The sequence below is a fragment of the Pseudoliparis swirei genome, chromosome 16, assembly GCF_029220125.1.
Source record: "Pseudoliparis swirei isolate HS2019 ecotype Mariana Trench chromosome 16, NWPU_hadal_v1, whole genome shotgun sequence".
Lineage (NCBI taxonomy): Eukaryota > Metazoa > Chordata > Actinopteri > Perciformes > Liparidae > Pseudoliparis > Pseudoliparis swirei.
Genome location: NC_079403.1, coordinates 15,557,260 through 15,701,438, shown reverse-complemented (window position 1 = coordinate 15,701,438; position 144,179 = coordinate 15,557,260). Strand labels below are relative to the sequence as shown.

The 144,179-nt window shown below is 44.9% G+C and overlaps 1 protein-coding gene across 1 annotated transcript; it reads right to left on the bottom strand.

The window, feature by feature from the left end:
- Window positions 1–31,554: 31,554 nt before the first annotated feature.
- On the bottom strand, window positions 31,555–93,857 carry LOC130206374 (matrix metalloproteinase-16-like). Its single transcript, XM_056434310.1, has 11 exons — window positions 93,377–93,857; window positions 79,494–79,642; window positions 78,197–78,211; window positions 77,828–77,950; window positions 72,752–73,056; window positions 58,207–58,368; window positions 54,523–54,740; window positions 46,315–46,453; window positions 38,629–38,779; window positions 37,472–37,587; window positions 31,555–33,762 (listed from the first exon to the last, which is right to left on the bottom strand). The coding sequence occupies exons 1-11, from the start codon at window positions 93,500–93,502 to the stop codon at window positions 33,428–33,430; spliced, it is 1,839 nt and encodes a 612-aa protein (XP_056290285.1). The 5' UTR covers window positions 93,503–93,857; the 3' UTR covers window positions 31,555–33,427.
- Between the last annotated feature and the right edge of the window lie 50,322 nt (window positions 93,858–144,179).

Sequence of the window (144,179 nt, the reverse complement as noted above, 5' to 3'; positions counted from 1 at the left end):
ATACACTTTATGTATTCAATGATGATTTATATCGAATGCAACACAGGGTTGCACAAGGATATGCAGTTGTAGCCCGTTTGCTTCACAAGAAAAAAATGTGACAAGCAAAACAAAAACAAAAACAGTAGTAGGCTACATTCCTGTCGTGCAGTTTTTCAATCTGCACCAGGAGGAATGCAAACAGCAGCAACAAAGCAATTCTCTAGGCAACATCGCTGACATCTTCGCAATTACAAATTCAACATCAGGGAAACACTGTCCCATGACTGACTGTTTGAGCACCAAGCATCGTGGATATGAATATTCTCTCTTTTATTATTTCTGCATCCTTTGTAAAGGGTAAATAATGCATAACTTTGTCATTTTAAATTTGTATTCTGTTTTTAGGGTGACTTTGTAACATATGTTCAGGAAACTGCAGCCTCTTGGCTAATTCATGTTTTAAGAATGTGCACCGTCCAAGGAAACCAATAAATTAAAAAAATGTAAACAGAGTCCGCCTCTTCCTTTCCCGTCACTCGTGCGTCTGTCCTGCAGTCCGCCAGTAAAGTGCCGCTTGATCCGGGAGGCCCTTGTGGAGCCAGGTCTCTGTGAAGATGTGGGCACAGTCACAGACCTCCTGCTGACGGGTCAGCTGGCCTCGGGGCCGAGCTCGGTTAGCTCAGCTTCCGTCTCGGCTCACCTCCCTCTCCTCCCTGGACAGTCGACTCTTTCTTTGGCGTTTGTTCCCGCTGGTCCGGCTTGCTGGTCGGCCGTGGGTAGTCGATCATCTGCTCCACACAAATTAATCCAATCACCGCGCTTCCTGCCAAGAAGGTGATCTGTGTATTCTGTCGTGTGCTTTAAATTCTCCGCAATAAAGAAAGGGCGCAAAAACAAACAACTACATAGACAACGATGTTGCACAATCCATTGACGGTAATGGCTCCCATTCATTTCTCATGGGGAGGGGATCCGCAAACGTGACTTTGTGGTCTACATTAGCACAACGTATGAGGACTCGCTGAGCACGTACAGAGGCGTATGAGACAGGTAAATTGTGTCATGCTAATGACACAAGTTCGTGCTGCCCACTAGCCGAGGGGTTGAAGCCCTCCTCTGGGCACAACTGTCACCCGCGTTGCAGTTCCGCCAGTCTGAAGGATCGGATTGATCCATCTCAAAATAAGCACATTCATACTCCCAACTACACCCTTTTCACATAAATAATCCCTGCAGAATTCTCGTTTCTGCTGGTCCAACAGCAAGAACAGAACAATTGTCTGTATGCTATTTTTTTTCATCCTGCATAATCTCATTCTGGGGTGCAATGAGCATTGCAACCACTTGGGGTTAAAAGGTAGGTTTGCAGATGTTGATACTTTTTCGTAGCCTTTTTCTTTTCCCCCGAAAACGGAATTATTGTGACAATTTGAAATTTCGGAAGGTGTAATTGCATGTTTTGTCCACATCTCAAGCTTTGTGGGGATTCAAAACTCTCCACGGGCGACTTTCTGACAACCTGCCATTGTGCTTCAAGACCAATGTAATAACGCTACACCCACTTAAACGTTTATCCTGTAATCCACATTGATTCCCTTAATCAGTCAGCTGAACACTGCTCTGAGCAATTTCCCAGGCAGCTGACCAATAATGCAAAATTCAAGGAAATCAACGTTGAGCAAACATTTCAGCTGAATCAGTAGAATATGGTGATATTTTAAAATGACTCACTAGAACCATTGAACACATTCCCCAAATCGTTGCTGTGCCGTCTGCAAACACAAACTGTACAGTGGTGTGACGCTAAGTTACGCACCAGAAGAGCCGAGGAACTGTTGAATTGGATGACGGTAATTAGGTGAATAATGACTAGGGATTTGGGGAATTGGAACTGGATACAGCTCACTGTTTACGGTTTTTAGAAAGTGAATTCCCAGTGTTGATTAAGCTTCTTCTTCTAACAACAGCCGTTTCTGTCTGACATCACCTTGGCCTCCATGAACCCCTACTGTGCCGAGTTTGAGGGTCATGCCGTGTGTTCATCAAACGGGACAATACTTTTGTTTGGTAGCAAACCAACTCTTCCCAAATGGTGAGAAATAAAAGTCCTTGGGATGGCTCCTGGGGGGGAAATGACTGTTCCTTTGTATTACCTGTTCCATCGGTCTGAATGACAGGGTTTCAAAAACCTTCTCTCCACACACTCCACATTTTATTGCCAACTGTTCTTTCTCGCCTTTTGCTGCATCACTCAACTACTCCACTAAGGTAGCTAACCTTTTCAATTCTTGCCAGGTGCTTTTGTTACTTTGTCCCTTTTTAAAATACTAATGAAAGAAAAGGTAAATCCCTCTTCTACTGACTTCCGTTGTTTACCCGGAGCCGATGGTGGCTTTTATTTCAATCATACATCTTATTGTCAGCCTCCGACTGGTAGATTGAGCAGACGAAATAGGCTGCTACTCTGGGCCTATAGAAGGAGTTTGTTCCACGACATTACACCGCTGTTTGCAGGATGCCTCCAGCCTGAGAGAAGTGGTCCTGTTGCAGCGGGGAAACGGGGAAAAAAGATAAATATACGTGAGAATGCAAGGCCTCGCTCCGCACGGTTGTAGGACATCAGTCGTCGTTTTTACGATGTGACCGAGGTCAGACGTTAGCTCCTTTACAGGGCGACCTTGTCCTCATGCACTTGCATTGGAAACTATAACATTCAGGTCTGCACTAAGAAATAAGAAAACTCCATTCCAAGAAAGAGCAAACTTTCACCGACAACTGCTAAGTCTTTGAGATTGTTTAACCACCTGTTACGATCATTTGTTCAGCGGTTTTGACGTACGTTGGCGAATTCACTCGTAAGCATCCCGTACCCGAGGCTTCTCGTCTTTGCTATCCACCTTTCCATCATGTTATGAGCCCTGACACTTTGGGGATTGAGGTGCACCCCGGGACCGAATGGGCAATTTAATGAGCGCCAGGTGGTGTTCTGGCAGCGATGGTACAAAGCGCCCGGCGATGTTCCACTCAGTCCGGTCTTGCATGGTTGCCTCCAAAGCCAATTTTTCTGAAACGCATTTATTTTTTAATGGAAGGCATCTGGATATACGAGCATCTTCTGATGACACTCCTGTGATGATCCCAGGCAGCTGGAGCAGCAGGAAGAAGGAAGGATGGAAAGGGAGGGAAATAGCCAGAGAGAATGGACTGATGGAGACTAAATCAGAGAAAATGAGAAACAGCACGTGGATGAGGAAAAGCAATGTTGGAGACATGAGCGATCGAGGCGAAGCAGACATGAGGAACGGGTAAAAGTGTTTTGCTCTCGCAGTAAATGATCCATCTGCTCAGGTGTGTTGTTGCTGCAGGGAAGGAGTTTGTTTTGCCCTTGGGATGTTTTCCTCCTCAAAGTATAGTCTCGCAGCTGCCTCCACATTCAGCTCGTAGCCTTTAAACTTCGGGAAGGCGAGCTGCAGTCAAGATGCTGTGTTTTTAAAACCCTTTAGCATTTAAGATTGTGCTGTTGAGTAGGTGAATGATACTTTCTCTTCAAGAAACACATCTGACAAGATATCTGTGAGCAACGCCAGCGTCCGCAGCAAACATGGATGAACGAAAACAGAGGAGTGTATTTGTTTTTGAGAGATCCGTGTGTAACAACTAATACTGTGACAGGACTAAGAGGCTGCAGCCGGGCCACAGTATGGATGGTGCGGCTGAAATTGCGCTTGACTGAATACAATTTGAGTTAGTAGACATTTTTGAAAACCAAAAATTGCACAGCCCAATCAGTATAAACATGTCAGTGAAAGGGATGTTATGATAAGCCTCGGAAAATGACCAGAATGTGTACTGGCAAAGTAAGAATCGAAGAATCTAAGAAAACTATTTCTCTTATCGGGAAAAGAAACTGCACAACCTGAACATATGTCCCATAAGCTCCCCTAACATCAGCTTCTTTTTCTCCTTCTAATCTGTCCTCCTGTCACCTCATCGTGGCTTATTAATGACAGAGGACTGTCGGCACCTGATCATTTCATGTCTTAAAATCTTGACGGTCGTTCCCTCTTAGTCCGCAGCTCGTCCCTCCTCACATTGTCTCTTTATTCCGTCCATGCGATATCCTTTACATGTAACACAAGCTAAAGAAATGGATTCATGGAAAAGAGCACTCTCTCTAACTATTGAGGCGCATCCAAAGTAAAGGGAAGCAAACAGTCCGTCAGCAGCTCCCCCCTCCCTTCCCTCTGGACGTCTGAATGAACCATGGCCTCCTGCCCTGCTTTGATATGGGCTCCGAGTACGAGGGAGGCCCCTCAGGTAACCAGAGCTGCCTCTTTGGACTGCAGGGCCCGGCTTTCAGAAAGAGAGACAGATGTATCATTGAAGACAGCCAACCATGAACTCTGGGCGAGCCAGACAGCCTAGGAGGGTCTGACAAACGAGAACACACACAGCCACCTGTTCTCATGTCCTCACTCCTGTTGAGAGAAGTTTCATTTGCAGCGTGATCATTTCAATCTTCACCCCCTGAAATGAAGCATGTATTTCCATGAGAAGAACAAGTTATTTGATGTGCAAAAAGGCCCTTGAAAACCTATTTTCTTAATCAGCTTATTACTATGAGCGAGGGGGGACGGCCGACGTGAACGCAGTTTTCCTACGTTTTCCTTCTCCTGTGAAGTGGCGATGTGTTCGGTCGTGTGTGAGTCTGAGGGAGTGTGCACCTCTCGGTCCGTCCACCTAATCTTGCATTCTGCTGCAGCAAACAGCATGATATTCAGGGAGCTCAGTTATGTGTTCATGCTCAAGGACCTCTTCTTTACGGATCACTTATTGTGTATTTTTTGGATGGTGTGTTCGGCTGAGAGCTAACAGTATAACCAGTATTACTAGTATTACCAATATTACCAGTATTATCAGTGCACACACTGTTGTATCCTTGTATCTTGCACGATTGTAAGAAGCGGATTATATGATGACTGTGACGTCATTGTATAACTTTACATCGTGGCTCGTGTTTTGTTGTCTCAGAGTTGTAATTTAACAATATTGAAATCAAAATGTGATGTTTATTTTTTTTTTGTTGCTTGCTGGATGATAGCTTTGGTTTATGTCTTGACTTTGGAGCTGTAAAAACCAATTCCACTTCGACTATATGTGGAAGTGGCATTAATAGTAGATTCAACAGTGGCCGGGCAAGCGGAGAGCTTTCCCGGCTAAACCACAAGTAGAGACTACTGATCACGATGAAAACAAATTGGGATGAAGAAAATGATAGCTTCTGGGTAAACTTAACTTCAGTGCACTATTTATAGGGGGTGATAACAGCAACACACTCTGTAAATCAAACCCAACCAAGACCTACATCCAAATAGTAATTTGTTTTTGAGGAAAATGTAATAATAATGTCACCATATATTTTCTACTATCCAACAGCGATGAGAGTAATGAAGCGCCGGCTGCACTCCAGTGGATCAGCGCTACTTATTCAGCCTTCGCCATCTTCACACTAAACCTTGCTGTCAGACACAAGCGATTAGATCTGCAGGACGGTTTGGCATCCTGACTTGTGTGTGGCAGGGGGATTTGATAACTCTGGCTTTACACATGATAGTTAAATGGGGTCATTTGGCAGCCTGTGTTGCTCTCCCACTGTGTAACTTCGACAGATCAATGAGACTCATTCTATTCTATTGACTTTCAATCCCGTTTCTCTGAGTTCTCTTGTTCCCCACCAGCCAGCAACCACTGACTCATTACAGGGCTGGGTAAAGGTAACCAGGCCTCTGCAGCCAATGCATTATGGGCCAAATGCCCGTGGGCGAAACAACCTCGTCTTGTTCGTGGTGCTGTAATGACAGGGCGCTGGTCTTTATACCGTAAATTTGCCTTCCCCATTCTCAGCGGCAACGTTTATTGTCGGACAATATTGACTCACTGGAATCATTCAGAGCCACGTGAATCTCTGGTGACAGCTGCACGGATAAAATCAGTCCGTGCAATGATTGAAATTATCACAGTAGCACCCTTGAGGCGCCTATGTGAGGCAGAGCTGCTTGTGTAACAGTTTAGCTCCACGCCTTCCTATTTGTAATAGTTGTTTTCATCCTGTCACACCATCTCGTCAATCCAACTCCCCTCACCTGCCTCTGATCACCTCGTTAGTCCCTCATTCCCTTCACCTGGTCCTCATGCCCTTCTCACCTGCAGCCCATCCCCTCATTAGTCCCTCACTATTTAGCTCCCTCACTTCCACTTGTCCTCTGCCAGATTGTCTTGTGTTTTCGTGCCAAGTTCTCCAGTGTTATTAGAGTATATTCCTGACCTGCCTGCCCTGACCTCTGATTCTCTGCCCCGCCCCTTTTTGGACTTGTTTGCTTCTTCGACTGATCTCCCGGTTTTGACCCAGCCTGTTTCCAACCAAAGACAGTATTCTTTGTTACTCCTGTCTGAGTCTTGCTTTTGGGTCCACTCTAATAGCGTCGTGACAGCTTGTTTGTTTGCTTGTGTGTGTGTGTTGGTTCTATTGTTAGTTGTAGTCAATTGCACCATTATCCATACATGTATGCCACTGTAGCAATGCGCAGTGATGCTACAAGTCAATTCATACACCAGACCTAACAAGACACTGAACTGCCAGTACGCAGTCGACCCTGGGGGACACATTCTTATGAGTTGGATGTCGCTTGGTTTTTCCACATGAGAGAATCCGGTGTATAATGTGGTCTCATACACAGAATTGTAGAGTAACATACGACTTTATGGTCAAAGAAAGTGTCTCGATACTACTCGCATATCTAACACAATGTCAGCAATGTTCAGCTCTATATGTGCTGAAGGTCATTGAATGTATGCAGGCAATCAGCTCCAAGAAACCATCTCATCTTGTTCATGGTGCTGTAATCACGGGGCGCTGGATATTTAAATTAAATGTTATATACATACCTTGATGTTCGTGACTATTTTTGTTCTAAGTTATCAGTCGTTCACATTTGCCTTTTATTATTATTATTATTATTATTTTTTTTTTTTCCTGTTCTGGTTTTTGTTGTTGTTGTTGCTTGTATGACATTTTATGTTTTGATCCATGTGTGTGTGTACTGTTTGTGTGCCTGTAGTAGCTGGGAGGGGCGGGGTTAAAGGGTTCGGGGCGGGGCCGTCCAACTCCTCATCTCAGAGGAGCCTACAGACGTCGGTCTTTGGACGGTCCTCCATTCGTACATTTGTTGTTAATGCCTGTCAGTATGTACACGTTATGTATGTACCTATGGAAATAAATTACTTACTGCCTCATTCTCAGAGGCAACGTTTCTTCTCAGACAATATTGTGCGTGGACTGTTAGTTGTGTTATCTGTTAGCGGTTAGCCAAACACAAAAAAAAAAGTTAGGAGTAAGGAGTCAGCAGGCAGTATTAGAAACAGGCAATAAATGGTGTTTTAAGAAAATGTGAGTCAAACCACATGATCATGCACCCATTGCTGGACACCCATACTATTGTGCAGTTTGCTGCAGCACAATGTGAGATTAGCCGTGGACAGACACAGAGGTGAACAGCACACACGTGACTGATCCAGTGATCCTCCTGGTGAAGAGATAACAATAACAACATTATTCTGAAAATTATCTCCCTGACATTTCTTCATTAACTGCAGATGGCAAAATGTATCCGTAAACATCCTGCTGTTTATCTGACGACATCAGAGAAAAGAGGGCTGCAGCCATGTGATGTTGCACATTCACTCCACAGTTGGCAACTTAAATATATTCTGATGTCTGCGCAGTCACGACGAGGAAACTCCTTTGAGCGCAGCAAGATGCAAATTGAAACTTAATAGAAGAATACTGAAGAATCGTTTGAACAGCAGTAAGCAAACATCCCAAAAAAGCCTCTCTCAACATCAGCTGAACCCCCACTTCATGTTCTGCAAACAAAGGGCCAAGTACTCTATTTCAGGTTTAACTTTATTTTCTATTCACCAGATGATACACTCCACATGATGAAATGTATTTCAACCTTGCGCTGGTTTGTTCCCACTCCTATACCACTTTCCTAGTAGCACGAGGAGCGAAGTACAAACCTGCTGTTTGGAGCCAGAGGTAACGTCACGCATCCCATCTGTTCCGTTAGTTCAGCAAAAAAAAGATTTGAGGTCCAATCTGAGCGACCGCAAAAAGAAAAACAAATTCATCTCCTTAGGAAAATATTATTAGGCCTCCATGGCCATGTGTACACAAGGTCTGGCTGCTGCCAGGCACTCAAACACAGATGACTTTTCTCTGTCTCTCTGGCTTCAAGTGCGAGGTCAGCTGGGACCACTTCCTCCCGCTCCTTCTCTTGTTCTCTGGTTCTACCGCACTGCAAAAAGTCCCCACCTCAGTGCAATCTCCATTCGGATGGTTCAAATCAAGCGTGAACTCATTTGAACAAACGGATGATTTGTTCAAATTGTTTCAGCCGCATCTCGAGCTGCATGGCCCAATACACGTTGTGTTTGCCCGTGATGGCTCTGTCGTCTCACGAGAGTGACAAGCTGATGATCCTGTAAGGCAGAATTTGAGTCTGCCAAGAGCCTCATGCCACTTTAACATTTATGTTGCTTCCACATATTACTCTCAGATTCTCAGATGATTTTGGCGTCATGATTAAGATTTGTCCGTAGCTTTGCGTCAGCAACGAGTAAAGAGAGCAGTATGTGTAGGACGTGCAGAATGTTATTGCGCTTTAGGAAATTTAGTTTCAAAATCAAAATGTGAAGGCTCAATTGGTCTAGGTCCTAACAAAGTCTTTAGTCCTTGGCACATGCATGTAGAAACTGACATAATTCACATAGAAGTGATGGATATGAAACGTGGGAAAAAGAAAATGTACATCAATATTTTTTTTACAATGCTCTCTCTCCCTCTGCCCCGCTGTCCCTACATTTGTTGATGTCATCTTTCCTTCCACGTTGCTTTTTTGGAAAGTAGGATGTACGACGGAAAGGCCATCCATCGGGGCGGCCTTGGCATCGCACGCCGGGGTGGAACACAAAGGGGAAGAGAAGAAAGAGGAGAGAGGGAGCGGCAGATATGAGCGGAAGGATCCCGGCCATTTGAGAGGGAGCGGGGGGGGGGGGAGAAATGGGAGGACGTGGGAATGATGGCGTATTGCCGTTGCAGCAATTGTGAGTGTGAGCGTCTCGACACACATGCCTGAGCACGTTTTAATCAAGAAGTTGATGGAGATTGAGACGTTACCGGCGTTATCACCGTTCTGCTCAGGGGGACAACTGATGCAGAAACAGCCAAAGACAAAATACATCTCAACCCATCTCTGCTGTTTATCATTGTTATGTCGACAGCTGCAGGACTCCCAGTATCCCCATCCCCGCAACATCCCCCAAGTGTTTGTGTGTGTGTGTGTTTCTAAGAATCCCTCCGTCTCACTGTATATTTCACAGGGGAGGCAATTCACGATGGGAGGGAAATAAAGCTCAGGGAGAGGGAGGCAAACACGAGACGCTGTTGGAAGGAAGCACATTTTTTCTTGGCAGAGAACGGGTGGCCAGAGGGTCGATGCGTGTTTTCGTATTCCAGATGCTCGCTGGAAAATGGGCTGTCGTCTGGATTTCTATGTGAACATAAGAGGAGACAGTGGAGGGACCGGGGGTGTCGCACTGCACGGCCAACTCTCCCTGTGTGTGTGTATATATATATTTGTGTGCATGTACTCCTCAACATTGAGGAATCTCCAGACATCTATCCAAACAAACTTCCACTGTGCACTTGTTTATGCATACACCCACTCACGTCTGCTGACTCGATTTCCTGTGTGTGTGTGTGTATGCGTCCAGGCCACAGTGTTGAGCACTGAGCGCTGAGTCAGTGCATTACTGTCATGGCAGATGTATCCTCCAGCCCGTCCCCGGGCTCTCGCTGCTCGCCCATAGAGATGCATTCAGCTACAGCCAGCGGCACTTTGCGTGATGAGCCTGGGCAATGGCCTCAATAAGGACTGATGGCACCATTTGGGTAAGAAGAGTGAGGGAGGGGGCAGAGGGAGGGAGGTAGGGAGAGAAAAAAGTGGGGTACGGATTTCTGAAAGGAAGAGATCCTATAGACGTGAAGATGGGGTGATGCTGAGGAGAGTAATAAGTAGGGAGAGACGGGAAAAAGAAGGTTAATACTGGGGTAAAATGAGCTGTGTGTGCACTCAAATGGGCAAACTGCTGGCCATTAGAGATACATAGCCAGGTTCTCTGACTACAGCCACTTCAGACACCTATCATTACCCTGGTGAATTTATGATGGGACATTGAGGAATAAAAAAAAAGAAATCTATTTCAGTGTCACATTGAATGAATGACCGGAGCCTCGTGGCAGCTGAGTCAGTGGCGTGTGTCAGCCTTCACTGAGGCTTGGCGTGGGAGGGGGGGCCAAAGCAGGGGGTGCCGTCTCATTAGCGCTTCAGATCCATATAGCTGGGACTTGTAAATAATTAGTAGGGAGTCATTTATTTCTGTCGAGATCACGGACATGTCATATGGTTCAGTCAACACATGTTGGTTAGCCAGATTGTGTTCTACGTCACGGTTGATCGGACGCTGACATCAGGGCCGTGAGCAGAGTGTCAGTCAGCCAATACATCTCCATCACATGTAACACCTTCTAATACATGCAAAGAGTACTTTGTTTGTAGCCTTGACTGATTAAATGGGAGCTAAATAATATATTAAGTGTATACGATGCCACTTGGCACACCATGTGTGGGCTGCCGTTATATAAATGCCCCATTGGTCAGTTACTGCCATAGTCAAGTCAAGGTCATTAGATAGTTGTTCTAATTCAACAAATCACCACCTGAAGTCTTTCCAACTCACATTTTTTCTCGCCGTCATTGGTTGATGCAGTCATTTAAAAAGAGATTTCACATTCCTCTGGCCACCTCCTCATGTTGTCATCCGTGTGCACAATTGGGTCGTGAGCATCGCTGCTGAGTTTCTACAGGATGCATTCAGACACAATACTTTACTAAAAATACCTGCAAGATTAGAGACTTGAAGCCTGAAAGGAAAAGCTCTACTTTTTCAATTGTCAACAGCTTTTTCCAAAGCTAATTAACTTTGACCACGATTGCATATGCAGCAGAATAACACGAACGACTAATACTCCCCTAAACTGCTTTAATACACAGACTAGTTCATCTGTAACCTAATCTACACTATCCGACATCACAACTCAAGATGTCACTGCTGGCATTTGGCTGACTCAGCGATGGATGAATGGCACGACCTGTCCTCTGTACTTACAATCGGATACCCGTTGAATGAGCTTTACATCATGTTTGCAGCAGGCATACTTTAGCCAATGTCTGTTTTTTATGGATTGTCCAACATAAAAAACATACGTTTTCTTGTTGGTGTTTTTTGTACAGCCTTGCGTCACCTGAGCTGTTGACAGAACATCTGCATCCTAACCCTGAAGAAACAACCATCGTCTCATCTGGTGAAGAACTCGGCTGACCTCCTGTATGTAGCAGCACTCTGAAATCAAATGAAACATGCAACCCCACCATAGCCCTGGCGACGCTCCCCTTCCACCATGGTGCTGTGGGTTTTAGATAGATAGATAGATAGATAGATATGTACTTTATTAATCCCCAAGGGGAAATTTGTCGTAACAGTAGCAGCACCAATAAACTAAACACACAAGAATAAAAAATAAAATATAAAAAACAGGGATAAAAGATAAAGATGTATACAAGAAGTATACAAAGTAAAATATAAAATAAAATATATATGTATCTATACAACATATATGCATACACAATACTAATGACAAATTAAATTAAATATAAAAATATTAAATATTAAATATTTTAGTTGTAAATGAGTGCGTTACCCCACAGAGACATTACAGATTCATGGTCCTTTCTGTTATTGCGATGAGCTGAAGAGGCCTTCTCCTCTCAACAACAAGTGCGACTCATTCCTCATTATTACTGAAGTCTGATGATGAGTTCTTCCGCCGAGGGTCGTCTCAGTCACAAAGATGGCTAATCGGGACCCGATCGCCCGCCGACCTGCTGCCTCCACCTCCATCCAGCTTGATTATCTCGACGCTGATTTCCGGCAGCGAAGAACCGCTGCACGACTTCGGCATAATGTGAGCTCACAGCTGACGGCTTTGACTGCTAATTAAGATGGAAAGGAAGAGAGGACGAAAAGCAGAGTGACAAACGTGGTGCTTTAAGAGCTGCTGACCAATGAAATCGGATCATTTGGGGAACATTCCTGTCTTAAATGCATCTGAATTTGATAATGTTGGGGGAATTGGATGGCGAGTGTAAGAAATTGACATCATTCTTTTGACTTGTTTGGCCAATCGTGCAACGTCTGGATGAAACTGTCAGCTTCCAACAAATTAAAACATTTCATTATGTTTATTATAATATTACTTTATGGTCCATGTTGGGTAAACACTTGTTTGAACAAAACCAAACCCCTCAAGCCAGCCATGTATTCCTCATATGTCTGCTAATCGGTTCTCAAAAATCCAAGAGTCCAAACTGAACATTCTGAGACATCATTTCATATCATCTGTTAACAATAAACTTTATCCTTTCTTCACCCAACTGGTCTCTCCCTGATTGAACTAAGTATGTAGAACGATGGTGAATTAGTCAGCATCTTATGAACTTTCTCAATGAACTAATCACACCTTCTGTTTGGAGAAAGCTAAATTAATGGAGGGTTACATGGCATCCCGGCATATGTAGGTTTTATTGTATAAAGCCGCATGTTGGGTCTGTTTGAGCTTTCTCTTCCTCCGACACAACGTTCTCCAGTTCGCCCCCAAGCAACAGACCCGCAGTCACTAAGTCCCCATTAGCTCTTGCTAACGCCACAGCTCCAAACATTATCACACCTAGACTCTAATGTTATGACCATGGTTATCATTATGAGTTTCTGGCCCTGGAAACACACACACACAACACACACACACACACACACACACACACACACACTGGAGACCTCATTCCATTTCCTTCCCTGCCGTGAAACAAATCAAAAACTTGTTACGCCGACGTCTCTGAATACCATCTCTGCTTTCTCACCGCAACATTAATAACAACTATCAATAGGACCGGGACGGGAGAGGCTCCGGCGGGGCCCACTACCAAGCTGGAGTCAATTAGTGGGGAGGACGACCTCTTCAGATCTACAATTATTATCCTCTCTCTAAAAATCCTCTGGTTGACGCTAGTCCGCTCTAACAGCGCCGTAGCTGCGCTGCTCAGAAGAACCAATTCACATCTGTAAGAGTGTGAGTGTGTACATGTTGATTTTAATACACAAATACACTGAGATAAAACAGTGTTGTTTTTCACCTGTTGAATAGTTTCCTTGACATGTTTCAATATCGCTAATTGCAATCCTCATTGCTTTGCAATTTGCTCCTGCGTGCTGCTGCTTGAATAATGCATCGCGTTGACAAATGTTAGTGATAGTCCACTTGCCAAACAACGTTTACATTTTTCTAATAGAGTCAATAAAGTCTCTTTCACTGGGAGAAATTCAGCTGCCGCTCTTGTGGATCGATTGTTTTGACTCTCGTGGACCTACAGCCCTGACTCCTGGTTCCTTACGCACCTCAGCATTGTTTATAAGTTGGTCCTTGATCCTGCACACATACGCCAAAACCAGAATTACAATGGCGAAATTGAAAGAATAAACAATGTGTTTCTATTCTGCTTTACACCTAGTCTGCAAACATTAACATGTTCCACATCTGTTTACAGGTGTGGAACATGTTAATGTTTGCGTAGGAGAATTCCTCAGCACCGGGACATGTAGGCTATGGAAATGACTCAGATGGCTGAGGCTGGATCAATATATCTAGGGAAAATAGTAAATGCAATGTATTTATCTTGTTCTCCCTCACTGGAACACACACACACACCCACACCGACACACGCACACATGTGTGGAAATAAGACTCAGGTATTTGTCAGACACCACGAGTGTGCCCGAGGTTTAAATTTCTGCTTCCACACAAATAGAAGAATCTCGATTAATACGTAGACTTTGAATTAAACCGGTTGAATACTTTTTAAAGACCCCTTCAGCCAATATTGTCATTTAAAACAAACACATTTTGAAAATCAGCCGGGGACTTAATAGCCTCTGTCGCTACAGCTGATCGAATCTAATGACAACGTGCTTGTTGCCTGCGCCTGTCAGACGGAGCTTAACAAAAAGGTAAACAGGAAGTATCAAGAGAACTGCTATGTCTTCACCACAACCACGTCCATCCATTGTTAATTCCTTCTTTCAGTCTCTCCTGTCACCTCCTCTCACCATCCATAACCTCACATCTTGTTCCCTTTCCCTCTTTGATCCCACACTGACAGGTCTGCACTGCCGAGCACTCCCTTATTTTTTTCACTGTAATAGGAGAGCCATGATGTCAGTAAAATGCAGCTGGACTCCATTTGAAATACAAATGCAAATTTGATTTACTTAGGTACAGGGTGCACCTCTTGCTCTTGGCATCAAAGCCGTCTCTTCTTAATCTTTTCCAAATCGTCAATGACTACAAGCTTGGCCGTGTGGTTTCTTCCAGAGAAGCGAAGCTTGTGTCGTGGGACAGAGTTCATCCAATCAGCCGATGAACCGTTACAGGTTAACATTATCAATAAGCCCTCTGCTCTCAGTACATTTGCTCTCATTCCTTTACTTTACCGGAGCAAAATGCAGTTAAACTTTTAAATGTTAAGTGGTTGTGAACAGAGGTTTCATTTCCCCTATTTGTTCACTAAACTCATTAAATCCTCCCTCAGACTTCAGGCTTTGCAATGAAGCACAGATTAAAAGCTGTAGCCTGTGAACATGGAAAACAAACTAGAACAAAATCATAAAAATTCACACTCTCAAGCTTCTCCTTACCTTCAGCTTTCTAATAAACAGTCTTAAGTTGACATTCAGTTTTTCCCGGGGTAAAACTCTCGTGCTGGGGCTGTCTGCTTCCTAATTGTAATAATAATTGTGGTTCCGCCTAATCTCAGCCGGGGCTGTGACCCCGGCTCGCTGTGAGCGGATTTGAGATAATGAAATAATTGCCGCAAATGCTTTTTTTCCCAAGCAGCCGCTGAAACCTGAACCCTCAGACGAAGAAGCATCAACATTCACTCGGTCTCTATCAGCAGCGTTTTCCACTTTAATTGAAATTTAGATTGTTGTTGACCCCCCTGGGTGAAGGTTCGTTGGGCCGCGCCGAGGAGAGGCAGGGTAGCATGCAACTCAATTGTGGTGGGTTGGCCAGAGAATGCCATCCATCCATCATTGTATGTGTGAGAGGGTGTGTGCTCATGCCTCTCGTAAAAGATGTCGGATCATCTCTTCCGAAACATTTCTCCACGTTGTGTTGCGTGCGCCGCTGAACACGCACAAACACACAGAGGACACGCGGTGGCCGGAATGATAACACCATGCATCGTTTATCATACGGGAGGCTGGTCCAGGCCCTGATGAGAGTAAATCTGAAGATCATTTCTGTTGTAAATGTCCTCCATGTCTGTGTCAATGCTTCTCCAATCCTGCTCCACACAGGACCGGGGGGGATCGGTCGAGCACCAACAGTTATCCTCGTAAAGGATTACTCCATCGGCCTCCACTTCAGTTCAGCCTCCGTTCTGTAGATCTGCCTCACTTACTCACTTGCACAAGCCAACATGCTGGCACGTACATTTCCTATGTGTACAGAAGACGTTAAAACTGCTCTGTTTAGAGCCCGCCTGTGGTGCAGTTACAGTAAAGGAAAACGATGCAGGTGGCATTTAATGAATCCTGTGCAAGTCAGATGTTTGTGAGCCGTAATGTTCCCACTTTCCATGCTGTTTTGAGGAATTTTATATGTAAATGTAAATGTCGATTGAGTGTCTTAGAGAATGTAGTTATAAAAGCCTTGGCTGACCCAGCACTGAGTGATACCAGGTGTTTGTCTTGTTTCTGGAAGCAATGGAACAAGTGTTTGTATGTTTTTTTTAACCACGAGTGACTTTTTAACTGGAATGGTTGGACCTGTTTCCTCGTATTGTATTGTATATATTGTTGTTGTATTTGTGTTTGTTGTTTTATGGACCCATGAGTCTGGAATAAAGAAATATATTAATAAAGGTTGTAAAAGTGGAAGACGATGTCCACCTCACCATATGTCTCCTTGAGCAGCTTAAAGATTCCAAGTCAGTCGTCACGGTCTGAACGCTAAAGCTTTTATTGTTGGAGCACGCGGCATCGTTTAGGAACGCTCTAAAGGAAATCTGCAGAGGGGCTGAAAGAGACGTAACAGGCTGTTCAGCACTTCAGCGAACAACATTTAAATCGTAGAAAGTGAATCCAGGTAATGACTGATGAACAATAACATCTCAATGCCATGTGAAGTACTGTTTTATGGAATCGAAGACCATATGTTTGCTATTCTGTGGTAAATTATGCATATGGAAGCAACTAAATTGAATCATGAAGGCATCTGCCATGGTCCCATGTGTTATCATGTAGTCAGGTGATCGGCTCCCTCAAGGCGCGTTATGGACGTTTGCTTGGGAAAAGCGGCCTCTATTATGCCTCAGTATTTTTGGTGGCTCGCCATAAACTTCACTGCACTGATGAGAGAGAAGAGGTGTGTCATCAAACACTCCAGTGTAACTATGTGTAAGTGCACTGCTGAGGTAGCACTGCAGAGAGAGAGAGAGAGGGAGAGAGAGAACCATTTTGCCTCTCCATCGCCACTCAGCCAGCGGTAACAGAAACACAGCAACGACAACAAACCGACAGCAAAGGAACATCAGCCAGAGTGATGGCGTTCATATGCCTTGAACAGCAGCCGCCGTCTATTTTAAAAAAGTCGAGGGGGGTTCAGACGACTCGCGTCCTGTTTCCACACGACGCTCTGCCAGGAAGTCAATATTTCACCGTGCGCCTGCCGCAGTTATGCCAAACTGTCACGAATTCCCCACCTTCCTAGTTAAATTCATCCTGCTTACATGTTTAATGAACTCTCCTGTCATTCCAGATCCTGTCATCCTCACCTGATTGTCCCTCATTCCCTTCACCTGATCCTCACGCCCTTCTCACTTGCAGCCCATCCCCTCATTAGTCCCTCACTATTTAGCTCCCTCACTTCCACTTGTCCTCTGCCAGATTGTCTTGTGTGTCACCGCCAAACTCTACAGCGAATTCCTAGTACTAGTTCTGATCTGCCCGTTACGACCCTGTTTGCCTGTTCACTCGACTTGAGATTTTTGCCTGCCCCTTTTGGATTTGTTGCTCTGTTTGACTGACCACCCAGTTTTGACCCTGCCTGAAATATTAAGTCAACAGCCTCCTCCTGCATCCCTGTGTTTGTGGTGCTTTTGGGTTCCAGTACCTGTAACCATTACACAAACAGTGTATGCACATACACATCGACAGCTTTATGAAGAACAACATCACATGCATCAGTTTCACAAGTGAGGTTTGCAGTTCGCGTGTACCACGTCCATGTGGAGCTGACGAGACAAAGCTTTTTACGACATAACGTTCCCATTAATCTAACGATAATTAATCTATCGGAAGATGTTTAAATCATGGTCGGTTACATCACATGTAGGTCCGACTTCACTGAGGGAACCAGTGAAACTTGATGCCAATAGGAGGATTCCTCAGTACTGGGACTTGCAGACTATGTAAATGACTCAGATGGCTGAGGTGGGATCAATATTTCTAGAGAAAAAAGTAAATGCGATGTATTTATCTTGTTCTTCCACGCTGAAACACACACACAGATGCATTCAGTGCTCAGGCCCATTGTACTAGAATTGTCTTTATTAAAGCCATGATAAAACAGCATGAATAATAGTCGCTGTGAGTCCTCTCCAGGGCCAGAGCTGCCTCAGGAACAGTGAATGTGAACGATTCAAGCCAGAGACGGGACATTGTTCAGGGATAATATGTACACAGAGAGCATACTCTAGGATTGAAATATTGCAATATTATTGTATGAATTAGATTTGATTCCCGACCTGACCAATGAGACAATCCGCCCTGTATCTTTTAGTATCAGTAGAGTTATTCACGGCTATAGAGGAGCACATACGTAAAAGTAGGAACAGGACTGGAGCATTCATAGCGGGTCAGAAGGACAGCGTGCAGGTGATGAATGGGTTCAATGGTTGGCCGCTCAGGCCTGCTTTCAGAGTAAGTCTCTTCGCAGACTTTTACCAAATAGCAGTGGCGGGCCGTACATTTTCTACCTCGGCCTTCAATGCCGTCTTACTACAGCTGAACAACCTAATGTAAGATGAGTTCATCATGTATTTATATATATTTATATACATGTGTATATATCAGAGAACTATCTAGCTCTCATGGCGCTGGATGCGGAAGTCATTCACACCGGGGCGCTAGATGTTACGACGTGTGTGACATTTCAACAAGAAGTATAACGTAGAAAAATTGGTTAATTATTCCGTGGCGGATGGCGGAAAATATTTTTCAACAGAGATAAGCCACGCCCCCTCAACGACGCGTATGACGGGGTTAAACCACAAACAGTCGGGCTAGTAAATTCACGAGAGTATAGCGCTGTCAGTCTGTTTGTGACGGGTTCACACACATGCTGACCAATGGATCTCCAGGACCTTTCCAGGACTTTAAAACACATTTCCATGATTAAACATGTTGTGAAAACTCTGTGTATACATGAAAAAGTGAGAAGATATAGTATATATATATATATATATATATATAAAATCCATTTGCATTGTTTGAAATAACGGACAAAGACAAACCGTTTTCTTCAAACTGCACAAAACCCACTCGGTCCTGTGAGTTCTGTGCTGAATGGCATTCAGATCCGGGTTCTTACACTATTCATCGCACTAATTAAACTGGCTGCGGGAACAAAAGCCAACGTAGCTCATCCAGTTTCCTTAATTGCCTTTGACGCAATGCACAGATCATCATAGATAAGACCTACAGTCAGTGTTAGAATTAGTACCATTTTTAATTAGCCTCCATTAGAGAAGTCACTTTCATGAAGGCAATAAGGGAGAGACGGGGACTTTCTGTGACCACTGAAAGCCCTCGAGTGAAAGAATGACCTGATTAAGATAAAAGCAATTACTTTATTACGATGCTCAACAATATTGCAATAGGAGTTTCAGTTATCAATCATGGTCATTGTGGAGTCTAAAAGATATCAAATGACCTTTTGGAAACCCCTGGCCAGCGTTCATTAACTCCAGTCTAATCTACCAACTGGTTTCATTTGTAACTAAAACTTTGTTTTTACTTGAAGCAAACACATGTAATGTTTTTGAGCTTGACCAAACATCTGTGAACCCCAGATGAAAAGCAGCCACAGCGGGGTGGGACAAGGGGTCAGAGGTCACCGACCAGGAGTCAAAAGGGTCAGATAAAAATCGAGGAGGCCATTCCCACCAAAAAGAGGGGGACCAACCTTTCCCAGAAACTGGAATAATGACATGAAACTAAGAATCCTTAGAATTAGCCAGTTGTAGAGAGCAGAGCTTCTTCTCAGAGCCGGCGGCCATGTTTGTTCGGTAGTCTTGGTTTATATTCGTCAATTCAATTCAATTCAATTCAGTTTATTTGTATCGCCCAATTTCACAAATTACAAATTTGTCTCGGAGTGCTTTACAATCTGAACACATAGACATCCCTGCTCCAAAACCTCACATCGGATCAGGAAAAACTCCCAAATAACCCTTCAGGGGGAAAAAAAGGGAAGAAACCTTCAGGAGAGCAACAGAGGAGGATCCCTCTCCAGGATGGACAGAAGCAATAGATGTAATGTGTACAGAAGGACAGATTTAGAGTTTAAATACATTCAATGAATATGACAGAGTGTATGAATAGTTCATAGTAGGCATATTCCGCACGATGGAGACCTCCACGATCCATCAGGCAGATGGTGGTAGAGAGGAGTGGGCGGAGTCTCAACAGTGGGCGGAGTCTCAACAGGACAGTGGCGTAGTCAGGAGCAGGAATTACAGAGCCTTACAGAGTCCGGACAATCCTTTCAAACATTGGCTCAATTTTTTAAAATGAGGTCAACCTCAATAAAAGACATTTTGGGGGTCGAAGTGTATTCATTTGACAACAATCATTTTTATTTTAATGGAAATGAAGGGCAACCCTCAATTAACCTACTGATGTCCAATTCATAATAACAACCTGTTGCTTTGACAGTAATGAGTCACTTAATAACGAAAATAAATGGCATCTGAACACATTCAGACCCGTGTTTGAAAACACTATGTAATCCACTTCATTGACATCACTGACGGCCTAATTCCCAAACACACGAGAAATGTGGAAATGAGATTGCTGGATAATCATGTCATAAATTTGCAAGGTCAAAGTTTGTGCGGTGGGATTAGAAAATAGATTAAATCAGATCTGAAGCTTCAGCTATTAAACAAGAATTAAGGTCTGAGGCGTTCACTTGCAGTCCAGGCTGAATTCATATAATTGAGTGTGTCCACTGAGAAATACAACTCACAGAGTTTAAATTTATGTTTCATATTTTGAATAAGCTTTGCGCCATAATTTTAATCCAAACGCGTGCGTTCCTGAGAGGTTTGGAAACGAGATTCTGCTGTCACTTCTATAATGACTTCCCTGTAAAAGGGATAGATAGTCTGAGCCCGCAGGGGTTTGCTAAGTAACTATGTCAGAGAGCCACAACTACTCAGCGCCAACACAGGCGCTTACTATAAATACACACTGTCTGCTGAGCAGCACATTTCCACAGCTCTGTTCCGCACTGTACAAAGTCCTCGCTGTACAGGTAGCCGCACTGAGTTGCAGCCAGCTGACAGTGGAGTCGATATGAAGGGTCACTTTGTGATAGCTTAATGTTTTCCCCTACAAAAGGGCCATCTGTGGCGCGCTGCCCCCGTTCTATCATGCCTGCCACTGAACAAAAGATAGTAAAAATCCCATTATGAATTCTTAAATCAATCCATAAAGCCATGCCGAGTGGTGAACACGTTGAGACTTTGAAAAGGGGCAGGAGGGTTATTGTTACTATTCATTTTTTAGCCGGTATAATCGCGTCGATAACGTCACTTTGAGACCCTTCTCACAAGCTTTATCAAGCGACGTTAACGAGTGCCATCAGAGCGAAGATCCTCGTAAACGTCCGGGTCGTATTACTTCCACAGCTGAATTGCACCAGGCGGTGCGTCATAGAGAGCACAATCTCCAGGCGACCAGCCCACATGTCAAATCAGGAAGACAAAGCAGCTTCAGATTCCCCTCCCAATGCTGCCATAGATACAAACAATGTAAAATCAATATACTACCTATTATAGAGCAGCACAGACAAAGTATGATTTACTCTGCATGTATTTTATGTATTATTTTATTTATGAGTTCTGTTATGTGTAAGCCAGTTGTGATGCCTCTAGTCAAGTGTATGGAGTCTGCTCATTTGTATCATATCAAGTACTCTTTACATTTTGAGGTACTGAGGTAGTTGAGTATTTATATGTCTACACCACTACGCATACGAAGCGGCACATTTGCCCTGCGCTCCGCAAAAAATATACTCTCAACAGAAAATCTGTGTTTGTTGTATACCACAGCCTTGTCCATCCGCACCTCTTATATTGTAATATGCTCTGGGGATCCGCAGCTAAAACTCAGGTCAAATGTCTCGAGATTTTACAAAAAAGGGCTGTGCGGATCATCTGCAACGTGAAGAATAATGAACACACTGAGCCGCTTTTTAAGAGATTGGGCATTCTGAGATTTACAGATCTACATTTGTGTCAGACAGGAATTTTTATGTACAGATTTATGAATAATAATCTGCCACATAATCTGTTACGTATGTTCACAAGGAACACAAATGTCTACGATCACAACACGCGGCTGCGTGGTGGCATTCATATAAATAAACATACAGTCGACATTGTATTTAAAAGCTTCATCTGTAGAGGTCCAAAGCTCTGGAGACAAATTCCGGACGAGGTCAAATCGGCATCCAGCATCAAGGCATTTGCTTCTCGATTTAAACGCCATCTCACTTCATTTTGAAAGTTTTTAATATTGATTTACAGCCTGGCGGCACAGTACAATAGAGGAAACATATTTAAAATAAAATGTATATCCATAATTTGATGTTCGTGATATTATTTTTATTTATTTTTTCTAAGTTATCATTAGTTCACATTTGTCTTCTATTATTATTTTTACTATGACTTTTTCTTTTTCTTTTTCCTGTTCTGGTTTTTTTGTTTTTTTTGTTGCTTGTACGACATTTTATGTTTTCATCCATATGTGTGTGTACTGTCTGTGTGCCTGTGGTAGTTGGGAGGGGGGCTAAAGGGTTAGGGGAGGGGCCGTCCAACTCCTCATCTCAGAGGAGCCTACAGACCTCGGTCTTTGGACGGTCCTCCATTCGTACATTTTTTTTCTGTTGTTAATGTCTGCCAGTATGTACATGTTATGTATGTACCTATGGAAAATAAATTACTTACTTACATTTCAGGAGGAAATATTGTACTTTTTACTTTATATATGCATCTAATAACTGAAGTTACCGGTTACACCTCAGATTCGGATTACTAACACAAAACATAGGCGAATCAACAAATTAATTATGGTGTATTATTAAAGGTTAAGATCGGTCCTGAACCCCAATATCACCCAGCAGTATAAAATAATAAAAATGTGCCCCACCTTTTCCACATTTTAAATGATGAACACATTAATGGTGGTACACTGTAGTATTAGTTATGCTTAACTATAATTTCAATTCAATTCAGTTTATTTTGTATAGCCCAATATCACAAATTACAAATTTGCCACAGAGGGATTTACAATCTGTACACATACGACATCCCTGTCCCAGGACCTCACATCGGATCAGGAAAAACTCTTTACGGGGAAAAAATTGAAGCAACCTGGACAAAACTGGGCGACTATGGGTCAGTGGGTGGCAGGTCCGTCTTTCAATCAGGGCGTTGGAGGTTCAATCCCCGCCCTAGTCGATGTGTCCTTGAGCAAGACACTTAACCCTGAATTGCTCCCTGTCTACAGTGTATGAATGTAACAGGATTGTGTAAGTCACTTTGGATAAAAGCGTCAGCTAAATGACATGTAATGTAATGTAACAAAAGCAATAGATGTCATGTGGACAGAAAGAATAATTACAGAGTTACAACACATGAATATGACAGAGTGTATGAATAGAGCTCTATACTCCTCTCACCACTTGTGTATATACAAGTAAAGTTTATTTGTATGCTAAACATTTTTAAAATAGCACCCATCTCCCAACCACACACATATATATATATATGTGTGTGGTTGGGAGGGGGGGGGGGCGAGGGGTCCAGCAACCAAACACAAACCCCCATGCATACACAGACACACCCGGACACCCATGAGTCATACTGACAGCCCACCCATGCACATCACACAGATACACTTACACACATACACACACACATATCTCTGGCTGTTCAGGCCACTGACCATACATCCTGTAAGCACAACACCATGCAGCTTCACCCTTCACTGGCCTTCAATTCAGTTAGACAGAACAGCATACGTAACATGCTCTTTGCGTTACAAGGTCACCGCCAACATTTCCTCTGCAAAGAGCCATTTAGATCAGGTTGACGACTTCATGGAGCTCCCTGTCTTTCCCACAGTCTCATACAGCTAGCTGTCATCTTACTTTAACCTCCACGTCCTCGCCATGGCATATTCCTTGGAGACCTAATCCATGCTGGAGTCTACTTATGAGAGTAAAATGTTTATGTTTGACATCAAAGATATAGATGGCGAAGGAAGTCGCACAGAACTTATCTCTAATTGCCTGAGATTTGAGTAAATGTCTGAGTACAGAGAAGAAGATTGTCTCTGGAAACAAGCGAGTGTACATCATGACTTGAGCACCAAAAATAAAATGTCCGGAGCAAGACCCTCGCATTATCTTCACATCGATGCTTCAGACAAAGCAAAGGGAAATCAAATGAGATGGAGTGCCAGCGGGTAGCGATGCAGCCTCTCTCTCTGGACTGTTTAACATGAGTAACACTTCCTGAGTTTCCACTCACTAAAAATATCACCAAAGAGGAAAAAAAAGGGGGGAAATGTCTGGGGTGTGTTGATTGAGCAGATTTGTTGCTGAGGTCCTCATAAACGGTCGTGTTCAACACGAAGAGATTGTATTCCATGTCTCCTGCTGATAAAACTTCATCACTGTCAGAGGAAGCTGTGAAATCAGTCCAGGAAAAAATGAAGTGATATTTTTGCTCTTCTGATTTTCTCACGCTCGTGTATGGACTTCAGATGCTTAGCAGGCGCAATGTGAGGAGACACATACGCAAAGTTCGGTCTCGTGCTGCCGAGTCAGTGAAAACAGTCTTATAATGTCTTCTGCTTCTGGAGGGAGCTTTCCAAAGTCATGAGGGGGATCTCGTGGCTCCATCATCAGTGGCGGTGTTTCAGTTGGCCATGCAGAATTTGAATAAAGGCTCTCTTGGTGCTGGACTGTCCACTGAGAATGAGCGATGAAAACGTGCAAAAATCCACACAGAATCTCTACAAATTGAAAGTAAAATGTGCATTTAAAGAGGCCTTTCATTCCTGAGTGAGGTGAAGGTATTCTACTTCAAAGGGAAGTATGTTCTCGAGAAACAATCCTTTGTCCCACCTTCACACCCAGAGTGTTGGCAGTGAGGGAACACATAGGTTTTGGACCAACAGCTATTCAATTCAATTCAGTTTATTTTGTATAACCCAAAATCACAAATTACAAATTTGCCTAAGTGGGCTTTAAAATCTGTACACATAAGACATCCCTGCCCCAGGACCTCACATCGGATCAGGAAAAACAAAAAATAGAAAAAAAACCTTTCACGGGGAAAAAAGGGAAGAAACCTTCAGGAGAGCAACAGAGGACGATTCCTCTCCAGGATGGACAGAAGCAGTAGATGTCATGTGACCAGAAGGAATTATTACAGAGTTACAACACATTTAATGAGTATGACAGAGTGTATGAATAGTTGGTAGTCGTCATGGAGCACGATCCAGACCTCCATGATCCATCAGGCAGATGGAGGTAGAGAGGAGGAGTGGGCGGGGCATCAGCAGGGCCATGGCATCAACTGCTTTGTCGCATTGCAAAAAGCAAATTGAATGAAACCGACCGACATGTCCGCCAATGTATCAAGAGGCACCGATCTGTCAAGGGTTTGGAAGATAACAAGATAGGCTTTCTTTTATTGTGTCTTTTACAGGTATTTGTCGATTCATGCATAGCAGTGGCCTCTCTCGCCCATCCATTTCTAAATCTCATACATCTCTCTGAAAGGTGAACATCAATCAAAGAGAAAGCTCTCTGGCCATTAAAACATTTAAAACAGTTCATAATGTCCGGATCAAGAAGCTGGCAGGAGTCCTATCGGATCGAGGCAGCGGAGAGGACAACGGTGGAGATACAGAAAGTGTAGAGTCTCACTTCTTTGAATGAGAACCGGATGGAGGGAGTTTTCAAGGCCAATTCTTCTTAATCTACAAAGAGACGGGTATCGACTGCTCCACCGTAGACTGAAAAAACACAAACGACACGAGAAGAGAGCCTCCAGATAAACAAAGGCGTCTCAGCAAAGATCATTCCCCCACAATCAGAGTGTATTATTTACAGTTCACCATAGATCTCGAGCTCATAACGGCTTTGTGTGAAAGAGAGAGAGCGGAGCGGCTCTGCATGCTGCAGCCGGACGATCCATGCTGTGATTAATGGAGCTAATTTTACCTGGACACCGCGGATCATTACTTCCTGCTCTCCGTCTCCCCCTCCCCCCTTCATCTATGTGGAAGTTTGCTTGACTAATGAGAATCCCGCAGAGAGGCAGAGGACGGTGGAGGGTAAAGCCACGGACGACAAGTCCTCTGGGACGGCTGCCTGGCACGCGGAGATGCTATCACGCAGTCGTGACCTTCTCCACGCTGACAACGTGTTGACTCGAGATGTTATCCTGCATACCCGTCTCATAACAATATTTCATTAGAGGATGGAGTTCAGACTCTGAAAAAGTTCTGTGACTTTTTTTACCGTTTCAAGAATGACGAAGATACACAACAACTTCACTTTTTGCGAGCTAACGACCGCTGATGTCCCATGAGTTCGGCTTCTTTTTAACACGACCCGTGACCCTACAAAACAAAGTCATATTAAATGCTTTGGCTAATGTAGGTAGTGAGCCAGTTAGCTGGACAGGCTAATGTATGCAAGCACATTGTATAATCTACTCCTGACACTGGGTTTATTGGTCGATTAGCAGTCAAATATGCCGGACACTGCAAAGCGCATACAGCAGCAGTTCAGATACAACCTCAGTTTCTTGTTTGGAAAACCTTGACAGTTAGTGTTTTTCTATGTTTTTAAGGCTGGTTAGAAAAAGGTCAAAATAAGGTCAACGCTGGTTTTTATGGGCCCTTGCAAAGTTGACATTTAGGACATTTTCATCCAACAGTAACATTAAGTCAAACATCTCTTCCTGACCTTAACCCTGAGCTCAGTTTCAGGGTCGTTTGTGTGACGCCCTTCTCTGGGAATTTAGGTTGCACGGCCGCAAAGGCCACCCAAAACCACGGTTTGAAATACGATTGAAAACATGGAACCTCCTGCGGCTGCTTTTCTCAGGACGACCCCCACAAAATATGAACTTGTGACCTTTCTAAGAGAAAAAATAAGCCCACAGGGGCTTGTACAATAGATAGTGTGAGGCTAACAACATGAGTCAGCTGAGCTCTGTGACTGCGTTAACTATTGAAGTACTGGAGAGTAGTACTATACTATATTTAGTAAATTCATCAAAACAAATACTCTGTATTTTGTTGGTATGAAGCCATGCGGATAGTATTGTTTTTATTTGGTCATGCTGTGTGGTATCTATCTCATCAATACAATAAAAGGTAAAAGGACATTTCTTTCAGCTGCATTGAATATTTTAATACAAGTGTAATTTCCTCCGTAACTGAAATGTAGCATTATTGTTGTATTTATTATAGGTGTGTTGGTAGGAATCAGAAGTTAAGAGTAGAACTGGAATCCTCAAAGTGGGGAAGCTTTATAGGGAAATCAGTATCAGTTTGTAAGGCAGCAGATGGTCCACGACGCTTAGCCTGAATCTATATTACCTTAATCTACATAGTAAGATAATGCCTGCAGCTCCGAGCTCATCTTGATTGTAGGTCTGTGCCATATTGTGCCCTCATTACCAAGAAACCCAATGCTTACTGGGAGAGGGAGCAAATGGACGCTACAGGGAGCAAGTGAATGAGTACAGAAAATAACTCTTTATTCCCTACATTCATGTCTGTTCTTTGTTAAGTCCTCTTTTCCTTTGTGTCTCAATCCATCAGCCCCATAACGCTGAAGTTAATGATGTGAACATAGGACATGGCCGACAGCTAGAGAATCAGGACCTAGAAGCTCTCAGTCAAAACACGGTGGCAAATAGAAACAAAATGTCAGCCATTACAAAAAGAAGAATCAAATATAGTTACAACAGTGCAGAAACACTTTCAACATAAAGCTCAATATGTCTCATATGTCTCTAGGTATGTCTTCAGATGCATGCTGGTTTTATTCCGAGCAGTTTTAAGGGAGAAGGTGCACGGCAGAAAAAACATCAGGAGCCAACAATGGGAGTGATGGACATTGAAAACAGATCACGAGTCCCTCTGGTCCGAGCAGCTCGAAGCCATCAGACACAGAAGTGGGAATTTCTTCGTAGATGCAGGTCTGGGTGTATTGCAGAAGAGAGGTGTCATTGATTCTCACATTCAATTTGGTGCTGTGATAGAAATTGTACTTTTTCATCCTCCATCTGAATACTCGCGTCCTTATTGCTGCGTACAAATGAAGATGGTCTATTCTGTTGCATGAGCGGCAAGGCTCTCTGCATTTGAATGAACTTGAAGGTGATTGAAATATGGCTTTCATCTGTAACACTCCACAAAGTGACAGTAACTATTCTGTTTCTCTACCAAAAAAAGAAAGAAAGAAATCATGGCACGGCCCAGTTCACCTCTTTGAAGCAGTGATGGAGTATCTCTGAACGGATGTGGGTGGAATGACATGAAAGGCTGACACGTGATCAAGCTGTGAACAATCTTTTTAAAAAGGAAAGGAAAAAAAGTAAATTTTAGATTCCAGGTAAAGGTCTTTCAAATGCAAATAGATACGTTTGAGAAAAGTGTATTAAAAAACTGCATTTTTGAGCTTGGCTGTGAGCTCGGCTGTAGCCTATTCCAGCAGGAATAGCCAGAGCATGCATGAACTCGGGCATGAACAGGACAAGGATGCATGGCAACATCTTTTCAAATGTATTTATTGATCGACAGACCATCTCCAACAAAAGAATAACAGCGAGAGGGAGCGCCTGTCCAGGCATGATGACATGACTGGACAGGTCAATTGACTGTGTGCTACCCCCTGTGCTCCGAAGCTGTTGTGCCCGTCAAACATCTGCGGCCCATCTGCAATATATATCCAGATAACGGTGGCAGGCTTTGGCGGTGAATATTGTACATGTTGTCCGCTGAAAGAACAAATATCTCTGGCATATTTGATCAGCGAGCTAGCTCTGCTCACTTGAGCTCCATGGGATGGTGGAAAATAATAAAGGATTGCTATTGTATTGCAGTGTAAACCCAGTTAGTAGTATTTAAGAAAGATGGATGTCTGGCTAACTGTGTTCAGCTGCTTAGCTAACGTACTTGGACAAGACAGGATAGACCTTTGCTTTACTGGTCGTATTGTCCCTTCTAACGTGATAGGATGAAGACCAACTAATGTGCTCTGTGAACAGAAAATGTTTATTTTTGGTACAACTTTGGCTTGGGTTGCTTGAACTTCGCCTAATCCTATAAAGAGCATCACAGAATTGCTCATGTTAGCCTAAACGTTGCATTCAGGACCACAGAGATGGCGACTCTACAGCGGACGTGCCAGTTGTGGACGGGTATTTGTGTGTTACCTATAACCCCCCAAAACAAATGGAACCTAGTTAGTTTATGATGTGCTTTTGTTTGGCGTTGTTACTACCGTCAGCTGTAGCTACGCTAGTTAGCTCGTTAGCTCGTGAGTGTAGCTTATGTCACAGCTATTCACCAAGCCTCATACTTCGGTTACAGTTGCTCAGACCTGACCGCCTGAGGAGGAGTTTAGTGAAAAGTCCATTTTAATGATGAGTGAGTGGGCGAGGAGGTGCTTTGTTGTCGTACAGAATACTGAAGGCCTCCTCGCAATAATCCAAGAAATTAACTGAATGATCAAACAAAGAACAGAAAGATGCAAGAGGGGACGCGAACAATGTTAACTTATGAATATGGATAATCCACAGGCCGCTGCTGCAAAAGACAGTCGCCTCCAATTAGGGTGCTCTGTGTGTCTACTTTATACATTTGAACCTTTTTCATCCGGGCCGAAGCAACAGCTTGACCCCTGCTGAACTTCAGAGAGCTCCTTTCAGCTCTGCACCAGGATATATGGTCCTTAAGGGGGGCCATTAAGCACTGCACCGCAAGGACCCGGTTAAATGAAAATGTATTACTTTCGGTTGCCGCCGTAATCACTCAATTTTCCAGCCTATGACAGCAAGAGGAGGAGGAGGGCTAACAGAAATATCACCAGAGAAAAACAACCCTGGCCATTGTAGGTCAGTTTAGCACCCACTATTTTAGCCCTGCTGGCTCCAGTTGTGAGGCTGACATGCTTTCACACATTACAAACACACACACACACACACACACACACACACACACACACACACACACACACACACACACACACACACACACACACACACACACACACACACACACACACACACACACACACACACACACACAGTAAGAAAGACAGAGGTTTAAGTCTGGCACAGGGGCTTGCAGACACACTTGTTACTTCTTAACCCCTACACTGCGCTCAGGGCACACATGTAGACTAAAAGAAGTAAAAGAAAGAGTCCCGACTGGCTTTCTTATTTTTGTTACTACTAAACTGTTTGTATTACTGCAGCAGGATTGGTACATACAGTCTCTACACACACAAATAGGCCCATGGACACAGCATCTGTATTTACAGGGATGGAGAGAGAATAGACGATGAGTTAGAGTCTCAGGGAAAAGCACCGGTCTAAACAGAGCTGGGCATATAATGCCATCGTCCAAAAGCAGAGAGGCAATTTCACCACTGAACAGTCCTGTGATGAGAGCCCATGAAGTGTTATCCTTAAGAGTGAAATTTCATCGCTCGCACGCACACACACACACACACACACACACACACACACATTTAGAAACTGCAGTCAGTAAACTTGCGTGACCTCACTGTCTTTGTTGTAACTAACTGTATGTCAAATGTGTCCCAGCAAAGCCAGAATCAACAGCAGCCGGCTCCCGTTTCACATTCAATCTGCAATAAATGCCACCGCTGCACCGATGGAATCGCGTACATCTAAAGCACTGATTTCTATCACGCCACCCCAAAATACTGCACTACACAAATGGACTGCTGAGCTCTCGGGCCCAGATCAACACACGGGTATCTCTTAATCAAATGCTGCTTTCCTTTTTCTTTCCTGCCGCTTGCTGGCTTTATTTCTGGAGTTCAGAGTTCACCGGAGTTTGAGCCGACATCTCTGTGCGCTGGAGGTCGGCCCTCCGTCTACAACGCCGGTTCCAGACCGTTTTCGAGATCCAGCTGACATCACATTATGTCGGCAAAAATGATATCAACGAGTTTTTTAAAATAGAAGTCTGCTGGAGAGGGGCGTCGGTTTGATTGACAGTCGCTGGCAGCCTGAGCTTCTGCAGGGGACCCAAGACACAAAGTACGCATGTCACGGGCAGACAGCAGGCGTGGTTAGTGGTGTGGAACAGTCAGGACCACGCCGGCATCCAACGAGCCCGAGTCAGGCTTTTCACCGGTACGTTTACATGCCGTTTAATGTCAAATGAAGGAAGCGGTGCATTTTTTCCGGTGTATATTTGTTGAGTGGCTCATTAAAGAAGGTGAACCTTAGATGAGAAGGAGACATTAACCGGACAGCCAAGGTGGTGCTTGTAAAGGAAATACATCATACCTGTGTTATACAATACAGGTACAAACTGAAATACCGCAACTCATGATTGCCATCAAATTGTGCACAGGTGTCCACGGTAACTTTGGTGATCACCTGACTAACTCTAGAGGATTCATTTAGTAAACTTTAAATGTGAGGCCGTGCACCAACATAAGGCTTTTGCTTCTTTCTAATTATTTTTGCGGTGTCGCGGAGCCTTTTTTTTGGGGGGGGGGGGGGTGTATCTTGCAGCAAATCGTCATCAGCTGCAGTGGTACATGAGTGCTTGACAGAAACACTGTGTGTTAGAGTCTCAAACCAAACTGACACTGTATGGAGTTAGGGAACCACAAACACACACAGACCAGACGTGGGGAACAGGTGTGTGTGCAGCTCTGAACACATGATCAAAGACGAGCAGAGAGGTCGGAGGCAGCTCTTAATCATATATTGATCAATTTATTCATTCTGTCAGGACACGTTTCCCCGTTGTCCCAAAGTCTTACACAAAGAAGTCATTGTGAGATGTCCAATTTGTTTTGACCGGAAAACAGGAAAAAAAAAAAAAAAAGCAGAATGCGATTCATGAGAACAGACACATTTAGAGAGCGCTCGCCGTGACGCCACGTCGGCTCACTTGGCTACTGAAGCCAATTAGATTTGATCAGAACGCATCAGATCGATCAAAGATTTCCACAATGTACCACTTGAATCTTTTAAAGTTTTTTTTTCCCCGGGTATTCAATGTACCAGGAGGTAAGGAGAAGGAGGGGGGGGGGGGAAGGGTACACTTTGAATGTACAACAATGAATGGAAACAGTATTTTTAAGAGGAAACGTCCTCCTCTGCCTTTGAGGGGTAACAAAGCCACGCCGAGCAGAACCAACTGGATGGACAGTAAATGCTTCATGCACGTCGACACAGGCACTGATCTCGACTCGGTGTCTCACTCCGTGGGTCCTCAGTCAGGAGGCGAGAGCATTCTGGGAACTGTGAGCTCCCTCAAACAAGGCAGTCAACAGGATTATTTTAGGAAATGGTTGAATAACCATACAGTCACCATTTTGGATGCACACGTCTTCTAACTGACGGGAATATGGGCTGAGGACACAAAATATCATCAGAAAATCCAATAATAAGCTCTCAAGCTCATAATTAGCCTGATTTATGTCGTATGGAAATGATTAAAGAAACGGTAACACATATCTTAACACACACAAATAGTGGCTTTACTCCAGAACCTTCCTACGTCTTCTTAAGATACAATACATTACTCTCAATACAGGCGGACTCTACTGTATATTATGTCCAGAATGGCTCAGCAAGCCAGTGCTGAGAACTCTGGGTAACATAATGAAAACCATGAAATAAACAATTACAAACAACAAATTAAAACAAAAGCGGTATACAAAACAACCCTCCAAGAACAGCAAAACGAAGCACAAGTAGAATGATCGATAATTAAGGCGAGTTAAAATATTGCAGAATAATTTGGCCCCTGTGTCTCAGACAGACTGCCACAACAGTCAGAGCTCCCTGACTCTCTATCGCTGCGTGGATACAGAGAGGGGAAGAAAGGATGAACAGAAATGAAGACAAAATGAAATAAAAATGTAATCCTCTTTGGAGAGAAATTGATTTTATTTGGTTTCGTTTGGTCTCTTCCTCCGGAGCGTGTTAAAGGGAACAGTGAGGACCTCCTGACTCAAAAGACTGAAAATAAAAGGATTAAGAAACCGACAGAAAAGGAATTGAAGGTTGGTCATGTAATTAACTTGTGTTTGTCTGAGACTGTAAATCTTTTTACGAATCGACGTGGGGGGCACCGAGATCAGAAAATATAAAACCGTTGTTTCGTCAACAACCTGATATGACGGATGACAATGCAGCGCCCCGTGGAAAGAGGGGGCGGGGCGTCCCCCGTGTGAGTCCTCCTTCTGATTAAGAGCAGTCTGGCGAAGAGAAAACAAAAAGAGGAACGGGGATCGGAAGTCAAGTTTCTGAGATACAAAGAGATACTGGTCCTCCTCGTTTTCTACTGGGACCGACTGTCACATCAGGAAAAGATCCCCCACGAACTGTCCCTCTGCTCCCCCGTTTGTTAAAAAGGCTGAGGGTTAGCGGAGTCCACGTCGAAGTCCTGGGGTCACGCTGGTTGGTTCTGAGGTACCACATGGCCCTCAGGAGGAGGAGGCGTGGCTGCGTGTTGTCACACCGGATGTCCAGAGTCCACCGTCCTCCTCCGTGAAAGTGGGGGCTGTCGTCCCGTGGTCGCCCCTCCCCCCCCGCCCCACCTTCCCACCGTGTCAGACCCACTCCTGCATGGAGCGCTTGCAGTACAGTATGTGGCGCGGCGTGCCCTTCCTCTTGAACTGCACCACGGTGTAGACCAGCACCAGCAGGCACAGCGCCAGCACGCAGGGGATGACGATGGCGATGGCCTTCACCGCGTTGGCCTCGTCGTCCAGCTCGATCACCACGTCCGAGCTGCCGTCGTCGGCGGGCGGCCGGGCGGGGGCGACGGGGGTCAGCTCGCAGCCCATGAAGTCCTTGAGGACGGAGCGCGGGTAGCCCGGCTCCACGCGCAGGAACTGGTTGTTGAACTTCCAGTACTCCTTACCCTTGTAGAAGTAGGTGAACCCTGAGGGGAGGAAGCAGACACCTGTGAGTTCTTATCTGGACTTCACTGACCACCAGGCGGAGGGGCAGCGGGTCACTTCCCTCTCCGCGTCAACGCTCCGCTTGACCTCTGACCCCACACAGCGGTACCCTGCTGCAAGGTGGACCACAGGAGGGCAGCAAGACGAGACGGTCAGCTGCTCTTCAAACTCAGGAAATAAGATCGGGAGTGAAGATGAGCCGAACAAGCCGGGATCAAACGATGAAACTGAGCTTCAAGTGATGAAAGTCACCAGCTGTCTGAGTGAAGCATGCAGAGGTATTAAAGTCAACGGTGGGAAACACCTCCCGTTTCTATTCTTCAGAGTATTACATAATAATGTTTAATAATGCTCCATCAAAAGTAAATGCCCTGCTCAGGTACACCAGCACACGCAAGTCGTATTGGCAAAAATGGATTTCATGTATCAAAAGTAAAAGTATGCAGCAGATTGGCCCTTTTAAGACTCGCACGTTATATTATTTGAATATAATTACTGATCGTGCTAAATCTAATCTAGCTAATCTCATCTACTGTATGTTGTGTTGAGTAGAGTAATGTACCACAATGCATCCTGTTGTATAAACCAGTCATGTGTTTTCTGTGGAAAGTAACTAGTATTTAAAGCTGTGAAATAAAAGTCGTGAATACAATATGTTCTTGTTTAATGTAGTAGAGTACTATAAAGACAATAGAACCTCAACATGTTACTAAGGAACAGTACTAGAGTAAATGTACTTAATATTCCATTTCACCACTGATGAAATCAACAAAATGCAATTTAGTTGTTTCTGATGAACACCTGACATCTGTGTCGAGGATGTTCGTACGCCGTGTCGGCCGAGATGAGCAAAGTTCAGCTCAGTCGATCCAGGGAGAAACTTTTCTTTCTCTTAAGAACAAACTCTGCCTTTTGTCATCGTCAGAAAGGCTCAACAGAAAGAGGCCCGATTGAACCGAAACAAACAATTGAGTCTCCTGCTCTGCCGTTGAGCCGTTGTCTCGTTTCAGCTCCATTGTTCAGCAGAGACGTCTGAGTCCGTCCCTCGGGACTAATTATATCTGGTCATGAAAGAGTAAACACACCCGCCCAGCAGCCGACGCCCGCAGCTCATATCACACAGCAGCACAACACGTGTCATCTGCTGCGGTGCTTTTCAAATCTCAACAGTGACATCTTTTTTTCTTTCTTTTAACAGGGACGTGGGGGCAAATGTCCCTTTGTTACAATTCATAATTCTACTTACACAGCGCTCATGTTTTGACGCCCTCCCCTCCAGGGAAACTACAAGGAAAAATGCTTCCGTCTGTGTTTGTGTGGAGGGCAATGAATACATAAACAATATGTTTCATCAAATACATTCCAGCAAACATTTTGACAATGAATACATTGAAACGTAACAATATGAAGTTTGGAAAAAAGCATAAGAAAGCAGTGAAATGACATTTGAGAGTTTTTGTGAAGCTGCGATACAAGCAAGACACACAAAGTGTCTTTTCGGGCTCGACTCTAAACATTCCCGCTGCCTGCGAGTCAGTGAAGATATGTTCTGTGGCGAGCTGAGCGCGGCAGCCTGGCTCCTCTTCCTCCACTGCTCTCCTTTTAGGATTCACTCTTCTCTCTGGGAACATTTGGGAGGAGCAGTCAGATGACGAGGACGAGGCGCCGGCTACCGGAGTCAAATCAGAGCTTTTTGTTTACCTTTGACATTTACTTTGAACTTTATTCATTCGCTTTAGATTTTTGATGATTCCATGTTATTTTCACCCCTTCAAAAAACATTTTTAGAAATCTATCTTGCTAGTTTGGCTTTTCAAAAACGTGACAAATTACAATCTTGCCTAATTTATATTTGCCACAATTTAAGCCAGAAGTGTAACACCCTGTTCTGTTTCTCCTGTGTTCCGTGTCTCCTATGTCTCCTCTGTGTCTTCTGTCTTAATTGTTTAATTCCCTGCACCTGCCCTCAGCCACTCTTGTCTCGTTAGTCTGATGTCGTACACCTGTTTCCCCCTTATATATTGTGTCAGTCTTTCCCTTGTCCGCTGTATGATTGTCGTCTCTAGTTCCGTGTCCTTTTCCCGTCGTCCTGTCCGTGTTCCTGGTTCTGCCTGTTTGACCCTGCCGGCCCTGAACCTGGATTCTCTGCCTGCCCCTTTTGGACCTTGTTTTTTTGTAAACTGTTTTGCCTCATTAAAGAGTGTTTTTTTTTGTTATTCATATTGCGTCCAGCCTGTCTCTCTGCGCCTGAGCCTCAACCCGTCACTAGAACCTGACAAGAAGTACGGAAACATCCATATGTATATGGAGTGGGGGCATATATTTGTACGAACATGACGACATTTGGGAGGTGAAGACATGAGGAAATGAAAAAGCTTCGAGTCCCATGACAAACGAACCTAGTTCAAACTCCTCTCTCCGTAATGTCCGCTGTGCCCAGCAGACTGAGTGGTTACACAAAGGACATCTTACGATTAATTCATGAGCAGGAGGAAATCACACAGGTCGTTTAGAGGAGTAAATACTCGTTGGCTTTTTTGCCAAGCGAATATTGAGTCTAGCTTTGCCAAACAATTAGCTTAGCATGACGATTTGGAGCGGGGGGGAATCCGGCTAACCGCCTACTCCCGTCACCCGGTCTTTATTCTCCAGCATCGATCCACAATATGTCAAATAGTCCCTTCAGTTTAATTACACCTCCTTAAAAGAAACATGTGCGCACACACACACACACACACACAGACAGATAGATGAGGGGGGGTGCGAGGTGCATGATTACTTAAAGAGGGCAGCCGGAGTTGTTGTGGGTCAGAGCCACGTTGACATCGCCCCGGGGCCCCTACTCGGAAACCTGTTGCCCCAAACACGCCACCGCCACCGCCATCAGCAGCAGACTCAATCACGCCTGGCTATGTGGGTCAATGATATGAGCGTACCGCTTGACACGCTGTCTGCAAACGGCCAGCCCGACAAATAAATGGCAAGGCCGATACGCACACCAGCGGGGAGGACTACATGTGATGCAACCACCCGTCAGCGCCCTGGACATCAATCCACCCTTCATGCTCCGATTGATGCCCGCTCCACCTGGCCTCGCCGCCAGACACGCCCGGCTACAGATCTGGCAGCGGATCCGCGGAACAGATGGCCGGAGCGTTCAGCACCACCTGCCCTGCCTTCTCCAACCCGGGTCTTTACCAAGACCGGGCCCAAACCCACCTGGTGTTATACATCCAATGGGAAAAGCTGATTCCCCTCTTCACGCCTTCTGACTGGCCTATGGGTGAGCTCTTTGAGAGGTATAAATCCCGCTCATAACTCCCTCTAACCCTTGGCGAGGGCCAACTGGCTTAAACCGGAATGAGCGCCCAGCGGTAGTCTTGTCCTTTTCTGCTTTCCACGATCCTGCTCCAACTGGGTCTGGTGGCACACTGGGCAGGGCGGGCTGACTGGAGCATTCAGCTGGTGAAACACGTCTAACTGACCGCTCTTCATCTTCATTTGCCGCACACAAACGCTCCACCCGTCTGTTTCGCCTGATAACGCATGTATGGAAGCGTGCCACCCACTGAGACTCGATATAATCACTGCCGCAAATTTCAATCAATGCGCCCCTGGTTTACCTCCGCACAGCGTGTGCCAGTGAAATCAACGCAGCTCGGCACACGGAGAGCGCAGGATAAGTCGTACCGTTGGCTTTGTCGACGAAGGCCCCCTGTGGCGAGTCGGGCACGCCTCTCCACACTGTGATGGGCTTGGGATAGCCGGGGTCCATGGTTCTCATCTCCTCATTGTAACGCCAGTACCTGAGCAGGGACACAGGAAGACAGAGCTGGAACCGACCACCTATTTGGACTCTTGTAGCTTCCGACACAATGGAGGACCGATACCACAGCAGTGGTTCATTACTAAGCTGTACGGCGGTGACTCGGATCATTTATTTATACTTGAGGAAACAGCTTTTTTAAAACTTAAATACAATGAAATAAACACGTAGATGTACACTACCGTTCAAAAGTTTGGGGTCATCCAGACAATTTCGTGTCTTCCATGAAAACTCACTTTTATTTATCAAATGAATTGAAAATTGTCAAGACATTGACAAGGTTAGAAATAATGATTCATATTTGAAGTATTAATTTTGTTCTTCAAGCTCAAAGGAAGGCCAGTTGTATAGCTTATATCACCAGCATAACTGTTTTCAGCTGTGCTAACATAATTGCACGGGTTTTCTAATCAGATATTAGTCTTCTAAGGCGATTAGCAAACACAATGTACCATTAGAACACTGGAGTGATCGTTGATGGAAATGGGCCTCTATACACCTATGGAGATATTTCATTAGAAACCAGACGTTTCCACCTAGAATAGTCATTTCCCACATTAACAATGTATAGTGTGTATTTTTGATTAATGTTATCTTTATTGAAAAAACAGTGCTTTTCTTTGAAAAATAAAGACATTTCTAAGTGACCCCAAACTTTTGAATGGTAGTGTACATTTATTGAATTGTTGCTTAAACAGGGGTTAGAATTCCAGTATATTGTGTAAATAGTATGTACACATCGAATAGAATAGAATAGATCGACCCCAATGTACATACGATACCCGATCCAGCTGTTTCTGTAAACCATTTACTTTTAAATCTATCCCTCCCCAACTTTATTGAAGTGCAATAGAAAAGCGACCGGACATACTACACCTCCACCACCATCATCCAAACACCAAATGAGTGAATATCTCCAGTTTCTATGGCCGGACAGCTGCTGTGCTTCTGAATTCTTGAGGATTTTTTAAAGGTCCCTTATCATTGGTGAACACAGCGCTCTTCCTCCACTCGCACCCACCTGTCCCCTTTGAAGAAGTAGGTCTTGGCCACGTCCTCCCACCACACGGCGGTCTCGATGCTCTGGGCCGGCATGCCGTGGCCGAACTGGGAGATGTCCTTGGGGTATCCAGACTGCAACACCGTGTCCTTAAACACCCAGAACTGTTTCCCTGCACATCAAGAAAGCGGGGGGGGGGGAAACAAATTAGAGGACAAGTAACAGCTGGGATTACCCTCCAGGAGCAGCAGACGAGAAGGGATTCAAGATTCAAGATTCAAGATGTTTTATTTGTCACATACACACACAGGGTGTGCAGTGAAATGAAAGTGGCAATGCTCAGCAGGAATGTGCAAGGGCAACAAGTACACACTATTTACAATAAAAAACAACACAATATTTACAGTAAGTGTGTGTGTGTGTGTGTGTGTGTGTGCCTAAGAGGGGCAGTTGTGTGGGTCTATGTGGGGGTCCTGGTGAGGTCGGAGTTCACAGTCCTGATGGCCTGAGGAAAGAAACTCCGTCTCAGTCTCTCTGTTCTTGCAGCGTGACTACGGAGGCGCCTGCCTGACCGCAGCAGCTGAAACAGTCTGTTGTTGGGGTGGTGAGGATCCTTCATGATCCTGCCGGCTCTGGTTCTGCACCTCCTGGTGTACAAGTCCTGCAGGGTGGGAGTGTAGTTCCAATAGTGCGTTCAGCCGAACGCACTACTCTCTGCAGAGCCTTCCTGTCCCGAGCGGAGCAGTTGCCAAACCAGGCTGTGATGCTTCCTGTCAGGACGCCTCTACAGCTCCAGAGTAGAAGGACTGAAGGATCCTCTGGGAAACTTTAAATTTCCTCAGCTGCCTGAGGTGGTAGAGGCGCTGCCTTGCCTTTCTCACCAGAGTGTCTGTGTTCGTTGACCATGTCAGATCCTCGGTGATGTGGACTCCCAGGTATTTATACCCGCTCACCCTCTCCACAGTAGTCCCGTTAATCCCCAGTGGTGAGTACGTCCTCTGTTGTTGTACCTCCTAAAGTCCACAATCAGCTCCTTAGTTTTGGTGACATTCATGATGAGGCTGTTGTCCTGGCACCAGAGTGACAGATCAGCAACTTCCTCCAGGTAGGCCCTCTCGTCGTTGTCGGAGATCAGGCCCCCCACCACTGTGTCATCCGCAAACTTGATGATGGTGTTGAGCTGAACCTGGCCACACAGTCATGTGTGTACAGGGAGTACAGTAGGGGCTGAGGACGCAACCCTGGGGGATCCTGTGTTCAGGGTGAGGGGTTTGAGGTGTGTCTGCCCACCCTGACCACCTGTGGCCTGGCGGTCAGGAAGTCCAGGATCCAAGCACACAGGGGTGTTCAGTCCCAGCTCAATCAGCTTGCCGGCCAGTCTGGAGGGACTATGGTGTTGAAAGCTGAACTATAATCAATGAACAGCAGTCTCACATAGCCCCCTCTGGCTGTCCAGATGAGAGAGTGTGGTGTGCAGTACCTGGGAGACAGCATCATCCGTGGATCTGTTTGGGCGATAAGCAAACTGCAGCGGGTCCATGGAGGAAGGAGGAAGGCGCAGATGTAGTCCTTTATCAGCCTCTCAGCATTTCATGACCACCGAGGTGAGGGCCACGGTCGGTAGTCATTCATACATGCTGGAGAAGCATTCTTGGGCACAGGGACAATAGTGGATCTCTTGAAGCAGGCGGGGACCACGGACTCAGCCAGGAGAGGTTGAATATTGTGGTGAACACTGGAGCTAGCTGGTTAGCACAGGTCTTCAGTACTCGCCCAGATATGCCATCTGGACCTGCAGCTTTCCTGGTGTTCACCCTCAACAGAGCCCTCCTCACACTGTGCTCGGTCACAGAGAGTGTGTGTTCATCCCCAGCGGTAGAACTCACCTCGCCACGCTTAACGGTGTTGTTGTTAGCCGGCGAGCTAGCGCTGTTGTTGCTAGCCTCAAACCGTGCATAAAATGAGTTCAGGTCGTCCGCTAGGGATGCGCCGGCACTCACCATTGCGCGGGGTCTGCTCTGGTAGTCTGTGATAGTCCGTAGCCCCTGCCATAGGCGCCTGGTGTCGCGCTGCTCCATCTGTGATTCCACTCTGTCTCGGTACCTCCTCTTGGCCTTCTTCACCGCCCTCCTCAGTCCATAGACCGCTGCCTTGTACTCGTCCATGTTGCCGGATACAAGACCGGAGTTATAGGCAGCAGTACGGGCGTTCACAGCTTCACGGATGGATCTATCAACCCACGGCTTTTGGTTAGGAAAGACCCTAACTTTTACCGTGGGGACGATGGTGTCCGCTAGCGTTGCTATGAGGCTCATTGCTACTTCCGCAAACTCGCTGACGTCACTGGAACTGGATTGGATCATGTCCCAGTCGACGACACGCAGAGCGTCCTGTAGCTCAGCCTCTGATTGGTCAGACCACCGCTTTACGTTCCTCGTCACTACCGCTTCCCGCGCGATCTTTTGCCGGTACTCCGGAAGCAGAAAAATGGCGGCATGGTCCGATTTGCCGAACGGAGGGAGAGAGACAGCCTTGTAGCCTCTCTTGAATGGCGTATAGCAGTGGTCCAACGTTCTTTCCCCTCTGGTAGCACACGTAATGTGCTGGTGAAAGTTCGGCATGACTTTTTTTAGGTTTGCCCTATTAAAGTCCCCAGCCACCACCACAGCCGCGTCGGGATACTTGTTCTGATGCCGACATAACACATCATGTAGGTCCGATAGTGCTACGTCGGTGTCCGCTTGTGGTGGTATGTAGACGGCTGTGGTGATGACCGAGCTGAACTCCCGGGGAAGGTAGAATGGACGGCATGAGATCGTCAGATGTTCCAGGTTCGCGAGCAGGAACGAAAGAGTCTTAATGTCCTTGGGGTCGCACCACTTGTTGTTAGTCATGAAGCAAACCCTCCACCCTTAGATTTACCAGACTCTTCCGTTCTGTCTGCACGGAAAACAGAGAAGGACTCGGTTGGGCATATGACTCGATCCGCACCAGCGGGTCAGCCATGTTTCCGCCAGACAAAAGATGTTACAGTCCTCATGTCCCGTTGGAATCTGATCCTTGCCCTAACATCATCCATCTTATTTTCCAGAGACTGGACGTTAGCAAGAAGGATGCTGGGCAGAGGTGGACGGTGGGCTTGAACTCTCAGTCTGTTCCGAATTCCGCCCGCTTCCTCGATGTTTTCGTCGTCTCCCGTAGTAGCGGCTCCACTGTTGTTGTTGTGGTTCGCTCGACGATCTCTGCCGCCACGCTGGATCGATGGAAAAAGTGGACAAAAACCCTTGTTTTGCGCAAAAGTTTATGTCCAAAAGTGTGCTGCGTTCGTATGCTGTTAGTGACGATGTGTTTGTGGCAAAGAAAATATTAAAAATAAACACAAAAACTAAAAGAGCGCACAATCTCCGCGGAGCTACCACGACGGCGTCTGGACACAGCCGCGCCATCATCATTATTTACAAGGACAGATGCGAGCCTTGTAACAAATGGCAGGCAATAACCTGTTGTCTTGTATTACTGTACTTGATGTTGACGTTTCCATAATTTAAAGTAGGACACGGGCGCGGTGACACATTCTCTCTGCCCTTGCTTGGAGGTACTTTGGAAACTTTGCAGCGCTGGCAAACTGACGCGGCTGAGATGAAAAGAAACTGCATCGACTGGCACCTAAAGAGTCCCATTAAAAGCTTATTTTTTTCAAGTTTCCAAGCGCAAAACAAATACCTGAACTTTAGGATATCTTTGGAAGGGTCTAAATAACGTGGTTTAATGTTTGGATCACACGCCATGTAGTGAGTTGTTTTCTATTCGTCCCTCTTGCCCTTTAACCCCTAACTCCAATGGAGTAATTAGGCTCAACAGCACGTTTTTGACAGTGTGACCCCAGAAGTGCTATCCTTTGACAACAGTGGTGGTGTGGGGTGTACCAGGAGGAAGTGGGCTTAGGGAGGGGGGGGGAGTGGAAGAGCAGCGTGTTGCGAAAGAGAGAATAAAGAAAGAGGTGGAATGACAAAGGCAACTAGTTGAGAGGGGAACAACTAGGCATCTCATATATGATGGCCCATCATTATTTGCCAAATAATGTCACACAGGTCTTGTATCACTCCTCTTTCAGACAACATAATTCGAAAAATCATCGGAATAAGACCTACGGCTGTCATTATGCAATGCTCCTGGCGGGGGAAACAACATTCACAAATTGCAAGAATATGATCCCATCTCGTTCTACAGTCTTTCAATAATCCGACAAACACATGTGTCTCTCTCTTTCCGGTGGAGACGTCTCAGTGGAGTAAAGAAGGAAACCAAGCAGAGGAACCGTGAGGCTGGAAAGGGAAATTTGTGTGCAAATTTGCATTTTGTGCAAACGATCACACGTTGCTCTGCTTACATGTTGCTCTACCTGAACGGCCCATCAACCTGAAAGACTGAGGGACTTTTGCGAGGTCAGCTTGAAGATGACCTGAGCGATTTACTTCGCCGAATACAGGAAATGGGGGTGAAATACAGCAGACGTGATCCCTCAAGCCATTCTCTTGTTTCATAAAGGCTGCACATCTGCCATTTAGCCTTCAAGAAGTGTTCACACTCTACGGCTGAGGTGAAGAAGGAGATTTATAGCGGGAGAGGGAGGACGGAGCGCCGGCTGAATGGTAAGTGGGAAGGAGAGACCTGTAGTGGCCTCTTTTATGGAAAGGAAATTCCTGTCATTTCACCTCTTTCTCTTACAGCACTCCACTCATTCTGGGTCACACTTCCTCTGGCCCTCACACACACACACACACTCTCTGATTCCCAAAAAGAATGAGGTCAACTTGACTCACAAATAAAACCAAAACTCCCTTCTTTGCCTGTACTACATTTAATGGGAATCGCATTTCTTTTTGAGGGGGATTTTATTCTTTAATTTGGTGTCAACTCCACATAAAAAAGTCTGGCTCCTTCTTCAGAGCTGTGCGGGCTGCTTCGATGCAGCATCTGCTCCAGTGTAATGACTAATCCCCTGCTTGCCCTCAACACCGTATGAAGAGCGTTACATAGGATGACGATGTGTTCATGAACCCCCTCCTCCTTCTGCGGGCCACACACAAACATGTACTGTACAGCCAAATGAATAACACGTGTGTTAGTGTGAACTGAAATTATCATGAACCATGTGTACGTACTGAATTGAGCAACAAGGAAACATGTGTGTATCACCTAAATCGTTCTTCAATTGTTATTTCATTATATTTTTGGGATTGTCCCGTTTGAAACCGAACCGCTGGGTTTAAATGTATCAAACGCAAGTAATGTGTGTATAAATGTGTCATAAACATTCTCATACACTCGGACCTTCAACAAGCAGTTTATAAATATTCAACCCTCAGGCGACGGGGGCTGGGAAGTTCATGAAGTCAGCTGCAGACTGAAGCGTTAACATGAGCTACACTTACAGCTACAGCTGATAAAAACATCAAAATGTGCTTATGTCCCATAGTTTAGAAAATTACTTCTTCAAATCAACCTGGGATTTTGAGTGTTGAGTAAATACAGTTGTGTATAAAAATATATGTATATATGTGTGCATGTACCACCAACAGTCACCGTCTCTGCCCCCTGGAGGTTAAACTCTGTTGCGTTGAGGCAGTTTTTACCTTCGCATTGAAAATGCGGAAGGTTATGTTTTGATCGCCGTGTATTTATTTATTTGTATGCGTGTTATTCGCGTAACAAAAAAAGTGTTAAACCAAATCGCATGAAATTTGGTGGGATGATTGGTTATTATCCGGGGACCATTTGCTTAGATTTTGGGGATCGATTGGGTCAAAGGTCAAGGTCGTGAAAAGGTCAAAATCATCTTGAATCGCATGGAATTTGGTGGGATGATTGGTTATTATCCGGGGACCAATTGATTAGATTTTGGGATCAATCGGGTCAAAGGTCAAGGTCATGGATAGGTCAAAATCATTTTTTTACCATAGCACGGTCAATTTCTATCCAATTGGCATGCAACTAATGCCAAAATGTTCATAATTCAATGTCCAATCTTGTGATATGCGAAGGTATGCGCTCTACCGAGTGCCCGTTCTAGTTTCAACCTATATTTGGCTCGTCTGGGCTGAAAAGGCCTCGTGATGTACACGAGCCAATACTCATGTGTACAAGAAGCAAATAGCGGCAGACGAATTGGCCAAGGACGATTTATCTGTCTAGCTTTTATCGAACAAAAGTATGTTTGAAAAAAACACTCTTTAAATGGATCCTGCCTCCAAGAGGGAAATGTATTCTGACACGCGGCTGCGTGCCTTCGTATCACCCGGCAACGTTACAACTGATTCATTTCATTTCTAATGTATCGTACAACCTCTTACCATGTTGTCATTTTGGTTCTATTTTGACGTGAACGGCTTGTAATAATGAACACAAAGACATTCAGTCTCATTGGTGACGCGGGCAACAGGCTTCGTTCTATGTTGTCACGCAGCGAGCTGACGGCACATTTGGACATACAGATCCAGCGTCTCAGAAGAATAGAAAGAGGCAAACCCGGACTCAAAATGGAGAATACATGCTGAATCTACTCCTAATGTATACCAGTCGTGTCTCCTTTCTGACCGGCTCTGTGATGAACTCCAAAGCCTCCATCTGTGCATTTATTCTCATCAGCGCTGGACATTCTGAACGGCTGGTGAGACGAGGACGCATTTTGTTTTCTGACCTACTTTCTTCCTGATGTTTCATTCCAAATTGGGGACAGACAGAATGAGGCCTGCTGGGAAATCAGCTTTGCATGTTCAAATGAAGAATAGCACATTTTTCTAAATCTGTGTGCAATCCTGTTGCTAGGCAGCCCGGAAACAAGGGGCAGGGTCGAGGACAAAGCCCCCGAAATCAAAACTTGCGGCAGTCAGCATTTTTCAGGAATTGTTTGTTGTTGAAAATAGAAACAGGCTGCAGTGAAGATTTGTATATTTCTTTTAATCTTTTAGCAGACTCTCATTGCTTACCTACGTCTCCTTTCATCAACACCCTCTCTCCGAGTGTTTGCCTCTCTGGAGTGTATGCAAATCGGAGTTTACAGGATTGCTGTGCTCGTTTGCCGGTTCTTTTCAGGGGCTTTTCGGCTTTTGACATAATTATCTCTGAATCTGTGTTTTGGTCCTAGCTTTGTCTGGATTTGAATATGTGGACAAATCTACTCGGGAATGGTAAAAAAACAACAACAAAAAACATAGCATTGAAGTTCTAGGGCACATACGTTGACGGTGAATTTGATAATTTACGCATACTAATCATCTTAACCACAGCTGGAGACTTAAACATTATAACTCTCAGCACTACCGGTAGTCTTATTAAAAGCCCAAACGGGATTATAGTGGATTTCCACAACCAAGTGGGCCAAACATTGCCCGACTGGTTTGCATTGCACTCCAAATCACAGATATGATCGAGGCTGTTCTTCGAGTGAGCACTATAACATACGGCAGTTATTAAAGAAGAAAAACCTGAGTTGGCTCCTAAATCCAGACACACAGAAAACACATGCTGGGTACTAAAAAGACATGTGCATCCAGTTCATATGGAACAGATAACGGGAAAGCCGTGCACACAGAGCGAAGCTAGGGAGTTCCTGTGGAACAACAACACACACACAGTCTTTGAACTGGTCTTCAAAACTGCTCAATGAAGATGATGCGATGATGGTGGTGAGGCAGGTGAGCTTACCTTTGAAGAAGACAAACTTGCCCTCGCTGTTCTCGTAGACGGCGTCTATCTTGGGCGGGAGGCCTCTCCAGAAGACGCTGATGAGCATGGGGTATCCCGGCATGACCGAGTTATCTCTCACCCGCCAAAACCAGTGATCCTGGGAGAGACCGGAGAACACCGTGAGGAAAACGGGGAAAAAACAGCCATGATCAAGGTCACACACACGTTTATTGACACCGAACACCGTCCTGTCCTGAACCGGGGGGGGGGGAATCGGTAACGAATGCTGCACACTGGAACACAGTTGGCGGTAAATTAGAACATCTGATGGCGGAGAAACTGAGGCCGCTTTCCCGCTCTTCCAACAACGCCCTGAAGAACACACTGGAAAAACCATCAGGTAACGGGGGCAAAGCGATAGCCAGGAGCGTTATGAGAAGCCAAGAGTCTCTGATTTCCTACGGAAGGGGAAGGGGGGAGGGAGTAACGTGAGCGTGGCCAAGTGGAAGGTGTGTCTTTTTGATGTTGGATGAAACTTGATGACAGAGGGAGTCGGGTGGGGAGAGAGACCCAGCTGTGAAAGCTATTAGGACCCAGCGAGATGTCCCGACCTTTGGCAACGAGCGGCAGATTGCGTCCCCCCGAACGGGCCGAGCGCTCGGGCCAAAAGAGCCCGACCTCGCAGCGAGGGACGAGGAGGGAGACGACACCGCATCCCGGCCGGCCTCATTCACGGTGAAAGCTAAATAAACAGACCATTCATCAAACTCTCTCTCCGCTGCGCTCCGTCTCCCTCTCTGTCTAATGCAATCGTTTCTGTGGGACTCTCCGCGCTCCCAGGACACTTCCTCCTCTTTCTTTTCATTTCCTTGTCCCTCATACCAATTCCTCTCCCTCTGCTCGCTCTGTGCCTACTGCCTCCATAGATTTGAATTGTTCACCGTTTTCTCCCGTACGCGGCCCGGCCCGGTAATTGAAAACAGATCAAACTGTGAAATCGGACCCCGTTTGAATCCTTTTTGACTTTTGTAAAAAATTTCTTTCTCCCGCTCTGAGAAAATAAAGCTCGGACGAGCACGCTTTGCTCGTAGAAGATATCAGCCGGCACTTTGCAGAGACGGGAACATCGGGAAGAATCGCAGCAAGTGTAGTCTCAGCGGAAGTTGGAGATGTTCACATTCTCTTCTCCGAGAGAGAACGGCCAGCGCCGGCTCTGTCACGCATACCGTCTGGTGATAATGCAAAAAGAGTGATAAGGTGGAATTAGCATCCGCTCGCTATAGGAGAAGACGGCGAGGAGCTTGTCAGCACACTGCAGAGGTTCTCCTGCGACTCCTGGATCTTGTACACGATGTGCAACACATCGTTTTCCTGCATGAAGGGTTCTGGATCGCTACATTGAAACGTATCCGTGGTGATATCAAGACCTCTTTCATCTTGAAGGGCCTTAATTTCACATCTTGGGACATGAAATCCTACCGAGCCGATTCTTACTTCCATTTACTAGCATGAACCGTTACATGTTTGAATTGCACTTTGTATCATACAGTTTGGCCTGTTGGCTGCTAAACACTGACCGCCATTAATCTACTTCATGTGATCTAGAACATATTTATCCATTGCAAACTTTGCAAACTGGTTTTCTGTTAAATGTACTGCCACACAGGTACAATGCCTGAACTTGTATTCATCAGCTGAGAAAAAGGATCACAGGAGACAATCAGACACAATAATTTACTCTTACATGTTCATTTCTTCATTCCAAAAATCATTTTCTTGACTATAGGTGCAACTAAAATGTGTAAAATTAAATACAATTTTTTTATTTTATTTATAATAATACATACCTACACAAACATAATATGTACATGCTGAAGAAATATGCTTAATTTCAAAAAGGTTCAAATGAACGAGAGCAGGAATAAGTTGATGATAAAAAACCCATAAGGAGGAGGACATAGAACCATAAGGACAATTGGAGGAAATGAAATGTCATGATTCCAAGTGTGTCCTTAATCACAGTAATCCCGGTCAAGCCGAGAGCATGAGAATACGACAGAGCGTGGCGTTGGGAGGACGGCGTCGATGATCCCTCGCTCGGTTCATGTGACGGACACCCTTTCTTGGCTTGACAGAGCAAAATGCGGGTGTAAATAATTCAGAGGGTTTCGAGGATTATGGCTGAAGTCTGACAACACAGCATCCATCAGGATGTCTTTTTTTCGAAAATCCCCCCCCCCCATACAAACTTGACAATTCATAAAACTTCAGTGTCAGAAATGCCATTCTTGGTATGAAAAAAAGCCTCTCCCATCTTCTTCCAAGACCACTCACAGCCCACGGTCGCAGGGTCCTCCGTCTCCTTCCTCCCAGAGGAGGACGATGCTGAGGAGAGTGGACAGCTCACTGCCCACTCGGCCACCGCGCTCTCATTAATGGACATCAGAATCAAAAGCTTGTCTCCAACGTCGGCGGCCAAGTGGCCAATCCTGAACCGCAAGGCCTCCGCGTCCCAGAATCCCCTGCTCCAAATCTGTCCACTTAAAAGAATGAAGGTTTCTTGCTGACTGATAAGACCCTTGTGATTGAGCGTTGGACTCATGAGGAGGAGGAGGAGGAGGAGGAGGGGGGTGGCTGTCTCTTTATCACAGCCGACTGCAGGCCGCTAGCGTTAGAGGAAAGGAAAAAAGGGTTCCTGAGAAAAGCCAGTCCAGGTCCACATGCATGTACGTGTTTGAGTGATTCTCCGTCTCCGATGGGACGCCATATGGTTTGAGGGTTCACAGAAAGTTGAACCTGGAGCGCCTGCAGTCATAAAAGAGGAAGCTGTGTAATTTCACAAGGGCATTTACTGGTGACACTGGATCTACACGGACGGCCGTGTGAACCCCAAACGACCCCGCGTCACCCTGACGGAGAGAAAAATGATCGGTCGTAAAAAACTAGCACCTTAACAGGCATGGCCCCGAACCCTGCCTTTGTAGATTAACGCGCCTCGAGTAAATCAGGCGCGTCTCGGCGCTCTTGGGAACAGCGCTCGCTACTCCTCCTGTTGATCTGCTGCGGCGGCAGTATAGTTCTGTTCAGGAAAATCCTTTGAAGGCCCGTTTGATGTTCTTTTTTTCAGGCTCGCCTATTCAATCCAAAATCGTAGATGAGGCGTGACTGAGGTGTTTGTCTGTAAACATCCAATTTAAGGTTCCACCATAAATTGTGCTGAAATACTGACGGTGTGGATCTAAATGTTTGGTTCTTGTGGATCAGACGCCTAAAACAGGTCATCACACGTGTCAGTGGGAGCAAACGGAACCCCTAAACCCTCCCCGGCTTCACATCGCTGGACCGCCTGTGGAGCTTGGACGCTGTGAGGCTGCTGGGATCTCCGCTATAATGACTTGGCGTGGACTTGACTTTGCTCTTCCAAAACAATCAAGTGGGGACGGTGAGAATAGCCAAGCCGCTCAGGCCAAATGGATCGACACCATGAAGTAGCCAATCGTATGAATACAAAATCAAAAGAGAGAGAAGATCTCAGCCTTATAAATGGCAAACACGAGAGACAATAAGTCAAATAAACTGAAACCAGAAGGAGCAGAAGATGTAAATCATTCCTGTCAGCCTTCATTTGAACTTGCCTCGAGTCTCATACATCAACCGTGGCATCCTTGAAAGGGAATAGATCAAGATCTGGAGTAACGCAAACACCTCCAATTAGGATTCCAGATCAACCGTTTTACAGGCGGCAGCCTCACCAGGAGGCCAGGAGACATCAACGTGAGACCGCAGTCAGCCTTCATGGGAAAAAACTGGCAAAGCGCTCACTGGGAACCAATAAATATTAGGACCACCTGCTCGTCCCGTTATGGAATTCTCATTGGAGTCACTGGATGAGAAAAAAAAATGTTTAAAGCGAGAAAATCCTTTGTGAGACGTAATAACGATGTGAACGCAGTGGATTCACGCCTGCACTGACATGTGACCCGCAACCAATCACCCACCTCTGTCCATCCTTTCCCTCTACCTGCCGACACCTTTGGAAAAGTGTGAGCTGGTCGTACTTCCATCATCCAACCGAGAGACACATTCATCCAACCCTCCACACATCAGCGGTGAGCTTCACTAGTTACCTTCGCATTGAAAATGCGGAAGGTTATGTTTTGATCGCCGTGTATTTATTTATTTATTTATTTGTATGCGTGTGACTCGCATAACACAAAAAGTGTTAAACCGAATCGCATGAAATTTGGTGGGATGATTGGTTATTATCCGGGGACCATTTGATTAGATTTTGGGATCGATCGGGTCAAAGGTCAAGGTCAATGTCATGAAATGGTCAACATATTCTTGAATCGCATGACATTTGGTGGGATGATTGGTTATTATCCGGGGACCATTTGATTAGATTTTGGGATCAATTGGGTCAAAGGTCAAGGTCATGAAAAGGTCAAAATCTTTTACCATAGCACGGTCAATTTTTATCCAATTGGCATGCAACTAATGGCAACATGTTCATAATTCAATGCCCAATTTTGTGATATGCGAAGGTATGCGCTCTACCGAGTGCCCATTCTAGTTTCATTTGTTATAATACAATCAGAAAATCCGACTTGACATTTGGATTGCAGGTCTGTTCGTATCCACTCGTCTTTACCGCACTGCTGAGGATCCTTGCTGTCACACCACCTCAGCGCCCCTGTGCTCACGAGTGAAATGTACTTTTCATTTACAGTATTAATTGGATGGCTGGCTGCAATAAGCAGCCAGTTTTAAACAAGACATGCTGTTTCTGCTGAGCAGCAATGTGCGCGGGCGGCCCCCGTGGATCGGCCTCCAAAGAGACTCATTTGGCACACAAGGCTAAGGATTGTGGGAGTTTTTACTATGAACCAGGCTACCGTTGTATCGTGTATAAAATAATGCACAAAAAGTCTCTGAACTTTTAATTAGATTAGATTAGATGCCTGTCTGATGGATGTTTCCAGTACACCAGGAAAGCGAGCAGATTTGGGAAAATTGCAAAATACATATGAGGGGATCAGCCGATGCTCTTTGTGCAAGCAAGCCTGGGAGCAAGTCTTTGATGCGAGTCAACGAGAACAGGTTAGAGGTAAACCATGTCAAAGCATTAGCTTAGTTACTTACTTAGCTTGGTCCTGTCACACCTCAAGACCATCACCGACCCACTCCTGGACCCCCTGCAGTTCGCCTACAGAGCCAACAGGTCTGTAGACGATGCAGTCAACATGGCCCTTCACTACATCCTCCAGCATCTGGACTCCCGAGGAACCTACGCCAGGATCCTGTTTGTGGACTTCAGCTCTGCTTTCAATACAATCATCCCGTCCCTGCTGCAGGACAAGCTCTCCCAGCTGCACGTGCCCGACTCCACCTGCAGGTGGATCACAGACTTCCTGACCGACAGGAAGCAGCACGTGAGGCTGGGGAAACACGTCTCAGGCTCCCGGACCACCAGCACGGGTTCCCCAAGGCTGTGTTCTCTCCCTCTGCTGTTCTCCCTGTACACCAACAGCTGCACCTCCAGTCACCAGTCCGTCAAGCTCCTAAAGTTCGCGGATGACACCACCCTCATTGGACTCATCTCTGGTGGGGACGAGACCGCCTACAGGTGGGAGACTGACCACCTGGTGACCTGGTGCAGCCAGAACAACCTGGAGCTCAACGCTCTAAAGACAGTGGAGATGGTTGTGGATTTCAGGAGGAATGCAGCCCCACCGCCCCTCTCATCCTGTGTGACTCCCCCGTCGACGCTGTGGAGTCCTACCGCTTCCTGGGCTCCATCATCTCCCAGGACCTCAAGTGGGAGCTGAACATCCGCTCCATCACCAAGAAGGCCCAGCAGAGGATGTTCTTCCTGAGGCAGCTGAGGAAATTCAACCTGCCAGGGAGAATGATGGTACAATTCTACACGGCCATCGTTGAGTCCATCATCTGCTCCTCCATCACCGTCTGGCACCCTGCAGCCACAGCCAAAGACAAGCGCAGGCTGCAGAGCATCATCCGCTCGGCCGAGAGGGTTATCGGTTGCAATCTGCCTTCCCTCCAGGTCCTGTTCACTTCCAGGTCACTGAAGCGGGCCGGAAAGATTGTCGCTGACCCCTCCCACCCTGGACACTCCCTGTTCGAGTCCCTCCCTCGGGAGGAGGCTGCGGTCCATCATGACCAAGACCACCCGCCACACCAAAAGCTTTTTCCCGCCGGCGGTCGGGCTCATCAATGGACCCCGGGACTGACTGACTGTCACCCCCAGGACTACCACCTCTTCTTCCACCTTCCTCTCTCCTCCTTCTTCCCGCTCCTTCCTCTTCCTCCTCCTCACTCCTCCTCCTTCTTCTTCCCTCCTCCACACACGTCACTTTAACATGCACTTTAACTAAAACACACCACTTGAAGCACACACCCAAACACTTCACATTATTTGTTGTCTTTCTGTCGTGTTGATTGTTGTTTGTCATGTCCAAATGTTGCACCTTCTACCAAAAAAAATTCCTCGTTTGTTTGTGAAAACATTCCTGGCAATAAAACTGATTCTGATTCTGATTCTGATTCTGATTAAAGTAGAGCGGCCGGCCAGCTCAGACTACAGACGTGATTCTTCAAATGTCAAACCCACAGATACACTGGAGGAGTCTTTGGAGCCCAAACAAGAAAAGTTCTTGATGGCTGAACCTCCTTTTTTTGTCTGCGCGGCATCTCTGAGCTCTACAGAAATATCCCATGATCCTCCTCACTTCATCAGGCCAGGCTGCTGCCCTGGGAGTAATGATGGATGACAACAGTTACTGCAGGCACCATGGACTAGAGAAGGGAGCTGTATTTAGACTACCGTAACAAGTGGAAGGAAACAGAGACAGTAAAGGGGCTTTGAGTGTAATTTTGGTTAAATACCTTAACAGGTAGCAGCTCTGGTTCCACACTGGATTCATTTGTTTTTTTTAGCTTCAAGAACACACTCAGAGAGAGGGAGCAGAGAACGGGTGCTTCCCCTCGCTCCCCGATCCTTCTGTTTAACCACTGAATACTAACCATTTATATTCTCAGAAAAACATTCACACTCACAAAGCATCGGAGGCCTTCTTTCTCCTTTCTGTGGAGAACACAGGGCATCTTTGTGTTGCCCCAAGGTTTTTCTCTGTTCCTGAGCACATGTTGCCAAGGTCTAGTATTCACAAGCTCAGACCAAGGATAAAGATGCATTGAGGGACATGTGCACCCTTTTCTGTGGCACAGGAGTCACACTTTTGTTGGGAGGAAGGAAAACTGTGAGGCACGGTGTTCTTTTTGTCGTGAAATATCCATTGTGTCTAATTCCAGCTCAAATGACCCAAAGTCATCAGGAAAAAGCTCCTTTTAGACATAAAAGCTGCTTTAATTATGCACTGAAATACAGAGGCACCCGTTTTCAAGATAATTGGAGAATCCACCATATTTCTCCAAGCCGTATCCACAGTGTCAACCTTTCTACTAATGTGTGGAAAACAAACAAAACAAGAATGTATAAGAAATCCAAGTGTCCCCTTTTCCGACGGTCCCACACCTCAGTGTACTTCGGTAATCCTCGATGCCCTCTTGCACGCTCGCTCTTTCCAGAGGGTGTTTTCACACCTGCCGGCCATTTCCTTGGTCTGATCAAAAGGATGAGTCTTTTTACCTTCGCATTGAAAATGCGGAAGGTTATGTTTTGATCGCTGTGTATTTATTTTTATGCGTGTTCCTCGCATAACAAAAAAAGTTTTAGACCGAATCGCATGAAATTTGGTGGAATGATTGGTTATTATCCAGGGACCATTTGATTAGATTTTGGGATCAATCGGGTCAAAGGTCAAGGTCAATGTCATGGAAAGGTTAAAATCTTCTTTTTACCATAGCACGGTCAATTTTTATCCAATTGGCATGCAACTAATGCCAACATGTTCATAATGCAATGCTCAATCTTGTGATATGCAAAGGTATGCGCTCTACCGAGTGCCCATTCTAGTTTGTTGTTGTGTTTTTCACATTATTACGTTGTATGTTATAGCCAGCAACCTCATGCAGGCAAATACTCTCTTCAGGCATATATTGATGGGAACTACCCTTCCAACAAGATATCCCAAGGATCATGTGTCCTGTAAAGACAGATTGCCACAAAAAGATCAAAGTTTGGGGTAAAAAAAACGACTGCAGGGTTAAAAATGACTTCAAAACAGACAAAGACAACACACTAACCTTGAAGACGAACATCTCTCTCCTCAGTATGGCAAGGGTGTTGTAGCCCCCATCGCAGATGTTGGGTTTAGCGTTTGGGTGGGACGGCCTGTCTCCTGGGGGCAGCCTCGGAGGTCGTGTCTGCCTGTCCGGTTTCCGGGGGTCCGATGGAGGAAGGGAGCGGGGAGGGGGCGCCGTCGGCAACGGCTTGGTGGGCTGGGGAAGTCTATCAGGAGGCCCTGGAGGAAGTCAAGAGATACACATCTCACTTGTGTTCATACATATAACATGTCAACGTCCATCCTTTTCTTTGGCCCCGGGTTTTAATTTGGACCACACCTTGTCATGCCCAAGAGAACAACAGTATACTTTAAACACATTGCAAGGGATGCAGATCAATGGGTGTGACGGGTGTGAAATCGGAGTTCTTCACCAGTTCACCAAACGTTTCTTCAGAAAGTTTCAACAAAATGTAACAAATCTCGATGATCGATACCGCTCTCGTGTCTGTACGCTAAATACGAAGCGACAGCGTTTCCCCTAGTTCTCAGTCTTTATGCTAAACTAACCAGCCGCTGCCTCGAGCTTCAGGATTACTTCACCGACCAGAGAGTGGAATTTATGTTGGACTATTCATTCAAATGAAGAAAGAGAATTTCCGGCCAATAGTTGTAGATGGATTTGACTTAATTTTGGACATTCCCAAAGACTACTTTCTCTGACTTTTAAATGAAAGTTTAAACTAGTCTTCAAAGTAAGAAAAGACAATTTAATCTAGAAGGTGCAACATGCTGCAGAAGGAGTATCTGCTCCCCAGAGGAACAGCACCTATCTATATGTAATATAAATGTGTAATTAATCAAATATCACGTTTAAATGACGAGTATTTCTGGTGAGGGAAGTACCTTTGACTAGTCGACTCGTGGTGCACATCTCTCCAACTAATTATGAGCCCCACGTAGAGTGGGATTTAGTGAGCAGGAACATATGTTTGTACGTCGAAAGTTAGTAGATACGCAAGGATGTAAACAAGATCCAAATTAAGGGTGAAGCACTTTCGTTATTATGGTTTCCATTGAGCGCCACCTGAGCTGGCGGGGGAGCCAAATGTTTGAGCCAGGTTCCATTTTTTCCCACCTGCAGCCACAATGCCAAAGCACCAGGTACGGGGCACGGAGGAAATGTGGCCGCAAGAAGGTGAAGATAAAAAGAAGAGAACGCACGAGAAATAGAGGAGAAGATGGAAAAACAACATGAGGTCATGTGAAAATCCGTGGGTAGAGTCTGAACCTGCCAAGTTTAAGCACGCCAAAGATATATATAATAACATGATATGTTAGGATGAATAAAACTGAAATAAAAATATTTAAAAAAAAGAAAAGAAAAGGTTCCTCATTCCACATTTATGATTTACACGAGAGAAAGCGGGCGAGAGGCATGCAGAGGGAAACCGGAGAGAGGCAGGGGCAGGGGCAGGCCGAGCGAGTGGGTTGTGTGTATGAATAATTGAACACATGACAACGCATGAATAACACACACTGTTTCTGTGAAAACCAGGATATTAGTTGCCACGTGTTGATTGGGGCCAACAGATGCAGAAAACCATGACTGTGGTAGGAAAGTTTCAAACGTGACAAGCAAACTGCCCCCTTCTTCCTCCCGGTCATGAAAAGAATCAATAATGACCTTGAAAGCAACTGTAAACATTCAGGAGTTATGAATGAATGATTTAATGGCCCGACAAATGATTTGAAAATGAACTGAACGAGCAACTTGATCGTTTACCGAGGGAGCCGATCTATAGCGAGCAAATTAGACGTAGAAAATGAAGTCCGCCCATCAAATTAGCTTCACACTGATCACGGGATTAAGAGGAAGCGCTGCCACCCACCCACGGATGATCGGCGAGTTCGCGCAAATCCCCTGAAAAAGATCCGAGATTAGTGGAGCCAGAGCACTCCACTGTTATGAGGGGCGGGAGTTTTCCTTTTCATATCGTCCAATCGGGGGACCCGAGGCAGCCGATAGTGCCAAGGGGCCGGGCTGTGGCTGGAAGAATGGAACTCATCAGCTTTTTTTTTCTCGAGCAGTACAGTGAACGTTTTGTGAGTAAACATTTCGAAAAAGTGTGATTTAAAAGAAAAGTTTTATTCAAAATATCTAAACAGTGTCTCCTCTTTTTTTTAAACTAAAGGCTCCATAATAAAAGGTGCTTGGTGCAAAAATATCACAGCTTTTCATCCCGTTTAACATTTATTATCTTATCTCCTTCAATCGCAGTTCCAAATCATATCCGACTGTAACTTGGGATGTGCAGGACAGTTTGACGCTTCAGTCATCACGTTGACATTTTACATGTTCATGCTGTTCATTATTCATAAAAAAATATTATGGGGGCGTAATAAAGAATAATGAATACACTTTTTCTACAATGACCTTCGTGTTGAGGTATGAAACAGAAAGAGTACGGCTAGTTGTGAATCGATCCACCACGTCACGCTCAACCTCAACGTCAGAACTTTTCCCCCCACAATTCCCGGAGTGTAAATTCAGCATCTCGTTTCCATTTACACTGTTCCGCTACTTTACTATTTAAATCTCTTACTCTTCAGCTTCTTCACCTCACAGATAGTTCTCCTCTCATCTCTCGCTGTACCTCACCAACGGCTGCCGGAAGAAGAAAATGAGCCTGAGAGACGAGCTGCCATCGCTTGTCCCGCCCTTCAACCCTCGGTACAGCGGAGAGGACGAGGGAAGGGCGGCAGCGGAGAGTTAAACGCGAGTAGGGATGAGGAAAGATTTGATCGCTTAGCCAGGTCTGTCACTCCCGGAGGGACGAGCCCTGACCATGTAACCAGATGGCAGGTTCTTTAGTGTGTGTGTGTGTGACTGGTTTACAGCCTCGACAGTTGTACGGGACGATGCTGTCACTTCCCACCAAGTTCTTTTTGAACCTGGATGTCAAACTGCGGTTGAGACGACGGCACAAATGTAAAAATAAATATATCCAGAATCTAAAAATTGTGGGTGCCACCACAACACTGTGACACCCAGACCCTCTGGGTAGTTCTGTGTTCACGGTCTGTTTCTGTTGTGTTGGCCGTCACTCACCTTGTCTCTCGTTTCAGACTCCTCTCTCCTGTGTGATTGCAGACCCCACCCTCATTGTTTCCACCTGTGCCTCATTCCCCTGTGTATTTAAGTCTGTGTTGACCTCTTGTCTGTGTCGGTTCGTCTCTAAATGTTGCCCAGTAAAGAACGTTCGTTTTTCGAATCTGACTTCCTCATTTCTACGGTCTGCAATTGAGTCCTACTTCCCGTGGCTCCCCGCCAAGTCGTGATAAACACATCATGAAATAAATAAAAAGAGCACATGTCTAGATTGAGGTCTTGGCAACCGCCATCCTGGTGTACCAGTGTTGAACTCGAGAGCGTAAAGATGAAGACGTCACTGGTGCTGACATGACCCGCCCCGGAGCTCCACCAGCTTCATGAGACAAAGCGCTGCAATCCGCATCTGCCGACTCCAAGTGTGTGTGGCAATGAGCAACGTGTCGGTGCTCTGGTGATGAAGCGCTCGCCTACGGTGATCCTAAAAGTTGGTCCTAATTAGATCTGTGCTAGTGATATGAAAGGGATCCCGTGCTGACCAAACACACACTGAAAGTGGAGCGGTGCGTCTCCATGAAGCTCGGGAGGCCTTACCATAAATCTTCTGGATGCCCAGCAGGTCGTCCATGGGCAGTTTGAAGTTGTCGGTGTCCATGTACTGGTAGAAAGGAGCCATGATGGCCGTGGGGTCGTTGGAGTGTTCGAGGCCGAGTGCGTGGCCGAGCTCATGGACCGCCACCAGGAACAAGTCGTTACCTGGAAACACAGAAAGAGCAAAAGAGAGAGAGCGGTCTCTGTTGAGTGCTGCGCATAAAAGGGACTTTGCTTGTCGCACCTGTTCGGGGTCGGCATTGGCGGCGCCTTTCCTTCCAAAATAAAGCCAGATTTAAATAAACAGCCTCTAAGAGAAAATATTGTGGTTAGGTTATGGTCAAACAATAAAGCAGTGCATGTACAGTCCTCGCAACAAAAGGTATCCACACATCTGTCAGCATGTGTGTGTGTGACATAGATAATCCACTGCTTATGAACATCATGAGTGGATTATGTAGCGAGCCACAGCCACTGATGGGACATATTACACAGGCCCGTTCACATTTTAAACACAAACACAGACACACACTTCCCCTTCACATAGTGCATAAAGCCCTGCGCTCTGTAATTAGTCTATATCTGTGGTAAGCCGATGGCTCCACTGGGTTGACCTTTTGACTCAGCCAAGCCCCAACCCATTCCCAACTGTATTAGGTTTGGGATTTAACATCGCCCCCCCTGCCTGTGTCCTATTCAATTTTTCAAAACGACAACAGCAAACCCTCCTCCTCCTCCTCCTCTCTGACGTGTCGCCCACGTGTGGAATCCGAACCATGAAGAATCTCATCATCGTTGTGGAGGAACTCACGGCTTCACAGTTGGGGTTGGACTGCTCTCCCTGGTGTATCATGTGTAATCGTACACTGGCTGTCTGTGGGAAGCTATTGATGAAGTACTTCACGACTTTGGATGTCATGGCAGACTGCGATGGACTGGGATTAAAACCACACATATAAAAAGCCGGTAAACTTCGGCACAGAAAAAAAGTAGCTTTCTTGATAGGAAGTTGACCTGATCTGTTTCAAGGGTGTCCGTCTCCCCGCTGCCATCCCTCCTCAGTTTGACCTCTCTCCCGCTCTTTCACACAGAGACTCGACAGGAATCACTTATTCATTGCATTTCCTACGAAAGTGAGGCACTTATCTGCTGCAAATCTGTCACATGAATAACGCATCGCCAGAAACAGACGGTGATTCACTTCTTAGACGTACAGCACAATGCTTATGGACGTGTGGGCCAGATTAACAGGGAAATGGTCACAGTGGATATTTGACTATGATTGTCAGCGCGTCTTCATCAGGTTAATGTAAAGGGTGTGAGGGGACAGGCCCACACCATTAATATCCAGGGTTTTGATGAAAAGGCTCCGCCCCTCAGCCAAATTTCTTCCTATAAAATAAATGGCTGGTGGAAAGTGCCGAAGCCGAGGCACAATCTACGCAAGCGTGCAATATTGTGTCTGAGATAAGAGTGTATGGCGAATAAAGAGTGGCGCAGAAGAGGAGGGAGATAAAGAGAGGAGAGAAACGGCCCAGTTGAATTAGGAATCACTTGTGGAGGAAACAGAGAGCCGTCTCTTTGCTGCGATGGCAGCCGGAGTTCAGTGCTCAGTGAAGCAGTCAGAGAGGCATCAACGTATCAGAGGCTCTGCAATTATTGGACCAGAGCGTGACCGTTGTCTGTGGCAACTGGTTGGGTAGATGTGCTGTTGAAGAATTTCCTGAAGATAACGCGAGTGCTTGGTGCGTACACTAAGTGGACTTTCTTTTGGTTGAACATTAACTCTTTGACCTTAATGTATTCGCTGTGCTGGATGTATTGGGGGTGAATGGAGGCTTTAAAACACCTCACATTGGGCTTCAAGACATCGCTGCACAAACGTCGTAAACTACACATCAGTGTGCAAGAGTGAGTGTTTTAGATTTTAATTTAAGGTGCCGAGTTACAAACAGACTACATCGACCTTAATGCACTGTGAGACTCACTACGGCATCATAGTGGAATTTAATGTATGAATGGGTAAAAAAGAAAAATCACAATACTGAAAAATACAGTTATGTGAATTGATATTCAAACAGTAGTGGTGTCATTAAAACCTGAGAAGCCAAATGTTTCTGAAGAAAGCATGTTTTTCTTTAATGAAATAACTAAATGTGCAATTTATAAGCACATTTTGAAAAAAACAACAACTGAAGAACAATAACAGTTTTTTACAGGCAAAATGCAGTCCTAGTGCAGGAGAGATGCACGTCCGGTACAGTGGACGCTCTGGTCACGCCAGCCTCGAAGAGTAAATGGAAGGAATGTCTGTCTTTTCCCATCTCCGTCTCATTCCATCCCTCAGTCTTGAGTCAGCCTTTCTTCCTCCCGGGAACATTCGAGATAGACGGGGACTTCCTGTTGCCCCCGGGGGCCACTAACAAAGCCGAGGAGGTTTGCACTCCCTGGATAATTATCAGCTGGACGGTACGTACATACAGAGCCTGCACAGCGGAGACAAAGTTGCAGCGTAAGTGGGATAGTGAGAAGAAGCAAGAGAGAAGGTCGCGGGAGGCAGCAAGAGATGAGTAGGAGGAAACGAGGAGATAAATACAGAGAATAAAAAGGTAAACTGAGGAGAAAGGCTGTTTGGATTAATAACTGCAGGAAGAAAAAAAAGCAGGATGATGAATAGATGGGGGGGAAAACTGAGGCGAGGAAAACGATAAGGCTCGGACTATTTGTTGTGTTCGAATGTTGCTGCAATCACAAAGGATGGTGATGATGAATTATAGAACCGCGACCTGCGACCTCGGCATTTGTAACATCACCCTCCTGCTGGCGGCTGTAAGAATATATATATATACATCAGCCACAAGAAAAATAACTTGGGTAAAATGGAGCGAGTGGGCTTCAACAACAGGATAGAGCTGAAGAAGATAAGACCAGGAGATGAAATACATGACAAAGCTGTGCAGGGCTTGTCTGATAACCCACTGAGGGCGACTGTGTATTTTGGTTTGTGGGTTGGGGAGAAGTCCAACTTTTATTTTTTCCCCATACTGTGATTCATGACTCTCATCTCATCTGTGCCCTTCACTGGTTTGGGCAAGAATTCAGCATAATAATAATAAAATAATGCATCCAAAGCAACCATTTAAAAAAATTACATCCACATTTGAAATCGAATCCCATTGTTTTTCTGTTCATGTCAAGTGGGCGTGAACATCGTAGCAGCAGCAGCTCCCGCCGACTCTCCTCAGGTGAGGTCAAGGTTGCTGCCAATGAGAGTGTAGCCAAGAAAAGAAAAAACAGAAAAATAAAGAAGGGAAGATGAAGCAGAAGAGGTGGAGGAGGAGGAGTCACTGGAGATTTATGACCAGACAAACCTCTCTTTGTCTTCCCCCCACAGGCAGTAAAAGTAAACCGGGGTTGTGATTAGATACCACGAAACCTCTACCTGCTCCTTTGCTATAATTTAGCGGCTCCCCGGCACACGGCGCCGCTGCGGGGGAGCGTGCGGCGCGGGAACGCAGACATGAGCACACAGAGACAAACACACGCCCACCGGCCCTCAGACCAGATACGGGGCCCTGGACACCGCTGACCAATTGCAATAATGGCTCCGGTTGTCGGCGCAGGTCTCCGGGTGCCGGTAACCCTCTTTCTGCTTACTGTAAGCTAAGCGCTCTGCGGGGTGACGCTAAAGTGTGCGAGTCTTCCCTCAGCTTTTCCGACATTTTGTGATTTATTTTCTTCTCTCTCCAGGGAGTGCTTCTGAAGAAAGAGGCTCGAAGCCCTTCCCACGCCAACGCCACATCGACGTCCTGAACAGAGCCAACGACCTACCGGTTGTACCGGCGAGAATGCCCGGCAGAGGCTACCGGCTTCGACCTCCTCCACCCTTTCTTTGGAAAACAAAGCTGGGCCTGCTGGGATCTCGCTGCTGTTGCATTGCCGTCCAAGTCTAAGCGAGCATCAGCACTCTCTTTGTCCCCCGAGGACCTCGGATGTTCCCCCATTGTTCAGCTCCCACTACTCCTCGAGTGGCTGACGCCGCACTTTCAGTAAATGGTCTTGGAAAAATGAAAGGGACATTTAATTTAAATACAAAAAGAGGTTAATTGAAACCATTTTGGGGCAGTAGGGCAGTGGGTCAACACCTTTTCATGCTGGGGTTCCCCTCAAAGCCCCGAGAGACGGATTCAAGTGAAGTGTCTTCATCACCGCCATCGTGTTCAGAAAGCGCCCACTGGATTCAGCCGGTTGGTATTCAACACTATTAATGACATAAAAGCCAGGGGGGGGCAGGTGACTTTTTCTTTGCTCCGCCCCGATTCGCGCGGACACGGCATCGGAGCTCTGCGGCGCGCGAGACGGAGAGCCGAGAAGTGTAGACGGAAGAGACAGAAATGACGGCTGTTTAGTTAGTTTAGAAAAAGAATAAAGACATGCTCTTTAAGAAAAGGGACCTTAAATTACTTCTGCTGTAATCTGGCGCGATAATAGAGAATTACAGGGTGGCGGGCGTAGATTATAATTTTTTTCAACTCAAAATTGTCTGGGAGCCATATGCCGTCACCGGAAGAGCCATAGGTACCCGACCCCTGTCTAGAGGGAGGGGACCCTGCAAGGGACGAAGAGCCACGTAAGCTGGTGACACGGTTGTCCCCGACACCGGCTGTTATCCACTGGCGGAGTGGAAGTTCACCATTCTGTGACGCCGGGTGTCGTCTCTCGGCGCCAGTGCGCTCAGACAACAGAGTGACCTTCGCCCCCCAGAAGGAAGCTGGGGATATGTGAAGTGGAAGTGCAGAGAGTCCCGAGCGGCAGCGTTGAGAGAATCGGCGGTTCAGGAGCGCGGCGCTGTACCGACGGGCCGCCGGCGACTCGCGGCCCGGGTCGTCCGGCCGGTGCCTGGCTCAGAGGGCCCTGGGCACGCGGCGCTCTGCTGGCGGTCCAAAGAGAGCCGTGTGCCTACGCCCAACGCGCTGACCATTGTGACGAATGCAGCCAAAGCACAATGGCTGCATTCTGCTCATTTCTCTCTTCTTCACACACGACGAAACAGAAAACACACAGCGGGCCGCTTCATTCAATTCACCAAGTCGAAGAACCACAAGGAAACGCTTTGACTTGTGAAATACCGGGAACCGAGCTGGAGAGAAAATGTCTCTTTCTGGTTTTCTGCGTGCAGAATTTGAGACTAAGATGTTCAGTCAGCTTTGACAAGTCCTCCGCCAGCGCTGGGCAACATATCGTCTTGAGGTATCAGCCTAGATATCGCAATATGCCATCAGTGTTGTCTTTTCCTGGTTTTACCGGTTGCATTACGGTGAAGTGATGTCCTCTTCTGAACTTACCAGTTTGTACTACAGTGATATTTGATATTCTCTGAAGAGAGTCCAGTTCCCGCTCCAAATAAAGCTGGAAAACAGAAACTAATTTCATTTAAATTTGAAGTAATTTGTGAAGTTGCCTGACATTCTCCAATTATTTGACATTTTTTCTCCTGATTGGAATATGTTTTGACATTTGAAAATCACCGGTGAAGACTTGACCCCAGAGCTAATCAACGCCCTGGCAGTGCTCGTATCAGCACGGTGCGTTCAGTAACACGGTCCGACAGAGACTCGTCCTCAGCTCCCTCCCTCCCCTTCCATCCCTTCTCTATTTGGCCGCCGCTGAATCCATTACACTTAATTCTCGCAAGCCTGTCAGAAAACAAAACCCTGGCTGATGCGAGCAACATATGTAAACTGGAGTAATTATTCATTTACAGAGGCTGCGAGAGACTCAAATCTGCATGTGGAATATTGCCAGGGATCCAAATATTGGACGTTTTCTGTGGACTCTGGAGAAGAAGAAAAAAACAACGGGAGGGAGGGAGAGTGGGAGGGGGGGGTTGTTGCCAAGAAAAGGACATCCTTTATTCTTGTCGTGTTTATCTCTGTGCAGCACCTGTGAGCGAGACGGGGATGTGTGTGTGTGTGTGTACGCTTTCATTGTAATCATTAATCATCAATAATGCATTCACAAGCAACGGTTCGCACACACACTTCTGCTGCAGCTGCGACGGCAAGCAGCCGATGTTACTTCACGTCTCAACACTGCTGGAGAAAAACGTTCTAAACTCGGCCGGTACGAGTAACCTCGTCAGAGCGGCGTGAGAAAAACCCCCACGGGGCGGATGTGACACCCGTCTTCAACGGGAGCTCCTCCTCTGACGCGGCGGTTACACTTTGGATCTCTTCGGGTTCTCCTCGGTTCATTTAGGAGTTCAGCAGACAGACGATGACGCAACGCTCAACAGATCTTCCACTTCTTCAAACGGCCGGCTTGAAACATCTGTTTTCCTCTCTTCTTGGAGAGGGAAAGGGAAAATGTTCGCCGTTCTTCTGCCGATGCTTCCGACATCTTTGAAGCTGAAGTGCGAGTCAAAACAAACACTGACGAAAGGGAAGATACGAGGGAAAACAGAAGGGAAGAGAGAAGAAGTTTGTCCTGATTTCAACCACATTGCAGCTCCTCTGGTCTCTTACTCTTCTTCTCACAATCCAAATACCTTCACAGGTTACAAATCGGTGCATTCATCTCTTTGTCTCTTTGACCAACAACAACAACACAACTGCTCCCCAAATATTCACAGTTTCAGACACAATTTACTGCAGCTGCTCTCAGTGTTTACACTTTCAGCACTTCAAGTGATGTTTCCCTCAGTGCTCACACTTCAGCTGAACCTTCTGTAAAGCTCTTTTGTTTCGACTTTCTTCTTCTATTGTTTGTGTCTCAACTGTCATTTCGACAGAAAACATCAACTTCCTTCGTTTCAATAGTGTCACTGTTCCAACTGCAGAACTTCACCAGTGAGCAGCACACGGGTTTTCCTCAGAAAATGAAGCCTTTTACATTGTTGGGAGTTTCTTGTGTGAGAAAATGCTCACTGCTTTTAAACTGCTGCTAAAGCCTCTCTGCTTTAGTGGATGGATCCAAAGGAGCATCGTCAGATCTACAAATCTGATATTTACAGAGATGTGTTGCCTGTGTGGACCTGTAACCAGAGGTCGTATTTTACATTATGAGTGTTATAAATGACTGCCTTTAAAAAAGGTCGACAGCATGAGATAATGAGCCCTTAAATAATCCTTTTTTTATTCCTAAAATGGTTCCCTTAGTTCCGAACAGAATTGAGAACAACACAGCGTATTCGTCCTTTCCATACGATAAACGGATCACACATCCCTCCAGACTCGGGTGACATGTGTGTCCTCAGAATGAGGCCGGGCTGTTTACACTTTGTTTTAATAAGGATTATGGGTACGCGGTTATGAAAGCATCTGACTGACTGGTGGGAGGGCGAGCCTCCCCAGGTTCGTGCAATGTGTGTGTGTATGTGTGTGCGGATGAGAGTACTGCCGCCCACATGGAAGTTGATGCTGCTGCTGTCAGTAGGCGGCCGTCTATTTCGAGTGGCGGCCCGGTGAGCAGGAACGCACAGCGATGTCTCTGCCTGTCTTTCCCTTCACTCCGTCCTCTTTGGGAAGGAGAGTATTTAAATGCATCATTCACGGCAAGAAATTAAACCAACACGGAGTGTAACCGGCGAAGGTATTTTACGACACGATGGAGAAGGCATTCAAGGTGCACGAGTATGTAGCTGATGGAGACGCGTAGTAGCCCTCGTCTCACACCTGAGCCTTTGTCATGGCTGTTATTACCCCAAATTCAAATATATTTCCCATAATCTCTGTGCCTTTCTGCCATGAAGACAGAGTCTGTGTGTCGCCCCCCCCCCCTCACCATTACTGGCAGCTTTGGCTTTTAAAAACAAGCTCACACTGGAATACTCCTTTCCTCTATGGGTCTTTAACTCAAGTCACCACCTGCCGTGCAAAATCCTGATGCTTTTAATTGGGTTCAGAAGTGAGCTCGACAGAAATCAACTCAGTAGTCTCTCTTCACCATGACAATATTTATTGGATTTTTTCTCGGAATACTATTCATACTTTTGGTTCAAAGGGTCGAAAAGAAGTTTGTCAGTATTCTTTCCATCCAGGAATAGTGTGTCTAGGTTTTTCTACAGCCCCGACCACCACCAATAGATGTCCTCAGGACACACACACACACACACACTACCAGTAAAAGATAAAGATCTGCTCCTGTGCCAAGAAAAAGCTTTTGATTCCTCCCATTTATTTTCTCTGGGGGAGATAGGGAGGACAGAGGGACATGGAGCAGATCTTTAAAGAACACGCTGCGCCAAGGAAGGAAGCTTTTCTGAAAGGTATGAGCAACCTTGAAAGAATGGTGGAATGGTTTTTTAAAAACGTTTTCTCGGTCGCCTTTCAATCGAGATAGAGCGGGGAGACAAATACTAAAAATGATGAGGTATACATTTTTTTTTATCTGTGTCCATATTTAGACAATGGGTTTTTGACATTATGGAAACAATTACAAATACCTAATCTGATTTAAAAGGAAAGAACGAAAATCCTGCTTTATACAGATAATAAGCTTCTTTTTCACGTCTCAGTTTTCTGCCTTATCACACTTGCACCCTGACAAAGTTAAGTGGACTTACTTTCAAAAAATATCTAGATTAAAGAGAAATTACTTATAAATCCATGTAGCTGGGATTCAAGGAGAAAGCAATTGCCTTATTCTACAGTTTTTCAATTTTGTACCATATCAGGATTCAGTTTAAATCCAAATTATAGTTCAAATAGTCAATGGGCTTTAGATTATTACAATTATAGAGCAATTGAAAGTAGTTTTCTAAGAATATCAGAGCTTATGTTTATCAGGACAGATGTGTTGCAGAAAGATACACACAGCAGCCAGTTGGACAAAACGAAACGTCCTCAAACCAAAATAAAGTAATTATTTCCAACATTTGAAAAATACACACTGTAATGTCACTGTCTGGACATCAAAGAGCTATTACTCTTCATTAGTAGTGGTACTGGATGTCCAATAGGTCACTGCCGGCAAAAACAGATGGACAACAAGCAGGAAAAATCAAATAAATCAAGCAGAGAAAGTGCATTTCTTTCTTTTCCTTTGAAGTAGATAAACCATCTCCAGGATATCTGAATTAGTGTTGTTATTATTCCAGTTTGTCAGTTTCATTAGCAGTCATTATTATTTCAATACCTTGAACAGAGCTTTGGAAAATTAGAAATCGACATGACAACTAAGCCTCCTGAACCCGAGGGAGGAGGAGCAAAGAAAAGGAGAAACCGGGTGGAAAAGCGTCCGCTGCTTCCTCCTCATCGCCCACTAGGAGGAGCAACCTAAAAATAAACCTGCAATGACACCATATGCTTTTTTTAAACTTCCTCTCACAACACCCCGGCTGGTCCTGAGACCGCTCCCCGTGACGACGCCTGCTCTGCGAGGATACTCTGCTCCAAAATGAAGGTCGCTTTGAGCGTCCAATCGAGTTCCAGGAGTGGACGGCGATGATGAACCGTTCTGCCAATCGATGCCAGGGAGCCAAGCTCTCTCCCATAACCAACAATCAATCAGCCGATCGATGTCGAGCGTGTCTCGACGACCCCTCCCTCGGCCAATCACCGCTCTGGTATCGAGTGCCCCACCAACATCCACCCGGTTATCCAATCCCAATACCGCGGCGTATTCTTCCACCTGGCGACCGTGTGTTTTTCTAACCTCTTTGGCCCGTTGTGGGGGCAAGGGTGAGAAATAAATAAAGCCCTGGAATCTCTCATTTCCTGTGTGTAGGTCCAGCTCGCATGCTGTGTTATGTTGCATAGTTTTCAGTGATACAACTGGAGGTCCTTGAGGGCATACCAGGCCTTATAAGTCACCCTCGGGTGAGACTGGGTGTTTGCTTAACGTCATGGTATGCAGTGGCAGTGATTCATTTTTTAAGTCTGGGCCGAGCTGTTCTTTCTTTTTTCATCGTCCAATCTGCCTCAGTGTGACTCAAATTCAAAATGGAATCCGTCTTATCTGTATACCTGCGTGCATCGCTTTGATTTTTCACAAAGAAAAACACGGCAGCCTCCGCCCACAGAGATGACCTCGTGATGGAGCCCGGGGTGAGCGTCTGCTTGTTCTCCTCTCGCTCTTTTTGTTGCGGAGAGGGAAAAATGTCCAACACAAACGCCTCCTGCGAATGCGCTCCCTTTTTCAGAAGACCATCTAATCGTCTGAATCTCCAGTTCCAGGGTTTTGTCCTCCGCCCCCCATATCCTGTGTTCACGCTAAATCCCTCCGCAATCCTCTCCTTTCTGCTCTCCAGCCTCAGGATTTCCCCCTTTGTTGAAACCTTTTCCAGGATGTCTCATCCGATCCCATTTCATCTTTGCAACCTCCATGCTTAAAGTTTTTCCGATCCAACCTCTCGCCCTCACCCTTCACAACCGATTATGCCTTTAGCTTATTCTCTGAAGCACCTATCCATCCTTCCATCTATTGATCCATCGTGGCTATTCATCAATCACCCTCTAAAGCCAAGCAGTCCAGGAATGTGAGGCAGCTAAAGGAGCTCCTGGACAACGTCTCTCTGCTTTGCCGGCGGCGATGTTTCCCTCTCTCTCAATGGGGAGATTGGCTTATCAGCCACCCCCGCGCACTCCTCTCCTGTTTTCTCTCACTTTGCATCATCCTGGTTAAAATAGGCAAGCGGCAATCATTGTGCAATCCTTTACGCAATAATGTGTGAAATCTTACAGTGTGAAATGAAATGATATAGACAGAGAGAGAGGGAGGGATGTACAAACACGTCCAAGGACATTCACCAACTTCCAGGATGTAGATACCCAATTTACTTATTGTGTCACGTGTGTTCCACTTCGCTAACGAGACCCGTCGGAGTTTGATTCCTGGGGGATTAAACCCACAAACAATTCCCTCAAAGCCGAAAGTGCTTCTCTGATCCGCCGTGGGTAGCGTTTGTGAATTTTTCAACATTGCTTCAACTAAATTCCTTCCCCTCGACTGCAAGCTCCATTTCCTCCAGCGGCAGCACCACACGGCCGTCGTGAGAGGAGGGAGGGGTGCGACTGGGTAAAGTCCGTCTTCATGGAAACGGATTTCTCCAAACCTCTGTGCGCCGAACTCTTCTTCTCAGGCATGATGGGCTGCACAGAAAAGTATTCAACCAGAGCACGTGTTTCTTGTGAAAAGGAGGCAGTTGATGCGCAGCCTCACTGAGACTCACTTGGCCAAAGATCCTTCGCAGTCATCGCTTCACAGATGTCGCTGCTGCCGCTGCAACCGGAGCGGCTCGACAACGAAGGAGAACAAAAACCTCAGCTCAGTCCCGCCCTCTTAATGACGGGGCAGTTAGCTTCTTTTGTATTTGTTGGTGCGTCACATCACTTTCTCTTCTCCGTGAAAAAAGCATCAAATTTATAGAAAGCAGCCGCTGTATACCGTGAACCCACGTCTTAAACTTCCATTGGCTAATCCCAGTAAGAACCTAATTCTGCCATGTGTGCCGAAAAGTGCGGAACGGTGCAGAAACGCATGCGTGTGTGTGTGTGTGTGTGAGAGAGACAGAAAAAAAGTGTGTGTTTGAGCACATGAACGCTGTTTGAGTGTTTATCGCCGTGCAGGCTGGGATTAATCCTCCAGCGTGCATCAGTGACGTCATCATCAAAAAAACAAGAATAACAGCCACGGTGCAATGCTGTCAATGGTTGCCGGGACAACTGATCCTTCTCGACAACAGCGTGGGGGGGATTAGGAGTGACAGTTTACTGGACAGGAGCTTATCTACAGTGCGTAACTTTAAAAAAATGTAAAAAAACACACACACACAAATGGAGAGGAGACTAAGAGAGAGAGAGTAAATACATCATGTGCGGCTATGAGCTAAAATTACATCCTTCCCAGCTGTATCCTCCAACCCATGGATACGGGAGGAGAGAGAGGAGGTGGGCGAGTTACCAGAGCAGCACCTCGTGTCTCTTTTTAGACGCAGGTGTGTTGTCGGTCTGAAAGCCCTCCGATGCTTTCCAATCCGCTCGCTGCAGCAGGTGATCTTTTGGTTCGGCTGATATATGGCGTCATATTTAATTCTTGTTTCTTTTGGCCAGTCAGTGACCCCTCTGATGGAATTGCTGCAGTTTATTTGATTTGATTACTGCGATGATGACAGAGTGTATGCTAAAGAAATTGCAAATGAAATTGCGGCGCAGCGAACTGAAGCAATCATTTTTTTAATGTACGTCGGACTTTATTGCAGTTCTGTCTTTTTTTATCGACAAATATTACCCAGATGATGTTTAATGCTGAATATTCACGGTTCCATTCACCATTTAATTCATTTCTGATACAGCTTTTTGCTCAGTAAAGTGATTTATTCAACGTTTCTCTTCCACTAAATGTTTGTTTGATATATGTTGCATCCTTATGTAAAACATTAATATTTCCTCAATATATTGTGGGTCTTTAATCATAATCAAGTACTTATATTGATATCAGCATTGGCTGGGCTTTTAGAGAGCAGCATTCAAACCTGTAATGTACTTTTTATTGCATTATGCCAAGCTTTCAGTTTTACAGAGCGCTGAGATCAAACCTTGTGTATTAAAATGCAACACACACACACACACCAACTGTACCCGTTATTTGTAGGATTATTTGGAATGTAAATAGTAGAAATTCAAAACATAAAACATTGTCTCTGGGCATCTTCAGGCTTTTATGAACATTCAAAGAAACACACACACACACACACACACACCCTCCGTAGAGGGCAGGCAGGATATTGCCAGTGCATGTTCATGCATTGGCAAGAAAGCCAGCTGTGAGTTCGTAACAGAACAGCGTGCATTATGGGATGCTTTCATAGACGCGTGGGCTGCAGCAGGGCTGTATTATTATTGTACCGAGGGGTAGCTAGAGCTCGAGATAGAGATGGAGAAAGAGAGAGAGAGTGTTGAAGGGGGTGAATCATAGCCCTCAATGACAGCTGCTTCTCCTTCCTCCGAGGCGCGACAGCAGGGCCGACGACAACACACACGTTCTCGGAGCCGATCGCGTGGCCAAGGAAGCAGGAGGTGCGTCAGCGGTTCACTGGAGGTGATCGCTGTCGGCTTTACGGGAGCGATTCTTCAGTTCGATCAAACTACGCATCCTTCAGAAGTCTGAAATATAGCCGTTCACGACATTATCTGAGCGGACAAAAGCCGCTCCGCTTCCACTTGGAATTCAGTCTTCGTGAGCCGGCTCCTCACTTCTATTACCGGCGCTCCACAGCCCCCACTCGCCTCCTCTCTCCCATCTCCTCTTCAAATGTTTTCCTTGCTGCGTTGCCTTCTCCGTCTTTCCCTTCGCCGTCTCTCTCTCTAGTGAGCTCTTGAACCTCCAATATTTGTCTCGAGATACTCTGCCATTCTCTCTCATCCTCTCTTTCACCCCGCGTCATCTCTTCTGCCTTCCCGATACTACGCTCTGCTTTTGGTGCGTCTTCCCTCCATGTATTTGTGTCCTGATTTCCTGAGTGTCCCCCATCATGCCTGCCGTTGTTTTTCGACTCGCAACTCGGGTGACGGCCGTGACTCTTTGACTCTTTGAGTCTTCCCGGCGGTGGACCACGGGGCAGAGGAGTAAAAAAGGACGATGAAAAACACATTTTACCATCCGAGACACACATTTGAAACACGTTGCCCTGTTTTCCAGAAGAATATTAACAAAGAATCCATTGAACTTTCCCGCCAACTTGTATTTTCTTCACTTCATTTGATCCTTTACTTTCCTTGCGTCTTTTACATTATTTCTGTTCCTTCTTCCATTCACTCCTCCATGTATATCTCCATCAACTCTTGTTCAAAGTCTCTTTCATCACGTTGCAGTCGACTGCACAGGGGTCAGAGTTCATCCTGGGAGCTTAGTTGACTGGCTGCCACAAACACACACACACACACACACACCAGAGGAGGCCTGTCGGACCTCGCCACAACGCCAAACGGTAACACAGCTGCTCAATATGCAGCCCACACAACCGAGGGACTTACGGACCCCGCTGAAGGCTTACAAGCGGCCTGACAAGCTGTAAAACTCGGAGGGCAAGTCCTCAGCGAGGGACGGGCTCGGGGTCGCGGCGGAGTGAGAGTTGCAGTGATTGCTGTATTCACCCGCCAGCAGGCTTGGATGAATAGAGAGAGAGGACCGGGCAACTGACCAGTAAAAACCAATATCCTTGTGGCGCACAGAAGCAGCCAGCAGCCTCTATTGCTGCCGCCGCCACGCTCACATCAAAGCTCCACTGCTGCCGTTGCTCATGTCAAAAGCTCCACCCTGGCTCGCAGCTGTAGGCTGCAAGTCTGTGTTACTCTCGTCACTTCTCGCCGCCGCTGTTCACATGGCGCTGGGACTTTGTTCCCTAAGAGGACGAGTTGTTGTCCCCCCCCTGCTGCTCTGGGTTCATTTACAGGTTGAGAGACGAGGTCGTAGCCCGAAATGAAAATAGCAACCCGACATATTCGACATCCACATGTATTCATTCCAGGTGACAGACCTTCTTTTTCTTTGTGACACCCTCTCGTGTAAAAGTCCTAAAGTCGCCCAAAGAGCTTAACTCGGCGCTTACCGTCATGGTTGGGGTTGCCCAGTGTCCACGGTTCGTCCGAGTCAAAGTGTGTGTCGCCCCCTATTCCCGGCCCTGGGAAGTAGGCGTGGGCCAGGAAGCCGCCTTCGCCGTCAAACGGCGAGCTGTCGCCGTGGAAACCCGAAGCGAAGATGATGGTGATGTCCACGTCCTTCTTGGTGCGCTCCAGCTCGCTGTAGGGCACCGCCTCGAAGCGCAGCGGCGTCACATTTTGCCAGACGTCGAAGGCCCGGCGAATGGCGTCGTGGGTCTCTTCCGCGCCCACTTTGGGCGTCACGTTCTTTATGCTGCGGGGGAAACGAGATGCGGGATGAGAAAAGGTAGAGGGGGAAGACGGAGATCTTCGTCGACATTTCACACAACCAGATCTTCGTGTCAGGCTGAGCAAATCCAGTGTAAACTGGTCTGAACAGACTAAACTAAACCAACACAATGGCTAAAAAAATAAATAAATACCACTCGATGTCAAGCTCATAGTATGCACAAAAAATGAATAGTAAAAAAAAACCATCAAGATCACCGTTTTTTCACGGCACGCCCCCGTTTCTACACTCATCGTGTTCGCCAACCTAAATAAAGCGATTTGAGAGTGAGAACAGCCGAGTCCTCCAGAGCCGCTTCGAGTCGCTGCAGGTGTGGAGAAGACGGCACAGTTTCCCCGCCACTGGAATTTATTTTCTAATTAGGGATTATCAACAGCCCACTGCCTGCTGAGAGCCCCGGTCTTGTTTGGGCAATCACGAAAACCTGACTCCACTTTATCCGCTCCGAAAATATCCTGACGCGCTCTATTAAAACGCGGTTGGTCTCGGCATAGACGGATCGGTATAGTATACATCACCATCCAACTTAAACGCCTGTAAACACACACACACACAACACTCAATGTCATCTTGCGCCTGAGTGCAAATAAAGTGCAAATGTATTACTATTTTCTCTTTTTGCTCAGAATGCCCTTTTTCCTCCTCTCATCCAGCCTGTCTCCTCTAACCTCCTCTCTCTCTCTCTGCTTCCCTTCTTCATTGGGGTCTTCACAGCATCTGTTTGGCTGTCATTTCCCATGACAGGAATAAATATTATCAGTGTCATTTTCCGTTCCGTCTTCTTTTGCGTGGAGGGTCGACTGCTGCAAGGCACATTTATAATGGTGCATATTTATATTGAATGCCATCTAAGATTAATTATTGAATCAAACTCAGTGAAAAAGGGAAGCATAAAGGCTGGTTATGAAATATAAATGGAGTGTCACTGAATAGCCGGCGATTTCATTTAAAATGTTCTCATACAAAATAAACTGTTTATATTTCTCTGTGTGCTCTTTCACAACTTTGACAAATGATCACGTGATCAGCCTCCGACGGACAGGTGAGCAAACTCATGACCACATTGAGCAGCGCTCATTTAAAGGTCACCTTTGTGTCCAGCTGATGGCAGTGAGTCCACGGTTTACTCCTCTTTTAGCTCTAGTTTTGGTCTCCACCGACCCTGGAGGGACATGTTTGGCTCTACTTGCTCGCTTTTTCGGTCTGCCGTTTGTACAAAAGGTTTCAACAGTCCTCTTTTCCTAAAAACATCTGTCTGCAGTGCCGGAAAACAACACGGGGGCGAGCGCTGAGAGTGAACCAAAGCAGGAAGGTTGTGGAACGTTGCACCCAAAAACAATCAGCTGAAAAACAATAAAAGGGCCTGAAGTCGAAAAGCGACAACAATCCTGTTTTGATGGCGTGTTGTCGACCGCGTTTGAGATTCGCCATCGGTGATATGAATTTTAATAGAGAATATAATGGAAATGTATGTGTGTCCTCAACCGTCCTCAGACAAGGGTGGGTAATAAATGTTCGTATCTCAAGATTTACCAGGACTCTCGAATTACCGAAACATCAAGTGCAGCGTCGTTAGGGCGACTGTTGGCTGTGGAGGAAGCAAACGGCCTCTGTCTGATTGGGGCCTCTTCTGGAGGCAACACTAAATGGCCCTTCTGTCATTTGAAGCGCAGATAGAAGTACAAGACTGTCATATCTTTAGCTTTCATATCAATATCAACTGACCCCGGGGAGTGTCTGCGAAGGCACAAGTGTTTTCTCTGAGATGAACATGAAGCAAACCGGTTGTGGCACCGCGAGCGTTCTCCGTGAATCCTGTCCATGTCCTTCCTGTCTGGGGTTACAACAGAAGGTCTGAGCAGCGTCTGTGGCCCCTTAAGGAATAAAAAGAGGGTTGCATCCGATTCCATTACCTCCCTCACCCTGTGTCTGTGTGACAGAGGCTGCGAGGCGACAAATGAAAGAAACCCCAACCTGCTCTGCTCTCATGTCAAATATTCAAACTGCGTGCTGAGAGGTGATAATGACTCCGGATGCAACTCATCTGCCACCATAGGAGCCGCATGCAGGGAGAACCGTCGGCATGACAAAGCTAATTAGTGCCTCCCCACGGCAAAGTGCTGCATGTGGCTCCATGCAAACTAGCACACACCCTGGGGTGGCCTTGCATTGGTTATACTTCCCAAACGACAAAGTTGGTTCATTTTCAACAATTAGTTACGAGCCGTTCGATTTATCGTTTGAATGATAAAGAAGATTTGTAGGGGGAGAGAGAGTGACTTCAATTAAAGACCCCGGGCTGTGGAAATTCGGTTTTACAGTCGCACTTCACTCAACCTGCCACCAGGAGGAAATGAAGGATTCAATTATGAAAATGTGACAGACCTTTCTCAGGCGGTTTGCTTTGAGTCCCCCCCACATGAAAGCAGCCTCGGGGTGGTGCGACTCTGCTCGCTGATCGCCCCGAGAGATGTCCGCGTGTTAGCACAGCACGAATGACTACTGTAACTGCTAAACAGCCTGCAGCCATGTAGGGACACATGCTTCATTAGGGTCGAGTCCAGGTCCCAGGTCCGGAACGAGTATGTAGTAGACTTTGGTTGTTTTACCTACCAATGTTTCTGTTTATAGAGACATACCCTCCCACGCATCTTACCAGAGAGAGGTTTTTGTTCTGTCCGGTGGACGGAAAAAAATCCTGGCCGATGGCTTGAGTCGTAACCTCCTCCGTCCTTAGTTTTTGGTGGTTTGAATACGAGCCTGAGCTCGCGCAGCTTATTGTCGTATTGGCTCATTGATCGCGTCAGCTAACAACCAGCCAGCCAGCTTCCCCTCCGTCGGCGACGGCTGCTGTGATCGGCGCCTAAAATGTGTACAGAACTGGGATTGTGTTCAATTTCTAACCTCATTTTATAAGCACAGTGCAACATACTATGACAAAAGAGAAATGATGACTTCCTTAAGGTGTTTATTGGACACCACAACAAACCAACAGTTAGTTGATTGTCTGACTGCTCATGTTTTCTTACTCAACATCAACCTTCATAGACCTCAGCAACTTCCCCAAGTACAACATTATCAACACCAAAACTAAAAAACTAAAATCTTTTTTTGGGACAATATTTAGAAGATGTAAATCGTGTAACATTTTCAAACTTTCTCCATTGCACAAATGTGAGTTAAAAAGAGCAGCTGCAGGCACATCCAACTTCTGACTGGGGGCCAGGCCCACATCCATGTACAACCCCCCCCCCCACACACACACACACACACACACACACCGATTACATAACCCTAATCTGTCAGAGAGCACCTTCTGCTTCCCACTGGGGTTTCCTCTCCTCCTCTCAGCTCATCTCTTTCTCTCTGCAGCTGCTGCTTCTCCTCCGACCCCCCCCCCCCGACTCCTTCAGCCGCCCTACCAATTCCACCTATCAACTCCTCCACTTTTTAGCATTTTCTCCTCCTCAAATCTGTGCCGTCACAGGGGAACCGTGCACTCGTGAAACGAACTCCAAATCCCGTCCCAGCGTAATGTTTGAAGGAGAGAAACGAAGCGGCCTGAATCTGGGCTGCTCTGCCATCAGTGATGTACAAGCCCGATGTCAGCTGTAGGTGGCTGATGCACTAGACTATATTTAGCATGTAATAATGCTTATACATTTATCCCTCAGAACAGAGAAGAAGGAAAAAAAACAAGCCCACTTCTTTAGGATTATCCCATGAAACACGGGCCTGGGGGCAAGCATCGGCATGGTATGTATGCAATACTACAGAATCCTGGCTACTGACCTCGCTAAGCCAACGGGGAGAGTATTACACAACACATTGTCCCATACGTTATTACTCATAAAGCCGCATGTCAGAATTTGGTGATGAGATCTCTGATGCATGTATGGCTCTTATATGTGTCTATGGGTCAGTGGTTAGCAGGTCCGTCTTTCAATCAGGGGGTTGGAGGTTCAATCCCCGCCCTAGTCGATGTGTCCTTGAGCAAGACACTTAACCCTGAATTGCTCCCTGTAGCTGCGTCTACAGTGTATGAATGTAACAGGATTGTAAGTCGCTTTGGATAAAAGCGTCAGCTAAATTACATGTAATGTAATATGTACACTCTTTTCCCATTTTTAGTTGCTTGTTCAGAGGATGAGGCCGGTTCTCGTACAGCCCCGGCTTTAAACAACATGGTCTTTGTAGTGTGTGCTGGTTGCAGCTTTCTGTCCATTACATAAAACCAAATGCTGTGCTCAGCAGTGGCTCCTTGGCTCCACAAGAGGAAATGGGGGAAATGTCTGAGCACAAAAGCCGACAGACAGAAGCTCGACCACGATTTGACAGTTTTAAATGAGTTACAGTTGATTAAAGATTAAAAAGGGCAGGAAAGGAAGAAAAAAAAGAACTGCGTGAAAAGAAATGTCCGCAGACAGTTGCCGTCTCTCAAAGGAATGTGCATCCTAATGAAAAGGTCAACGACACTGGTTAAGTCATGAAGCCCCCGTTTGTGTGCACACGCCTCGGCGTGTGTGCCGATGCAAGTCATCTCTCCGGGTCTGTCGGCGCACACTGGGTCAATCTCGTTAGCCGCATGTCGTTAAAACTTGACAAAAGCCCCGTTGACGGCTCGGTGTGTGGGACTGCCGCCGCATGTCAGGGTGGTTCTGGGGGATTGGGGGGGAAACTGGGAGCTAGGGAAACTCGAAGAGCTGCTGCTCCATCGAGCCAACAAACCGCCCACCTGTACGTGATGTGTTTGTGTTGCCACTTCTGTCCGGTGAGGGCGTACCGCCGTTTCCTGACACTGAATTTGGATGCGCCTCCTATCTGGTCAGGGACCCCACATCTTGGCTTCTTCATCCACCTGCAAGGAAAACAAAATCAAAATCGTCATTCTACGAGCGCATCTTTGCCGCACTCCTTTTATTCCTTGTTTTTCAAATTCTGACCCAGATGCAGACTTTGTTGAGGGGCGGGGCAACGATTCATATCAAGCGCGACATGAATGAGATGCATGCGTAACACGTGAATGCCAAACACGTGCAATTCCTCCCAATTCTCTCCGCTGTACAGATGAAGCACACGTGTCACACACAAGAGACGCCCTCACCTTATCGTGTTATCGCTGCTTCGCCAAAGAGAAGAGAAGAGAAGAGGGGGAGGGGGAGGGGGAGAGAAACACAGGCACACCGTTAGCGGATCACATTTCACTCCGTCTCCGCCCGGCGGTGGGGCAGCAGTCTGCATTCAAACCGCCGGCCACCACATCGCCACCTTACGGCTCAGCGGGCGATTCCAGCTCATCGCCATTTGTGGCGCGGTTGGCGTTTCGCTGTTCGTCGGGACAAATGTCAGTGAACACTGTTTGTTTTTTGGGCGTGATTTGCAGGTAAAATGATGACGGCCAGAGGGTTAAAACTGGGCAGCGGCTTCAAAAACAAGAGCACATCCCTGGAACTACAAATACTGAACATCGTCTGTTTTGCATATACGTAATGTGACTTAGATTCTGATTGTAAAGTATACTTTGATAAAGAAGCTCTGATACAGGCCTCAGGTGGGGTTGACCCTCCACTACGCCCAACAGGGAACAAAGAGATCTCTTCTCGTGGTCGTGGTGACAACAAAGAGTTCTTCCTCCTCTAAACCCAGGTCATCCTCGTCTGCTGCGTTACGGTTCAACCGATCGTGGGAGGAGCAACCGACCGCCGTTCCCCTCTGATGCTTTGACAGCCTTTGATCTGACAACAGAGGTGTTCTCTCTGTGAAAGGCCCCCTTTGATCAAATTAAGACGCTCCACTAAATCCATGTTCGGGTGAATTAGTGTCTTGGCGAAACCCCTCTGGTCGCCTGGCAGAATACAAAACGGGACGGATGAGACACTCGGTTCCCGTTCGTCCCCCGTCTTGAAGACGTCTTTGTGAGTTTCAACAATCTTTAGCCACCACTTGTTCGCTGACTGCACGTTTTACCCAGCGGGTTGTTGTTCACTCCCCGTTTTCTTTATTTATATGTCAGAGCGACTTCAAATTTCCGCTCGTAGTGTTCAATCAAATCCAGTAAAAGTCAAGCAGGAATAACATCGGAGGGTGGTGCCCGTCTCCTGGCTCTTCTTAAATAATTAATCACACTTCGGAAACTGAGACATTATATTCGCCCGTCATTTGTTTGGAAATCTGTAGATTTCAAATGTAGCATGTACAAGAAATGGCTTTTTACACGACTAAATTAAACATCGCCGCTTCTTTGTACTTACATTAACCTCCTATGGAGTCATCGAATGACTGAGTGTCTTCCTTTTTGTTAAATTTCTTATAACCTCCACCCACGTTCACTTATCTTTTCAGTAACCTCATCATGACGAAAGCTCAGAACTCAAAAGTCCCGTCTTCAAGGTGCGACTCACCCTATCGTGCTGCTGTCCAGAGAGCCCGTGACATTGAGGCCGTAGCGGCGCTGCATGGCAGCGATAGCGGACTGCATGACTCGAGCAGAACGCAGCACCGACATCCTGGGGTCTGCGGGAGGAAGGTAGCCGTACCTCTGGAGCCATGACTGCAGACAAAGGAGAGAGGGAAGGGGTGAGGATTCACAGCGACGGGATTCGGAGTGATTGTGGACCGACGGTTAAAGGAATCGCCTTATTCCCTGTTCTGTGACCTAGAACACTATTTATATGCATATGACTTACAGATCTAAAAGGCAGTTTTCTCAAGAGAGATCTAGAAAGGCAAAGCGCAGCAGAAAGAGAGGACCCTGTAGATGAGGTTGGAGAGCAGGATGCCATTTGTTATCGTGTCATTTGGCTTTTGGTGTAATAGAGCTTTCGGTGTTTCTATAAAATCCCCCTGGAGGGAAATCACAGCTCAGATCTTTGGACCAGGGAGAAGAAGAGGGATGGGCTGGTCTCCCCACAAAGGAGGCGTTAGGGAGTGGTTGGTCCCAGCCTCTCTGGATTCTCCCAGTCCTCATCATAAAGCTGGGGAACTGAACCGTCGCATTTAGCGACACAAAGACAACCGACCAATAAAGAGAGATAATTCAACCAATAAAAAGAGAGAGGGCGACACAAAAAAAGAATCTCAAAGTCGCAATTCGTCAGCCGGCAACAAAATGTCTTGGAGCCGCTCCAGTTGGCCTACAATTCACTCAACTAAGGGTTTACGAGGAGAATGCGATGAAAAGGCAAACCGCCACTCGACAATGGTGCCAACGAATATGCAGCTTCCGTTGCAGGGAGCGAGCCTCGTGTCGGCCTCCGAGCGGCAACAACGCGTTCTGCAGAAACTCGTTGGAAGGGCCGTTTGTCTCCGGTCAAAGAGCCGCTCCGAACCGGGACAACAACAAGCCAAGAAGGCAGACGAGGAAATGGAAGTCTTTTGTTGTGGTTTCCTTTCAAGTTAAATGGAGCTTTGAGGTGTCGGTCAGCTAACTGGCAGTGTCCGCACAGAACAGAGGAATGCCCGACGCCTGGCCACCGAAGCAGACCAGAGCTGGATGTGGTAACGGCTCCATGCTGAGAAACCCCACGGAAGGAGAGTAGGGCAACGCCATTCCACAGGTGTGGATAACTCCAACATTGAAAGGGTTTAACCCTCCGGTTACCTTTACATTTACTAACATATTTTACCCTCGGGGTCAATTTGACCCCAGCAATTAAAACCTCCAGAAAATTATTAGAATTAAGATTGTTTCCCAAGTTTAAGTGTGAGGTACTTTATGTTTGTTTGTTGACTACCTAAATAGCCCTTTAAATATATAAAAAAGTTGATATTTCTTAAATGTTTGACACAGTCAAATTGACCCCAAAGAACACCGACATTAAACATTGAATGGGGTCAAATTGACCCTCAAGGTAACAGGAGGGTTAAAGCAAATACCTTAATATTAAGATATGATGACATGTTGGGTTACTGGGGGCAGTTGGTAAAGGAATACTTTGATGTTTTTGGGGGAAACTAAACTTTCTTGCTCAGAGTAAGATGAAAAACCAAAGTGTAAAAACAATAAGTTACTTAGTTTTTTTTAACAGGAGGTTATGTGGTGGACTTTTAGTTGGCCGGGTTTTTCTGTTCATTTAGTTGCGCTAAATCTCAGGAATTCAGCGACTTAACTGTAACACGTCTTGAAAGATGTGGAAAAGACTAAACGCAAGAAACCCCATTTTAAAGATCCCACGGTTTCCTATAAAAACCCTGGAAAGGAACTCATGTACAGTAACCGTGAATTCATAAAAATAATACATGATGGTTCTAATTATGGAGGGAACATAGACGGCACCTTTGAGTCAGCAGGTCAGTCGAACACATACGCACATTTTTTTCAAGTAGTCAACGGATCACAAACAAATTCCTTACATTTTAAACCAAATTAAATGTCCCCCCCCAGAAAACTAGATGGTAGTGAATCATGACCCCCGAGGGTTATATCTTCAGACTAAACCATCTTGAATCTCGTACCGCAACCGATAGAAGAGAAGGAAGCCAGGATGCACTCAAACACAAACGCTCTTTCATGCTTGAATGAAGAAGAGGAGACGCAGAGAGGAAGCAGACTCCATCTCTGCGGTTCATCCTCGCTGTGACACACTGATGGACCCCTGATGCTCCGCCTCCCTACTTCCTGTCCCCTGAGTCCTGTGGGTAGTAGGCAAGCACATGCACAGATTTACCCTTCTACCCGACTCTCGACGTTTCTTTGCACCTCCTTGACCACTCAGGGCTCCTTCATACGTCGGTCAGTCTTTCTCCCTCCTCTTCCAGTCCTTTACTTTCTTAAATGTTTTCCTCTGTGTCTGCTGGGTGCTCTGCTCCTATTCACAGATTTCCCACTGCCTTTCTTTTTCTATCTCCTCGCCCCCCCCGCCTCCCCCCTCCTTCTCCCCTCGCACTCAGTGAGCGGGTGATAACATTATATTGTGTGTTCGGCTCTTACGCTCTGAATACACCTCTGGGGGCAGAGAGAGGAGCATGGGCGAGATTTCCATTTGGCTGCTCAGGTGTTCCGTAATCTACCACAGAGACACACACACACACACACACACACATACACACACACGGAGACGAAGACATGGGTACTGTTGAAGCACCTGCGAACAAGCTGCACTCTCACAAGAACCTGACGACTCTTGACGGAGGGCTCAGCCACGAGGAGACAACAACACTACAGCCGCACACGAAGCTGAACACGTGTCAGATTTAGTCCGGCACGGTGTCGAAACACGCTTTGGTGGAGCCACAATGCAGGAGGGAAAGATTCTGTAAACTCCAGGGTTTCTCAAATCGTTGAACTATGATTCAGTTCGGGAATGAAAAGTTTAAAAAATTGATCTAGTGAACCTTGTTTCACCCCGCAGTTTTTATTTATTTTTACCTCCCTAACCCCCCCCCCCCACCCTTAAAATAGTACCGCAGATGCAAAAGCTGAAGGGGCATGTTTTAATCTCGGAGGAAGAAGCGAGTTGGGTGGCGGGAAAAGGCTCACGCACGCAAACTCAAATGAAATCTTTTGTAAACGCAAAAGTTACAAGATTAAGAGAGAGAGCGAGAGAGAGCGTCTATTTATTTAATCCTTCCAATCGGATCTTTAACGCCCCGAATCAGAGTGGAAAACTCAGAACTTTGTGTTTATCCTCATAAATCTTCTGATTTTGCCTCAAGGAACATTTACATGACATATCCTTTACAGGCCTCTAATGAAGCTCGATTCATTCCAATGTCTTCAACCAGCTGGTATGACACACACACACATACACACACACACACACAGACTGTAGCATCTTGACTCCTCCTCCCCTCCCCCCCCCCGGTCTCTGCAGAGCATCTTCTCTCCGTCATGTCGTCACCCTCTCCTGCGGTTCTCTTCCTTCCTAATGTCTAGGTTCCCTTCTCTTGTCCTGTAATCACCCCGGTCCTCCCTGACATTAGAGGGTTTGTCATCGCAGCCACGTTTGGCTTTGTCCTACAATCACAGCCTCCCCGGTGAAATCCCCTGCTTTTGTTTTCTCTGGTGAAAGAGAAAATAACGGAGGTATTGATAACGTATACAGCTTAGACGTGGCACTGCAGATTCAGCTGAACAAAATACAAACTCTGTGTGGTTGTTTCCCCCGCCTTCTTAGAATGCTGTCGATCTGGTGGAGAAGCACCGTGGTCAACGCCAGCTTTCGGACATCAGACGCGTTTCCAAAAACGGACTCACTTTGGCTGAGTGGAGGCGAAAAACATCTCGGTCTCTTCAATTCAAAATGTATTTGCATTCGCGGTCTAAACGTTGCTGTGTAGACACAAATGTCGTCAACGTTTACAGATACACTCTAAAGACAGATACGGCTTTTTTTAAAATGTTTTTCGAAACCCTGCTCAGAACATCCAAAAACAAAGTGTGTATGAAATGTGTTTGCAGTCTGACCTACACGGCTATCGTGGGAATGAGTTTTCTTTTTTCCAGGAGGTTTTGTCGCATGTCTCCAGTGAGGCGCCGGTGGCGCTTTCAGGCAATGCAGCTGTTATCAGATACAACGGTGTATTAAAAAAATAAAAGGGGAGATAGAGCAAGCTGAGATGTGTCTGTCATTCAGACGTCGACAGGATATTGGATGGTGTGTGTGTCTGTGTGTGTGTCTGTCTGAATACAGGAGGTGAGCGTCGTTGTTTAAAAAATGTGATGGAGTGATATTTTTTTTCCTTTTAATACAGCAAGACAGAACAATAAATTAATATTTGTATGCAGAATTACAGATGAACGTCATACCGTGCTAGGCTTCTTTAATGTTCACGGTTATGTGCGTGAAATAAGTTTTCCAACATTTTTCAAACCGCCTTTTTGGCCCAGCTTTTAGTCCCGAGTGTGGGTTAAAGCTCCAAAAATACACACTAGTCTAAATGTCCCATAATACAACAAATAGCCTGTTTTTGGTATACTTTTCCTGCCTGGGAAGCTCCCACATCTTTCAAACTCCACACCTCCAGTTTCAAACGCAGGCCAAGCTGAAATAACCCGAATGACGTCACTGTGACGTCGCCTTCTCAGACGTCCCTCTTGCTCACTTTCCTCTTCCCTCAGTGTGTCCGTCATGGAGAAAGCCTTCAACTTCCTCGGTCAAACCCGGTCAAAAGTTGCCACAGTTGCAATTGTCACACACAAACACACAAACACACACACACACGATTCAGAGAGAGAGAGAGGCACAAGCTCAAGGCTCAGGAATATGAATACTGCATGAACTTTAAAATATTGTATCCAAGCCTTCGATTCCCATCATCATGCAGAAGGTTATGGATTAGGTCTCCACTCGCACAACGTGAGCATTTTGTGAAAAGAAACAGAAGGAGCTTGTGTTATTACATTACGGGAGGGGGGGGGGGGGAAGCTGAAAGAACAACAACACAGCAGGTATTTACTCCTGCCCACAGGACGACACACAGCGGACTGCTGAAGCGTGTCTCCCGGTGTATCACCTCTACCAGGACAGTCCTCCATCCATGTCATCCGTCCTCATCACCTGCGCCTTTGACTACCCGACCGTCAACCAATGGGATCTCTTTGACCGACCGCAAAAAGACGGCTGCTCCAAACAAAGACCATGGATGACGTGGTGCACTGCGACGTGACGAGGGGGAACACATGGAGCGTTCCTGACATCTGGTGAAAAGGTTTGAGGGAAAAAATAAATACAGTAATTATTCATGGTGCGTTTATTTGATCTACTCGCCCCCATCATGATGCAACTCTCTAGCAACCTGGCCAAGTGGGACGACGTCATCAAATAAAAATAAGCCTCTCGTGTACAATGTAATAATTATGCTGTTAGGAACGTAGCCGGTCTTCCGGAGAAGATTGCGGTGGTATAACAAGGTTAAAAACTTCTCCAAGAACCGAGGAACTCTTGGAGTGGAGAGATAAGGAGTCCACTAGCGTGCCCCGATGAAGGCTGAAATGTCTGAAATGCGTCGATGCCTATTTTTAGAAGTTTGCCACACTCTGTTTCCCTCCACTTTGAAGTACATTTCTCTCAAGCTTCTGATGGTGGAGGAGCCCGGCCTCACCTCACGTCTTCACACGCCGAATTTCACTTTCACCTTTGTCACACAGCTTGTGGTTTATAATCCCTGCCCCCGTAGCGTCCCTGAAAAAGGACACTTCAGTGCCCATAATATACAACCATATCTATATAACATGCAATACGAAGGGTTCTCTGAGGATCTCATCAAGCCTCGTGCAACCTTTCAGGTACAGAAAAGTCTCCGGCAGGGAGAAAAGAAGAAAAAAAGACAATCGGGTCGGAGCAAGGACGTCTCAGGTGAACTCTCCACGCTGCCGACACGCAGACTGGAAAGAGGCGGCAGAGAAGTGGAGTGACTCGGAGGCCGTGTCCTCACCCTGATGCCTCACGCCAGCACGGAACCGTCCATGGAGCACCTCGGGTAGCCGGCGTGGCCCTGCCACCTGGCCGGCAGGAGGCGGGGCCAATCAGCCCACGGGTTCTATCAAAAGGCCAACCGGCGCGCGGGAGACGGAAACCCCTTTATTAAAGATGACTGGTGCCTCCGGGACGCCCCTGGTCGGCACGGCAACGCGCCGATGGCTTGCAGTGTGTCAGCGCTGATCAGCTAATAGGAGCACCCCCCCCCCCCCCACCCCCACCCCACTCGGGTTACAGGGACTTTGTGTGCGTGTGCATGAATTATTGATGGCGAGTTGTGGACGCAGCAGCTCAGCGTTTTGACATTTAAAGTGACTTGAAGCCGTATACAGAATGAAAAAGTGACATCAAGGGAGAGAGCAGCTGATGTTTTTTTAACGACCACAGCTTTAATAGGTTGGCATCAGCCTTTGCATAAACTCCGGGAAGTGGCACCTCTCCACGTCCTGTAATTCACTGAGATCGAAGTGTACGCAACAATTTCTGTGGCAGTCGCGCGCTATTTCCTAGAGTCGCCGAGATACACCCTGCAATATTTGAGGTAATTAGGCTCAGGCTGTTCTATGAAATCAAGGAATTATGCTAGCTATCAGAGCAGGTTGGTCACGGAGCCACAATGAACCGCTCGGAGAGCAGAGTGTGTTTACAAGCCCGGGCCACTCAGAGCTTTACAGGCAGAATGGGACAGAGGAGACAAACTGCACCTCGTAGATCTAAACAGCATCACTCCCATCAGCTGCATTTAGTAATCCCATCATGCATCTTGCTTAGAGGTTGGCTGTTTCAGCCCCCTTTGTCTCTGAATCCATCAAACACTAAAGAAACACAGTAGTAGTTTTGTAACGATTGTGTAAATTGTCTTCAAATACTCGATATGCATTGTGGCAGCTGTCTCCAATTTGGCCTTGGCTGCTGACTGATTGCCAATCACCAGCAGCCGAGGCCGCCCTCATAAAAGGGCTCAGTGGAGAGGAGAGTGAGCAGAGGCGCAGGTTTGCGGTCTGCTTGGTGTGTGTGTGATACAAATAAATATGTTACCGAACGAAACCTCGTCGTTGTGGTCTGGTAATTCTTGGTGCTTTTGGGGGAAACCCACGGGTAGCGGCAATGGAGTTGTTACACTGGAGCCCAACGTGGGGCCCCCGGGAAAAAAGAAGCACCAAGGATTACCAGACCACAACGACGAGGTTCCGTTCGGTAACATATTTATTTGTATCACACACACCAAGCAGACCGCAAACCTGCGCCTCTCCTCTCCACTCTCCACTGAGCCCTTTTATGAGGGCGGCCTCGGCTGCTGGCTGATTGCCAATCACCAGCAGCCGAGGCCAGATTGGAGACAGCTGCCACAGGCATTATCAGACAACCAATAACTTAGCGCAAGCTATTTTGGAATCTTGTTTTCTTTCATAGTCTTGAAGATCAGTGACTCCATACTACAGGGTGATGGCTCTCGTGGGTTTAGCAGATATGGCAGTCAAATTACAAGCCGTGTGTCTCTTGGTCGAATGTGTCGAGCAGCGCGGCGCGTCAGCCGAGGCGCCGGGTAGAAGCGGTGAGCGGCACCGCAGGAGGGCCTTCCAACATCGACAGGTCCCTCTGCTGCGGCAGTTACTCGCCTCAGAGCCCTCCTGGTTTTCGGTCTACTCATCTAATCGGTGAATGATTTACACCCGGGGACGCCGAGCGAATACAATTAGCTCCCTGCCAAGACAGAGGAATCAGCGGGAGAGGACCCTGCCCCAAGTTCTTTTTCATTTCAATATCAGGCCGGCCAAATATTTCAAGTTCAGAAAGTTGAAGGAGAAATCACATTTTTGGAATCATTCAGTGACCTCCAGTGAGTGCCCTGAGCACTGGTCTTTCTGATGGTTTGACAAAATGATGTCATGGGACAGAAAAGGGGGAGAGGGGGGGACCACCCTGAATTATTCATCGGTTACATGCAGAACCACTGGCGAGTGTGCCAGCCAGGGTCGTCAAGGCAACCGCAGCCATGCTGCCCACACCGGTAGCCACAAACCCACATCGCTGTACTTCACACTGTAAAAATGTGCATTTGCAAAAGACTGAACATGACTTTTAATGACACCATGCTCTGGCCCTCGTGGCCCCAAAGCAGTGGGACCGTTGCAGACGTTGAACGGGGGGGCATTGCTTCGTGGCTCGCCCCGTGCGCTCGCACACACTCACACACTCACTTAATGCGCGCCGCGTTCGCCATCGCCGTGGCCCCCATTGGGACAAAATGTCACAAATGTCACCCTAAAATGTCACAGTCTGATCATACATACTGATCAGGACAGTGCCTGTTTCTAGTGGATCGTCTCTGGGGGATTTTCCAAAGCTCTGTGATGACTTAAGATGTTGGAGAAATACATAAATACAATTTATTGAAGAAGAAAAAAGAGCCCCGTCTGGATTATCATCTGACACCGGCTGAAGTTACGAACTCACTCTGCAGAAACATCACCAATCAACCCTCCACTTGATTGATATTCCAGTGATGTTGATTGTGGGACGAACTGTAACCATATATTCAAACATGTTGGTTTTTCAGATCACGTTACCGCACGCGGAAGCAGAACGCAACAAATACCCCCACCCCCCACCCCCCCAGCGCCTCTTTCGACAGCTTAATTGACAGTCTTACATGCGATGCCCCATTGGCATCAGCTAATGTTGCAGTTGTCAGTCACATTAAAGATGTAACAGCTCAGTAAGCTGTGACCAAAGAGACATCTCAGTCAGAGAAAGACTGTGTTGACATGCAGGGGGAAAGATTGGGAACAACGCACAACCGTAACAAGCGGCTGCCGAGTGGAATCGGGCGATTGTGTGTACGTGTGCGTTTCATTATGAATCATTTAGGTCAGTGCAGGTGTTGTGTATTCTCTAGAATTGGGTGAGCAGACTGACACAGACACCCCAGAGGCTCTGAAATCTGCTACCAAAGCCAAATGACGTCAAGGATTGTGTGTGTGTGTGTGTGTGTGTGTGTGTGTGTGTGTGTGTGTGTGTGTGTGTGTGTGTGTGTGTGTGTGTGTGGGTGTGTGTGTGTGTGTGTGTGCTTGCGCTTGCGATCCATATGATTGCTCAGTGAGAAACGAGCAAAGCACAAAAGTATAAATACACTCAAAAAATCCCCCTGCATGCAGTCGGACACAGAAGGTAAGCCCGTCCGTACACAGTGGACGGATGGAGGGAATAATGGCTGCAAAGAACCCACATTGAGCCTCTAGATGATAATGACTATATGTTCATGCTTCACTAAAGGGGAATTTTCAGTAAAAACATACCAAAGTACTCTGGATGTTGGCTTTCTGGGAAATGCAGTGCAAAAAAAAGAAGGTGTTTACAACCGGGAACAGCCAATGAGAGAGTTCAGACTGTTTTGGTACTGTTTCGAGTTGTATGAAGTCATATTTAAGCCTCTGTTTAGCACAGCAATAATAAATCTCTGTTATTTTCTTTGGTCTGGACATCAACATTAACAGTGAGGGCGGTGAAGCCACCGTGCGATGCCAGTATGGCGCACACACACACGCCGAAACACACACATGCTCGCGTCGAAAAATTTAACACGTGCGCAAGTGAGTGAGGATTGAAAGCAGAAATCCACAGAAGTGACCCCCCCCCACCACCCCATCACCATCACCACACACACACACACTGATTTCCATTATTCAGATGCCACTCAAGAGGCCCGAGCACGGCGACGGGTAACATGAGCTGTGACGGGACTGGAGCTCCGGCATTCCCCCGCACAGTGACAACAGCACTGAGCGGTTTGCGTTGGACCCAGACGCACACGCCGCCCACACGAGCCCAGTGCTGGACACAGCTGCAGCAAATGCGGCATCGACGGCGTGCGACCCGTTTCTTTTTTGCAGTAGCGCCGGATGACGAGGCTGAAATCAACGTCATACTATGAACACAGAGAGTCGTTTATTACATCGACAAATAGAACATCAACATGTGAACAAATAATTGAATTGATGTGAAGTCTGTGCCTCTGTTATTTTATTAACAAGTATTTCTCATCGCCACGGCTACAAGTAAATAACCCACTCATCTCGGATCACATCCTAAATTGAATAAGTTATGTCCACCACATTTGATGGAAATCTGATCACAGATAAAAATCCTCGGGGGAGTTCATTATTACAACTGTTAGCCAGCGGAGTCCTGCCAAACCCTCGTTTATGAATCCGTTCAGACGGGACGTTTAACAAACGGCAGAACGATTGTGCGCCCTCTCTCTCTCTCGTTGTGCAGCAGATCGTCTCCGAGGAAGAACCTTTGCTCGGTCTCAAACACTTCACGTGAGTCAGAGCCTGATGCACTCTGTAAGCACCGAGTTTACCCGAGGTAACGCGATACTCGCGAGGTTCTGGGGCCTCCACGCTGCTCCCGGGGAAAGCTATATTAGTAATATCCTATCCCCCTACCGTTGTCTGGGGAAATGATCCGATATCACAAATCCCAACGAGATCAAAGGAAAGAGCTGCGACTGATACAATGAGGGTTTTACGTAACCAGACTAATGTGTTTGACACGCGTGGAAAACAAAGACGTTTAAAATGAACAATATCCAGTTTTACTGCAATGCACATGCACATTATTTGGTCACATGGTGCCTGCATCCGACTCTCTGGGGGCAGCATCAAGCCCACGTGAAGACAGAGGTTCAGGGCTGTGTGTTTGTGGCGGTCTTATGCAACAGTCAATGAACTGCCATCCCAATTGTGAGAGGGTGCCAAACACAGACACAGAAAGAGATTAAAAAGTAATTATCTCCCTTTTAATTAATCTGTTGTGTAAAAAACTAATGAAAAAATAACCAGAGCAAGCTCACCCATCTACTGTACGGGGCGCTGCAGAGAAAGCATATTAAACAATGACTTCACTGGTGTTAGTGTTCCATGTAAAATAAATATGGAGTGAAATAGAAAATAAAACGTGCAACGAGATGAAGGAAATTAACTGCCGGCTGTGCCAATTGTTAATCACATTGTCTTGTTTAAAGGCTGGATTACTTCTTGAGGGAGACAGTCGGATAGACTAAAGATGAGGAGCTCCGGAAGAATTTCAGCAGTAAGCACAAGACCGGCAGATCCATAGAGCTAGAGATGTTACGAGTCAGTTTTATCACCCAGTGACAGGCTGCAAAGTGTATTCCAGAGCAAAGAATATGTGGAAGAAGGGAGACAAATTGGCAATTCAGTAAACTCAGCCAAGAAGTCGAATCCAAGAAGTCGGCAATAACGCTGCCGCCTGAAAAGTTTTCTGAAAGGCCACAATCTGACCAGCAACCACGGGAAAAGGTTTCGGTGACCTCCCACCTCAGACCCACCTGGCATTTAGAGAGAATACTTTCTCCTCACCCTCGCCACCCTGTATAACCTGTGCGTACACACCAAGACCCGGGGAAGATAAAAGTTGGAAAGATCCCAAATTCAAAGTTGTGTTTCTCTTACTCTGTTGATGCGAGCGAGCCCGAGAACGAGCCATTGGCTGGCGGGGTGAAAGGAAGTCATCGTGAAAACTCCGCCTCCAACGCCGTATCCCGTTCTCTTTCTACGTCCATGTTACACACACACACACACACACACACACATACACGGTCATAACCGGTCCCGTTAATGACTCCAATGAAACCCGTTCCACAACGTCCAATCTTTCCAAACACAGAAACTGTTTATGACGTCGCAGAGTTTAGTCGCCCCCGATACCGAGCGTGTAACGCCGTCTACCTGCAGTAGAAGACTGCCGGATCGGGCTTTTTAAAGCCGGACACGGCAACGGCGTTGGCAGAGCCCGGACAGCGAGGCGTATTTTCGGCTCCAGCTTTGCTCCTCTTCAACTCCCTCTCAGGGACGTTCTTTTGTGTGTTCTGCTGCACTCCACTGACTGCCCAGCCAACAGACTTCTCAAGATACTTTTGGCAACTTGATGCTCAAACCCTCAAAGGGTCCAACCCGGCAATAATACAGGGACAATTTAAGGGCCATAAATGGATGACTAAACTACTGCGTTGGGGGTCGCAGGAAGCTGCCATGGACACGCAGTGAGAACTCATCTCAGTGTTTTTACTTTTACACATGCAGCTATATGTGACTGTTACCATTAAAATGTATTCTTAAGGCAAAGCGTTCATGTTTTCCTTTGTTCCCATGGGGCTGCACGCACATTTAAAAAGCCACAGACTTTACAAGAAATACAAGTAACCAAAACGTAGTGGGAAAGATCAGAGTTCCTCAGTTACAACACATTTACACGCAAGTGTGACAAAGAAAGAGCGAGAGGTCAGGGCCGGAGGAGGATAATGACATGCGAGTCAAGGCAGAGGACGTGGGAGACGGGAATGTGAGGCCAAGTCAGGAACATGAAATACATTACAACAAATGACGATGAAAACAACACCATCATCTGGATGTTATTGAAGAGCGTGGGTTTCGACATCCGACCGGGCCCAAAGAGGCGATTTTGGTTGTGTTCGGGGACAACGGTCAAAGAACTTAGCCCAGAACCCACTTGTACCTGTTTACATCTCTAACTTTCTCTCCAGCCCGTCTGTCACGGGAGCCCGGCCATATTAACTGAATAACCTGTAGCATCTGGACTGAATCTGCTCCGTGCCTCTCCAGAAAGAAGGAATGGAGTGGCACGCCAAGCTCGCAAACCATGTGGACATGTGGATTTAGGGCTTGAGTGACACGTCAGTGGACATGCCAGGATGTCCCTGGGTGGCGTCTCTGTGTTTGTGCGAGAGGGTCGCCGCACGCACCCGACTTCGGCTAAACGAAGGCGGTTTGCTCTGGAAGCACGAGCGGCTGTAATAAATAAACAGATGTGCCCTTTCATCAAGCCCAAATATCTCTCCTCACCCACAGGAGGAAAAGCTTGCCTTAGTGCATTCTCGAAAGAAAATAAAGACAAAAGATGCATTGACTCATCGAAAGGCTGGTTGAGCGTTAAAGTTTATTGGCGTGACACTTGCGGCCTGAAGGCTTTTAACAATCCATTAAGTGGGGATACGCTCAGAATGAGAGTGCCCCTTTGAAAAGACGGTTCTCTCTCTATCAGTTAAAAATCTCCTCTAGCTGCCCACATCGTTGCCCGTGAACTCATACGATCTCTTTCTACTGAGCCTCGGAGCACGTGCTGCTTGGCTGAAGAATGGATCAAGTGATGGGATCTGAGTGGAGATTCCCTGCTGAAAATGTTCCAAGTCACAGAACCCTAAAAAAAAACAAAGATGTGGCCATGAACACACTCCGAGTCGTTTCCCCGCAGACTTCTCCAGGAAGATTGTTGTAAGTCATTGACTCACATATTGAATTCCATTGGTATGCAACCTTTGTTTGGAGATAACACTATTAGAGTTGACTAATCATGTGGCCTACGGGTTTCACGAGGTTGTTCTCCTGGGGACATCTTTTGTTTTTTCATTCATTTAAAAAAGTGTATTACCATGTAATTAAACTACTTATTATGTTGCTTGGTGGTACTGCTTCTCAGCTGAAGAGCCCAGTTTGAGGACGTGAACAAGCCCAGGTGAAGACAAATTAGGTTGTTCTGCTAAAATAAACATTCTAACAGAAATATACAAAATTCCCCATACATTTTTTTTTAATTCCAAAAGTGAAGAACAGGACGGGATGGAGCTGCGGACCCAGCTGGACTCCTCACAAAGACTCTGTTGTTGGGACATCCACACGGGCTGAAAATGGGCAACAATGTGCCCGGATGCGTTCATATCTGTGGCAATAAGAGCCGGAACGACGCACGCTTCTCGGAGGAAAAAGCGCACGGTTGAAGCGGGTGTCACGTCAACCGATAGCGGTGCCGGTGCTTCTTACCTCGACGCTGAACGGCTGCTCCTCGCCGTTCACCGCGCATAAAATCCACAGCAGCAGCTGCAAGCACAGCGTCCCCACACAGCAGCCGCGGAGACGTCTCCTGTCGCGCACCCCCAGGAGAACCATAGTGAACCCCGCTGCCGCCGCGTCGGGTCTCTGCTCGGGCGTATTTACAGTCGATACAAACAAAACAAAAAGGACCGCGGGGATAAATCCTACACGTTTAGCAGCGACATCGCTGACGCCTCGGTGTTTCTCTTGCGGCGGAGGAGAGAGGAGGAGAGGAGAGATGAGAGGAAGGAGAAGCAGCGGATCGTCGACCGCTCGCTTCGCTGCTTTTCGCCGCGGTTTTCTGGCAGGAGCGTTGTCCCCGGGGAGAGTCTCGCTGTGAACGCCTGTCAGCCGCCTTCCCGGTCTTGTAGTCCCCGGGTCAGTCCTCCGGTGCACCGGCCGTTGTACCAAGCGGACGCGTCCAGCCCGTTTTCCGCACCGCGCGGCATAGCTGCCCGTTTTCAATCGTGTTCCCACCCAGTGCGCATGCGCGTAATGCCACGAGCGCCTCCATCGCTCCCCGCCCTTACCCCCCCCCCCCCCCCCCCCATAACCAGTCCACGCTTCCGACGGCTTTTGTCTGAAATGTGACTTTCACTGGTTTAAAAGTGTCGTAGCTTCCTCCGTCGGTACCTTTAAAACTTCAATTGTTCATGCAAATAAACACTGAGTAACGGTCCAGATTTGGAGTTCCCATGTGTTTCACTAGACAACAGTATATGCTTTTAACTTTGTAGTAACGTTACACTTCAAGGTGAGTGTCACTTTAGGAGAAAACAGAGCGACGTCTGGACGCAATTTATCGAAATACAAGCACAACGCAGCTCACACTCACATGGCCTCGCGTCCGGCTGCAGGTGAATGGTTTCAACAAGGCGCTGAGCCCGGCTTATTTGGGGTATGTTATGAACGTCATATTTGGGAAACTGCATTATGAAAAGTCATCCATTCCATAGAAACACATGGGACTTACATCAGGACAGATGTGGTTGAAGCATTAGTTTAATAAAAGCAAATTAACTATTTTCTGACATGTATTCATGTAATTTGCCTTCATTTATATATGTGTGTATTATATTTGAAGGCAACTTGCATGAATAAATGTCAGATGTATTAACTGTATTCATTTTGAAAATCCGTCAGGGCCACTAGAGGGCAGTGATGTAATCACTGCTTATTGTAATCGCCACAATGGTCAGTGAATTTATCTGCTATGATACCCAGAAGCCCCTTCTTTGTCTCATCTTTGTTTCCAGTAAGTGATGATGATCAATGATGATGAGGAGGATGATGTCTCCATCGGCTGTCATTGCAGTTACTGTAGAGGTAAGTGATGCGATCAATGTCCTGCTTTTACAGGCTAACCTTTCATCAAGGCCTTATCATCTTTACATTTATAAAGCTTAATGTAATGATTTTGTATTTCCATAGCAGAGACATGTTTTGCCAGGGCTATGATCTGGCGAAAGAGCTATACTTTAACTCTCCAACAATCCACAAGTAAAAATGGATCTAATGAAAAAGCCTTTTCTTCTAATCTCCTCTGAAAATAGAGAAGGGTCAGATCTAATGAGCCGGATCAATGGTTTTCCACTTAGACTAACACCTGGGGATGAGGAACAAGTCAGTGTGTGCCAGTGTGTGTGTACGTGCCACAGAAAAGTTAGGTGAGCCGCACCATTAGCCCATTGATGGGGATTCAATTTGCACACACAAACACATACTCACAGGCTCCACGATCACACTGAATGGAAAACTCCATTTAAAGTATGGAAATAAGTCAGCAACATCATAGTTAGGGATACAACAGTTTGACCACTGTGTGACCCAAGACTCTTGAGTTTCCAAGAGACACCCGATCACAAGAGAAGGGCACTGACTGTCAGTCTTAAAGACACGACAAATAGCTCAGTTTACATGTTATACATGAAATGTGTACTGTGTTGTTGGAGGAAATCATATAACTTAGTTAGAACTCCTTAGAGTTAGCCAGCAGAAACAATTATTACTTGGTTGTGTAACAGATGTTTCCTAGAAATGGGGATGTGGGCAATAATATGTAGGAGGAGGCAGGTACAGGACCAGCATGCACCTGGGTTATATGTAGGAGGAAGGAGGTACAGGACCAGCATGCACCTGGGTTATATGTAGGAGTAGGTAGGTACAGGACCAGCATGCACCTGGGTTATATGTAGGAGGAAGGAGGTACAGGACCAGCATGCACCTGGGTTATATGTAGGAGGAAGGAGGCAGGTAAAGGACCAGCATGCACTTGGTTATATGTAGGAGGAGGCAGGTACAGGACCAGCATGCACCTGGGTTATATATAGGAGTAGACAGGACCAGCATGCACCTGGGTAGGTCTGTGTTTTTTACCAGCGGGAGGAGTTCCTTTGTTCTTTTGTCTGTTTTGTTTTAGTTAAATAAATTATCAGAATCCTGACAATATTTCCTTTTGTCTGCGTGAACCACAAACCCTTTGATGTCTGTTTATTCATGATTTATTGGACAAATGGCCGCTACACGCGTGTTTCCAATACGCGGTTTCAAACGGAGCGAGTAAAGAGATGATTGTGGTAACACTGCCTGTCCTCCATCCTTCTCCTCTTGTCCAGGAATGGGTGGGTGTGGGCCGGGCCTCGGGGCAGGTGGTCCTGGGCCAGCTGGCCGCGGTCAGTTCTCAGTACCTGGACCACGTGGAGGCCAGAGCCGGCTGCCTGAGCCTGATGGGGAGACACCTCAGACTGCTGGCTGTGCAGGAGGACCCCGTGCACCTGTGGGCCCTCTGGGACCGACACACACAGGTACACATGTTTCTATACCCACGTACAGTCATGCTCATGTACGTCTGCTGCATGACGGTAATAATGGGGTCCTTATGCTGCGTTTAGTTGCGTGAGTTTACTCGCTTGAGCTTTTGTGGCTTTTCGCGGTTTCACGGGATTCGTTTACACAACCTGCCATTGACAGGGCGACGCCTCCTGGCCTTCACGACACTGTTAGAGAGACGCCTCGTATTTTTTGAGTGGAAACACGCTCCGCCGACACATAACAGTTGGTTAAAAGAGATCCTAAATCATGTACAATTTTAAAAGATCAGATTTGGACTCCAGTGAATCCTTTGAAGAGACCTGGAGGCCTTTTATTAACTATTTGAACACTGCTGCAATCCAACAGGAACTAGTTAACTAACGGCCCCCCGACCACCTGCCCTCTTGACCACATCCCATCTCACATTGTCCAGGCTGTTGCTTCTGACCTTCTAACCTTTCTCACCCATCTTATCAACAGCTCCTTCTCAACTGGCCGTTTCCCTAACCCTCTGAAGGAGGCGAGGGTGAACCCTCTCCTGGAGAAAACCACCATCAACCCGTCTGAAGTCAACAACAGACCTTTCTCTCTTCTTCCTTTTCTCTCCAGAACTCTCGAGCGAGCCATCTTCAACCAAGTGTCCTCCTCTCTCCACAGAGAGACTCCAGCAGAATCTGCAGGACCAGGAAAAGGAGCGGAAGGAAGGACAGAAAGAAAGGTAGGAGGAAAGGAAAGAAAGAAAGCAATATAAAGGAAAGGAAGGAAGGAAAGAAGGAAGGAGCAAGGAAGGAGCAAGGAAAGAAGGAAGGGAAGGAAAGAAAGAAGGAAGTCTCTTTAGGTTCTTGTTTGAGGATTGGGAAGAAGGGCTCTGGTCACTGACTCCAACAACTGATTTGATTAGTGAAAGTTCTGATAGGAGGGCTGAATTTACACTACAAAAATATGCTAAATATTCTAGAAAGATGGATTTGCTTAACTTGTTGAATATTGCCTTGTGCTCACACTTCTCACTGGGTTGCTTCGCCAAATCGACGTCTCTCTGCGCATCATTTTGCCACAAAATGATGGGGATGGATGGTTATGGGATTGGCTAGACCAAATGTTCAGTAAATGGGGGTCTGTTGTGGTAAACACAGCCATTAGCGCATTAATAGTTCTAATTGTAGCTTTTCTTTTGGCGTGTTGCATCGTACCCATCCTGAGGAGGCAGTGCCGGAGAAGTATGGACAAAAAGATGGGTGTTATGGCTGACCTCCAACTGGCTCAGATGATGAACATGATGACGACCGAGCCAGGGACAAAGGCCCAGTTTGCTCAAATGGTGATTGGACGACCGGACCGGTTTCCCATTCCGGACTATCTGAAGGAATCCGATGACATGGAGGAAACAGGCCTAGAAGGCATCTCAGCGTAAAGTCTGGAGCCTGAACGTTGTTGAAAAAAGATACAGATCCAAAATCACCAAGTCACATGTTTTATTATCTTTCCAGAAGGATGAAGTGCAAAAAGAGTGTCACTAAAGAAACGCATGTATTAATCAAATGGTTCCTATAGTAAAGTGTTTTAGCTCAAATACATGATAAACTGAGGTATACAGTAAGTGACAAGCTCTGTCTGACTTTCCGGTGTTTACAGTTGATCTCGGGTGACGGAGAGAGGACGCGCTGTGCTGTGAGGTCGGCTGACTCACACGGCCATTAGTTCACACTGCGTGGAGCAAAGCGAATCATAGACTCGCAAATTGTTAGTTTACCTTTTCCACAGATTCATGAAGACGCAGAGACGGGTGATTTACCTCATAGGTGACGGGAACATGGACCGAATCATTGTCCACACAGTGAAGTAAAGATGACATGAAAAATGCCCTTTTTAATGACATGTGCTGACATAAGCTGGTACCAAGCAATTTCAACCAATAAGAGTGGTGCAGGGATGACGTGTAAGAATACCCAGAAGCTTCACACTGGTTCCCTTGACAAAAAGCCTATTAGATTTTTCCATTTATATCTGAATTATTGCACAAACTGATTTCACCACCACTGAGCAAAGCCGCCTGTCTGCCCCCTCTGTCGGCTATTGAGTCACAGCTAAAGCACGTCAAACTGGCCACCGCAGCTTCATCACAGAGCCTGACATTTAACGCGTGGCAACAGCGTGAGCCCATTTAATCCAAAAGACAGGTGTTTCCTCCTCACCAGTTTCTGAGCAAAGCTATCTGCCACCTGACTAACAATCCTGGGATCTGACCGGATTGCTCAACGCTACTTCTGCACTCTGTTGAAAGTTACGAGGTCACGTTTCTGCTGAAATTCCACACATTGCTCTTTCCATTAATGCAGTTTGTGGCACACAAAAAGCAAAACGTGTGATGTTAATCTCCCCTTAAACTCTCTGTCTTTTCTGATTTGTTGTCTACACCCACATGCACCGGCTTCTTCTGACGATGCCGCAGGGAAACCGGTCTATTGGCGCCGAGCTGCAGAGCAAGCAATTTCTATCAAGTTGACACATTTCCTCTCTGACTGAAAGCGTCTGTGTGCTCCTTGAGCGCTACTAGAGATGATGGGTAATTTGCACTGCATTTAGTTGAATGGGAAAGGAGGAAGCACTATAGTGGCACAGGCATTTTGTCCCTTCTCTTTATCCCTTGGATGTAATTTATTTCACCACACTTCGCTGTGATAAAAGATTACAATAATTTTGCCTCTGCGGAAGTTTGACTTCCTCGCTTTATTCTCATTTGTGCATATTTAGAATTTAGTTGGCTGCTTAAATCAGTTTCTCATCCTGTCTTCCTCTCTCCTTTTCTCACCATCTCTCTATTCCTTTCCTCTTCTTAATGATTTTCCCTCTCTCTCTCTCTCTCTCTTTTGATAATCCTGAATACCCTTTCTGAAAAGGTTCTGGCCCTTTCCAACTGTCCCTCCCACCAGTGCAGAGCTTTGCCAGGATCCTCAAAGCCTCCCTTTCCAAACATGACTCCGTCTCATAACTGCTGCATCTGCTCCCAGTCAGACCTCCTGGATCTCCTGGCAGCGTGAATCCAAAGCCTCCCGTCTGTCTCCCTCTTCCCTCGGAGCGGAGGAATTAAATATAGAGTATGAAGGGAAGAGAGATGAAGAGACGCGAGCGATCTGCAACGAAAGCACTGCGTTTATTCAAGGTATTGTAAAACCTATACCCCATTGGTTCTGGGAATGCGGCATTCCTGTGTGCTTGTGCCTCCGCAATTTCTCACGCAATACAATTTAAACCTCAATTTATCAACGGAAAGGAAATTGGCAGAAGACATTTCCCTCGTTTATTTAGCAGTGAAACTTGTCTTCAACCCAGAATTCACAGCATGTTCAACTGCTAATGGGCTTCCTGAGTTTGGGTGGGATCGAGATCCGGTCACGTTCTCTCTCCAGATGAGCCTCCGGGGTCGGTTGGGAAGCACAGCGAGAAGCCGTCCATCTCAACAAGGTTTGGGATTGATCGCTGTGTTATCGTATGGCCAGCTGCAGCCAAACTAAAAGGAAAAACTACTTGAGTAAGAAAACAACTTCCCTCATCGGACAAGAGTCTTTTTTACCGTTGGACAATTTTACTTGGTCTGAACCCAAAATCATTTCTGGTAGCTTTTCACCCACACAGAGGAGCTTTCTTTCACATGGAAATTCTTCCTTACCTTGACTACTTTGCGGTTGACAGCATGACTTTTTGTTTATTTGGTGACATTATTTCAATCCGTGAAAAAAAACCTCAAGTATTCACAATATTGTACGTGAAGAAATTGAATTAAAAAGGTTTTTTGGTTCTCGTGTTTTCTTGGAATACACTGAAAACCTAATTTGAGCTTTTGAAGTCATGTCAAGAGACATAAAAATCCCAGGACATTTTGCGAATGCATTCTTACTTTAAGTCATCAAACCATCCAGACGTGCGCTGATGTAAAAAAAAAAACAGTAGTTTCGTCGTTTTTTAATCAGAGCTTGGCCCACTTCTCAGGGTCAGATGACACAGGAAATCAACACACCTGGGTCCCTGGCTCTCATCACCGATGTGATTGCACCTTCCTCAAGCACGTTTTTCCATAAGGCAAAGGCGATGTCTATTAAACCAGCCATGATGTCTGAGTCCCAGCCATGTGGCTCCATCTGAGCTGCCTCGTTTCAACTCTGGACTCACAGACCGGCAAACAGGAGAAACGGGTCGGCTCGTGTAAAAATAACCGGATTCCAGCCCTGCATGTTGAGAACAGATTGGATATTTACATAATAAGCTGAGTCATCCGTTTCACACAAAGAAGAAACCAGATTTCACTTTTCAGAAGCTTTGGGGTGTTATCTGTACTGTTACAGGAACATGTGGATAACAAGTGTGCTTTGTGTGGTCAGAAGAACCACAACTTAATGTAGCTGTATTTAAAGAGATCAGAAAGAAGATGTATGAATGAGCCGAGGCTGTTCAGATACGAGGGTTGTCAGCTGATTTTGGCAGTCGATGAGTGGAAGACGCACGGGGAAGTCAGCAGGTTTCTTTTTATGCTTTCAGAGACCTGGCGGTCTTTGCTGATGGAAGCGAAATACCCAACAAGAGGAACCAGAGTTGAGAGACGGATGAAGAGGGAGTTGTGGGAGGAGTTTGCTTGCTGTACTTCTTCCCCTGAACTTCAGCTGTTATCACATGGCATTATCACACGGTTTGTTTTAGGTTAGATTATATCATTTTCCAATTTCACGTGACGTTACACACACCAATGTAAGACGGCAAGGGTCTCATACCTTCTTAACCTTTCCGTGCAAATGTCAATTTTAAATGAATAAACACTTCTGAGTTTGTCCGCAAGTGAAACACAGGACAGAGCCCTTTGAAGCAGCTGCTGCTAAATCAACAGGGATCCATCTATCTGGACTCTGCATTTACAAAACAAGCATGACCCGTGGTCACAATGGCCACAATTAAACACAAGTTGGAAAAAAGAACTGTAACTTGGTTTGGGAAAAAACAGTTAAAACAATTAAAATGCCGAAATAAAAAAAATCATGCTTACACTTAGTTCACACATAGTTTTAGGTAAATTAGACTTAATTATCACAACCAATCAATGCACTTTACATTTTCGCGACGAGAGAATTTGTATCAACGCCTAGCCTTCAAATTGATATTCACTTATATTGACAATATCAACTCCACATCTCTTATGATAGTGACTTTACCTCCCGGATGGCCACTGCAATGTCATAAATACTTGAGCAGTGCCTCCCTGTAGATCTGATAACACTGGAAACTGTAATCTTCAAAGTCAGGGCATGGAAACTACACACACATACACACACAAATATAAATGGTTTGGGGCACATTTCCCAGAGTGATTGGTTGTGGTAACAAAACCAGATTCTCTGCTCGGCACCGAACATTTCACCACCCTTCCTGTACGAGGTGAACATTCGTACCATGAAGATGCCCATTGGCCAAAAACCTGAAACTGATTCGCACCGCAAAATCGGAAATAGGTCGATTGGCGCTCTTGGCAAACTCTGTCTCTCTCCAACTCGCTCTCGCTCGCTCTCTCTGGCTCAGTGTGGCCGATGGTTTCTTTTTCAAACTTGTGCTTGTGGGAATAAAGTAGAATGATGCCATAACAGAGCTGTTAATAACTTCAGTGGGAGAAACTTGGAGGGGAGGCAACACTAAAAAAGGCAATGGGACTTTCCATCTCCTGCACTTTATGACTAGAGATAGGGAATATATATATATATATATATATATATATTGTGTGCAGGTATATTGTCTATTTTTTACTGTGTGTGTTTAGATAGACTTGCAATAGTTTGACATTTTGGAAAATATGCATTTGCAGCCAAGACAGTAAACGACACATTTCAAATGAACCTTTAGTGCAGTGCCGACTGCAGAAGGGGAGAAATGTCAAGAAAAGAAATAATAATATAAAAAAATAGGTCTTTTAATCTCTGTTTCCCTTCTCGCAGTCTAAATGATCCAGTAATATTCGAAGCAGCACCAGTATGTCTCTGTATGGTGGCAGAAAAAAGTACGAAAAAAACAAAAAGAGCATGAAATACTGCCAAGAATACATTATTCATAGTTTGTGTAATGTTTGATCAAAATGTCGTGGTGAAGAGGCACACACTGCTCCAGCACAGTGAGAGTGTGTGCTGTGTTAGCCAACTGATCTATAATTTACCAGTCAGGGTCTAATGATATCTGCACCATTCTCTTTAAATGTGTGTGTGTGTGAGTGAGATGAAAAAATACACTCAGAGGAGGCACACAGGCTTTGTGTGACCAATATGACGCAGGACTTTGGCCAATATGCTTTAATACAGCCAACGTTAACGGTGGGAATACTCTCAGGGATGGATCAACCCCCTCCAGCATCGGGGGCCGCCTTTCTCCACTTTGTCATACTGGTGAACAACAGCCGAATGGTGCAAGTTCAACAGTGAGGGGGGATGCCGCAGCAGAAAGATGAGCCGTGCACTTACCACCCTCACTTTGAGGAATTATGATTGATTATCGCTCCCTGAAGCGTTTCTCACGACGCTCCTCTCTGCGCATTAGATCTTAGCTCTGGGGGAAAGCACTATTTCACACAGGGACATTTTAAAGCCAACTGTAACCTGCAGAAGTGGTTAGCCTAGACCTGTCACAGTTAGCATATGGATAAATGCCACGTCACGCCACATGAGTTTTATTCTTCTATTTCCGAGTGCGACCGCAGGAGCCCAGCTGTCGGCACAGATTACCCTTTAGTCTGAACTGGGGGAAGAGTGAGTACCCAGACCTTCCCGACTCCATGATTTTTTAAATGTGTCTGGATTTTCGACCCAGACAGGCCGGGTTCATGTGAAGCATTGCAAGACTTACCCGGCAGAAAGTTGCTGTAAATTAAACTCAAGGGAGGGAGGAGAAAAATATACAGGAACTGCCAGCACTTACTTACTCAACAACAATGCCCTCTCGACAGTTTGCATCAGGTCATATCGCCAACTCTAGCTGCTCCACTCTTGACGAGCTGCATGGAATATTAAAATCCTTCAAATGAATCAAAGAACATTGTTATTTAAAATCACACCGTACTGGGCTCTCATAAAATCAAGCGTTCATCCTCGTTCACACCGATCAAAGTGGCGTAGTTACCGAGGCTTGTCTGAGGCTCAACACATCTACTTTTTTGCTGCATTTATTTGAGAGATACAAACCCAATACACCCTCTTCTTTTAGCTCTGGTTTGGTCTTCACCAACGCCGGGCATATTTATGTCTTACTTATCTTTGGCTTCTAAATGTCTGCCATTTGTTGCTCATAAGACACCAACACGCTCAAGAGAGCTGATGGGAGCTGCAGCTGATAATATCATCTTTCACTTCTCTGTAACAATCTGACCTATTGCTCATGTACACATGTTAAACTAGAATGGGCACTCGGTAGAGCACATACCTTCGCATAGCACAAGATTGGGCATTGCATTATGAACATTTTGGCATTAGTTGCATGCCAATTGGATAAAAATTGACTGCTATGGTAAAAAGAAGATTTTGACCTTTTCATGACCTTGACCTTTGACCCGATTGATCCAAAAATCTAATCAAATGGTCCCCGGATAATAACCAATCATCCCACCGAATTTCATGCGATTCGGTTTTATACTTTTTGTGTTATGCAAATAACATGCATACAAATAAATAAATAAATACACGGCGATCAAAACATAACCTTCCGCATTTTCAATGCGAAGGTAATAAAGCAGCTTTAACTCTGATATCTGTCATTTGCATCTTTTCTGTTTTGTTCAGTGCTGGACTGAGGCAGCAAGGTTCATGAATAACGTGGGTTAAATCCTGCTTGTTACCAGAAGTGCCTCCTACGCAATGTTCACACTATTCTCAAACAATGCATTTTCTCGTGATAATCTTGAAATTGAAGCCTACTCCAGTTACTCAGTGCAAGCAGCTCCAGATAGTGTTAGCAACACGTCTAAAATGTAAATGGGAAAATATGCCGTGGGAAAGCCATTATCCTGCAGATGCTTCCCAGATGAATGATCACATTAAGGCAAAGGTGTTATGACATGTGAGGCCTTTAAACATGTTAATTGTAAGCAAAGTGCCCAAAGGGCTTTCATTGACAAAATTGCTCCAACAGTTAGGAAACACTTTATGAGGAGGCGATGGTACAGATGTGCAGGTGATATGAGGAGAGAGATTCTCTCAGACTGTGATCACTAAGAGAAATGTGCCTTGCTAATGAGCTGGGTGGATTGGGAACACTGGTGAGGAGTCAGAGGGAGTACAAAGGGTTGAGCATTGTGTCTCACTGTAACACGGATAAAAGCACATCCTCCTGACTGAGATCACGACCAGCTTTTAGATGGATGAAAGTGGAGGAGTGGAAGCACTACTGGGAGCAGTAAGAGGAAAGGAGTGTGGGCTCGCTGTGCTTGTTAACAACAAATAATGCAATGCTGAAAATATGTATTTTAAAGACCGCACCTGCAGCTCAGACATTCAACCAACATAAGACTGCCAAAAGAAAATGAATGTCAGACAATTCACTCCCAGCTCAACTACACACAGTGTATTACTCTTTAATAAGTATCATAACTAAAGATGTCTTCAGTCACGGTAGTGGAGTGGCTGCTTTGGTCATTTCTGAGATATCTCAACTGCTGGATGGATTGCTATAAAGCGGTGTGCAGACATTCACGTTCGATGATTGTGGCAGCGGGGGGTGTTTAGGCTCGGCTGCAGAGTGGGTGGAGCGGGGGTGTGGTTCAGGGAACGGTGTCTGATTGTCATCAGCTGGACTGATTGGTAATCAGATTGGTAATCAGTCCAGCTGATGACGATCTGTGTTGGTGTATCTGAGGCTGTCTCCATAAAGGAGCTGGACAGACAGAAGATCGGGAGCGTGGAGAGCAGAGACACAGTCTGCGGTCGCAATAAACTTGATTAACAAATCTCCCTCTGGCTGCTCAGTCCTTATTGGTGCTTAGGGGGGGAAACCTACTGGTGACGGCTACACACGTGTCACAATGATTAACCCTTATGGTTTTGTTAATCCCCCAAAAGCACCACCGAAAGGTCAAAATCTAAATGTGTCCAGTAATTTGGTTGATGTCCTGCAGAACAGAGGACGTTCCCATCAGCCTCAGCTCAGCTGTCCTTTTTTTATTTGCAAATGTTTTATAATATGCTCAACTGATCTGGCAAACATGCTAATTACACTTCCTAAACTAGAACGGGCACTCGGTAGAGCGCATACCTTCGCATATCACAAGATTGGGCATTGAATTATGAACATTTTGGCATTAGTTGCATGCCAATTGGATAAAAATTGACCGTGCTATGGTAAAAAGAAGATTTTGACCTATCCATGACCTTGATCATGACCTTTGACCCGATTGATTCCAAAATCTAATCAAATGGTCCCCGGATAATAAACAATCATCCCACCAAATTTTATGCGATTCGGTTTAAAACTTTTTTTGTTTTGCGAATAACATGCATACACATAAATACATAAATAAACTAGAATGGGCACTCGGTAGAGCGCATACCTTCGCATATCACAAGATTGGGCATTGAATTATGAACATTTTGGCATTAGTTGCATGCCAATTGGACAAAAATGTATCGTGCTATGGTAAAAAAAGAGTTTGACCTTTCCATGACCTTGACCTTTGACCCGATCGATCCCAAAATCTAGTCAACTGGTCCCCGGATAATAAACAATCATCCCACCAAATTTCATGCGATTCGGTTCAATACTTTTTGAGTTCTGCGAAAGATTTTGACCTGTTCATGACCTTTGACCCGATCGATCCCAAAATCTAATCAACTGGTCCCCGGATAATAAACAATCATCCCACCAAATTTCATGCGATTCGGTTCAATACTTTTTGAGTTCTGCAAAAGATTTTGACCTGTTCATGACCTTTGACCTTTGACCCGATCGATCCCAAAATCTAATCAACTGGTCCCGGATAATAAACAATCATCCCACCAAATTTCATGCGATTCGGTTAAATACTTTTGAGTTCTGCGAAAGATTTTGACCTGTTCATGACCTTTGACCTTTGACCCGATCGATCCCAAAATCTAATCAACTGGTCCCCGGATAATAATCAATCATCCCACCAAATTTCATGCGATTCGGTTCAATACTTTTTGAGATTTGCGAATAACACGCATACAAATAAATAAATAAATACACGGCGATCAAAACATAACCTTCTGGCATTTTCAATGCGAAGGTAACTAGAACGGGCACTCGGTAGAGCGCATACCTTCGCATATCACAAGATTGGGCATTGAATTATGAACATGTTGGCATTAGTTGCATGCCAATTGGATACAAATTGACCGCGCTATGGTAAAAAGAAGATGTTGACCTTTTCATGACCATGACCTTTGACCCGATCGATCCCAAAATCTAATCAAATGGTCCCCGGATAATAACCAATCATCCCACCAAATTTCATGCGATTCAAGAAGATTTTGACCTTTTTCATGACCTTGACCTTTGACCCGATCGATCCCAAAATCTAATCAAATGCTCCCCGGATAATAACCAATCATCCCACCAAATTTCATGCGATTCGGTTTAATACTTTTTTACTTAAGCGAATAACACGCATACAAATAAATAAATACACGGCGATCAAAACATAACCTTCCGCATTTTCAATGCGAAGGTAACTAGAACGGGCACTCGGTAGAGCGCATACCTTCACATATCACAAGATTGGGCATTGAATTATGAACATGTTGGCATTAGTTGCATGCCAATTGGATAGAAATTGACCGTGCTATGGTAAAAAGAAGATTTTGACCTTTTCATGACCTTGACCTTTGACCCGATCGATCCCAAAGTCTAATCAAATGGTCCCCGGATAATAAACAATCATCCCACCAAATTTCATGCGATTCGGTTTACAACTTTTTTTGTTACGCGAATAACACGCATAAAAATAAATAAATAAATAAATACACGGTGATCAAAACATAACCTAACGCATTTTCAATGCAAACGTAAAAATTTGCACGTTCGCATTGTCATTGTGAGCATTTTGGCACGCTGACGTTAGCATTTAGCTCCCGGGACGCAGTTGCGCCGCACACAGCCTGAGCTGCTCGTGTGGCTGCACAATTAGCCTTTGATTGTTGCTCAGGTCATGAATATGTACCACGTGTTCTGCCCGTACACTCATTGCTCATCACCGGAATCTTCCGCCATCTGCTGGCTTGACAGCTGTTGGAACTAACGATGGCCGTGTTCCTTGTTTACGCTCATTACTATGATATGTTTACGTTCATAATCATAATTCTGGGGGGAGTGGCTTTGGAGGGAAGCCTGAAGTGTTGCCGTATTTTCTCACTCGATTTATTGACTTTCGGAGCTAGTGTTGCAAGTTAACATTACTTTCATTGGAGTTGGCAACGATGGAAGAATATTGTTAGCGAGCATATTCTTGCTCGTATCTCAAGATTACCAACCCTGCCTTTAATTATACAGCAAGATGTTAAAATGATGGTTTCAGGGCCTATAGGTATGTCTATATCCCTTCACAATGTTTATGTATTTCCACAAATTGACCAGATGCCAAACCAAGGACAATAACGCTCTGTATACATGTTTAAGGATGCTTACAGCTCTGTTGACATCCATAACATTGCCCTGCACCACCAGTGCCCCCCCGAGGTCATGTGGTCCATATGGAGAGGGCATGGATGACAATGACATTAAGCATCTCGTGTCCTTCGGGAAAGAGACTCATGGGAGCCTCAGACGGCCACCCAGTGAAATGAACAAAGGGTATGTGCTTGTTGTCAGGGAGGAAATCATTGCATCCTAAACGTGTCATTTCCTGGCAGCCCCCCTCACGTACATGTGACGGCATCACAGGATGTCTCCCTGCTGCGTTTGACCCTGACTCATAAACTAAACTGCCAACTGGGCTGAGAATGATGTGCAATGCGTTTATGTGTGTGTTGCATCCGCGTTGGATCCCTGCACTGAGGATGGAACAGGTCACATCCTTTGATATTTATTGTAGGTTGGCCTTTTAGTATAAGTCAGATCCAGTTAGTGTGATCTTCCTCCAGTACTTAAAGTACCACGCAGTCTGAATCATTATGTCCTGCAGAATGAGAAGTTTACTACACAAGTGAACTGTGACAACCCATGCAGCCGTCCTGAATTAGTTTTGTGAGATTTGAAAAGGTCTAAATTGAGTTTAAAGACATTTTACACAAAGTATCAAAACAGAATATGTGTCTATTTATGTTTTAGTGGATTGCTCGATAGATAAGCAAACATTTCGAGGAGAAAGACGAAACAGCAAACATACTGTCGATGTGGTAGTTTGGGGATGGTTACATTTCTCTTTTATAGTTGGGTTGTTGTGTATATAAATAAAGTGAGCACCGCTGCATCAGACTGAGCCATGCGACGGACACATCATATCTCACGCTGTACATTTCCATTACTCAAGACGGGTTTGTGGATTAGGTGAGGATTGCTGACCCCAGGTGGGGAAGAACGGATTTCTATCCTCTATTTGAGCCGTCTCGAGTGCGCGGTGCAGGTCAGCGATCTCTCCTCCCGGAGAAGACGCGGGGGCACAGCGAAATGCCACAGCAAATGAATGTGGCCCAAGGGAGTGCTGCTGCTTGTATGCAGTGCGGCAGTGGGGCAGGTTGTATTAAAAAAAATCGATCAAAAGTGTATTCATGATAAGATGATATATTCATTTGAAAGGTCAGACTTGTCTGAAACAGACATCTGAGGATATTTGCAAATACTACATTATCTATATAATGAATATTTTCAAACTAGAGTGTGAACAGGGGACGAGCAAACACCCAAAAGTTCAACCGATCAACAAATAGACATCCGTCTAAATGCAGATGGAGGCTCAAAGTTGACTTTGTTCCTCGTCTTTATTTCCTCACCGGAAGCGTGAGAAAGATGAGAGAATATCCTCTGTGTGGAGAGACTGATTGTCTTCAATGTGCAGCACTTCATGGACTTGCGCAGCCGGCCGACTTCCTTGTCCTCTTTAATCCCCATTATGAAAGCAAACAGTGAGATTTGACTGTAATAATGCTCAATTGCTCCCATCCTGTGTAATGGATCCAGTGTTGTCCTCCGCCGGTTGCCTGATGCCGTGCCTGACAGCTGCAGCTGCTGTCGCACCCTCATTGCAGCACATTGCTTTCTGCATTATTATCCATTTAACCCACATGGGTGCTTGAGGCTTTATCTGAAGCTATGATAGAGAATCAGTGAGTGCCGTGATCAATGGCTAATAACCATCCAGGCGGCTGATCCGGTCGTTTGGACAGCCAGGTGGAACTGGATAATCTGATTGGGTCGTGTATGACGCGACTGGGTGGGTGCTCACTGTTGCGGCCAGCTGCAGGGTAGATGTTCCAAGTGGGAGCAGAATAAGCACTCCGCTGGTACATGGTGCCAGTGTGGTGGGTTACTGGGAGAATAGCAAACACAGTTTAGGATTCGATCCGGAGACAGTTGCTTGTATTTTGGGATTCAAGCTGCTACTAACGAGTCGTGTATTTCGGGCATTCCATTGCATCTCATCTTATACACAATGTTATGAACAGAATAGTTGGTTTGCAAAGAGTTGTCAAATAAATGATACCTCTACAAATCGTTTCAGATTTGGTTTGACATAAAATAATTCTTTGCTTTGTGCGTGCACAAGGTTACATGGAACTCTTTGTGTCTCTCTCTCTCTGTCCATCCCTCCATCCCGACAGCCTTTTTCATTGAGATCATGCTGTCATCTGCTTTCAGTGTGACTCACACTCATAAATGGGACACGTCCCTCCCACTGCAATCTGTCTCTGTTACAGAACTTGACATTGGAAATGGAATCCGGTCGCTGTGCACACTTCTTTATCTCTCTCTCTGTCTCTCTCTCTTTCTCTTTCTCCACCCACTTGTCATTTGGTACACAGATGGAGCCGTTGCAGGCGAAGGAAGCTTTAGCTGTGCGCCCTACTTTTCACAGAAAACAATTATCTGCAGGGCAAAGAGGGAAAAAAATATCAATGAACACCTTTGGCTGTCATCTGTGTCCAGCAGAGTAAGCAGATGGGCAGAGAAGCATAAAGAGTTTATCTCAAAGTTAAACCAAAGAAATTCCTGCAGTAATACGTACTGGAAAATAAAGGACACATGCTATCTGTACATGCAACACCATCAGGACACGATGTGCCCAATATTTTAGTTGGATAACCAAATACTTACAAAACTAACAATATCCCAATAAGTCTTAGTTGTACTTTTGGTACTTTGTGTTTATGGTTACCATGCAAACACACTAAACTAAGATGATGAAAAAAGGGAAACATACCTGCTTTAAATCCCGTTTGTACAAAATCATGTGAGCATCTAAGCATGCTTTCATTTGTATCTCTTACATAGCCAATAGCACGGCTGTAGATTCTTAGTCTTCAATACTTTTCATGGCATGACATCACTCGTTAACTAAAGAAGCAAATCCTTTACAATGTGGGTTTTTTTTGGAATATAGAGCATATTGAGATCTCTGTCATATATTTTATGTGGTTTTTTTCCACATACACTACCGTTCAAAAGTTTGGGGTCACTTAGAAATGTCTTTATTTTTCAAAGAAAAGCACTGTTTTTTCAATAAAGATAACATTAATCAAAAATACACTATACATTGTTAATGTGGTAAATGACTATTCTAGGTGGAAACGTCTGGTTTCTAATGAAATATCTCCATAGGTGTATAGAGGCCCATTTCCATCAACGATCACTCCAGTGTTCTAATGGTACATTGTGTTTGCTAATCGCCTTAGAAGACTAATATCTGATTAGAAAACCCTTGTGCAATTATGCTAGCACAGCTGAAAACAGTTATGCTGGTGATATAAGCTATACAACTGGCCTTCCTTTGAGCTTGAAGTTTGAAGAACAAAATTAATACTTCAAATATTAATCATTATTTCTAACCTTGTCAATATATATATATCTTTATTCCAGACTCACGGGTCCATAAAACAACAAACACAAATACAACAACAATATATAAAATACAATACGAGGACACCGGTCCAGCCATTGCAGCCAAAAAATCACTCGGGATTAAAAAACATACAAACATTTGTTCCATTGCTTCCAGAAACAAGACGAATACCTGGTATCACTCAGTGCTGGGTCAGCCAAGGCTTTTATAACTACATTCTCTGAGACACTAAGTCGACATTTAAATATATACATAAAATTCCTCAAAACAGCATGAAAAGTGGGAACATTCCGGCTCACAAACATCTGACTTGCACTTGTCCATCTCGGAAGCTTGAGCAGGATCCTGAAGGCATCATTGAAAGCCACCTGCATCTTTTTCATTTTCCCTTTACTATAACTGCACCACAGGTGGTCTGTATACAGAGGAGTACAGGAGGCTCGAAGCAGAGCAGTTTTAACGTCTTCTGTACACATGTGAAATGTACGTGCCAGCATGTTGGCTTGTGCATACAGTTTGCAACATTGCCGCTGCACATCGTCATCATCACTGAGGTCGTTCCTGATGATGTGATCCAAATACCTGTATTTCTGAACCACATTTAGCTCCTGGTCTCCCAAAAAGAATGAAGGAAAATGTAGCTTCTGATCCTCCCTGGTTTTTGCTATCATGATAACACTCTTTTTGGAGTTGAACTCGATATCATAGTGCACCCCATAATGTCTTGACTACATTTTCTATTCAATTTTCAATTCATTTGATAAATAGAAGTGAGTTTTCATGGAAGACACGAAATTGTCTGGATGACCCCAAACTTTTGAACGGTAGTGTACATCCCCCATGCAATGAAAATGTCGTAGTTGCAATGCATGTAGTTGCGATTTGTGATTCGATATGTAAAGTGAGAACGGAAGACGAATATTTGTAATCCATATTGAACTTTGGCAGAATACAATATGAACTCTGAAGTACATTCTGAAGGAACAGGAACTCTCAGGGATGACCGCCGCTGACTAGTCAAACAAACACAGCAGCACCGCTTCATTCATCAAACAAGGAAGTACGTCAGTATCGATCTGGGACCGTTTTAGTATGAAAGAATTTCATTTATCTTTGTTTGATATTATACAACTCCTAGCTATCACCTGAAGCCTTCTGCACAAGCCCACCTCCTGCCAGTTCCCTTTCATTCACAACCTTATTTAATAGAATGTTCTAGTTCTGTTAGTTTGTGATTTGGTATGTGCGTGTAACCACGGTGATGCAGCACAGTCAGATTACCCAGCTATGAACGCTCGGCAAAGCTTGTTGTTGTAAAAGCTCGTGGTTCGCTCATCGCAGGACACCGCCATGCTGAAAACACACGTTCTCCTTTGAACGAGGGCACCTGGCTCAGCGGCACAATCCAGGATGATCCTGGAGAGCAGGGCGCTCGCTGCAGAGATGAAATGCGCTTCAGTGTGTCGTCAAAAATGAAAACAACGGAGGCTGGCAGGGGAGTCCCATCAGGGAGGAACTGTGGAGCTTGGATTGGATTAGAGGTTATTTCTAAAACACATCCTCCCTCACATTCTGTACATACAGTACATCAACTGCCCTTCCCAGGTTCTCAGAAAATAACTAGTTGTACAGCTTCTTCTTCTCACTCGACAACGTGCCGGATGAAACCGAGGCCAAACATGTGGTCGCGGAGGAATAGTGCTCTCTAAACTCTTTGGGACTTGGTGTATATTTGTCATGTATTTCTTTAAGAGAAGGAAATACATGGTTGTATTTAAGTTGAAGAGTTATCTCTGAGTTAGAAAGACTATATGCACAATATGAATGCAGTTTGATTGGAAGGGAACTTAGAAAGACCGGTTCAGAGTTACAGCTAGCTAATTCAGCTAATGTTAGCTCCAGTGGCGGCTGGTGGAATATTTTTTTGGTAGGGCAATCTAATCAATGTCAGCAAACACCCCAGTATGATTCAATGCAAACAATATCAAAAACGCATTTTTACTTTGTAGTTATTTATTTATTCCAACTGACATAATAAGGACATCTTGTTGTTTCATTATATTAATATATATATAATAATATTCAGTTTAATATTATATAGGAATACCATATAATATAAATATACATATCATAAATATATTATAATAAAATATAAATATTGTATGTATATAAAATATAAAATCACACACACATATATATATATATATATATATATAAATAAAACCTATACACCTTCCGGGTGCACCGGTCTAAGCTTCATGTGCTGCTTTTTCAGCCAGTCTGTTGTCTTATGAAGTCCGGTTGTTCTGGTTCCAGCTGTTTTACCTGTATAGTTTCTCCGCCAAAGTTCTTCTCTCAAACGGGTCTTGGAGGAGAGATTTTAGCAAGTCTGGTTCTTAGAAGAGAAGTGCTCCCGTTGTCATATCATTACAAAAAGCGTGTGATGAGAACCCGCAGCTTTTGGGCGAGATGACTTTGACCCAAAGCTGAATCTATTTTAGGACGCTTATAGGCTAAATTGTATATCACTCATTTATATCTTTCATCAGTATTAGGCTAAACTGCTCCTTAGACCCGTCGCTTGTTGGACAAGTGAGCAGTAAGCTAACTACCGGGACATGCTCACCTTTGCAGCCGACGATAGAACTAGAACAGACAAACACTATTCATCCCAGTCCTTGCTTTTGCACATGTATTTTTGCTTTTTGGAAAGGGTTAAAAAGAACAAAAAATCATGTTCCCAATCAATTACCGAAGACTGAATATTTAATATCAGAGCACTGTTTAAAAGTATCTTTTTTTAAAGCACCTCAGACTTGACTGCACAGAATGTGCAAAGAATTTAGCTGTAAATAAACTAAAATTATGCTAATTTGGAAGCAGGCCCAGTCGACTACAAATCATCCGGAAACAGAACAGAATAAAGCTCTGAGAACTATTGCTTAGACACGGCTCCCCTGGTCATTAATAGCACATTTTATTATTTTTATAAATCCCTCTTCCCCTCCAAGTGAAGTAAAGGCTCAAGAGTAGATTTAATGACATACTTAGCTCTCTCAGCCTGCTGTGTCAGAATATAAACACCGGCTCCTTCAAATGTTCATTTCAAGGTGAAATTTGGGAGGCCATTCAGTAAATGCCCTCTGGCAAAGCACCTGGTTTAAACAGGTTCCCATTAAAATGTTATAAAAGTCTTGGCTTGAATTATTTCCTGTAATCAACAGCAATGACCTCGATACAGCAATCCCCAACATGTCAGATCTTACTGACCATGAAGTATATCGAGACAGTTTTTTTCTGCGAATATATGAGTGATTGCTATTGAAAATGATTTTTAATTACAGGTCCAGTGTCAACAACAAATTGAATGTAGTAAATAAATCCTCCAGTACCCACTCTTCGTCAACTCTATGGAAGATGAATTAGCTGTTCATTCTGAGAAGGCTCTGAGGTACCTTGAAGACAAGTTACGAAGCAATGACCTTTGTCAGCTCAGTAATCTTTTTTTCAAGTTGCTCTCTCCCTTTCAAATCTATTTTGTAAAGACATTACCAAACTTTTTCAAAGTGCATTTTCAAGAGCATGGTTGTAAATTAGCTTTATTTTTTTGAGAAGTCAGAAGAGCAACAAAACCAGGAATCGGACGTTAGATCCAATGAACCAGCAAACTGCTTGCCAGAAGCCAGCAATAGTTGTTGTGTTCAGCGTAAGAAAGAAAAAGTGCATTAATAAGAGCTGAATGTCTTGCTGAAAGTTTATTTTTTTGACAAACATGAAAAGGATCATAAAACAGGTAGCTCTTCTATTATTTTATATCTCTTGCTGAAACTCTGAACAGTGGCAATCACTGCTGCTCGTGCATCATTGAATTGGGGAAACTTTTACGATGACAGTGCACCTATGAGAGCAATAGTAATAAAGCTAATATTAATACTCCGAAAGGAGTTATGAAGGCACCACTAAAAAAAGACATTAACCCCCTGTTGTTTGTCGCATGCAGGAGTCATGAAAGTGGCTGGAGGGGGTGAGAAACTCCTAATCATGATCAATAAAAACCTAATACGCTGCTGCTTGTGTAGCAATGCCAGTGCTGAGAGGACATTATTATAGAGTCAGAGTAAACTGTGGCATAAAAATCAAGCTGATATGATTGCCTTGGGGGAGTGTTTTTATGTCCAAACCCTGTGAAACCTTTATGGGCGTTATCAACCCCTGACACTCTCGCTGGAGATCGTCAGAATCAGTTCCCTCCACGGCTGCGAGTCCTCCAGCACTGGATGTGTTCACCGGGGTCACGGTGCACTTATAGGAGAAAGTAATTGACGAGAATTTAGTTCAACTTCACGGCACTCACCGGTGCAGGAAATGCTACTGCGTGTCTCGGATGGAGGTCAAAGGAGGCAATTTGCAATTTAGCTCAATATGTGCGGTTAACGGCGACTCGGCCCAGAATGGTCCTCTCTTCGCCGCGCCGACGTCGTGCTGCAAGCACAACCTCTGCTCCTGACAATCCTCCGAGCCTCGAGGCTGGTTCGTCAAGGGCAAGGAGGCCGTAAATCCAGAAGTGGGAGGGCTGGGCGTCAGTGTACGGCAGTCAGTGCTGTCATCGTCCGTGACCTGCCTTTGACTTATCGCTGACTTACCCCTGATGAGGTTTCCATTGACCTGTCGTCACCGTCTCATCTCACTCTCTCAGCTCTTACATTTTCCCTTCTCGTGCCTGCCTCCCTTCCCATTTACTTGGGGGGGGGAAAAGCAGAATTTTCAGATGTCCAGCCACCACATATCATCAAACTCATAATAAACCCAGTGGCTTCCGTTTATCCTTTCTTATAACTGCAGACTCGCTTGGTTAATTGTGGCCCTCGAGGATAACGCTGCCTTCGGACAGATTATTCATCATGCGAGCGATCGGCTCAATGAGACACTGAAGAATGCCGTCTCCTCAGAGGCCCTGTGGGGGGAACAGGAGGACAATATCTGAGCATGTTGGGCTATAGATCCACTTAAAAGTCCCACCAGAGTGCCGGTTTGTGCTGCACCGTGTCGTCATAACCGTGGGGAAGAAACTGGAGCTGAATTGTCAGCCAGGTGCACCGTCGTCACATGATGGTATCAGTTGAAAAGCAATTCTGTCACCTTTGATGTAGATTTAGCCACATTTGTTGCTTTATTAGTTAATAAAACATGAATATTTAAGTCGAGCACAGGTGTTATGACATGCTCATAAAAAGCGATGTGCAAGAGATAAGCAGGACGTTGTCTCATAATTTACATCCTTATTATTTCACTAATATTATGGGAACATGAACATATTATTATTCCTGAGGCTGGTTGTGTAAAAAAATGTTTGGTAAAAAGTAGTTGGGACGTGTCAAAAACATCCTGCCTCTTATCTAACCAGTTAGAAAATGTTCTTTTCCCTTCGCAGTCTTAAAGGTTCATGTATTATCCATCTGGCGCTGCAGTCTGGGCCCAAGCGGCAGATGACGAGATACTGTGTGCACTCTGAGGCGAGGAATACGGATATTAGGAGCCAGAGAATCATACATGAGACGAGGTGGGTGGGTGAACCGTGTCCTCCACTGAGTGATCATCGTGAGGCATCACAACCTGTCCGCTGAGAGTTTGTCCCTTGGACTTCTAAACTTGAGCTCTGGACAACATGTGCGTTTGATTATATCAGCAACATGACTTTTTTCAGGAAATTTGTTTTTTCCCTCCTCCTCTTGGCATGTGCAGTATGGAGCTCTTTAATGGGATTTGCCTTTCAGCTGCTTTTCTATATACTTAACCGCAAAAATGCATTTGCACTTTGGACCAGTAAGCACATTCTGAACATTGAGCTTCCACGGATCCTTTCAATCATCATCTGCTTAGCTGAATACATGAATGCAATGTGTTCAGGTTTTTACATCCTGCATGCAGCTTGTTGGTTATGCAGTGTAATTACACGAATTGGATATTTCCCAGATACATTTCTTAAAGATAATCGTTATTATTATTTCCAATATCTGTAATAATATGCCACCTGTGTCCTTTACCCACGCCGAAAAACAAAAACAACCCAAAATAAGAATTAGTTTTATGACGCCTTTAAACAATACAGGAAATGGAATGTAAGGGAATTACAGATTAAAGATTACAGGACATACCATACTAGACCTAAAGGTTGATGTAGACACAAAATATTATTAATATATATTTAGTATTTTAGTATTAGGTCTATTTCGTATTTAGTATTGTTATTGTGTTTTATTTTTAATTAATGCTCAAATGTGCACTGCTGTGAGCCTGCAATTTTCCCACTGTGGGACTAATAAAGGAATATCTAATCTAATCTAATCTAAAACATCCACATACAATTTCCATCTTAATTGAATCAAAGTAACGGTTACAAACACATCCACGAACAGCAACATGCTCCGGACATGAAGCTCAGCGTGCGCAGCGTAACTACCGTGGAGCATATAGGTGTGTGTGTCCCCTAAATGTGTGTCAGCAAATTGAGAATAAACTCAATCAAACATTTGTTTCCATTCCGTGTCTGCTGGCTGGAGGTGTTTCAGATACCGGTATCTTAAATGCCTCCGATATAAAGCCTAAAATAATGTATCCTCTCTGCATGGAGTTGTAAGAACAGAAGAGAAGAAAAAGCAGTTTCATGTTCAATACCAACACTTCCTTGTGATGCCCTCCTGTAGCCGCCAGTGTGCTCCAGTCTGTGGAACATTTCTGGCTTCCTGAGCCGAACTAAATGCTAATGACCCGGCAGGTTAACCGATGCCATTATATGACAACTCTCGTCAGTCCAAATCTTTTTGTCTGGAAGACAAAGTTCAATAAGGAACACAGAGAACCTGGCTCTTCAGCTCGACAGGGCCTCTCTGAGCAGGTGTTTCAGCTTAAACTGCAGACATGAACAATGCCAATGATGTTTAACACAGACGCAGAGGATCTCTCTCCTAGAATGGCATTTCCTCTTTTATTTTAAAGCTGGAAGCAATTTCAGCCCGTGTGGGTTTGCCAACTCTCTCTTTCTCCCCACACTCGGGTCATATCCTATATCAACCTTTGTCCTGTGCAAACGGGAAACACACTGAGCATATTTACAGCACAGAAACTTCTTTTCTTCCACGCACACACACAGACACACACACACACAGACACACAAAGTGGACACAAACATGCACTTTGTCAGCGATTCTGGTGAGATATTGTTGATATTTGAACTCGACACTAAAAACAAATACCCCCCAAATGTGCTGTCCCTCTCGCTCCCACCGCCTTTCTCTTTATACATCCATGGTATTTCCTCTGCCCCGCCCCCTGTTGCTGATTGGCTGGAATAGAGTTGTGTAGCTCAGTCCCAGACACTTTGTTTATTTCCCATTTACAGACCAAAGGCTGTGTTTCAACACCAGACTTTCTTTGCGGGCAGACACAGAGTGGACAGCTAGAGGACCGTGAGGAGACATTAGAGGATTATAATCACAGACTCCACCTTTAATATGCAAAAGGTTGTCTATATTTACACGCACAAATACTATTCCATCATTATTCTTAATAATTACTATATTCCGACTTTGATACAGGTGTTGCGTCTTTTGTTTTGATATTCCAAATGTAGCATGTATATCCTGCCGGTTGCCTTTTGTGCATGTGTAAATGTGTTGGAGTCTATTCTCAGGTTTGGCCGTAAAAAAGAAAAGAAAAATGATTTGTACAACTTGCAAAATGGTGTCAGAAAATAAAAGGTCAGAAAAGGAGGGAAAGTTATTTCAAGAATGTATATAAAGGGAGCATTTTACATGAATTGAAGTGTGCACTTCATGTAAACAGGAATATGAGTAGAAATGTCTTCTTTTTTTTACTGGTGTAAAAAGCTAAGTAGGAATATTTTGTGTAAACACAACCGACACCTGCTTTCCATTCCGCTCTCCTCTAGCATATTCCTAGAATCTCACCTTCCACACAGAAACACACACACAGTACTCTGAGCCCGTTATGGTCTCTGTATTCAGGGGCCCCTGTTTGATCTGCCTGACGTATTTCTGTTTCACAAACTCCTGTGGGGCTTTTTGAGAGAGAGCGGAAGGATAGAGGAGGATCAAGGATGAAAGGGGGTAAACTCAGAGGTTTAGAGATAAGTTTGGGGATCTCCAGTCAGCTAGAAGATGAGCCATTTGTCCCGTTTTCTTTTAGATGATGTAAAGTCAAACGATACCACCCCTACTTTGAAATGGCGTTTGAATTTTGTATGTATAGCTAGTTTTACAGTATCACATCTGATCTGCTCTACCAGTGTGTTAGTTGGAGAATACTCCAACATATTGCCTCATGGACATTCATGGTTCCTCGAGGATGAAGAAGATGAATCATGTGTTTGGCCATGCTGGCAACCTCCCCCTAGTGGTGGCCATATCGATGGGTCGGTCTACCACTTTGGTCCAGACTGAAAGATCTCAACAACTAGTGAATTAATTGCCATGAAATATGGTACAGACAGTCACAGTCCCCAGAGGGTGAAGCATGGTGACGACCACAAGGTCAACAATCGTGGTTGTGGGTGAAATGTCTGAATAATTGGATGGACTACCATACGCTGAGTCTTTCTATGTTGTGAGTTTGAACTGACATAAATATAGAGCCCGACAGTTATTCTCTACAAAATTAGCATTCAACGTGGTTCAGTGTCCATGGGACCAGTCTGCGTCATCAGGCTGCTGCAGTCCTCGCTGGGACTCAACCTGAATATTTCATAACTACATTTTGTTTCATTGATTTTTGGGTGAAATGCTGTGAACCCAGTTACTGCTGGCAGTTGGGCCTCCGCTCAGTGCACAGAGGAGGATTGTGTGCGGGAACGTGTCTGTCGGCTACAGTAAATATTAAGATAGAGCAGAAATTACTTTTGCTTGGACTTGTTTTTTTCCATTTCAGATGGGACAAAAAATAATTTCAGATTAACACGAGAGCGGTATCATTCTTCTCATTTAACTCTCTGCGAGACCGCAAATGAGCGTCTTTCTCAAAATGTCAAACTGTTCTGTCATGTCATTAAATGATGACGCATCGACCTAAAATAGAAAACATTAGCCTTCACGAAAGAAGCACAACATCCCCCTCACACACACAAACACAGGTATATCAAATCACATGGATGACTGCATGTTTCCACAGGTATATTTGCTAATGTTAGCAAATATGCCCCCCCCCCCCCCATATGCCTGCACTTGCACATACTCCCTTGTCAGATTGAACCAATGTCAGTCCATCCTCTTCACAGGGCTGGGTGGCGGTTATGGGAGGAACTGGAGGGGCCACAGGGGTCCCCGTGTTTATTTACGATGAAACCGTCACCCAGTTTACATTCCTGCCTTCGGTGGGACTGAATGGACAAGCAGGACAGATTTATTTGTAAAACCAGAGCTGAGTCGGGCCGTCGGATCTTTATGGATGTAGAGACTGAATCGTCATCGTATAGTACGCTTTATTTGGTCTCAGTTGGATGAAATAACATTAAAGTAGCTCACAGTGGGGCGATTCTTACTGGAGGTGATGTGTGTTAGTTCCTTACAGGCGGATTGGTTATTCGTCCCCTAAGGTTAACAATCTGTGATTTACTGTAGGTCTGGTCCAGGAACCTGTTGGGGGCAGTTTCAAGGACAAGGAATATAGGTTCAGTTCTGGAAGAAGTTTTTATTCTAAAGAGGAAAAACAGTTCTCAGTAACAGCTAAGCTTTATCTAGTGTAGACGTTTTCCAGCCCAGTGTGGGTTTTGAAGCACAGAGGACTACCACTGTGCTGCTGATTGAATGGTTGTATTGATAAATAAAGTGACTGTGTGTGTGTGTTGTGTGTGTGTGTGTATGTGTGTTAAAGTTGATCACACTCAGACTTGTGGGAATGCGTGGAGCCGGACCAGAAAATGGATTGCATTGAGAGTTAGAACTGGTAGTTTGGACCCTCAGGGAATCTCCGGCTGCCTGACTGTCCCTTGATCAGACTTTAAATATTGATATGACATTTTGACACAGAGCCTGTGTGTGTGTGTGTGTGTGTGTGTGTGTGTGTGTGTGCGTGTGTTACAGGCTTTGCCCTGAGCTGTATGGGAAACTATAAGACAGAACTGGACTGCTCCCCATGCTTTGCTTTGAACCAGAACCCTGGGGTGTTGGCCATCTGCAGCCTGGCATCAAGAGGCCTCGCAGATTATATCATGATATGCCATCAGGAACACGGTCAGTGTTCCACTGAAGACATTTCCAACCATCATATGTTAAGTTGTTCTGCTCTGCTGTTGACAGACAACATCTTTACTTCCTGCCATCCTTATTGTCACTGACTAAATCTGCACTAGTCTGGTACTGAGCGGTCGACTGAAGCTATTACCAACCAAGGTTACCCATAGTAGGTTAATAGACACATGTTTGAATAGTGAGCGAAACGTAATAGATAAACTAATCAAATAGTCATTAGCTATCTTTAAGACAGTAAGAAATTGTTGAAAATGATGTCAAAAGTATAGGCCTGATAAATAATAGGTTTAATAAATTATCTCCAAGTGTAGGAAGTAGTATCAATATACGTACTTTTGACTAAATAGACCTAAACAATACCGTAACAATATCCACTTTTAAATCGTTAATAAAATTAACATTTGGAAGAAGATGCGTGTTATTGATGTGTTCAGTGTCTCGTTCATATTATAGGGAGTTACTTCCGACAATGCGAGTTGAGCTCCGTTGGTCTACAGGACACGATGCGTCTGTCTTTGTCTGGCTTCCTGTTCTTCTGAATCTTGGGACTTTAAACACATTCGCTTGTTTTTTCGCTAATTAAATCTTCAGCGATTTCGGGCAGTCGATTTCCTTCTCCACACATCCTCGTCTAATTTTGAGTTTACCTTTTAAGTTTGGCTCTCGGGCATTGCCAGGCGATTTCCCTTGCTCAGGACGCTGATCAGTGGGGTATAATGTGCATTATCCTCTGTAAGACGTATTAAGGGCTTATTTCGGTAAGACACTCGAGCTCTTTAAATCAGCAAGGTTTTTTGCTACATTATTCTAATTGCCTTCAACCTGTAATCAATATTTACGGCACAGACAATTCAAGGGTTGGAGGACGAAGCATTTCTCCCTCTCTTCTCGTGCCTTTGATTTGATTACGAAAGACTGCAGCCAGACTGAATGCTTCCTGGTTATCGCTCCAGACAACATGGGGGATGAGGGTCTTTTTCTTCTGCAGCATCACTCTGTGTTAAATGTTGACCTTTCATTATACATTTTGAGTCAAAACGTGTTTTCCAGACAATATTTGCCTCATTGTGAATTGAACGGTCTGCTCAACACGATCGACCTCTGTCATGCATCGTTTGCAAACTGGGAGGGCAATCGGAGAACAGACTAAAAGGTCAGATAGAAAGAAAAGAAAAAGAACAAAAAGGAGGCGAGGACGCGTTGACAAAGAGGAGAGAGTGCAGAGGAACTGGGGTAAGTGGGATGAGGAAGGAGAGGAAAAAAAGGGCCTGTGAAGGAGGAGAAACAGTGAGAAATCAAGTCTCCAGAGTGTGAAAGGCCAACAGCCCACGCTGGGATTCCATCTGGCCTCCTTGCTCAGCGTGTGTGTGCGTGTGTGTAGGTGTGTGTGTGTGTGTGTGTGTTTCAGCATGTGGAAGCGTGCCAGAGCGAGAAATGACCCCGTATATGTGTTTGTGTGTGTAAAGTGTCGGGCTGCATATGTGTGCTTGTGTGCGAGTACATGCCTGCACGTCTGTGTTTGCAGTCTGTGCGCATGCGGAGTGATGTTCATGTACAGCGGCGTGAAGACGGAAGGATCCGCAGCCCAACGGCGTGACGCCGTCATTGCCTGAGCTGCAGACAGGGACTGAAATAAGTCAACAGGGACACATCTGTGATAGCGGCCCGACAGGATGCTGCCAAAGACGCCCACGCTTAGAGAGTGGGTGAAAAACTTGGAATACTTGAGCTTTGCCGTTTCTCTTAAACTCAGTTTTTTGTTGTTGCCCTGCACTCAAGGCCTGCACTAATTTGGTGCAGCTGTCATTGTCAAAGCACAGGCAAGACAACACTCCTTTCTTTTGAAGGGAAATAATTAATTTGGGAACAAAAGGTCTGTGTGTCTTCCTTCTATTGAATTTCAGATTCTGACACAAGGACACCATTTTAAAAGAACATTGTATTGCCCTCTCGGGAAAATGTGAAACAATTCCACACTCTTTATATCAGCCTTACTTTTAATATTTGAACATATTTAGAATAATATATCATTAGTCCAAGTGTACTGTATGTATTTTACACGGCTGAAAACCCCTTTCTGTTGTCGTGATTACCTTATTTCCCAACTGTGGTGTTTTGATCTCATAAGAAACACACAACCCCTCCTGTAAGAGGCTTTTGATCTGTGTAATTATTCATTTTGGAACAGCTCTCCACTCCGGAGAGGTCATGTTGGAGAGGTCTGCTATCGGGTGGCAATAATCTGCACAGACAAAAAGCTAAACAAAAATATTGAAGGGTTAAGAGGCCGTCCCAGTATGGATTTGTCATGTATACGCATTTGTTCAGTGTGTTAATGACAGCACATATTTACCCAATGTGCACCGCCTGTAGAGTGCAGCCCCAGAGACCCTGACCAAGGCTGGGAAAACTACCTATCCACAGAGTTCATCGCATTAACGGCTGACAATAAATTGTCGACCTCAAAATAATCACTTGCATTTTACAGTGCCCTCTTGGCCTAATTCAACCTGCTAAACAACAACAGCAACAAGAAAAGGCAAGTCTAGCAACATGATCTGCTTTAATTACAAAAGGTGATGAAACAAACAGCTTTTCAAATCCCTCAGAATATATGTATGTATGTATTTATGTATGTATGTATGTATGTATAAACACTTTTTATCCAGGATTTTAGAAGTAGTTGTTTTCTCTATACATCTCTCTCTAGGTCTCTCTCTCTCTCTCTCTCGATCTCGACTCAAAGCACTGACATCATGATCATGGCATTATGAATATAAATAAAAATCCGCTTGTTTGAGTTTTAATGTAACATGATTCTTGAAGAACTTTGACCAAACGTGATGCCAGAAAACAAAGGTTTCACACTTTCTTACCGAGCAGCACATTGCAATTGTTTCTTTTCTTTTTCTTGTGAAAAAAGCGGAATTGAAAGTGCCAATGCTCAGCATTTGGCTCATTTGAGATGACATCTTTAGAAAACGCTGAAATCGGTTTCAAACATGCTGCCAACGACATCTTGGCAGAAGAATACGATGACAATTAAAAACCAACGCTTTCATCATCCACTTCTAAAAGGTCCTCCAAATCCTCCAGTTTGTCTCATGTTGACCTATACCTATTTCAGTTACTGGCAATGAACAGACACAGCTGACCCTCCTGTGGGAGTCGTGGACAGTCACAGCAAGGGGACGAGGTGAAGAGGTAAAGGAAGTGAATAAACACGTGTGATCTCCTCTCAGCTGGCCTTTTCAAGTCCGTCACAGTGGCAGAAACGATGACTCGAGAGCATCTATAATACAACCAACATCCCAAAGGAATGCAGCGTGCTGATTGGCACAGTCCGACAACATGCTGCCAGAAAGACGTTTCCTTTTAAAAATTATTTATTTTGTATGCCTGGTGGATCGAGACAGGGTGGCCTTTTACTGAGCCGCAGTAAAGAACGCCAGCCTCCTCCGGCTATTCATTATCTAAAGTGTGTCTGCAGCGGAAAGTGAGCGCTCAGCTACACGGTGGGAAAGACTGCTGAACCACGCTGTTCACAAAGGGAAGATCTCACGTTAATTAATGAGAGGATGTGATGAGTCCGATGAGGGCGGCCGACGACCCCGTCCCGTTCGCTTGTTGCCGCGACGATGTGTGTCACCCTCAAAAGGTACTTCGGATTGTTGGTTCACGAATATACACAACGCTTTATTACTTTCCTCGTTTCCCTCTAAATAATTCAGGGGTGAGAATTATTCGGAGACCAAATAGAGTTGACGTCGACTGAGGTTTCTGAGGTTGATCCGCCTCACCTGTTGATGTGCACCTTGATCACTGTAATGAGCCAGGAAGAGGAGCAGAGGAAGAGGCTGATTACGCTAATCTTGTAACTGCCTTCCTGCATCTTCTCCTGATTAAACACTGCACATGTTAAATGGTTGCTACGTGTGAAAGGAAGAGAAGCTCGGCCCCGTCTCCATGTGTGTGTGTGTGTGTGGCGATGTTTAGCTTGTCATCCATAAAAGTTGGCAAGTTTTTCAGATCCTTCACTTAAAGCTTCCGGAAACAACTTTTTATTTCATTTTTCAAAAGCGACAGTGTTTCCGAGAACCAGAGTCCCTTTAGAAAACTTCTCATTTTACTGCGGCGGGTACTGACAGTCCTGGTTCTCCTGTGCCTCCCTTCGCTCCAGCCAGAGTCTGAGCTGGAGGAGTTTCTGGTGGACCTGCAGGATTTCAACTGATTTCGTGCAGAATCCGACTCGGTGGCACCGAAGACAATGAAGACGAGCATTTGGAATAACTCTGTAGAAATAGTCATTCTTCTCGCTGATGGTCTCATTTACGTATGTAGGTCATATCGAGGTATCGGTATTAAAATTAAACCATTTCATGTCGTTAAAAGTTCCAACTCAGGAAAAGTATCATTAGAATGTGAAAATACTGGAATTAAATGTAAAACTTTGCTTTGCTAAAATGATGTGCCACTTCAGAACAATGGTTCTCAGATCAATCAAACCGTCGATTTTTTGATTCATACATCCATCATCAACATACATTTTTATTCAAGCACATGGAAGGAAAGCGGATCAATTGTGTGCACAACACGAGGATGCTCCTCCACACAAGGTCGTCTTGTTCTTTCTCAAAACGGTGTATGATCTGAAACAGACATGAACGCTGCTCAGTCCCCAGCAGTCTAGACACGGTCCAGACTGAGTTGATATACTCCTCCTTAAACTCACAGGAGTATCGATGTACAGGCCGATATTCATTTTGTTATGTGGAGGCGTTTAGTAAATATTACAAAATCATTCAAATGGTCGAGAACAGTGATGTTTGTTGGCGGTGGTCAAATGCCATTTGATCATCCCGGTGAAAAACTCATTTGAGCCGGACATCTTGCACTAAAAGTGCAATAAAAGCAGCTTTTGTTGAGTTTATATCAATCCGTGAATAATTACCTTCCAATCAAACCAAACAAGAGACCTTTTGGTAAAACATGAGAAAGACGAAGATAAGAGTTGCTTTATGGGTTGAAATGAAATTGTTATTTTCTCTGGAATGCCAGTTTTTTTCATTTCCATAAAGGTCCAAAGAGGTTAGGGAAATGAAGTTACAATAAAAAATGTGAAAAAGCAATGTCTGCTTCGTCTCGTATCTTTTTTCTCTCTCCGTTCTCCAATTCTAAAGAGTCTCTCCCGCTTTAAGCCGAGAAAATCCTCTCGGACAAAAAGAGCCCCTTATCTTTTCTCCCTCCACAATAAGGGAAATGCAATACATTTTATTCCTCGTTGAAATTCTAATTAATGCCGGGTTTATAAAATGAGGCCAATCAGTGGATATTATCTACAGGCGGCGCTGGACGCAGCCTTAGCTGTGGAGCACAACGAGGACAACGACATGACACAGTGTGATATCTCATTTATGAGTCCGGCGCTGCACACGTGCCAGATTCCTGGATTGAGACCAGCCTGACGCTGCATCTCAGGCCGTCTCTTTCTGCTTCACTTCACTCACTTTGCAGATGAGGTTGGCCGCGGTCGCCCGCTCTGTATTTCAGACTAATTTATGACCTCTGCAGAGGAGGGTGCATTAGGAAGATCAGCCACGTCAACCTCTGCCATGCTGCAACAACTGGCCATGAGAAGGCAGGTCTGGACCACTACACTGTGTGTGTCTGTGTGTGTGTGTGTGTGTGTGTGTGTGTGTGTGTGTGAGCATTCAATTAGTATATCAAATGTTCTCCATGCCTCCTTACAACTGTGTGTGTTCATGTTTTACTCCATCAGTCTTTTCTTTCTCGTGCATAAAACAAGAAGAAAAAATGCGATGAAATTTGTGTCTGTTCATAGAAGCACTTTTAGCTGACGGTTATGATCAGACAGATAAAATAGGAGAAGATATTTACAAGTCTCTGGTGTATTTCAGTCATGGGTGCTGCCATTTCCTTTGCACACCCATCTATACTCACCCTTTCCTTTTCCCTTGGACTTCCTGTGTATGCAAGCGTTTGCAACTGAATGACAATGTTTGTTATTTCAGTAAGCAACTGTTGTCATTTTTCTGAAGGTGACGGACGTTTTTGGCACGACTGCAGGAGGATGCGTGACAGTCAAAACAGAAAGATACATTTTAAGGTTTTAACTGAAAGACCAGGACTGTCTGCGCATGCTACGGATTTTGTTCTGACACTAAAGCCACATCAACGTATTCCTTAATGTTTTGAAGTCAAGTAACGTAAAGTCAACACAATTCAAAACTGATTGTGCCGACTGTAATTACCTTCGCATTGAAAATGCGGAAGGTTATGTTTTGATCGCCATGTATTTGTATGCGTGTTACTCGCATAATTAAAAAAGTATTAAACCGAATCGCATGAAATTTGGTGGGATGATTGGTTATTATCCGGGGACCATTTGATTAGATTTTTGGATCGATCGGGTCAAAGTCATGAAAAGGTCAAAATCTTCTTTTTACCATAGTGCGGTCAATTTTTATCCAATTGGCATGCAACTAATACCAACATGTTCATAATTCAATGCCCAATCGTGTGATATGCGAAGGTATGCGCTCTACCGAGTGCCCGTTCTAGTTTCACCTGTTTATGTGGTCGCAGTTCATTATTTTATTTTTTCAATAAAAGGATTATTCCAGGAATTTGGGGATAGTACTAAACTGACCTGTTTATGCGTGTGATACGGGAGGGCCCTTTAAAAATAATAATACAGGAGCTTTAACTTATATTCATACTTACTCATCAGTTCAGGTGTCTCATGCTCTTTTCTCAGTTCCTACAGTGCATTCCTCCTCCCCTCTTCACCCCGTCCAAGGAGGGGAGGGCAGATGTATACCCTACAGGACGCAGCCACGGCGTTGCCTCCAGCAATGACCTCCGATGACAACCATATGCCCCGATATGAAATATGTACGGCTGTGGTCCAACATACAAAAGGAGTGACTGTTGAAGACGCCCATCGGGTTTGATGTAAAGCTGACGTCGACATCTCCACATATTTATATTATATTGGTGATCTTGCATGTAAACAAGGCCCCCCCCCCCTGTTATTCTTACTTTATTGTTTGCTCTACAACAATATAATTATTATTGCCGTTAGTTTATTATTGTCGGGGTGGCTTTTTTTGCGTCTCTTCTCTTCCCTTCCTTAAAGAGTTGATTAAATTCCTCTAAGTTCAAGGGAAGATTAGCCATAATTATAATGTCGGCCTCTTTTCTAGCAAATCAAAATGGAGATTGATATCTTTAGAGATTTCTTTAGTGGTATAGATGTGAAGTGCTCAGTCCACTGAGCTACAGACTGTTAGCATGAGCCTCCTAGCTGCGACGTTAGCACCACGGTGGACGTTTGGCTACAATGACCAAACAAATAACCATGTGTCTAAAAATGCATCCAAGATCAAATTGACACGTTCTGTCGTGATTCGTGATCATGTTTCAGAAGTGTGATGTGTGTGTATATGAACACACACGGCGGTACGAAAACACTGGCTGACTCCCAGTGGAAAGGATGCTAAGTGCATAAAGACCTTTGTGGTGTTCCTATGACGATTGTACAAAATAATCTTTGGCTGCTTTCGTGCTCCGCGATGTCCTCCATCTTACACTCTCAGGTTTGTACCCACAATTAACAGAATCATTCGTGGGACCATTATGTCTCAGGCGCCGATAAGTGGATTTAATCATTAAAGAAATGTTATAATCAGGGAAAGGATATACTATGTGTCAAGATAATGTGATACGCAGAGGAAGAGGTCTAGACAAGTGGTCCATGATCCCTTAATTTCTCATCCATTGCAAACCACAGGAACGGTTTTCATTTGTTCTTTGTTTATTAATTCAGATGATGTCCCGACGATGACAATCAGTTGTTCAGCTGGTACTTGGTGCAGTTTTGTTTTTTGCCAACTCAAAAGGTGACAGACAAGTGTTCCACTGTGGTCAGAAAGATAATGGTTGGAAACCGTTGAAACGCTCTCCTCTCACAGTGACCACGTGGTCTGTGATGTCACCTTTAGGTTCTCGAGTTACCATCATTTTCAGATCGGGTATCAGCTCATTAACTCCAGGGCCAAACAGACACATCAGCGGTGGAATCATCCAACACAAAGTCCCTGGATGACATCACTCATGCATGAAGCCATAAAGCACCTACTCACAATAAAATGATTTCACAGCCAGGAGAGCAAATCCAGTCACATACAGTGACGAGAAGCTTGAAATGTCAAGTGAGTCACATCTTCTACCGGCCCTTTGTTGTTGCCGTGTTATTTACAATTTTTTCCTGGAGCAACAACGGATTACTGTCAGGAATCATTATTGTGATGAATTTTAAATTCGATCAGCAGATTTCCTGAACTCGTCAGTAGAGTGAAATACTTTATTAGAATTTCCTATAGATGTCTGGTGATTTCTGCATTGTCTTCGCTTTCTGTGTTAATAAGGAAATGTTGCTAAAAAAGAATGGAAATTAGAAAGATACCTCTTTAAACGTTTGAGAAAATAGCAAAAATAGAGAGAACAGCAAGAAGAACTGAACGTTCAAGAACTAAATAATGATGACCACGGTAAACATGTAACTAATTGTCTCATCTGTGGCATTTCATGTCCCTGAAGGACTTCTTAGGGAGTAAAAAAGAAAAACTCTCTGACGTCAGTAGACAGGTGTGAAATCAGTGGCAAGTAAGAAGAGCAGAACCCATGAACACAGAAACTGTAGGGGGAGAGCATCTATGTTCCAGGAAGAGCTGTGACAAACACTGGGAAGTATAAGCGACAGAGAAAAACACAATTGTAAGATTGTAGCAGATATAAGTTGAAAGAAGCCAACGAACAGCCGTGGAATATGTCCATCAGGCAATAATTAAAACCCTTTTTTCTATTGTACGTGAGCCTGTAATTCCCAGGAAGTGGAGTCCTGAAGGTCATCTTTCTGCCACATATTAAAGCAGCGCTACAATGAGTTTGACCTTTCGGCACACCATCCCAAATATTTATGTTAACCATGGTGACACCTCCGCTGACTTTCATTTATCTTAATAAAATACATTAAGATGCATCCATGCATCTCACACAGCAGTGTGCACACCCCATACACAAACACACATGTAGACAACACGCGCATACAAATAATCTAACTATGCCCCCATATAGTGAGACTGTAAAACAAGGGTTACATTCGCCTGGTACAGTACAACTCACATTATTTCATATTATTGAATATAACTATATCAGCACAGGGAGAACATTTGCTTTCTATGAATTGTAAAGTTGATATTTTAACCTTCTTTCATTCATTTTTGGAACTCTATTGTAATTGTGTGGCATTTGTACGTGTCAAGCAGGAGAACGACCCATTGGTTTGTGGACTACGGTTTTGAAACCTCGCGTTCGCCATGTTGCCTGTCGCCATCTCCAGAAGAGCCACGAGAGGGTGGAACCAAGTGCAGCCCAATGTTGATTTACGGCATAAATAGGCCACTAAAAGGTTACAGTTCACTTTCGTGAGCTGAAAACACCCAATAAGGGTAAAAGTGCTATGGTCGAGGTCAAAGATGGCCGTGGTCCAAACAAGTGTGCAGGAATCAGACGGGTATGAAGGTAGAAAAAGGCCGGCCATCGGCCCCTAAATGACTAATGCAATGACTAAGGAACCGAAAATGAGCAGCAGTAAAATATGAATCATTGTAACTCAAATAGTGCTCACTGATGATGTGTTCAAGCATGGATGACATCAGTGCAGCCGAGAAGATTGTTGTTAACCGATAAACAAAAATAGGTCTTAAAAATAATGTGTGTACTTGCGGATTGACTTTTGTGACTGCTTTAGCATCGCAATCATCCAGGAAGCGTGTGTGACGCCCACCAATGTCTTTGTACATGTCTGGCATGTGTTTTGTTTACATTGATAAATAATATGTTTCATAGTGGACTGAACATTATATTATCTAGCAAGTGAAATGCTTTAGTTTTGTATATACTGTTCCTTCCACCCTGCAGCCAGCAGGGGGCAGAGTGATGCTCTATCAGGCAGGCTTTGCGTAGAGCAGAGCGATGCGCAAAGACCAGTCGTCAATGTGCTTGGTGTCATTTGTGTGTCTGTTTCCAGAATAGTATCATCTGGCTTCTAGGTACCAATCCTAGTACCTGAAATACAGTCACAAAACGCTACAGGTGTCCAGGCATCAAGATAAAAGTCATGTTTGAAGACTGCTGTAGTCTGAGCAACGGGGCCAGAAGCGAGGAAGGGGCTGTTGGACCCCCTTTCAATCTTCTGGTTAAATGTGGCACGGCGACGTCACGACCCTGGATTAAAACACCACACGTCCGGTCAGCTGACTAAAAAGTTCCTTCACAATAAGAGTCCATTATGTTACCTTCCGGATTAAGGTTAACGTCTCAGGTTTCAACCGGCATCCATTTCATGCAACATTTCTGAAATAATGAACTAATATTCATTCCCATGCGGCATACAGATAAATACACTTGCCATTTATATTCATCATGACATACAGTTAATACAGAAAACAGTGTATTTCCCTTATGCTTCGCAAATAAATTCGCAAAACAGTCATAATATTATTCCTAATATTTCCAATTTATAATAGCTCTCTGTATGTATACATTTAAAACATAATACATCCTCTATGTACCTACATGTGCAGAATCCAAATAACCTATTACAACCTTACAATTAACAATGGATCAAATGCATAATGTGAAAGGAGACGCTTGTAGTTCTGAACTGTGAGAGAAAGTTTCCTGTCTTATCCCATCTGCTGGATGAACAGATAAAGCAACTCTTTGCTAACGTCATATCAACTTTACATGTGCAGCTTTTCAATAACAAAATAGTCACTCCATCTGAATGTAGAGCACATTTACCTGCTAGTTCTTCCTCTGTTTATTGATGTAAGCTGCATGGGAGATGACCCAGCAACCAGGGTTCACAACGCCTTCTTGAATTACCAATATGTTGGATCACAAGTTGATAATAGAAAACAGCTAAAAGGGCATTTAAATACAGTCTGAAACCGTGGGACGTTACTAAACTAGTGTCCGTTGAAAAAGTTGAAACCAAGTGCTCGGTCTGTGGTGTTGCTGTTTGAAGCTTTCTTAAAAGAAACGCTCATACAAACAACATTTTCCTCTTGACACTACACTTTCGGTGCAGTACCCTGTGATAACATAGCTGCGTAACATACTCCTAAAGCTCCTCACGGTCAGGAACAACAGTGAATCTCACAGGCTAAAACACCAGGGTCAGACTTTACAGACAAGGTCGTCAATCTGGGCCTTGGGCCCCAACTAAAAGCGCTTCAAACGGCTCTGGAAAACATTGTAGTTCTACATAGAGAAGCGTTATGGTGCAGATTCTGATTTGACGAACAAAAAATATGAATCCTAAAAAATTAAGAATCGTTATGCAGCATCACATTAGAATTGAAAGCTCCATTGAACAAACGCTGAGTCAATTCAAGTACTGATAATGCCTCTCTTCCACTGGAGGATGTGGCTGTATTTATAGTTGTACTATTAATACTTGAATAGTTTTACTGCACAGAGTGCTGTGTGTTTCTTTGTTCAAGGTGTATTAATATTGAACGCGTCGGCATGGCCAAACTGCTTCTTTTCTCTTTTTTTTAAAGCACTCCCCGAGTTCCCCAGAAATACACCCATTAAGTGTGAAGTAGATCTGTTGAGTGGATCTCGCGGTATGCGAAGGACAGATCATCAGAGACTCCATGCTTCATCTGTGGATACACACCAACACAGCATACGGGACCGCAGGCTCCCGGCTAAGAAAAACAACCTTCCTCCAGTATCAAAGCTCATTTTCTCCCCCCATCTTCCCCCGAACCCGAGTGAAGCCTCTGTTGCTGTGACAGGATGTGATATTTGGAGCGATCAGCGGTGATTGTCTGCTGACTCAGCGCAACAGGAGCTCGCAGAGAGGCCCATGAGTCATCGGCAGAAAAAGGTCAGCTCAACTGGACATTTAGTTTCAAGACGGCATTCAACAGAGGAGAAGGGAAGAGAAGTCAATTTCGCACTGCAGGATCCTCAATTTAAAACCTCGTCTGCCGCTCTATAAAAATGTCTCAGAGCTCCGGCATGATGATTCTCTCTAATGATGAAATGACTGTGCGACTTTAAAAGAGATATAAAGCGACACGCTGGGAATGATGGATGATAAACAGCATTCGGAATCGTTAATTCTGCTCTAATTAATATTGATTAGATTAGCTGGCAATAATCCATGTTTATCTGCAGAGGATAATGTGTGCTGGAGTGAGCATAAACAACTCCGGGGCTAAATTAAAAGAGCAATATTTTAATAATTAATAGAGGAGACCAACAGTTTTATTCAACTTCCTGTCGAGCATAATTGAAACTTTAACAAACACAATTGCTTGCTTTTATGATGGACCCCGCGGCAATTATTTTAGTTATCTGCATTGCCCATTTGTTTTATGGCTTTGTTTGTATTGTGGATGTTTATTTTATGATGCTGCTTAGTTCGGTTAAGTGGACGTCCAACGGCTCACAACAAGCACCACTTCACTCAGTATGGGAAAACCCTTTTCTTTCTCTCTCACTCTTCTTTTTTATTTTTTTAATAAACCCCCCCGGCCACTCAAAGCCGCTTTGCTTCCCCATGGTCTGTCTGGTATGTTTATCTGCAGCAGCACATCTCTTTGGTTTTTATAGTCTTTGTTTCTCCTCAGGATTCTGTTTATGCCTCACTGGGCTCAGCACTTTTAAGATGATGAAGGGGAGCTGCAAAGGGTTTGGGAAGGAGATCTTTTATTTGGTTGGTGTATTTATGGTTATTGTTTCTATTTGTTATCAGCTCATAGCAGCCGGACACAGATATGTGAGGAGTGACAAGTTAACGCGAGTCCAACTGATCGATTTGCCCCATGCAGCAACGAGCCCGAGTGATTGACAGCGCGCATCTGTTGTATGGAGCCGTGACCTGTTCAGTGTGAAATAGATAAATAGGAACCCCCTGTGAAACCGCTGACCTGAGCTGCGCCGGAGTGAGGGGAATGTAATCAAATGATTCTCGGTAAATGAAACCCCTCATTAGGCTCGGAGAAATGTGGAGGAGCAGTCAGCTGCTACCCTGAAGTGCTGTTATAATTAAATTCACCTTTACTCCTTTTACCATCAGTTGTTGACATGGTGTCCACGCTCTCCACAGCCTTCCCTCAAGACACATCCACTAATAGTCACATCTCGGCAGCTGTGTGTCGTATTACTGGAAAGAGATAACCAATCAGATTTGCCTCTTGAATGATGTAACCCGAGCCAAGAGATCCACTGATGTTCAAGACATGAGAGCATCTGCACTTCAATGACAGAAGCATGTTCATTAAAATAAACTCCATGAAATAACTTCTGCTGTCGGAAATGTGTTTTTAAATTGACAGAAATGTAGAAATGATATACTTGTAAGCATAAAATTGCTTTTCATGGTAATATTTGACGTGCTGTTTTTATGGCGTTCCTGTTTATTCTTCCTCTTGAGGACATTGCGCAATGAGTTATTGTGGTGCTGTCGTGTGTGTGTGTGTGTGTGTGTGTGTGGGCTTTCGGCTGATTAAACTCTCTTACACCGCTATACATCATATCAACACTGAAGCACAATGACTCAGAGACGGATGTGTGGAACCAAACGTGGCGGTATGAATTCCAGTTTGTCCAATAGCAATGCTCTATGCCAGTGGAAGAAGAAGTGAAGGGGAAATGTATTGGTGGGACCTTCATTTAAAATATTTGATTCTGAAGGTCTAAAAACCTGAAATGGCCCGACAGCAACAACCCCGGCAGAATGAAATGTTGCCATCGTACCTTTATGCAAACCCCAAAGAAACTTGTTTCAGAATTTCTGCATCGTGTATATCATTCAACGTACCGCTCGCTGCATTGTTGTCGACAAGACGACTTAGTTAAGTTAACAGGATTAAAAGCTTGAGGTTTAAAAAAGGAAGTGACTTTTGGTTTCTAATGGGACACAAATACTGGTCTCCTGGGTGAAAGTCCAGTGTTTGACAACCTCCTCCATACAAGGACTTACATTAAACATATCTGTAATATGTAGAATATTATGTATTATGTCAAACATGCTCTGGGAGAAGAAGAAAAAACAATTCCCTCAAACTTAATTAACATTGCGGTTTTCTTGTATGGGAATATACTTTTCAGAACACTGGACTGTCTCCAGAAGAAAGCGGTTAAACGCCTAGTTTTATATAGAAAATACTACCATACGTTCTGTCGGTCGTACAAATTAATGTCCAATTGTAACAGCAATTTTGTATAAACATCTTTTGATTAACCCTCGAAGGGTTCAACACAGCTCACCATATATCATCATTCACAAGAAAAAGTGTTTTTGTTCTTGATTATACAGGAAGAAATAGTTGTGAACATGCTGATTAAAAAAGAATATAAATGGAATAGGCAGTCTACTGTATCTAAGCTTTAAAAAACACATCCAAGTGTCCTGAAAACCCTCTCTCGGTAACAAACAGGCAGAGCTGCGACCACAAATGACTCCAAACAAGAGAAATGAAGAACGCCGCCATTCTGCCGCCGCTAAGGTTTCCGTGGACTTCAATCTTTTGGTCTCATTTGGAATCTATTGATAAGGAGATACTGTTTTTTATTTATTTTCAAACTTCTCCTAAGAGCTGCTCTTGATGGTATTTTGAAGAGTGTAGGATTTAAATCTCATCAAGACTCGTGGGGAGATTAACAGTGACGAGGGGGGGGGGGGGGGGGGGTTGACGACTGATCCCTGAATAGCCCGCGGTGCAGATGTTACAGCATCTGCAATCTGTGTCATCGGGGCAAACGCAATCAAACGTCTGACCTGAGTTTACCTCGACATCTGAAAACACGACAGATTTACTCTTCTTACGCCCCTCAGTCTGACAACACCTTGGATTGTACTTCACCTTATTTGGCATCACGTTATAATGGGGTTTAAAAGGGAGGAATAAAACGTGTATTTAAATCACTTCCACACGTAAATATTTATTTTCTTCTCTGACTTTGAGTGCTGATACTCTGGTGAACACACAGTCAGAAGGTGTTTCTGTGGTGTAAGAAAAGCTCTGGCTCACTCTCCATCACACACGGAGGATTAACATCCCTGAACTGGTTTGCAGATCGACAATAGGATAAGCATGTTATTGTTGTTGTTGTTTTATTTCCCACGTGTCAAGGCGTCTCTTAAGATCTCACATTTTCCCCTCCAGTCAGCTGACGCGATGGTGAGTTCACGGGTCATACCAACAAGGTCAGCAAGCGAAAACAAATAAACCAACAGCAGGCGAGAGTTTGCTGCAGCGGTTAGCGGATAAAAAACAAAGAACTTTCAAAAGCAGATGACTCTGACACACGGGGAGAAATGCGTTGAGTTCTACTTTCCCCCCTCTAGACCTTTCTATACACCACTCACAGACTGGGGATGCAACGCTCAGAACAGGAGTCTCTTAGTGAGGGAAAGAGTCACTTCAAGCTTCTCAAAGAGGCATTTAAAAACTGCCTTAAAAAAACACACACAAAAATGGTTAAAAAAGAAAAGGAAAAAAAGGGAAGCTAACAGCCCAAAAAAGGGCTCTGCTTATGCCACTCAGAAGAAAGACTGACATCCATTTGCAACATGGAGACAAGTGATGTGTCTTATAATTGAATTCCTGTCAGATTTGCTTGACGTGTTGGCTGTCAGCTTGTCTTCCGCACATCTTGCAAAACGTTCATTATGCCAGTTACTGTGCCCACACTATTGTCCCCACATGGCGATAGACACAGCTTATGCACACCCACGAACCAATCAAAATGGTGCCTTTTCCTTTCAGCTCCAGCCCAACCCACCTGTCCGCTGCTCCGGTTGGTCTTTACTCGAAGCCGTATTGGACGTCTGCTAGTTATAGCGTCACCCTGATTCACTCTAGGGCCGCACACGGGAGCAGCCCTGGTTGGCCTCTCTTTTATTTGAAGCCTTCACAATTTTCAACTCCACACCATCCCAACATTGAAGCGAGCTCTCGCCCCATGAAAAGGCGAAAAAAAGGCTCTTCAGACGCATTGAGGGGGAAAATGGCGACAGGTTTTCATTTTGTTGATATTTTCATGCGTGATAATATTTAGTTTATTTAGTTGTTGTCTCTCTTCCAAAAGCCTGCATTCCCCCTGCCGGGGGTATCGGCACGAGAATTGATGCCATGTATAAATCAACAATGCTGGACGTCATTTCAGGAGTCAAAGAAAGAAAGAAAAAACTTAATGAGATCTCTTTTGTTCCGACAAACAACAACTCCAAACATGATCACACACACATACAAACACACACACACCAACACACATACACACACATACACACATTGCATCCTTATCCTAATGAGAAGCCTGATGCAGCATTAAAGTCTTTCTGGCCAAAGACTGATGTGCAAGGGAACTCATTGCATTAGGGAGAGAGAGATGGAGGAGGAGAGCAATACACAGTGAATAGTCACCACACACACATACAGACACACACACACACACCAACTACCTGCCAGCATCAATTCCAGCTCCTGTGTGTCACATTTATGTGAAAGGTTAAACAGAAACAAATGGTTGATTTGGCCCGGCGCTGAAGCTTGGCGGAGGACAGACTATTACGCCAGGAGGAGCCCAGGACAGAGGTGACCACAGTAAAAGAAGAGGATCGGCTACGGCCGTGTGGACTTTAGTGCTGATTTAAGAGCCACGTTAGAAAAAAAGCATAGTTATGGTTTAGATGCAGACAGATGGAGTTAGGTTTTCAACATCTCGTCTCTCGGAGGTTGGGAAGCACCTCAGTTAACCTCGACTGCTGCTGACAACTTCGATTTAGTGACTTTTCACGTCACTTACAGTTTCTCTAAAATAGGAAACAATGTGCTTGAGCAGTGGTCCCCAAACTAAGGGCCGCGGGCCGGATACGGCCCGTTTCCACATTTGGCCCGGCCCCCTGAACAATACCAGAGACGCATTATGATTTATTTATTTACCTGTGTGGGTAATAAGTGTGTCAGTATCAGTTTGTGTCGCCGTGGGACGTGGCTCAACTCACCTCAGGGGCTGAACGGTGATGTCGTCGCGGGGACCTCTTGGTCAACAGGTGACGTCTCGATGGAGATTCAAAGAAGGCTCCGAAAAAGGCTCGACAATCGCGTATTAAATTAAAACGGCAAGGCAGTGGATATGTATTCAACAAAAGAGAAAAAAAGGTTTAACAAAAAAAATCAAGGCTTGACCGGCCGTATCAGTGAGTAAAGTCAAACGAAGACCCAAAATGAAGACCCAAGAAGACGTTCCGAGAAGCTCTCGTGCCTTCTATTCTCTCTCACTTTATACTTTGTTCACAGTGACATCTCAATACACATTAATACAACTCTTGTGATAACACCGGTACGAAAGGAAAGACATTGTGTTACAGAGTATACTTATTACATACATCAAACATAGGTTACATTTGTGGAGTAAACTCATTTCATAGATGTTTTATTACCAAGTTACCACCTGCATCATTGTTATTTGAATAGCTTTTAGAATAGCAACTACGGTTTCGGAAGGAGTTTAAGGTTTTCATTCAATATGGACTTTAAACGGGGCTCTGGAGGGAATCTACGTGGTCTTTGTGTTTCTCGAAGTACGCCTGGTACGGATCCTCAAACTCCCTTGTGCCACAAACTGTGAGTTCTACCGGTGGGAATCGCAATTGGTTTTGGGGAGTGGATGTCCGTGTTCATGCCTCTTGAAGGAAACACCAACACACCTCGATACGATAGCCGGTTGACAGCTACCTCCGCCGTCTCTTTTCATCCGCACATTCTCATGTCTCCGTCTCTTAACTCCACCCACATCGAAACACATTCTCCCCTCTTTCCCAGTACCGACCTCTATCTGGCCGAGTACCTGAACTCTTCTTCCCCTTTAGAACAAACAACTCTTGGTTCGGTTTGAGATTAATATCCACTTAAATGTGGGCTTTTATGGTCCACCCCTTCGTGCCATTCGTCCCAGGATTCAGATTTAGAGAGATGCTCTTGTTGACCTTCATCTTCAAAATAATTCACATCCATTTACGAGCCTTCCAACAAAATAAACAATAAATACATGCACAAAATTGTCATAATAAATGTCGGCATTCCAGGGGATTTTTTTATCACCAATTTGGATATGCATTAATGTGCAACTTTTAGTTATTTCCGATTTCAAAACATATGCCATCATTGCAGGAAGCGTGCAAAAGCCCAGTGACTCATCTTGTCAGTGATAATCATTGTGAAAAGTGACACAATTTGTGTAAAAGCAGTGTGTTAAATTAGGGTCTCAAGGGTCATATAATTACTTAAGATTAATCATTTCGAGGTGAAGTATTCCTCTAAAGCTTTATCGGTGTTAACAGGTGTGCAAAAAAACCAAATCATGGTGAAGTGAGCTTCTTTCTTAATACTTGAGTTACAAGTCTTCTACCTGCCCATTGCAAGGTGACCTCCACGGCTCTATGTCACCGGACCTTGAGGCCTCTGAATACATTAATCTGTTCATAAAAACCAAGGCGCTCATCTTCTATCTCATATAACCTTATTACAAAATAAAATGCTTGATTGTGTTTCTCACTGCAAGGCAACACGTTTATAACACAAGTAGGTCGACAATTACTACACACATCTTAACAGGAAGCTCAGGACGAGGATTGTTTTCAAAATAAAATCCTCCAACTCTCCCTGTATATGAATAGGAAACTAGGGATAGCTAGATTTTCTAATTAAGAGTACTCAAAGTCCAACTCTTCTCACAACATCTACCTTTGCGGATGTTATATCATTATTCCAACAACAACAACAAAAAGAAACCGTAACTCCTTCTCAGTACATTCATCGGGCTCTAAAACCGACACTTTAACTTCTTTCATTGCTTAATATATACTGTGCATCCTTTATCGCTTTCCCAACAATTCACCCAACTCATATCCACCAATTCATAATTTATTCAACTCTTCAAATATTTCACATCTTTCATACATTATTTGTATTATTCAACTTTTAAGCCAGCATAGCCTCATTTTATCAACAACCCATAAAATAGTGCACACGTTTCATACATCTTTGATTTTAGTCATCTTTTCAGGGACATCCATCATAAATAAAATAAATCTATTCCTACTTTTGCAACTCTTCTCACACATTTAGACAAATAATGCAGTGGAGCGTCTTCTATTCAGCATTCATTCACACTGCAATGTATACAACAATTGGCTTCTCTAGCTCCTATAATAATTATTAATACCTCTGATAATAACGATTATTATTACATCCGTACTGCAGCTGTTCCTACTTCTACCACCGCTTCTGCTCCTGTGGCCAATGATGAAAATACTTTGTCTTCTGCAACCACAGTTTCCATTTGAATTGTAAATTATATCATGAATTAATTAAATCAGGATTATAAGATACAGCTGTAACCATGGTTTTGAATGTACTAATACAATAGCCCTCTGGTGTAAGGTGGTCTGACTGTGCTGAGGGCTATTGATTTCTGAGTAAAACTTATGCTCAAGGAATTTCAATAATCCAATCAGCAAATTTTACTTTTTGCCTTTGCAGAGACAGGAACAAGTTGTCATTTCCCGCACGCTGGCGTGTGCTTTTCCCCTTTTCATTCAGACTCTCTCTTCTCTAGCTCAGCCAGATTAGATGTTCTCATCCACTGAATTAAAATGTTGTTATTGACGTCTTTGATTGTGTTAATTCTACATTTGCATAAAAGGTCAGAGCCACAGCAGACGTGAATCACTAAAATATACAGTAGGGGGTCTATTTTCCCGCATGCTTGAGTCTATTTTCACATGTCACGTCATCAGGAATGACAGATTGTTCCCTTTAATAGATGTTCAGTGTATCCGAAGTGGCAGGTTGTTAGAGGTGTTGCACACTGGGATGAGTGACGGTCACGAACCAACAAGCTATGTCAAACCAGTATTATTAGTGGAACATTTACATGTCTTGTCATACATATCAGTTTGTAGTCTGTCAAAAAAGATTAAAATAAGTGATCCAGCTGAGCTCCTTTATGGTGTGGGTCGGTGTGAAATTGGTTAGGACGGTCTCCAAGGCCTGAAGAGATGGTGAGTTATTTTGGGGGACTTTAGAGAGAGAATGTGATAAGAATAACAGCTCACCACCCACGGCTAGCCAAAGGGAGACAAACACAGAAGCCACACCTGTGAGGAGGAAAGACGGATCTGAATCAGAACCTTTTTATTGCCGTGTATATTTTCACATACAAGGAATGTGTCACGGCGGATGATGCGACAATAGACAATGACATTAACAACAATCAACAAACAACACAGTGTGGTAATTACAAATATAATATAAGTATAATGTAAAGTGCACAGACAGGGAGGTTTCAGAAATGTAACAAGTGTAAATCAGTTTAAAGTGACTTAGTGTATTTAAGGTGAAGAGTTACGTGTAAGTTAGAGATGCATGGAGCACCGCAAGTATGCAGAGAGCATCGATTCAAACAACGCAGGAGTGAAACCATTAAACCATACGAGAAACACCATCATCAATTCACAGGAAGTTCATTAATTTCCATCAGAGCCGAGGGACTGGGAGAAGGGGGGGGGGGGGGCAATCGATGTCAACAAGCCAGTCTATAGACAAGAAGCTAGCCTCAAATGAACTTTTCGAGGCAACTGCCTGTCAGGTTTTCAACAATAAGTCGGCATGGATACCTCATGAGGTTTTGGTACGCATGTCTTCCTGTTTCAGAGTGTGTAAGTAGGACCCACATCATCAGGTTCAGAGAGCAGGACGAGCGACGCCCAACGCAGGGACAGAAGAATCGCTTCAACTTGGACGTCAGAACTGTGGCGGCCCAGGCACCGGTTAAACTTTTAACTGCAACGATCTTTTTCCCTTTCGTTTCAGTGTTGAGAGCAGGACGAATGACTCTCCTTGCAGAGATTGGACGCCGTCTGCATTTTATCCCTTTCGTTTCAGGTTCTGAGAGAGCATGCATGGACGAGAGACGCCCAACGCAGGGACAGAAGATCACTCAACACTCAAGTAGATCAAGCAAAAAAAATGTTGTCAAATATATCAAGTTACTACATGTTATAATATACCTTTGTTAGAAAAATTATGTTTTTAGTGACAGGAAAATTCATTAAATTATCAAATTGAACGTGCACATTCAGTTTGATAATTGGTGGACGTCACAAAAGCTGACGCTACATATGGAGTGAGTACCAAACACCATCTCCCGGTACTCACCTGAGTAACTCACTGAAAAAGTTATGTGCACCCCTGTGTAGAGATGTATATATCCGTCTTTTGTCATAAATCTTTATGTTCTCACAAAAATATACAGAGAATATCGGTAATATGTGATTAATCATGATTAATCCACAGAAATCTGTGATTAATTTGATTACAATTTGTAATCGTTTCACAGCCCTAGTTTTTTAACATGGTGGTATCCTAATGCCCACATTGTTTCTAATCTTATGTATACAGTAGTGAATTACACGAGCCATAAAGCAATATTCAGACTGGATGTTAAGTTTGTCTGTGCATTTTTCATGTGGATTTGACCATTGCGTGGTTTTGACCTGTGCGTTAAAAGAGGAATTTTAACCAGTTGTAGCGCTATGGAGCAAAACGTTTTATGCGTGGGTCAACATCATGTTTTCTTTTATCTTTGGCGAGTAAAACTGAATGTAAACATAACCTTGCTTGAAGGAAAACTCCCCAAGGAACCCGTAATATGTATAAAAAATCCATTAAACCAACTGTACAGATGTTAGCTGTCGCTGGCTGGCTATAGAGTTCATAGTTAAAGTGTTGTGTAAAATATATATTTTATGTTATAAAGTCATTTTATACAGCCGTGTTGTTATATTCACACATCAAATGCAAACCAAGGAAACTGAGTAAAGTGTTGTTCATTTCAGCACTTTCTCTCTCGGCATGCAAAAGGAGCTGACGCTAATACCGTGCGTTAATAAGTCTATAATCTGTGACTGGCCCAGACACTCAGCGCTGAGCTCAGCTGCCAACCCCCTCCTGACACGCCGGCTCAAGACCCACCACCGTCCACAGTTTTCGGACAACTTAAGACAAACGTTGGCTGTGCTGAAGCATCCATATCCTATTGTTTTTCCAGGAAAGGCAAGGAAAATTTATTTACATTGCACAATTCATATACAACACAGCTTCAACATAGTTTACATTTAAACTTGATGAAAAAGGAAATAAGAGTGCTAAAAGTAGCTTGGGCTGAGCGACCATGTCCAAGAGGGACAATAGCCCTCACTGCGATGTGACGTAAACAACATTATTCTGCAGCCATGCCTCCAGGTGAGTGCAGTTCACGCAGCAACACAAATCCACTGATTACATTTACATTACAAATATTCATCGAAAGATATTCACAAGAATCATGTCGTGTCCCTGTGATTTGGATTTGCATATTTTGCCAAACTGACGACGAACATTTGAGATTTGTTCCCTCGGGGCGATTGTGATCTAATGTATCAAGAGCTGAGCAAAGTGAATTAGATACTGTTACCAATACAAATGAGCAACAGTAT

What these genes read in the sequence shown, in the direction of transcription:
- LOC130206374 (XM_056434310.1), bottom strand. Translation starts at nt 93,502, where the DNA reads ATGGTTCTCCTGGGGGTGCGCGACAGGAGACGTCTCCGCGGCTGCTGT. An exon ending in GGGCAACCCCAACCATGACG is followed by an intron (nt 58,369 to 72,751) that starts GTAAGCGCCGAG and finishes CTGTGTTTCCAG; the next exon opens with GTAACGACTTGTTCCTGGTG. An exon ending in CTTCGTCGACAAAGCCAACG is followed by an intron (nt 33,763 to 37,471) that starts GTACGACTTATC and finishes TCCTCCCCTCAG; the next exon opens with GGTTCACCTACTTCTACAAG.